This window comes from Conger conger, chromosome 9, assembly GCF_963514075.1.
Source record: "Conger conger chromosome 9, fConCon1.1, whole genome shotgun sequence".
In the NCBI taxonomy this organism is placed as follows: domain Eukaryota; kingdom Metazoa; phylum Chordata; class Actinopteri; order Anguilliformes; family Congridae; genus Conger; species Conger conger.
The window spans coordinates 46852213-46996391 of record NC_083768.1 but is presented as its reverse complement, the minus strand read 5'-3'; the positions used below and the strand labels follow the sequence as shown (position 1 = coordinate 46996391).

The 144179-nt window shown below is 41.8% G+C and overlaps 1 protein-coding gene across 1 annotated transcript; it reads left to right on the top strand.

Annotated features, from left to right (window-relative positions):
* Positions 1 to 42121: 42121 nt before the first annotated feature.
* ext1b (exostosin glycosyltransferase 1b) lies at positions 42122 to 142072 on the top strand. The gene is made up of 11 exons (XM_061254570.1): positions 42122 to 43932; positions 117610 to 117703; positions 122593 to 122700; positions 123533 to 123652; positions 125208 to 125340; positions 127199 to 127317; positions 129770 to 129865; positions 133711 to 133800; positions 135422 to 135582; positions 136627 to 136798; positions 137468 to 142072. The coding sequence occupies exons 1-11, from the start codon at positions 42980 to 42982 to the stop codon at positions 137651 to 137653; spliced, it is 2232 nt and encodes a 743-aa protein (XP_061110554.1). The 5' UTR covers positions 42122 to 42979; the 3' UTR covers positions 137654 to 142072.
* Positions 142073 to 144179: the final 2107 nt, after the last annotated feature.

Here is a 144179-nt window from a genome sequence, read left to right as displayed (position 1 = left end):
GAGGCTGGGAAATTCTTTGCAATACAAAACAATGCGGACCTCATTGTGGAGGAATACAAACTGCCACTGTACATACTAAACCATGCTCTCACATTATGCATGGGCTCACATATACAGTGCAGTCCATAAGTATTTGGACAATGGTACAATTTCTGTCCTTTTGGCTCCATGCTCCGGCACATTGGATTGAAGCAATGAATAATGTGCTCAAAATGCAGACTTTGAGTCTATTTACATGCATATCTATTTATTATCCATACACATCATTGACTTGTTTGGCCGCAAAAGAGGAATGCATACAAGGAGAAGCACCTCATGCCTGTCAAATATGGAGGTGGGTCAGGGGCACTATTTAAAATCAATGGAATAATGAATTCCTCAAAGTACCAGGACAATTTGGCAGAAAAACCGACCGACTATCAATGAAGGATAAGCAAGATTTACTCCTTCCTAATGAACCAGGGGGAAGCATCAATGGTAAGTATCTCAGTATGGAAATATATATAGGGTATTCACAAGTTATCCCCAGTGGTATACATTGCCTCCATTTATCAACAATTAGATTAATTTATTTATTATTGAATTATTTATTTTGGATGTGCCCTAGAAGGCCACAGGTATTGAGTTAACATGGCAGAACTGTGAAATGCCTTTCTTGTCTACCATATACTTTATTTTCCATTTGCCTGAATGCAGCAAAGACCAAGTGCATACTTATGAACAGAGTTGAAAGCAACTGGTGAAGAAACTGGGGGAAAAAAGAGAAATGCACCAGCCATGCTGGATTAATTAAGGGAGATTTCTGCGGGGTTGCCGGGTGATGATGCATACAAACTGAACGGCTGAGCCGAGAAACCTTGACCCTCCGCGAATCACCCGCCCAGACGCACTGTCCGCATTGACCCGGCTGTCGCCCCCAAGAGGGCAACAGGGATTTATTAGTCATCAGGATTGACATCAGGGTCACATTGCTGGGCCCAACAAATCCAATCAGAAGGACCTAAGAGAAAGAATTTAGACAGTGGCATTTCCAAATTAGTTTCCCTCCCACAGCCATTTCTGTTCACCCCTCTGCACCCAGAATGAATGCGTTAAAGTGGAGGAAATGATAACTTATCATTTTATGAAGAATAAAATAATAACAGGTACTTACTAGTATAAATGAGTAAATGCGTGCTCGCTGGCAGATTATTAATCGCATGGAAAAAATGTGTAATAAAAGGTTTTTTTAATCAAATGAAAACTACCAGGCACAACAAATATGTATATATAAATACACTCACTGAGCACTTTATTAGGATCATGCAGATACAGGTCAGAAGCTTCAGGTAATGTTCATATCAACCATCAGAACTGGAAAAATGTGATATCAGTGATTTTGACTGGCATGATTGTTGGTGCCAGACAGGATGGTTGATCTCCACATCTCAAACTGCTGATCTCCTTTGTCACAAGAGTTTGCAGAAAATAGTGCAAAAAACAAAATGTTGTAAATGAGAAAGGTCAGAGGAGCGGATAGGCTTTAAATGTTAATGTTTACTATGCTTAAACCCTTTAGGCAGAATCTGGGTCTTTTCTGAAAGGTAAACACTTCTGGATTACACTAAATATTACTGAAACAAAGTTACCGTAAGCTCCAACACAATGGAATTGGAAGTTTATTTTATTTTTTTTGTTTTTTTTCTCACCAAAAATATTTTTTGTAATTCAGTGGATACACATGCTTGTGGCTGTGCCTGGTGGACTTAGAAACACAATTCATAATAGGTTTGAGAATGTAATTAGATGCTCACCGATAGAAGACTGATGAGATGTTAAACTGAGGCCCTGACTTACTATGTACTATCCCATGACAGTTAATCAGCTAGAGCTGGGCTTCCCTGGTATCCTGGCTAAATTCCCAACCTGGCTCTTTCAAGCTGCCAGCTAATCATCCCCTGATTTAATTTGCAAAAAAAATTGTTCTCTCCCTCTCCACCTCAGCTAATGTGTAGTGAGCATTCTGGTGCAAAATGGCTGCCATTGTATCACCAGGGTGGGTGCTGCACATTGGCAGTGGTTGAGGTGATTTTCTCCCTCATCACTTTAAAGTACTTTGAGTCTGAGAAAAGTGCTATATAAATGCACCCATCTACCGATCTACTGTAGCTCCTTGCATACATACTGTGAGCAGCCTTGTCTATACCAAGCGACTGCTTTACCAGTACTGGTCAGAGAACTTTGTTGGTGGGCTGTGTTGGGGTCTTGATATTCATGTGTGACTTGACGCAATAACATCATGCAGTTGGGTTAGCAAACAATATCACCAGAGACTCCCATAACACTCCCTGAAACAACTGTTAACTTAAAAGCGAAGTTAAATTAGAGCAACCATTTATGCATGAATAATATGGCAAAACTTCCATCTTATACTGATAGTAGTGTTGGGGGAAAATGTTTTGCAGGAAAATGTAGGCAACAGTTTTAGTTGTTTCTTTGAACAAAGTCATTCTGAACCCATTGACCCATTAGCTTTGAGGAGGAGGTAGCTTTATCAATCTGTCTACAGTCACATTTTTCAAGGGCTTCAACCTGAATAAACAGATGAGGAGCTTCCAGAGATTAAGAGGACATGAGCAGAAAGCAAGTGAGTGCAACTTGCTGAAGACAAAGAGTGAGACCAGGGAAAGGGTAAACAAAACCTGGTGGTGCACCTGTCGCCATAGGCAACCCTGAGAAGTCCTACTGCCATAACTGCATTCAGTAACAGTAGCTAAGCAACATATCTTTTCTGTTGGTAAGGCAATTTGTCCTAAAGTAACTACAAATAGTTTTTGCCTATATTGGAATGTTTTGATAACGGGATACGTATTCATTCAAGCAAACAAACATATGACAACATTCACATTTATTTGAGTTTGGTTTATTGATAGTGTCTTTTTTTAAATAACATGGGTCTAAAAAATATATGAACTATACCTGTAATGATAGCTAGCTTAGGCTTGCTGACCAAAAGTATGTGGATCACATGAGCTATGGAAAGAAACCATTGATCTCACCTTTTTCATGCATCACCAAGTAGTCACCAAGCAAAACTTGCCAACGCAGATGGCTCGTAGAGACAAAAGATGTACAGCTGTCCAGATAGTGATTATTTATAGCGTTAATTCATAGTTGATTTTAGAAAGACGCTGCTCCGCTCCACTCAATATAATTTAGCCCAGCATGATGCTGGTCTGTCAGAGGACCTGGGTGGTGGTCTAGCACAGCTGTAATGGGCTTGAGCGGATTCATAGGTCAGGGCTCAAGTCCAACAAAATCAGCCTAATCACATAGAAAATCTGTGTTTGTGAGAGAATCCTAACAGAAAAGCGGCTCAGTTCTTTCCCCTTGATTAACGCCAAATTGATTTAAACTTTTTTTTTCCAAGGGAAAAGCAGGATGAGAATTTCAGAGTATTTTGCATTAATATGAGTTAATTGGCTCCCTAGGGGGAGGTTCCTTAGATGAACCTGAGAGAGTGGGGCCCAGGAAGGCAACAACCTACCTCTGCGGAACGAGGCAGACTGACATTGTTAATGCCCCCATCTCTGCAGAAACGGACAGACTGACACTGGAACCATCCCAAACTATACAGAATCAGGCAGACTGACACTGGAACCATCCCAATCTATACAGAATCAGGCAGACTGACACTGGAACCATCCCAATCTATACAGAATCAGGCAGACTGACCCTGGAACCATCCCGATCTATACAGAATCAGTATAGATAGAGTATAGAGTTTGTTCAGCTCCTTATTCCAGTATATGTTCCTGGCTTATTTATTGTAAACTAACAGATGCACTGCCCATTTTGGTGTCTTTATACTGCAGTGCCGCCTCTTGTGTTGAGTTTGTTTTACATTCTCTACTATTAGTGTTATCTTCAGTGACAAAGTTTGGGAAGCTACATCATGTCATCTAAAGTATTGATCTAAATGAATAGCAAAACAGAATTGATAACATGCAACAAGTCAGCAGTTTCAGCAGATATTTACCTCAATGCACTAATTAGAAGCTTGAATCCATCCTGTAATCAAGAGTTCCAGCTCAAACCTATTCTTTTTGTACCTGTATTTAAAAGTACTTTGGAATAGAAATATTTTATTTCACACATGCCTTGTATTCATGTAGTTTATGTTGATGAGGTTTAAGTGAAGTACAAAACTTAATTACAAAAATTCACATCCAATCACGGAGCTGACAAATGATGCTAATTGCTAATTCCAAATTTTGTCTTGCATGTTAGCATTTCAATATGAGCAGTATGCATGCTTTGGTAGCCAGTAGCCAATTAGTAGTCCCTTGTTTGCTGTCTCGTGACGTACCCATTCACAAATGTGAACATACAGACTACTGAGCAAACACATAGAGGCGAGAGAGCCTGACGAACACTTTATATGTAATTGGCTCACAAAATTAAAAAAATTTAAAACATGAATTGCCGTTCTCACACCCCAGTACTCCACTGATCGAGATGTCCGTAGACTGGATGACTCAGGGACTAAGGAAGTCCCAGTGTGTTTTTATTGTAAGAAACGGGGTCATTTGTTAGCTGATTGTCCCATTTTAAAGGGCCTCAAAAGGGGTGGCCCTGATAAGAAGAGTTTGTCAAGGTACATTGTTACGTCTTGATAAAGAGCATGCACTTCTGTATGATGTGCTGTTTATTACGGCTGTTTATCTGTTAAAGTCTTGTGTGACACCATTACAGTCATTTACACTCCAGTCAAATAGTGTGACTGGACCAGCTAATAGAAGCACAGAGATCTAATTCTTCCCTGTCTTCACTTCTTGCTAAGGCAGTTCCTGATGCAGAGATTTATGTTTTGCCTACTGGGAACTTTTTGAAGGGCCGTCTCTTAATGTGCAAACGGAGACCACTTAATGCTTTGGCAGATTGGAGTGTGGTTAATCAAATTGTGGTTCCATCTGCTTACTGCAGCTGTATTCGGTTTATCTGGCCATTTAGATGTTAATAAAAGATTTGACAGTGTTTTTTTTGGCCTGGCTTGAAAACCGATGTCGTGCATTATTGTACATCTCGCCACTTCTGTCAGGTGGCTGGAAAACCAACCAATTCCACTTGCTCTGCTGTATCCTATCCCCACCATTGAACCAACTGAGTGGATTACGAGAGACTGTGTTGGTCCTTTGCCTCGCACAAAAGCTGGTTACCAGTACCTGTTAATCATCATGTGCGCATCTACACAATTTCCTGAAGTTATTCCTTTACGGAAAATAACTGCACCTGTCATAAAGGCGTTGAGTCAATTCTTTTTGCTTTTTGCTTTTGTTGAAACCAACCAGACTGACCAGGGTTTGAACTTTGTCCCATATCTTTTTGTAGGCTTCAACACAGCTCGATATCCAGCGTCTTCAGGCAAGTACAAGGACCAGGAGCAGGATGTGTTACATAATGTGTTACACTCGCTTTCCATTTTGATAGCTAACCATAGCTAGTTAGCTAAATGTTATTTGTTCCAATTCGCAAATTAGCTAATGTTAGTAGTAACATAAATATGAGAGGAATACTGTTAGCTAGCTTGGTCACAGACAACTGTTTATATATCTAGCTAAATATACCAAAATCATAATTTATATTTCTGTGACTTTTCGGACAAATAAATACTTCTATCATGATTTATTGGTTCAATTTTGGCCCGATAGTCCTCCATACGTAAAAAGCATTGTTTCAATAAAATTGAATTGTATTGAATGAGGAAACATTATTGAATTGAATTGAATGAGGAATGATTATACAGGTCTGGTCAGAAAACATTGCTTCTTTGCTTAACCAAGAAATTTCACATAAACGATGTGAAGCCTGCGGCGCTAGTTCAGGCAGACAACTCGAGAAGCACCACCCCCTCACATGATGCTTATGTCTAATGGCAGGGGCTATATAAAGCACAAACCTTACCTGTTCACGCCTTTGCTCATTTTGATGATTTCATTTGGAAACCAGTTAGGGACAGCATGTTCCTGGTTTCCCCCTCTCTTTCTGTCTGGATCTCACCATGTATTTTCTGGTTCGGTGTGTTTAGCCTTTTAGTGAGATGTTGTGAGTGTGACATGTTGCTGCTGTCTCCTGGTGTCCTCGCTGCTTTGGGCAGCTTCTCATTTCTCACAGAAAGAGACTTAAAGTAAGGAGTCAAACACTCTGGGGAAATACAAAGCAAGGTCTAAACTGCCAGACTCAGCATACAATTACGGGGTATCAGAAAAAGATATTGCGTGGAGGTCCCATGTGATATTTTTTGACATGCTGACTGTTAATGCTGTGTAACATACAAAAAGACCAAAATGCGATTACTACTTTCCTATGTTAATGACCCTGAGGCCATATAACACTATGTGATGGGTTCGAAGGCGCAGTGTCAAGAAGTGAGTTCTTTCAAGACGGAGGCTGGCGATAATGGTTATCTCAAATGTGTCCATATTTGAATGATGGCAAGAATAAAAAGATGACTGGATTATAATGGATGTTAGATCTTGGTGTGAAAATGTGCAAATGAGTTGGTTTAGAATGAAAGGAAAAGAACAGAGGCCATCAAACTGACATCTGCTTCACCATTTCTTCTGTTCTAACAATTTCTCACATCAATTCCCTTCTACCAAAATAAACTCATAAAATATGGAATTGCTCCCCTTTACTAAGAATTTAAAATGATGTATTCTGAAAGGCAGTCAATTGTATGCCTTTATTAGGAAGCAAACTTGAACAACACAGTTTTATGGGCATATATGACACATTAAAAAACTGTTTCAGCACATTTGATGTATTGCAGTATGAAAAGTGGTAGCTGTTTCAAAGTTTGTATCCTCTCAAATTGACATTACAGGGAAGTAATGAGCTTGAAGTTATGACTGAGAATTCCGAACTGTGGAATGCATAATTCTTTTGAAATGAATACAGCATAGAATATATGAGAAAAGAGCATGTGGAATCACCATGGGGGAATGGCAATTTCAAATATATTATTTTGTCATTATATTTCATAAATTCAAGAAAAGTGTAACAGTGTGGCTGGTACCCACTGGATTTTTTTTTGTATGTAAAAAAGAACAAAAGAAACAAAACCTGCAATTACTTTGCTCATTGAAGAGCTGCAGGGCACTAGCAAAATTGAAGATGTGATTAAACTGCATACCTCATATTCCTCCAATATTTTCCCCCCATTTCACTGCAGCAGCTGCGAAAAGCCTGGCCTTTTTTTCCAAAAGACAAAAAGAAAGCCAATTGCATTTAAGGGTATACATTATGTATTGAAGAAAACCATGCATCTGTTGTTTTACTGTGGAATGGGCTGGGGTTTGCAACTTTCAGGTTATCTACTCCTACTGAGAGGGAGAATGTCACAAATCTTTCATATTTCCCTGGGGGACAGCCAAGAGATGGAGAGTAGAGTTATCATTCTGGAGAATGGGGGAATTGAAGTCTCTCTGAAATAAATATGCTTGAGTTCTCTGAGCCCTTGAACCAGCACAAAACCTGAACTGAAATTCAGACCTCAGTCCTCAAGATAGGATGCTGAACTAAATATTCTTGCATGTGCAGAGCATGTCTGTTTGTCCATGACTGTTTATTGTTATGGAACAAATTTTTTCTGCTCCTGCTGAATGGCTGAAGCTAAGCAAGTGTGGGCTTGGTTAATACTTGGATGGGAGACCTCCTGGGAAAACTAAGTTGCTGCTGGAAGTGGTATTGTGGGGACACTGCTGTAGGAAATGTCGGTTTTCAGAAGAGATGTTAAGCTGAGGTCCTGACTCACTCTGGTCAAAACACATGACACTCACAAAAAGCAGGGGGTCCTTTGGTGTCCTGGCTTCGGTTGTGAGCTTGCCACCAGTGATCCCCTGATTTAATTGCCTAAAATATCTTATCCCCCTCTCCACCTGATGTGTGATGAGCATTCTGGCACAAAATGGCTGCCATTGCACCCAGGTGGGTGCTACACATTGATGTTGGTCTGAGGAGTATTTCCCCCTCATCACTGTAAAGCACTTTTATGAGAAAAGCACTATATAAATGCAAGGCAAAGATAACCATCATGAGTCTTTTCCGATAATAAAAATAAAACATTAATCAATTGGGGGCGAGGGGGCGGGGGGTGTGCATGTATAAAAGAGCTGTAATTCCTACACAGTTCACCCAAAATAGATGTAATAACTCTCAACCTAAAGTCTGCACTTTAACTACAAAGTGATTGTTTCATTTCAACTGTTAGTTTGTGTCAGGAATGCAGAACAACAGATCCAGTAGCAAGACCAAGGAGTAGCTTTCAGTTCAGAGTCTTTATTCTAAATTTGGCAGGTAAAACAAGTGGAGGTCGATAGCCAGCAAACAGAATCAGCAGGGGATAGGCAGTTTGTAAGTAAGTGTCCAGGCAGAGGGTCAATACACCAGCAAACAGAGACATCAAGGATGATCCAAAATGAAGTCGTAGTCACAGGCGAAGGGTCGATAACGAGCGGGCAAAACAAACAAAAACAGAATCCAGAGACAGATGTCAAAAACAAAACGGGTCATAACAGGCATCAGTCAGAATATAACGCTGGAGAGTACAGTCAGGACACATAACAACCTGGCAATGAGTTTTACAAACAGAGGGGTTTAAATACACCGATAGGGAAGAGGGAAATGGAAATCAGGTGTGGAGAAACAATCAAGGAAGTGAAACACAGGTGAAACGAATGAATGAGGTGACTGAACTGACAGACAGCCTAAGGTGTGCACAAAGGGCGCTAAGCACTTAGACAAACAGATAACGAAAAACACAGAACCTGACAGTTTGATGGAGTGCAGGGCAAAAACTACACTGTAAGAAATGACAATAAAATTCAGTGAAATTAATTGGCCTATTTCCATCATTCAAAATCATAGTTTTACTTGATGGCCATCATGCCCTCAAAAAATTTGCCCCACCAAAGGCCAAGTGGCCTTGCCCCTAAAATGATGAAATTCCAGGCATGATTGTTGGTATTGCTTCATGCAATGTTTAGATTACTATTACTAACTATTTTCATGGAATCACTCCTTGTCATATTGAGAATATATAAAAGTGTTATGAAAGTGTTACAGATGTGTTAAATTGAATTTATTTAGACAAATAGTATTACCTTAACACATTTAAAAACATGTCTATGATTAAATAAATTCATACTGAAGACTCCTGTATGATCACAAGAACTGAGGTTTAAATCGCCTACTGTTCTACTATCGTTCTACTGTATGAACAGGGAAGTGGAAGTTGAAAACGCCATATGGAAAGTCTCTGGTTTGGGCGGTAATGTCACATTTAATACATTGAACTTAGTTGAGAATTTGGAAAAGCCAAATTCACAATCCAGAGAAAGAGTCCTTGGAAAGAGTAATTTGTCCCAATCTGGATGACCAAATGGTCACCATGTCAAATCTCTAATCTAGATCAATAAAGATAGAAAATAGATCAATTTCTGATCCAGGGCATTAGTAAAGTACTTCTGGGCCAGAAACACAAACAACTGTATACACTATTTCAGCAGAAACATGCTATTCTCTGGGGGATGGTACTGCACCCCTCAGTGAATACTGTTGCTTTCTAAAAAAGTAAGTCAGCTGGAAGTGTTTCTACTTTCAAGGGGCATGATAGAAATAGGTCTACAGCAATTAGGGTCAGCTTGATCAGCAGCTTTAAACAGTGGCCAATGTTAAAGCTAGCGGGGATTTGGCCGTCTGAATATAGACCAAGAAACTTAGATATAGGGACAGAGTTAATAATGGCACCAACCTTTAAAAAGGAAGGGTCCAGACTATGAAATCCTACAGCTATTTTGCACTCAACTTTAAGAAGCTCATTCAGCACTTAAAAACTCTGAACTTAAAGTGTTCAGATATAGGAAATCAGCTGATGGAAATGGACTTCAGCACATACTGTCCTTTTATTTTTATGACCAATGTTATTGTGTCTGTCAACATATTCCTCAGTGTACTAAGGGTGTGGAAAACCATACTGGTTATAAATCCAGGTCCAGTCTAAACCAATTTGATTCAAGACGATACAGGTAATCCGTGCTGAAATGGCAGATATTTACTGGGGGACTGTATAGTATTTGACTGGCTCCATGCTTCAGATACATGTTTACATTTTTTTGTTTATCATTGCATGTTAAAGTGCAGAATGAGAGCATCAAATGTACAGAATGAGGCATCAGAATTGAGTCAATATTTCTGCAGATATGATTCTTTAAATGTAGCATTTTTGCAAAACACATGTTTTTTGTGAATTTTCTAAACTTATACCTACAAACCAGGAATTATTTTATGAAATTATATGTGTATAGTCCCTAACCCAGGGCTTACTATGAATTTTAATTGGTTTGATTGTGCTTCTGTTTTAAATCATAATTTAACCATAATTAAACCCCATGTTTAAACACTAATTTAGCTTTAAAACCTTTTCATTCTTTCACTTCCCTTCTTAGTCATGACTCCCCCATTATGATGTAACTTCAAAATGCTGATAACTACTCTCCCTTGTACATGAACGCTTGGTGAAAAGTGACTCTTGTTTGCTCCCAAACTACCCTCACTCTATCTATCACGGGAGTGATGGGAGTGATACAGCAGTAAAATCATTGTTGGTAAGTGAATGGTGAAAACTATTGAATACTGAATTGAATCTTGAATAAGTTGAGGGATATAAAACAGAACCTAGTTCAGGCTGCATTTAAGAAATTGATTAGGTAGCTAATGTGCATCATAAAAATCAAACAATGATTGGGGAAAAAAACTTCACTTGGCAGTGACACACATTATTTTCTGTTCTGGTTTCGGCGTTAGGACTCCACTGACGAACACTGATTTCCGACACACTGGTGAGTCTTAACGTCATAATGATGGAAAAACTGTGCAATAATTGAGCAATAAACAATGAGTCAACCAATATGTGGAAATGCAATGTGTCATTACATCCAAGTGCACACTAGTCACTAAAGGCTGCATATCCTAGCTACAGGAATCACTCCAGTACAATACAAAGTTTCACTGTATCGTTCTGTAAGAATAATATTGTTCTGTGAAGCATCATTTGGAAGACGGAGGACAACTATGTGGATTTCATCTCAGACAACTGTACTCACTGTAAAATAAAAGGCACAGTCGCATTGCCCATATGTCAGCCTTAAATGACAATTTAGCACTAGAAGGACCATGGTTTTTCACTACCTAGAACAACCACATTTCAGAAAAATTCTGTTATTTAAAAAAAACTTTTTTGATAAGTTATATTGGTTCTGTTAGACAAGCGAAGAGAAAAATATGTCAAGCCATAGGCTATTACAGGCCCACTGAGAAAAGCGTTAAAATGTGTGAAACAAGACAAAACATAAAATGGAAAAAGTAGTAAAAGAAAATAGAAGTGCAATATTTAAAAAATACATGTTAAAACAAGTCCAGCAGACATCACCTTTTCCCATGCTCCCACAAATATACACACTGCCTCTCATCTCTGACTCATCTATTCCACAGAAAAAACAGATCACCGGGACCACACACTGTTACATAAATTCAACTGCGTCAAATGTAGCACCATTATGTAGTCTATTCAGAGTGTATTCAACATATTGAGTAAGTTCCAGTGAACAAAACAATATGTCAAAGGCATTGTCTCTGCTGAGGTTAACCTTATCAATGATATAACTACAACACCCACAAGTATTCATCCTCATCTACAGTCTATCATCTTTATCATCAAAATATTGCAATCAATTAGTATTGATTGTGTGTGTGAATTAACTTTTGATAGCTCTTGAGTGAGCATCAAAGCATTGGTCATTCAGTTGCTGAATAGCATGCTTTGAGGAGAGCAACACTTTCACACCCAGGTACCAGTGCATGCTTTACTCTGGACTGGCATTGGATTTTTGTGAAGAAAATGATCAGTATTTCTTTACTGAGTCTGTTCTTAAATGAAAACCAAAAAAAAAATCTTGTAAGGAGGAGTGCATTGCATTTGGTGTTGGAGTAACTGCTGTTTAAAAGTTAAATACATGGTTTGTTTACTACGAGACTAAACCCACCTTGATTTTCTCTCTCTCTCTCTCTCTCTCTCTCTCTCTCTCTCTCTCTCTCTCTCTCTCTCTCTCTCTCTCTCTCTCTCTCTCTCTCTCTCTCTCTCTCTCTCTCTCTCTCTCTCTCTCTCTCTCTCTCTCTAGGTTGTGGTATACTGTAAGAAATGCTGTATGAAATTGCTGGATTGTTTGTGTGATGCTTCATTTCCCATGTGATGTATGAATTTGCCACATAGGGGAAAGGGGTACATATTATTTATTTACGATAAAATGCGATGTAGTGTCGGGAAGTGAGCCTCACAAGCTGCCAGCTTGGTGAGAGCACTTTCCTTCATTGGTAATTGGGAGCACGCATGGGAATGTGAACCAAAGTAATGCTCAGCTCCGACCCGGTTGATTAGCTCACACAGCTGCCACTGGTTTCTTCTTAAAGGGATAAATGAGTGGAGTTTGTGGCAGTGGGGGTTCAGGCAGCCAGGAAAAAATGGCTCAGAGCCGCATTATATTAAAAAGGGGTGCGTTGAGCCGGGTTGAGTGTTGGGTCAGCCTGTGCCTTGTGGGCAGGGTCAGGAGAGTGTTTGAGAGTGAGCACAAAGTGGAGTGAGTGCGGAACACGGTGAGATAGTGTGTGGTAGAGGGTTGAGGTTACTGTGGGGAAGTCTCTCTTCCAGGGCTCAGCTCATGTGGCCTGGGTTCAGTCGGTGGGCGGGGCCACCACCCGAGCAGGGGTGACAGAGACTGGAGGGGAAGTCAGAGTGGGGTGACTGCCCAGTCATGAACTGTTAAAAATTGTAATAAAGACTCTGCTCACCTTATCCCTATGCCCTGGTTGTCCGTGGTGGGTGGATTCCGCTACCTGTGGTGGTGGGGTGGAGAATTGAGCCTCAAGTGACCATTTGGTAAAACCAATAATAATAATTTCACTTAATTTCAGCTTTACCGGCTCTCTTAATTCCATTATTCATGCAGATAAAGTTGTATGTTTTGCTTTACTGATTTCTGAAAGCAGGACTTCAGACTCTGAACTCAAAGTTGTTTTTACTTTTGAATGCCATTTTTATGAATGATACTTCTGGACAGCTTGAGTGGGCATTTTAAGTGTGTGAATTATGCTGATTCATAGTTCTCATCACATATACGAACAGGTGGCATTCCTCATGTTCATGCCACTGTTAGAAACATAGGAGCACACCTCACAAAAACATAAGGAGAGGTTAAGATAAGAAATTTTTTTTTTTTTTTTAAAGGGCAGGTTGTGTGTGTGTGTGTGTGTGTGTGTGTTTAATCCCCTGTCCTCCACTCAATGCAGCAGTTACATCTCTGTCATGCATTTAATAGGCACTATCCATCTGAAGAAATGGAAGAAAAGCTGGGGTTAGAGAGAAAATTCACTTCTCCACAGTACACATCTGTTTGGAGTAAATATTGAGTGGACTACGCAATGATCTCACATACATCCACAAGGAAGCAAATATACAGCAGATTATGTATATTAACGCATAAATACACCCCTAATGGTTCTTGGAAAGAATACCTATCACAGATATTCTATATTGTGCCTAGATTGTATGTATCTCCCTACAACCACCATGTCCAGGAGGATCCTGCTGGTAAGAAGCTTCTAACATGCCACATTTTAACAGGTGTTTTGCTTCGGCTCATGCTACTTTGTTTATGAATAGCAAACCAGCAAATCAGAATACTTTTAACTTAACCTCCGAATATATATCCAGTGTCGTTTTATTCCATGTTGCCCTTTGGCTTTCCAGAATCCTCCAAACTGTGGGATCCCAAATGATCAATATAGTGTAAATCTGGTACTCATTCTACAGTTTGTTTTAAATTAATATTTAGTTAATATTTATTCATTTTAATATTTAATTTATCAATTGTATTAATGTAGTGTAATCAAATTAAATTATGGTAATTTTATCGTCATTTTATTATGTGAAAGTTTCTACTCTGTATACATAAAGTTTATTAGTATTCCCAATTCTGTATTATTCCCAAATAATATTTACCGCCTCACTTGTCCATTGCAGTATACAATAAAATGTTTCCCCCTTGGCAGTGTTTCATATTTACTTCCTGTTTTATTTTATCCCCTTCCTCAGGAAAGAAAATGATGTGACTGTCACAGGGGCTATCCCTCACTGCCTGAGCTGCCTGTATGCGTTGGCAAGGCAACAGCCAGAGCCGGGCCAAGGCCAATCGGCACTGTCACTCACAGTCCTCCGACATCATCAAGAAGACCCAAGGCCGTCTGCCGGGCGGGAGTGACGCTCGCCGCTGGCAGCCCAAGAAAAGCCCCTGACAGATGCCACGGCGAAGAAGGACGTGTCACAGATTTGTCGTGTGCACACCCACCGCAATGTCACAGATTATGCTGCTGCAGCGCATCGGATTCCCGTCGGCGATATGACGGGAAAAAAAGAGAGGTGAGCAGTGGCAGATTAAATATTTGTGCTGTCTGCACCCGGCCCAATTTACTGCGTGTCACCTGCCCACCCCCCCACCCCCCACCTTCCATCCATCAGTCAATGTTTGGAGGCCTATACAGGAGCTACAAGCCATTCCGTGAATGACAATATGAACTGGCATCACACCGTGACCGGGGCCTTGATCATCAACCTGAAAATGGGATAATGCGAGCAGGGTTACATATGCCGTGGGTTGCAATGACCGCCAAAACCTTGACATATGAATGTAGTTGAATTAATTGAATTACATGAAATGAAATTGAATTTGTTTTATGGCCACACTTAAAAGAGGCGTCATCTGGAAATCCACTGCCTTTAATTAGAAGGTTGAGAAGGTTGAGAACCATTACAAGGAGATATAGCATTTGAACAGAGTGTCTTGGCAACATGGGCTGGGCAAGAAAGCAGCACCAAACCTGGTTTAAATGTTAATGTCTCTTATCAGGCCTGAGCAATTATGTGATCATAATTGAAATTGCATTGTGGAAGCCAGGTTGTTTCACAGACTGAATGCCACTGAGTTCCTTATTGAGTCAGTGGTGTCAGTAAACTAATTCCTAACTGTGTGTGTGTGTGTGTGTGTGTGTGTGTGTGTGTCTGTCATTGGGGGTGGCCAAGCAGACCTATGCTGACATCTTACTTTAAGATCCCAAACTTTGCAATAGACCTGGTTTTTTTACATTCTGGTTTCAATTGGAAGTTAGTATTCAAGTCCTGCACCTTGGTCTGGTGTTGAGTTCGTATTGCCTCTGTTCACAGTTCCACTGTGTTTGAGCTTAGTAATAAAGTTAATTCTGGTTATCTTTCAGAACACACCAGGATTATGCATGTAGTCAAAAGGGTTCAAGAATAGCAACCATTTTATTTTGGGTATGACATTTTCAAGCCTGTGTTGAGAAAAAGGAGGATATTTAAGGGGCTAATGGAGAATCCGCTTTCTCACCTAATGCAAAGCAGGAACCGGGATTGCACCCAAGGTCACCAAATTAATTAATTTTTCATAAGACAAACACACACCTTAGGCCTCAAGTGCATTGAGCAAATTCAATAAATATATTGACGTCTGCAGAAAAGAAAAAAAAAGTCCAGAGTTTTGCATATTCATTGTTGTCGTTAAACACTCAAACAGAAATCATACCTCAGGATTTCCTGTTGCCTTACAGGAAGGCAACTCGGCTGATATGACTCATGAAAATAAATCTGTTCACGTTAATTATACTGTCTGCCATATCATGTGCTATTAAAATTTACCAAATAAAACTGTCACATTTGTTTTCCACCTTTAATAGAATATGTGGGAAGCAGTTATGTGAGCCATCCCATTTCCTGTAAAAGAAGTGATTATTATAGGTGCTTAAGTGGAAAATTGATTTGCAGTTGTCAACTCTTCCCAGGCTCTCATGGGAGAGAGGAGTGGACTGGGAGGTATTTAATAACAATTGATTGTGAGGAAATGCAGGTGTGCATTTTGTTTTCTGTTCTGGTTTTGCATACGGTCAGTGCATGGATAACTGAGGTGGTTGAGTTCGTATTGCCTCTGTGGAGGATAATGCTTGGAGAACAAATGAATTTGTTCTTCTGAGCTTCCACTGGGGAGTGACTGGTAGTTTCCATCTCATGTGAAACAAGCTCAGGGCCTGAATATAACCACCTTCAATAGTTCACGAGCTACAACATATAATTCTTATGATTCCGCCTTGCTCCCATTTGGAAATTGGCAAACATAAGCTTGTGCACTTATGCCCATATGTGAGCTAGTGGATGCTTTCTACCCTGTAAGCTGCAAAGTGTATAACAAAAGAAGAGAATCACACAATAACTTGTAGGCGATCAGCGCCTCATGACTAGCTAGGGTAGCTCAATGGAGACCTGACACTACGCTAAACTGGCATGACAAAGAAAATTCTGTCCTGACTTCTCATGCTCTTGGTTATAAACACATAAGCCAAACTTGTAGCTTGGTCTGTTTGTAGCAAGAAATTTAATCAAATGAAATCCCTCAGATTCAAGCTTTTAACAGGGTGATCAAACATCTTCCTCAGACAGAACTTGATGGTGGTCAGTTCGCTGAATTGAATTTTGGCCAAAGGTCACAGAAATGTGAAAGCCAATAAAAAGAGAAATGTGGGTAATTAGTCAAGATAGATAATTATGCCACTACTTTTTGTTTACTTATTTTTCTTCATCATCTGCATTCACTCAATTTCTGTTGTGCGGTGCATTCTCTTAGCTAGTAAGACCGGTTTTCAGTTTTATATAACACAGCATGTAAAGACTTGATATTCTGCAAAATACGCTTAGTCACTACTTTATTAAGTACACCTGTACACCAGCTTGTTAATGGAAAAATGTAATGAGCCAATCATGTGGCAGCAACTAAATCCATAAAAGCATGCAGGTGTGGTCAAGAGGTTCAGGCATTTTTCAGACCAAATGTCAAAATGGAGAAGAAATGTGATCTAAGTTATTTAGACCATGGAAAGCTTGTTTGTGCCAGACAGGGTAGTTTGAGTATCTCAGAAACTGCTGATCTCCTGGGATTTTCACGCATGACAGAAATGCATTGTTTATGAGAGAGGTCAAAGGAGAAAGGCCAGACTGCTCAAAGCTGACAGGAAGGTGACAGTATTACACACAGTAGTAAGTATGTACTGCAGTACACTACAGTAGTAACCACACATTACAACAGTGGTATGCAGAAGACCATCTCTGAATACGCAACGCATAAAACCACTAAGTGGATAGGCTACAGCAGCAGAAGTCTAAAAAATATGTGTAATAAATGCCTAATAAAGTGCTCACTGAGTGTATAAATATCATAGTAGATCACGCTAGCCCCTGAAAAGATGTTATTTTCAATGTATTCCTGAACATACAGCCAGCTGGAGTTCAGAAAAAGCCATCCCGCAGCTATATGAGCAAATTATCCTCTGCGAGATCTCTAATCACAGAGGACTCCCTGGGTGGCTTTTTGAGCAGTGCTGTTGTATCTGAAATTGAAATGAATAATATTAATAGCTTCACTGAAATATTTGTCGTCTTAATGATACCACATGGCTATGCAATCCTTTTGAGGATCTATTTATCTCATTAAAATTTAAGTGGTTTAAATGTAGAAATGTGGGTTTAGTTCATGGGAAACTACCCGGTGTGTGGTGATGTGACTCATGATGGAAACTGATGACTGAACTTCCTTTTCCCATGGTAATCCAGACAGACCTGTCCTGTGAATCATATCGGCTGATGCCCCTAATCCCGCCTCGGGGCATCAACTGCCCCATGTGTTTCAAACACGACCATTCCCAGTTCAATACCTCTAAATTATCTAACAATTTAACATTGTTTTCTTTTCCAAACAGCAAGTTATTAAATGACTCATTGTTTAATCTTGTTTTTTTTTTGCCTTCTCGGAAGTACTCTGGTGGCTTTGGTAAAGCGTGGGCGAATCCCTCTGGGAGAATATTTGGGATTTACAAACAAACGTTTGTTCAGACAAACGTGTTCTCACCAGGAGGCTCTCAGGACCTGCCTTTTTCTTTGGTTAAGCTGAATTGTGCAAGATATCGTTTTGCTGTTTTTGTTCCATTTGTGCAACTCTAGATCAGGGTTTGCTTCCAAAGTATCCAACGATTACGAAATCAGTCCAGGCTTGTCCTCGCGGTCTAACATGTAAGGGGAAATGAAACACATTTTTAATGGGCAGAGGGAATGACTCAGCTTGGCTGCTAATTCCCACGCACAATGCAAAGGCCTAATGGTTTCTGAATTTTCCCTTTCCATAATTAAAGGCTATTAGAAGGCGGAAATATAGAGCCATTTAAAATAGTACTTATTTATTTCAGGCAAAACCAAATTCAGCTTCAGTACCCAGACCTGATATCTAAATTTTTCTTGTGTTCTTTTTTTTTCTGCTGGTAATTCTCACAGTGATTCTGAAAGAATTGCATTATACAACTTACATGTTTTCCTGCTGAATGGTTCAAGCCACTTGTTCTGCTCTTTGACCACAACTGATCAACAATAAGTCAAAGGCATTAAACTGAAATGTCTTCATTTTATGTTTGCAGATTGCTTATATTGCTGACAAGACAAATAGTTTGAACATCAGTCCCCTTTTTCCAGTAAACTAAATTAACTGTAGTAACCATTGTTAAACAGATTAGCACAGAGTTGAGAGGATGCAGGGAAATTTGGTGAAGAGACCTAAGGGTAACATTGCCAGATCAAGTTTTTCTTGTTGGGGAAACTACACAGCAATACTCATTCTGTCTGAGCAGTTTGAACCTCATGTCTGGACCTGTCTCCGTCTTACACTTCAAACTGTTATTTCTGGATTGTTCAGCACTGAGAGCCATGTCATATTCGACAAAAGGAAACGCAAAAGAAGAGTAAACCCAAAACACATTTGTTGAATTATTTCACTTATTTAATGAAAAAGGTTATCAAATACCCATGGCACCCATGTGAAAAGGTAATTGTCCCCTTAATTACTCAATTTACCATTTGACCAAATTCAATTGATAATTAGATTCAGTTGATTGTGGCGACAGGAATGATTGCAGCCAGACTTGTTGAATCTAAACCTCACTCATATTAAACCTTACCATTAGAGTGAAATAATCACCACAAAGTACCTACAATCACAGTTCCACGATCAAACACATTTCCAGAAGTGATAATAAAACAGGTTGTTGAAATATATCACATGACATTACATTATGCATTTGGCAGATGCTCTTATCCAGAGCGATGTACAACAAAGTGCATACCCATCGCCAGAGAATACCAGTCTGAAAGGATTCCTGACTGGGAGCAGATAGGTCGGTGGTTCGATCCCTGGTGTAGCCACAATAAGATCCTCACAGCCGTTGGGCTGGGTTGTCGTAAGGGCATCCAGGAAGTCACAAAAGATCCTGGAAGAGTACATTGATCCATTGGAAATGGAGAAATAATGAGTTTGTTTTACCATTTTGTGAATTTTGAGTTAATTTTCTTCTAGAAGAGATTATGGTAATGGTTTATTTTACAGCCCATTAATCACCTAGTATTTACTGGGTAGATACCAGGTACCTATTAGGTAACTGTTTTGATTTCAGAGGTAAGTATTATGAAACGGGCTGGTAAATGCATTTACATACATGGTTCTTGCGCATACTGACTAGAATTAAAGTAGTTGCTTAATAATTACACAAGTAGCTGTGTATTTACCCAGTAAATATTAGATAATTAACAGGTTGGAAAATAAAGCGTGACCGAGATTCCATTTCATAAAATTCAGACAGTGAATATGTCTTTTCCCAGAAGAACACAGCCTTCCTTCTGGTGGTTAGTCACAGTTTATTTCCACTTCTAGAACTTCTCCTTACCAGAGTAAGGGAGAGGTCAGGAGCAACTCTGCCTCACAGAAAGCCCTGCACTGATGTCCCCCTTCCTTTGCTCTAACAGGTATTCTTCTTTTAACACACTGCCCTCGAGCATCTCCCCTTATCACAGAGCTGAATACAGAGCAGAATAATATTAATTCTACCCATCAGGCCTCATTAGCCACCATTCCACCACCCTGACAAACGGACCTCTGCCATTGCTAATCCACCCCCACTCGGGCCAAATTCTCAAAATTCACGAAAGTTCCCATGTTAAAGGGATAGTTAATTCTGTGGGGGTTTTATATTATTTGACTTCTTGCTAGGAAGGATATTTCAGATATTATCTCCGGTAGTATTTCCTATGGTGAATGCAAACTTGGGATTGCTTTGCTCAAGGAGAGAAATACCAGCATGTTATTAACAACTGATATTTAACTTTGTAACTGTGAATAATAAAATTGATGTGTTCATACATATATATATATATATATATATATATATATATATATATATATATATATATATATATATAACGTTATTGTACAAACTATTTTAGAGTTACTTAAAATGCATTTAGACCACAAACCACCCTGAATACCCAATGCATTACAACTGCTTCAACACTCTTATCCAGAATGATTTACAGAACTGGAGAACATCAGCGATATCATCAAGAAGGCACAGAAGGCTCATTTATAATCAGTGTTGGATTTTCACAGCTATACTGAACAGTATTGGAGTCAGGTGAGTTTCACCATCTCTGATTGCGGTGGGACGCTGATTCCTCCACCAGCACCAGGCCAGAGCAGAAAGAAGTGAGCTGGAAGGGCAGGTATGTGGGGAGAGGAGGTACCAAAAGGTTGTACTTTTGGTTTGTACTTGTGACATTTGCATTTGTAAATTAGCATTGTAGTTTTATTTAGGAGCTGAAGGAGTCAGAAACAAACATAGAATTACAATTAGGAACACCTATACCCCTACTTATTCAGTTCTGCAAGCAGTGTTGTTAATGAGAGAGGTCAGAGGAGAAGGGCCAGACTGGTCAAAGCTGACAGGAAGGTGACAGTGACCATGGCTTGGAACACACAATACATCAAACCTTTTAGTGGATAGGCTACGGCAGCAGAAGAGTTTACAAAATAAATGTCTAATATAAATACCTAAAAAAAGTGCTCACTGAGTGTAGATACTGTAAATGTGAAAAATTTTACAAATCTAATAAACAGCATAATCAAATTACTAACAGATTAATTCAGCTACGAATGACCCCAGAAGGCAAAATAAAAATAAATCTGAATGCTTTAATCTGCAAACCACTTTTTTTCTCATTAAATTTTCCATCATCTCAATGCACCGCCTACAACATGGGTGGTACAACCTCAGAGTTGAATTCTGCGCAAAGGTCTTCTGTGGAGTTTGCCTGTTTTCCCAATGTCCATATGAGGCTAATTGGAGAGTTGAAATTATCCTTGAATGTTTGAGTGAATGGTGTATGGGTCCTGTGATGGATTGCCTACTTATCCAGAGTGTATTCCTGCCTGTCACCCAATGTGTATACAGGATAAACTCCATACCCATGTAGCTTAGATTTTACACCACTATTCTTGGAGCACAAAGTGAGGGTATTCTTTTCTTTGAACAATTTTCACTCTTGTTGCAAGAACAGGTGATTGCAAAGCCTGCAGTGCGAATAAATGGGTCTGAATTAACAGATGGAGAGAGGCATTCTCTCTCTGCAATAATGTGAGGTCGTGCTGAAGTTAAATAAATTATTACTGGGGCTATTTTTAAGACGACATGTAAATCCAGTAATCCTGAGGGCTGGTGTTGAAAATGGCCCCAAGAGAGATGGGAGATATTATAGTCTGAACTATTATCACCACTATTTTCCATTTCTCTTTCTCTTTGTTTTGTATATCCATTATTAATGAATGTGTCCTTTATCTACCTGCTGGCGTGCAGTAGCTTCAGAAATCCAGACCCCACTTTTTTGTGTGGTAGATTTAGTTTTAAATGGATAAAATTGTCGATCACAGTCGATATGCATGCACCCTGCTCCGACCAGCGGGTATCAGCAAACTTTTGGAGCCGTTTCTTGCTGCAACCGTTGCTGAATTTGCATTGTAAGCACTTTGGGGAGGCTGTAATGAAGCTCACCTTTTCTTGAACGGTTCAAGACGATGTTGCCAACAAATAGATAATTAACTCAAATGATTGTCTCCTGAAAATAAGTTATTGACCGATCGCTTGCAGAACTTGAGATGCAGCACTTGAGCATTCAAATGTTCAAAAGAGACTATAGTAACTGTCTCATAATCTTGCACACATGTATGGCAAGGGATGGTCTTTTATCTGTTCATTCAGACCCTCTTTTATTGAATTACATCCTCTACCATTTTCTTTACTTTTCTATTCTGTTCTCCTCTTTCCCCAAAACTGTTTACCTCTCTCTCTGTAACTGTTTACCTTTCTATCTTGTCTTGCAGCTTCCCTGGAGAATTCAGCATATCCAGAATGTTCCAGGGAATCACACCACTCCCAGAACTGCCCCTCACCATTCCTCTGTCTCTTGCAGCTTTCTCGTGCGCGTGCACACACACACACACACACACACACACAGACCACACATACACACTGGAAATTAAGGTTGCCCGATTGCCTGAGCCGAGTGGTTAAGACCAATGCTGAGTAAAAAGAAAGAGATCACTAGTCCGTGGGGCAGGTGGCAATGAAAGACTACAAATTGAAAATCATGCTAAATTGCATATTGATCTATTATGTTTCTATACACAGGTGTGTGCCTGTGGTGTGTGTCACCTTAAATGTCAGTGATGACATGGGGGATCTAGCACCGGACTGAGGAGACCTCCGACTCCTCCCCACCTCCACCAACCATCAGTAACATTAATTTTGTTATCGGCATAGGCTAACGGTAATTTAGACACTGGTTGCCCCCAATTCAATCAACTTAGCTAATTGCAATAACTGAAATGTAGGATGAAGTTTCTACATCACCTAGTTACATAAACATTCAGCTAGCTAAGCAGTTTGGTGTTTGTTCCTATTCAACAGAAGATGGTAGAAGATCTTTGAATCAAGACAGTAGGCTATGTTACATTAGCCAATGTTGCCAGGCTATCAGTATGATCACCAGTCTAAATTCATATGCTGACCACCGCTGATACAATATTAACCATGAAGAACATTGATTTCATTGATTTGAATGTCATAGTTACATAAATACTTATCAGTTTGCTGTTGATTCCTATTCTACAGACAAGGGTATGAATGCAGGTCAGAGTTAATGTTGCAAATTAGATTGCCAATATGCATTGTGCTGTATGTACTTGTGTTAATAAACTTTGGGCGTAAAACTCTGCTGCCACACACACCCAAACACACCCAGGGCTGGAAATTGAGGTTTGCCCAATCACCCAAGGTGAGTGGTTCAGACGAATGAGGTCGCCCGATTGCCTGAGGTGAGTGGCAAGATTGGCTGATAAAATATTTGTATTAACAAGCTGGTGTACAGGTCTAACTAATAAAGTTACTCATTGATACGTAGTATGTACATCATATTTGATGGTCTATTTTTTTTTTTATGTATCAAACTGCTGTCTAAATAAATTTTGCTATGGTTTAACAGTTTGTTATCATGAGCAAAAAGTGCTGTAGATACATAGAGTTTTGCTGTTTGTTGTGTTTGAGTGAGAAAATAATTTATTCACTTTGAAAGATGTTGTCATTGAATGCATTTTGTGTCAAAGCAAATAAAAATGGTTGAGTTTAGTCCACATGGACTGCTGTTGTGTTGTGTTAAAGAGTTTTGGCATACTTGGGTGCAACCGATTGTAAAAAAAACAAAATTAAAATGGCACTGTGACTCAGACATGGTGTCTTGAAAGGACTTGCGCCACACTTGGTGTGTGTCAGCCAGGTTCTTTTGCTGCATTGCATTGCGTCACATTGTGTGTGATTCAGGTGAATGTGCAGAGGACCCTGGAGAGCTCACCTACTTCTACCAAGCAAGGAAACAAAAGAGTAGGAAGGGAGAAAACAAAGATCTGACATAGCTACTTGTGTCATTCCGTACAGTTCTCTCTCTCTCTCTCTCTCTCTCTCTCTCTCTCTCTCTCTATCTCTCTCTCTCTCTCTCTCTCTCTCTCTCTCTCTGTTGATCTGTGACTATTTTGAGATATGAAATACTCTTTTGGAAACAAGCACAGAATGCAAATATCTAGTGTATAAAAATGAACAGTTATCAGTGGATGAAGTGTCTTGGTTGTATTTTTACTGTTTCTAACAGGATTCTTTGCTAAGTGTTGCTGTTTATTGGAAGCCACACATACTGTGGATGTAGGTAAGTGGGATATTTGTTTCTAAGCACAGTAAATCCTGTGGACTCCTTGCCTGGATGCTGTCATTTGTTCCAGGAGAGCAGGTTAAGGTGTTTGCTGATAATGTCAACCCCCACAAATCCTTATGACTTCCATTTTAACACTTCAGCTTCTTGCTGTGGTGAAATTTTACACAAAGCTTTTTGTTTTTAAATCTCTGGCTGAATCATTTTTTCCAGTCACATGGGCGTGTGTGTGTGTGCGTGCATGTGTGTTAAAGGAAATTGTTGATTTGAAACAAAAAAAAGGTAGGCCTGAACAAAAACTTAAATCGGAACATTGCATCTGACTACTAATTAAAAAGCTAATCTGAATTATATTTCTTGCGAGCTAGCAAGCTTCAATGTCTTTAGAATGAGCAAACTTAATAATACAACATTTTTATTTCACTTAATCAAATAGAGTATCACTATTGTAGGGCATATACTGTTCATAGGTTATTCCCATTTTATGTCATTTGTGCTGCCATTAACATATGCTTCCCATAATAGCTGTACCATAAACATGTTTATCTCATTAACAAATGATTACAAATAAGTATTTACATTTACATGTGAGGAGCATTTATGTGTTTTGTTGCTCCGGAGCAGAATCAATTGGCTATATTTTGAGGCTGTTTTACTTTATGATAAAGAAGTAGTTATGCAATGGCCATCTCAGTCTCCAGAGTTAAATCCCATGAAAAACCTGTGGTCTGAACGGAAGAGGGGGGTATCCCAAGGATATAAATGAGTCTGAAAAGCTCTGCATGGAGGAATGGTCAAAATTCCTTCCAAATGAGTTTTGGAAGGAAGGTGTTATCACAACTTATTGTGAAAGTCTCATGGCTGTCATCTTTGCCGTGTGTTTGCACAAATAGAGTGCACTACTTTATGTCAATAACTGTATTATTTTTTAGTTTACAGCACTTTTTATCCTTTATCAACTGTAGGTACCTTTTTTCCTGGAATTTGCCAACAGACTTTTACAATAAATTCCAAGCTCCAATTAGTTCTGCTTGCAAAATGATCATAGATTATATCATGTCCTTAGGGTCCCCAAAGTTACACTGATTTTATACAAAGTAGTGGTCTATCATTTTGAACAAAAAAGTAGTCATATTATTGTTCCTGAGGGTGATCGTGACCGAGAAATCAGGTACATGGGAGCGGGATTTAAATAAACCGGAAAACTTCAAGGGCGACAATCCTCAGGCTGTTCCACCCTGCCGCTCCGTTTCGCCTTTCCTTCCCCTCGGCTGACAAATCAGATGCAAAGCCACTTTGAACAGATCCTGGCAGAGACAGCAAGGCATGCCTGCCCGCCCCTGCCTGTGTCACAGCTTGCTGTTTACCATTCGCCATCCGTGTCTGTGCCTGGGAACCTGGACAGAATAGATGGAGAGATATGGAAATCAGTCTTCTCAAAGATCCACTGCTGGGGGTTTCAAACTGTTCATGTGCCCGGGATAATATCTCCCCTTCTTTCTGCCCCCTCTTCTGTGTGTTCTTTAGGCAAAGAGCCTGCCCCATGAATTAAACATGTCTGACACTCGCTGAGAGTTTCAATGAGATGTACCACACACCAGTACGCATCCACAGTACGCCTTGCTCAGGCCAGGGGAAGGAACATGTTTTTCTGAGGGACCGGCGTGCTTTCTCCCTGGTTTACTGTCTCGGTTGCCATCAAATCAACGGGGAAGTCACGCATATATTTCCGCTTAAGCTCTCTAGCTACAGGAGAGCTGAGAAACTTCATGGTTTTAAAGAGGTTCTTTTCCTTTCTGTGTGTCTTGTTCACTCTCCACTTTTAGTTGTGTCTCAACTCACTCTCTTTCATTGCCTGGTTTTGTTGGGTGTGGCCTCTTGCCTCTGGGATGAAGAAAGTGACACCATTTGGTGCTAGAAAGTGGTATCTCCAGGAGTCATCAGCTCATTACGTACAACTGGGGAAACTGTCAAACTGGCCCCACATCAGCGGATACCTGCCACCTTCATCCTACACCACGTAACCACATGGCTTTGCACTTTTATTAGCAGCTGCTGCTTATATTGTTTTATCTTCAGTTTTGCCTGAATAAAGCCAGTAGGTAGCCACATAACATCGTCTGCTCAAACAAAAGATGTCAATGTGAATCTCCCTTAATGGCAAATTCATATGGGTTATGTTGGGAGGAAGTACGCATCAAAGGGATACAATCGGGGCCTTAGCTTGTTGGGGAAAAGGCAGCGTTGTTTACAGGATGTGGTTCCCATCGGGGTCAATGTTTTAATTGTATCCGCCAGCTAATTTTACACAGACCCTACACTGAGGTCAGGTTTCCCTATGGAGAATAACCAGCATCATCCCTCAGCGAGAGCGCATAATCCCGGCTCTTCCTGCCCTTTCCAGTTGGCAGTTCCAGTCCATTCCGTGTTGCGATCCGACACATCAACTCAAGTAAAAACTCGCACGTCTGAGCGGCAGCTGTGAGCCGCGCGCGGTTACCGCGGCACCCGGTCCCGTGTGCGCCGGCGATAAGTCCCCAGCGGACATCAAGGGGGACATTTTGTCAGAAGACTCAATTACGGTGTTTGAAACAGCCGCAGCGTGGTACGAGAAAGGGAGAGTGAAAGCGAGCGCGGTGGGACTCTCCCCCAGAGGCGGAGAGCTAATGCGCGCCGGCTCCACAGGCAGTGGGTAATGGGCTGGCCTCTCGGTGGGCCGGCCCGGTTTTAAATGGGTTCAACGAAGGGGTGCCGCGACCGTGCAGGGAATCCCAGTACGCTGCAGTCAGGGCCACTCGCGGCGTCCCTGCTTTCAACCCCACCCAGATTTCCAGCCGGATAACCCTGCTGAAGACAAAGCAGGGCTGTAAGACTGCGACGGACAGCTCTCTGCCCTGAGGATGCCAGCAGGCTGCTTTACCTCAACCCAATTAGTCGTCTCAAGCCTTTGCTGAACGCTGCGAGAGTCTCTTGCTCCTGATTAATAAGGACCAGTCTCTGTTTGCCTGTCTTGAGGCCTCTTGTCACAAAAAAAAATCTAAAATCTAAAATTGCCTCCTAGCCTTGTCACAGCCAATTCTTCTCACCCCATTTCACCAATTGCATTATATACTCCATATTCCTGACAGAATATTATGAAACACACACATATATATCTATATATATATATATATATATATATATATATATAAACCCTGTGCACTGTTAGCTGAAGTTTCTATTTAAAGTGCATTGCTCCCAGTGTCTCACTATGATGAAATACCTTAACCAAATGAATAGTACTCTGCCTCATATGGTCCACTATTTTATGGATGACATTTAGCCATGAACCATGGAGTGAATGGGAAGAGAGAACTGACCTTTTGCTAGATTCTGTATGTGATGTGGGATTATCTCTGGCAGAAGGTTACATTCAAGAGGCTGCAGCTCATTGTGAGGTGAACGAAGGGAGGTTTGCAGTGTGCCCACATGTCCGACCAGTCTGCTGAGTGGATCCTCCGGGCCAGCGCACAGATATATAACACAGTAAACACCGTGAATACAGGTTGGTACAAGAGATACAGTTCTAGAGACTATGAGCACGGGCACAGAGAATAAGAATCAGTAGGTGATACGGGTAGTCGAGGCTGTTTGCCGAAGAATTTGGCAATCGGAAAACAACATACCACCATGGCACTGCATAGCCATTTCACCCGTATGTTTTCTGTAATATGACTCAATCCATTTCTTTAAACTTCTGTTCTCACAAAGAGAGGTGGCCTGGCACCCAGGTGTAATAGGAGGATTGGCCGCCTATCCCATTTATGGGAAACACCCATGGCCTTTCTCTCTTTCTTCTTCAGAAGTCCCCCGGGGCACAGGCCAGGTGCCAGTCATTCTGGGAAGGGAATGGCAGGTTCCTTTAAACGGTGGAGTCCCCATCGAAATGTCCCTTTCACTTCTAAAAAGCGAAAAGGTTTGAGTAATGTTTCATTTTCAGCTTCATCTTGATTTGGTATAGGAAACATGTCATGCCACCTCTTATGGTTCAGTCGTGGTTAAAAAAGGTGTCTCACTCTTTGTGTAAATAACAGTTTCTGGTGTGGGGGAAACACCGAACAGATTAGTTTTACTAGGACCTTGTTTCATGAGATTTCATGTTGAAACACGCAGTATGACATTCACTGTCAATTCATCACTTGTATAACTTGTATGAGTCCAAATTAGATTAGAGGCACTCTTCAGAGTAAAATGCACTCTACCAAAGTTGATGTGTATGGCTAAAAGCATGAAGACATGAATGACAGGGGACCTGTACTTTACTTTGGATGTACGTTGACAATTCCAATGGCCCCCCACAATGCTATGTTACAAGCTGACAATTTCTGGACAGTTGGCTTCTCAGCTGTTTCTGATTAGACATGTGTTTTCAATCGCTTCCTTCGGCCAGGTATTAGAAAGCTTTCAGTATATAGTATTGATTCTAGGCTTTTAATTGCCTTTGGAGTCTGTTATTGGCAACATGAGAAGTAGCGTTGTGCCAAGGACAGTCAAGGAAGCCATTATGAGACATTGGCCAAACATCGGCTGTTTGGAACATAATTTCCATTCCTTTGTTTATTTGCATTTAAGATGGATTGAATGCTTAATTGCTTTTAAAGTGAATTTGCAGAGTGATTTATCTTTGCGGAACTCAAATACAGACAAATGTCACTTCCAGTAGGATAGCTCTCACTGTGTTTGACATCTAAATGTCAATCAAGCCCTGACCCAAGGAGAATTGCCACAAAATAAAATGTAAAATATAAAGCCCCGTATAAAGATATGCAATGTTAACATTCATTTAATTTTGTGATTAACATGGATTTATTTTATCTGCTATGTAAACAAAGACACAAATGATTGTAAATTTTGGAGGTCTCTCAGTGTTAGGGGGGATGTGGCCTCCATCTTGTCTTGATCTCTGAATGCAGGTTTTTTTGTCCTGGCAGAGAGGACAGGTCCCAGCTGTGCCCTGCCCCCAGGGGCATAGACCTTGGAGCTTACCCGCACTGCGACAGCTGAGGTTGGGTTGCCAGCCAGTACTGCTGCCCGCAATCCCTGTACCCAAAAACCCAGGAACAAAATGCTACCGCGTACCCTTCTCGTTTCTGTCTGCTCGTTTATGCCAGGGCCTGGAGTACCCTGTAACAGTACCCTGAGACGCTGCTGTAAGAAGAAGGATGAATTATTGAATGGGCGGTGAGCTGCAGGAGAAGGAAGAAGTGGGGGAGGGGGGGACACGGGTTTCTCCGATCTTTCTAATTGACAGAGCTCTGTGTGGGCATCGCAGCTCGATGAGAGGACAGCTGGCGTGATGGGCGCAGTGCGTCTCCTCCCTGGCACAGGGGGCATTTCTGTCAGACCGGAGCCGACAACCATTTGTTTGCACCTCAGAAGATTGGCTGATTAGCTGATTGGCTGATTTAATATTTGCATTAACAAGCAGGGCGGCACGGATGGTGCAGTGGGTAGCATTGCCGCCTCACAGCAAGGAGGTCCTGGGTTCAAATCCCCGTCGGCTAGGGCATCTCTGTGCGGAGTGTGCATGTTCTCCCCGTGTCTGCGGAGTAGGAGGTGGGATGAGATTGGGAGTGGGAATCTTTGCACTGGCTTCTTTTTATAAAAGTCCCCAATCATGATACCCCCTCAGGTGTGATCCCCAGTCTGCAGTGTGAAGCCAACCAATAGACAAGCACAGTTTATATAAATCCATGCCCACTGAAGCACCCCATAGCTTTTCCATAAAAACAAACTGGAGAACAGCATACTCTGTTCTCTAGGTAACTACCAACAGAGTATGCTGGAGCCAGAGGCAGGCAATGGTATTACCGCTATACTTTTTTATTGGGGAAAATTCACTTTGTGAGTTGTTTTGTTGGAAAAGGATTGATGGCAGCTTAGCAGAAGCTAAATCCCGTGAATTTACAGTGAAGTATGGGTCATGCTCACAGCATGACAACTGCAACTTAATCACATAAGGACTTCTATTTTTATTGAAGAAATATTTAAGGCAGTGTATTTCACACCTATAATGTCGACCTTCATTGGGAAAGCCCTCTTTTGTAAAATGAAGATTTACAATCAAAACATTGAAGGGAATTGACCACCGATGTCTTTGAAACCTTAAACATGGAAATGTATATAACAGTATACAGTATATACATGATGTATTTTGTATATGTATGTTTAAAATATATTGCAATGTCCTAAAGAATAAGAATGTTTACATTTGCCCATATATTGTGCAAGGTTGCCGAATGATTTTGATTGTACACTGTATATATTTCAATTAATGACAGTAAGTTAAATTTCTTTGAGGGAGGCTTCCCTTGAAAGTCCATCTCATTTAGATAAAATAACAAAAATAAAACAAACAAACTGTGCAGTGTATGATAGAATAGGCATCTGCATTCAGAAGTCCTCGCACAGAAGAAATCAAGTTTGGGACTCCTTCACCCCCATGACCTTTCAATATATTTTCATTTGATCAGAGCTCTCCCTATTTGTGGAAATGATATAAGTCATTTGAATTCAGGTTACAGATAAGGGTATACATTACAAATTACAGACTGCATGTCTTTGTCTCCTTGAAAAGGCAATAAAATGACATAATTATGATAATCAGTTGTATTGTGATACTCCTCTCAAATCTGAAATGAAATAGTGGGTCAATGAAGTCAGATAGGCATCATGAATGCAATCGGGATTGCTCTGCCTGTACATCTATGGCAGTTCACTCGCGGTCTGAGTGATAATCTCTCTCAAAACAATGCTACAATTGAAAGCATGCTAATTATTGTTTGCATGCTAGCAGCAATGCCCTGAGATGCACCCCACCCAACCTCCTAATTGAAATGAATGCCTTTGTCAGGCACAACAGAATTTATGTCATAATTACTTGTACTCACTACTAAACTACAAGGGCCAGGCACGGTTTGCATGACTCATAATGATTAATTACTCATAAACGTACCTGCACCCTAGATATAGCATCTAGGTCAGGCCACACATTATAGAATGTTTCTCAAATACGAATCTGACTACAGTCTGACTAGATGGAGCCACGCCTTGTTTTGTTGCCTGCCTTATTTTCCTGTCTCATGTCCTTTTTCGCTTTCTGTAGTCATTCACTCACCTGTGTCTCCTTAGCTGTTTTACTCACACCTGTTTGTCATTTCAGTCAATTTGTCAGTGTATTTATACCATCTATTTGCCTTTGTTCTTTGCCAGATTGTTATGTGTTGTTACCATGCTTTCCAGTGGTTTTATGTCTGCCTGTTCTGTGCACCGACTCTGTGTACCCCGACTTCTGTTTTCTGGATCTGCCTTTGTTCTGTTTATGATTACCCGTTATCGAGCATTGCCTAACTTATTGGATTATGATTCTCTGAGTGTGCTTTGTACCGTTGCCTGTTTGGACTTCTGCCTGTGATCCCGACTATGAACCTGGTTTTCTCTATTGCACCTGTTTGCCAGCATTCGACCCCTGATCTGCTTGTCAATTAATAAAGAAATTTATAACTATTTCTGGGACGCGATTGGTTCCCGGCACCTGACAACAATATACCATAAAGATTTACACGCATGAATGCCTGAAAGTGGAGTGTTTCTGTGCGGCTGAAGTCATACCTAAAGTTGCCATCTCCACATACCCCAAAATTATTATACATTCTTCATTAATGATTAATTGTGAGACAAAAACTGGCTGGAGCCTGCACTTGTAGTAGCCTGTATTGCGGGCTGTCTCCTGGGAAATGACAAACTATGACTGGGAGTTGACACAGGGGGGACACACATCTCATTGAAGGGAAGGGTGGGCTCGAGTCAGCCTGTGTAAACATCCACAGGCTGCATGATCAGCCCCGGGTCTCACATAATACTGCGGTGCCTATTGCTGAGAAAATAACCACTGCCTCATGGGTACATGCAATGGAGGATTTTACATGTAGCACGATGAAAACATGTAAGTTGACAAAAAACAAAAACAGTAAGATTTAAATGTACTTTTTCATTCATGAAAGTGGTTATCACGAATGGCCATTTTGTTATTTAACATGTTATGTGAGAGAATAGCCACTTGAAATCACAGAAATAGACTAAGTAGAGTTTGCATTTGCTCCAGCCTTCTTTCCTACACTGGTGCTATTGCTGATATTATCAACTTCCAGAAGTGATGAGATTCACTGCACATTTCATACTCATTTGTCCTCAGGGCTATGTCAGCTGCTGCGGGAGGAATTTAACCACGTCAAACCGATCCGCTCTGCGACCTGCAGAGGTAAGCTCAAACCTGCTGCGGATCTGCTCCTCAAAGAGAAGAGTGCGATTCCTCACATTTTTCAGAACCACCAATTCCCATCTGTATTAATCCAGCAGAGGCCAGCCATTTTCCCCCCGCCAACAACCAGTCCCCTCACGTGCGGCTCGACATCCAATCTGTCCATCCGACGCTACTGCAAGTGGGAGCTAGATAAATCACACCCTGGAATGTGCCCCGGAACAGTGCACACACACTTTGGGTTATTGACACAAGAGAAAGGCAAAAGTTCAGTTTGGAAATGGCCGATTTTGCAGGGGTCAAGCCTGCGTGAGGGACGTGATTCATGGCAAACTCCCTTGCTGGAGTATATCAGTCACAGAGGACAGAATGATCCTGTTGACTGTAATGAACGCAAACAGCTCTGGTTGGAAATAGTTACACACCACTGTTCATTTCAACTGGGCTTTTCCCCAAAACTCCTGTTTTGCATCTGCAAGCCAAACCTTCCCTTACGGCCAAATAAATGTTTTCATCATTGGACATTGCAAAACATGAGAGTAAATTGTTTTGCACAGGGTACATTGACTTCCTATGATCTAATAGGAAATGGAATGGCATTCAGACAAAAGTTGTTTCCGTTTACGAAGCTGAAAGGTTTCCCCCAATTCATCAGTAATGACAATTTCTTTATGAATAGGGCACATTTCACACTCTAATTCAGAACACAGGTGTTGTGACTGACAATAGCTGAGCTGAGAAACGGCATGAAATAAAGTTGTAAGTCATCATAGGCATATTCATTGGTGTTACAAAGGCTCTCATTTTGGCAACATTGATAGAAAAATCCTGTGAAATGCATTTTCAGCTGGCTTCAGGATAGGTTATGGACTTGGCCAGTCAAAAACATTCCATATGTATGTTTGGGGTCATTGTCCTGCTGAAAGATTAAACGCAGTCTAATGTTTCGAGGCGTTTGCTTGTAACTGAGCAGATGCTCCTGTACACTTCTGAATTCATCCTGTTGCAGTTGTCAGCAGTCACATCATCAGTGATGACAAGAGAGCCAGTACTGCCATACGTGTCTGAGCCATAACACCACCTCCACCACGTTTCACAGATAAGGAGGGTGTATCTTCAGCAATTCCTTTCTTCCTCCACACTTTCCTCTTTCCATCACTATGGTTCAGGTTAATACTCATTTCATCTGTCCATAAGACTGTTCCAGAACACTACAGCTTTTTAAAATTTACTTTTGGTTCTGTATTTAGCACACTGTTAAAGAAAGATTATTATATAAAACTGTGTGGAACTACTGCGTCTGTAACTCAGTTTGTGCCATATATGGTGTATACTGAGTATTTAACATTTCTAAATGAACAAGAAAGAGTTCAGGAGTGTAACAGATTTAAAATAATGAGTATAATTTTTGTTTATCTTTCAATGGCTGAATGAAACTGCAGTTTCAGTTTGCATATTCAAATACTGGGCAGAGCTGACCTTTGTCAGGGAAAAGTGTAAGCTTACAGTTTTCCTTCTGCACCAACTGATTTCTCAAACATCTCTGGAAGCCTTGTATGAGTACTACCCCATTAAATAAAGTTGATTTACCTATTTTTCAAACCCCATAATTTACTTTTATGAAGAAATTCTCATATCATTCACAATTGAACAGTCGATTTTCTTCTTAAAAACATATCTTTACAGTTATAACTTGCATTTTCTTACCAAATTACTGTCTTATGCAAGAGTAGTGATTTGCACATCAATAACGCAGTGTACTTTGTCGGGGTATAGGATAGCCCTGTTTGGAAGCTTTGAGCTGCATCAATTGATCCTGGGGCGAATCTTTCTCTCTACGTCTGGATAGTTGAGAGAACATTTTCTCACAAATGAGTACACTATGTACCTAGGGGATTAACTATACTGAATCCCCCTTCATGTAGATGTTCTGCCATTTTATAAAAAATATAAGATGTTTAAATGTACTGGCAATGAATTTCATTTGTATTACACAATGATCCCAACAGAAGCCAATATTTCCCACTCCTTCCCAAAAAATGTTTTCACTAGGGAAAAAAACAATATTTTTGTTCTTGTAGCTGATAGGGCATACCAGTGTGATTGATTGCTCTCTTGAAAATGAAGCTGAAACATTTTCTGCAAAAAGAAAATAAATAAAGTGGCAGGAAACTGTGCCACGGTAGGGTTCAGTTCCCCACCTTGGGAGGGTGTATATATGAGTTGAACATAGCTTCAAATTCTTCTTTATTCTCTGTTCGCCTGAATTTCCTTCCTCATAAACTGCTTCTGCAATAACAGCCAGCTGGCAAAAACAACGAAACTCATATTGCTGAAAAGGAGCGTGAATACTGTACCCCTGATCCCCCCCAAGGCTCCCCCCGCTCACACACAAACATACACACGTTTTTGACCTCCCAGTGTGTACAAACAGAAACCCTGAAACTAGTTACAACTTACCTCTGTTGTTCTACACGATAGACTATAACCCTACAATGTACCTCACTGTCGCACGGACACAGGCACCTCCAAACTATACGATTACAAAGGTTAGTCAAAGCAATGTCAACATTAAAATAAATGTTAAACAACAATAAAGTTAACAACAATCTTAACATTGAAAGATTAATACACGATATAGGGAAAAACAAGAAAATAGTAAACATGTTGTCCCAATTAGCCAGCTTGATGGCTGATGTTGGTCTCAGGATCATTTGTTTCTTGGACAAAGTGAGAAAATCTATGAATTAAAATTACCCTAGATGGGGAGAGGCTTTACAGGGCAGATATGGAGGATATTGTAATATACACAAAGGGATAAATACAGTTCGATTTAGCTTCTATTAATAGGGTAGCAACACAAAAGATAAGAGAAACAGAAAGCCTGCAACTCTCTTTAAACCGGGGGGGGATTTCCTTCACAGTGCGAAACATGGTCTTAAATAAAAGTATATCTATAAGGCTGACCAACAGATCTAATATATTAAACAGCAAGACATAGATGTATGTAAATAACCTGACAAAACATTGCAAATTGTTCTCACAATGACAAATCACAACAAGACCTATTTCCTTAAATGAGGAAGTTAGCATTTAAGCACCTACCGAACACCGATTAATTCACACCTCCCCTGCTAGCCTCCTAACGTAGCTAGCAGGGGAGCACTATTACCTTGTCACTGTGTGCTGAAACGGATTGAGTAGGTGACTCGTGTCAAGTTCTGCACTGACAGGGCCCCCATTCCCCCTATTGACCGGGCGCAACTGTAAGGATTTCAAGACTATTCAGCCTTGAAACGCGTGAAAAAACGGGAGAAATTTATCTGAGGCTTCACTTAACAATGTCGAATACACTGGGCTTTGTAGAGCCGGTCCGCTACAGTCTCAGCCCTGTGGTGAAAGGGAGAGAGGTTGCCAGTTGATGAGGGAGAGCATGGCGGGACTGCCTGAGGCAGTGAGGACTGGAGGTGGGAAGCAGGAGGCCAGAGACTGGAGGTGGGAGCAAATTGTTCTGTGCAGATGTACCACTTTCTAATTGCTGCTGTCCCCAGGGAGGGCACTGCGCATTTGCACTCATTTGAACCTATCCACAGAACAGCAGAAATTAAAAATGTCCAAAGCACCTGGGCAAAAAGGCATTCATCAGGAATGAACGGAGAACAGCAGAAGGGAGCAGCAATGTGTGCCCACTGTGAGGGCTCTTGTTCAACAGAGGGTGTTGCTATTTTTTGTTGTTTATGTGTGAGCATGTGAGGGACTGACCTGATTAGCAAGAGACCAGTCAAGACGCGAGCATGGCATGGGTTTTGTGCACCATGGTGAAAATGTGAAGTGCACATGATACAGTCAGGTCCAGAATTATTGGCACCCTTGTTAAATATGTGCAGAACATACTGTAACCTAAAACATAATTTATCATTGGAATCAACCATTATAAGTCTTATTATTTCCCAATAAACAGATTTCACAATTATTGGCAGCCCTGGTTTGATACGTTTTGCAAACACCAAGAAGACACTAGGCAAACAAATGGCCAAATGACACTGGACAAATATTATTTTTAGGGCCCTCCATCCAACATTACTCCAATTAATGCTCCTGCACTTTTGCACACATTGACCCATTTGACCCATTGTAAACAGTGAGACTCTAAGGAATCATCAAACAGATTATTAATAGTGAGATCAGTGAGAAAAAACATGCTCAACCGTAGTAAGGGTAACAAATATGCTAGTAGGAAATATGAGTAGGCTGAATGCATCGCTATGCTGCTTTTAATCGCTTTTTTTCACCACAGAAATAAATAAGACATTAATTTCAGGCAAACTGCAACCTCACCAACATCCTCTCGTCTGGCCGCATTTTGCACTGCAAGCTTCATGTACATAAATGTGGCCCATAGATTATTATCTGTGTTTATTATATGCAGCCTTTTTTCTTCATTTTTATGAAAAATTCCATGCACATGGTACCAGATTGCATGAGTAGTAGTGTGTTTGACATTTGAAATAATATGATATGACCTTTTCAGAAAGTATAGGGAATGAGCAGACCGTATTAAATAATACTGAAATAATTAGGCATGAATAAATTGGTGGCAGAGTAATTATTTTTATTCTTACAAACTGATCTGCTGATATTAGGTATATGTATTTCTTAACAAACATTCTCTTTAGGCGCTCACGTATACACCTTTTTTGTTTTGATGGAAAATTAATCCAATTAGATGTGCATAATTAACTTGCAGCTGTCAGTTGAATTGTCAGCTGAGTCCTCCATGGTGGAATTGTGACCTTTTGCCTGTGTCACATTCTCCCTCATCAACTTTGGTTTTTTTCTGCTTTCTGGTGAGACAGCAAGACTGCCTTTTATACAGTCACAAGGAAACAAAGGTGTTGTATTCTATTTGTAACCAAAGACAAATATGATTACCTCGCTGAGAACATGACACTGTTACTTAACATGTGAAATGCTGTACTATATTGTGTTTGTTAAAAACTGAACCACGAGTGGTTGCAGCTGAACATCTTTTAAACTCCGTGGGTGAAGCGTGCAGTATTAATTCATTGAACAACAGGATGCTTCAACAGGATGTTCAGATAGCATCAGGTGGTAACCTGATGGCTAAATTTATCCTTTCAAATTTATAATGATCAGAATGCATATATGTGGGTAACTGCCAATCTGAAGTCTGAGTATTTCCATTTATTTAATTTCCCAAATTGCGGATTGGGATCTGCTATTCTCATTTATGCTCTAACATAGCAACTGGGCTCTGCATTCCATCTAAAACCATAATTGGTCCTAGTAGACCTGAACTCAGGTTAGCATTGAATTCCTAATTCTGGTTTGATGCTGGTTGCCTACATTTTTCTGAGAGCTTCTGTTTCTTTATATCTATGTGTTGCTCCCCTGGGATATATTGTGCTCATTTAGCCTTCATTATAATACAGTATGCCAAAATGAGGATGTACTGAATAGTCTTAATTTATATTATGTTTTTACATTCTAATTACTGCTTTATCAATACTCAAATCACTGTATTGTTGGACATCTTGTGAGCTAACTCTCGATTGCACCCCAGTACTACATTCAGAATCATACCAAAGGAGTGATAATACATGATCTGTTAAATAAAAACAACATAAAAAACAACAAAACTGCAAAATAAAAACCCCAGCTGGAGCTGCATGTTTTTTTTTCTGTGTCAGAATCTAACTGTGAATAAAATGTATGTAACAATATTGATTTTTGCTTGGCCACCCTGGAATTAAAAATCAAGTATTGCATTTACATGACGTGTAAATGGCATTTAGGCAGCTCTCTATTCTTGTCCAGTAGTGATGTACTGAGAAGTGTACGCTAGAATGGCAGAATGTTCAGAAGCAGTAAGGACAGCCAGTGCTGTGTTTTGGCAGCAGAGGTAGCACATTAGCATTCACCCTGCAGTGACACTATACCACACTATCTCTTCAAAGAAATGTGTGTGCGTGTGGGTGTATTGGTGCACATGTATGTATGTATTTAATTTAGTCAGAAATTGGATTCCATAGTGCGCAGAATAGTATAGGGGCAGCAAGGCAATGTGAGTTAAAGGATTCTAGAATAAGTACACAGGAGTGGTTTCCAATGATTTTACCCTCACCACAATTCAGACTTCATCCTCTACCCTTGTTTTCCCTGTCAGCCTATGATAGTATATCAGTCCAATAATAAAGAGCTGAGGGGTCAATACCACTCTCAAGGACATTGCTCGATAGTCGCAAATCGTAAATAGTGTCGACAGCTAAAGAACATATAAGAGCAATTGTGTTGACAATGACAAGTGCATTATGGGTCCTGAATCTTCCCCTCATGTCTTCCCGCCCTTCCAACTGGATAAAGGACATTTTTACTTTATATTTTTCCAAATCGCATAAAAATTATAATTCACTCAACAAATGTGAGCTGTCTCATAGCAATTGTTTTCTGAGTGTTTCATAGATCTATGGCAATAAGGTTAGTATTGATTGGGAACAGTAATCAATAATGTTGCTTTATCCTTGATGAATGGCATATAAATGGCTCTTTGGTAAGTTAATGTTTGCATCATAAATCCTAGCCCTGACCCTTTTTGTGACCACGCAGACTACATAATGTCTCATGTGAGCAACATGAAAGCTAAAATAGAATAAAAATCTCATCCTGTTACTACGATATCAATGGATATATATATTTTTTTAATGTGTAATTTAATTTGTAATTATTTGTATTTAATTAATTTAAAGTGTCAATCCTTCGTTTTTCATGACAAATAATGCCAGATTTGATCCCTTTTCACACATTTTTGGAGCAATATCCATTCAATGTATTTGCATTCTGTAATTGCTACTTAAAATATTATGTTGCATTGGTACCATTGGGGCGGCACGGATGGTGCAGTGGGTAGCACTGCCGCCTCACAGCAAGGAGGTCCTGGGTTCGAATTCCCGTCGGCCGGGGCCTCTCTGTGCGGAGTTTGCATGTTCTCCCCGTGTCTGCGTGGGTTTCCTCCGGGTACTCCGGTTTCCTCCCACAGTCCAAAGACATGCAGGTTAGGCTGATTGGAGAGTCTAAATTGCCCGTAGGTATGAGTGTGTGAGTGAATGGTGTGTGTGCCCTGCGATGGACTGGCGACCTGTCCAGGGTGTATTCCTGCCTTTCGCCCAATGTATGCTGGGATAGGCTCCAGCCCCCTGCGACCCTGTTCAGGATAAGCGGGTTCAGATAATGGATGGATGGATGGATGGTACCATTGGCAACAGTCCCACTAAATATTCAAATGTAATGACACCTACTGGAAATTGCAAAGTTGAATGTGAAAGTGCAAGCCCATATCATGTAGCTATGGGCTATAGAGATTTGATACATTTCAAACTTATTTAGGTAAAATATGTTTTATGGGTTGTGTCCATATGGGTTCGTGAGTGTAGAATGATGGGCAAAAATGGCAATTTTATCTATTTAAAAGTGAATGTACAACACAAAGTGTGCAAAAAGTGAAGGGGTCTGAGTACTATCTGAAGCCACTGTATCTGCATGCATCTTTTTTACACAGTCTGACTGAGATTTGGTGTATGAAAACAAACTTCTCTTCTGACCACTAGTCACCACAGATGTCGCCAAATCCACCAAAACTTTAAAATTAAGGATCGATACTTCAAAGTATTCTAATGAAGCATGTGACACTTTAATATAGGATTACATGCCATGAAATCCAATCTTGTACATTTGAAATTGTTTAAAATATTGAAATCTTGTTTATTTTTCAATTGATCTTTAAATATTTAAACTATGACTGAGGAAGGTCTGCTTTTGCTACTGCTATGATCGCATTGCACTCAACCATTGTGCGACTCTTCTGTGCGCACATTCACGTTTCCATTCGATACTTCAGGAACATGTTACATCATCTGGGGAGTTAATCTGAAGTCTGATCTGTCCGGGTTCTCAAAAGCTGTTTTGTCTTCCCGCACTGGAACTCTCTGAACCTGAAGATGACGCTCTGGTGGGAGGCGTTCATTTACAGGAGCCCAGTTTGTGGCCTTTATCACGGTAGCCTGCATTCTGGGAAGGAAGTGATTCAACGCTGTCTGTCTGCAAGAGGATCAAACAAAATCTGCAGTTAAAGAAAAACACATAGTGCGCCTCTGCATATAACTATTAAACAAGAGAAAATACAAACAAGACCGTCTTTATTTGGTCGGTCTTATTCATGGCCAGGAATGTTGTAACATATAGTCTTTACTTACTAAATGTCCAAAGCTAAACAGGGCCCAGCTAGTTGCTTGTAAGGGGTTAACCCAGGTCCGGCCTGAAATTATGTAACTGGTTGGTGAATTTAAGGAACACTCCCCTCTCGACCAATCCAACGCTGGTCCATGATAGCCATGTTGGGTATGCTGCTTTTTGTTTTAAAACCATAAAATGATTAACCAATCCAGCCTCAACAATGCAGGTGATAAATAAATGTTTAATCCCTTGCTTTAATTCACAATTCAATTCAATTTATTTTTGTATAGCGCTTTTCACAGAAGACTGTCATGGAGACACTTTACAGAGTAACACAGAAGATAATTAAACATATTACCCCTAAGTCCCCAATTGCATATGACGTAAACAACTTTCTTAGGAGAGAAAACCCCTCAAACAGTAGTGAGAAAAAACTCCTCGATGGGAAGACATCTCGGGAGGAACCAGGCTATAGGGGCAGGCCCATCCTCCGCTGGCCTACACGTTTGATGTATGAAACTAGTAGGTGAACTAGGAAATCAATATTGGGTGTAGGGTCTGGAATTGATAAATTAATTGCTGATTAATAACAGAAACCAGGACCATGTGGCTCCTCAGGACCACAGCTGGAGATCCTTGGGCTGCAGGATAAACCGAGTCCCTGACTCCCTGAGGATGATCCTGTGGAACATGGTTTATCACAAAGGGATTAAACCCTGCTGATGGCATCCTCAAGGCATTGCACAAGCGCCACACTTTAAGAACGGCACTGCTGCCCTGTGGGTCCAGAGAGCAGGAGAGAAAGAGATTTGTCATTTAAAAAGTACCAAATATGCAATGGCCCACAGTTTGATGGACTGATGAAACTAGTACTTTTAAAGTTGAAAGTGAGATCTAGAGGCATTTTTTATTTTATTCTGTGAAAAGGTAAAAAAAAAGTAATCATTGCATCTAATTTCATTAAATACTGAAACGTAAATATAAATATTTACTCTTTGAAAAATATTAGCTTTGATAAACATTGGTTTATTTTCACAGATGCTTTTTGATGTAATTCTCAACATTGCCACAATGGGCATTTGTGCATGGTTTTTACGTGATGGTTGACTGTATTTGGGGTCTCTGGTCATGAATGGGTGCAAAGAAAGCACCGCCTCTTCCGGGCATAACAGAGAACCAATTGGGAAGCCCGATGCGGGCTGATGGGACGTCACGTCGGCTGCCGTCGTGTCGGGATTGGAATGTTACAGTGTAACAATCGAAACAACTGAGCATTCGGAAATTGGACACTGGGATCAAGGAATCTCGTCTTTAAACTGTGTCTTTTTATTTGCGCTTTGTTCATTGAGTTTCACAGGTTTTTCCAGCCGTTGCACCAGTGTTTAATTTGATTACTTCAGGGCCAGTAACCCTATGGGAGGGATAAATATTATTCGCATGTATGAGGATGTATTGATGAAAAATAGAGAAATGCAGGGATTCGTAAGGCTATAGCGGGATCAAATACATTGCCAATTCGTTCCCTTTTTTTTTTTTTGCTGGAATTATGGAGTGAATCATCTGACGGAAAAGCTACAAAAACCGGCTAAATTTACTCTCGGACATCTGGATGTTACCTCATCTACAGCTTTAAACCACAGTCTGCGTGTTAACGACTTTAGGTGGCTAAATCTAAACCGTGGGTCTTCTCTCTGTGGCGTAGGCTACAAGGCAAAGCAACTCGAACCACTCCGGTACTCATGAGTGGAAATAGTTAGCAGTCAGTCTCAGTGAGCTCTAATCACGCTAATAGGACGGAGCACATATTTGTATATTGGAATACAGTGTAGGGGACAGTTAGGAATGCTATATCAGGTCTTTACCACTGTTTCGAGCAAGGATATATAACCTACCAACCGCACCGCGTCGCATTGTATTGTAAAATGGTCGATAGAAGAGGGAGAGAGGGGAAATAAATAATAAAGTCGCCCACATGCTCTGGATCAATCCTTGGATTGGGGAACGGTATCAGAAGAAAGGGGAAGACGCGAGTTTAAAATCCGTGCAGACTGGAAGATGGCGGAGCGGTGCTGCTGGAGGTGGTGAGAGCGAAACTTCGGAGTGTTTTGGATTTATTTGTAAACATCTCGACCCAGACAGTAGGACACATGCAGGCCAAAAAACGTTATTTAATTTTGCTCTCTGCCGGCGCATGTCTTGTTCTACTGTTCTATTTTGGAGGGGTACATGTGCCTACGTCCAGCAGGAACCCGAATCGGCGTGACGATCGTACCCGCAATGGATATCACCCAGAACAGCCCTGGCCACACTTTTCGGACCCTTTACAAAATTTCATTCCCTGGGATCAAGTGGAAACGGAGGATTACAACATTCACATATCGCCAAGGCAAAAGAGAGACGTCAATTCAAGCGTTTACAAAGGCAAGAGGTGTCGCATGGAGTCCTGCTTCGACTTCTCTCTGTGTAAAAAGAACGGTTTTAAAGTTTACGTTTACCCCCAACAGAAGGGGGAAAAGATTTCTGAAAGTTACCAAAATATTTTATCGGCCATCGAGGGGTCTAGGTTCTACACCTCAGACCCTGGCCAGGCTTGCTTGTTTGTTCTGAGTCTGGATACTTTGGACCGGGACCAACTCTCGCCGCAGTACGTGCACAATTTAAAAACTAAAGTCCAGAACCTACATCTCTGGAACAATGGCTGGAACCACCTTATTTTTAACCTATACTCGGGCACATGGCCGGACTACACGGAAGACTTGGGTTTCGATATTGGCCAGGCAATGTTGGCTAAGGCGAGCATCAGCACCGAAAACTTCAGACCCAACTTTGATGTGTCCATTCCGTTATTCTCTAAGGACCACCCCAGGACAGGAGGGGAGCGTGGATACTTAAAATACAATTCCATTCCGCCTTTCAGGAAATACATGTTGGTGTTTAAGGGGAAACGATACCTTACCGGGATTGGTTCAGACACGAGGAATGCCTTATACCATGTCCATAATGCGGAGGACGTGGTGCTCCTAACCACCTGTAAGCACGGCAAAGACTGGCAGAAACATAAGGACGCACGCTGCGACCGGGACAACACCGAATATGACAAGTAAGTTCCTTGTGTGCACACAACCAAGTTGATCGAACTACGCAGGTTAAAAAAACAGTGTGTATTAATGCTATTGTAGCCTACTATGTTGCGCATCACCAACCCATTGTAGCCTGTACTCGTATTCATATTTAAGAAAAAGCCTTGACTTGAGTTCCCACGGGTCCGACTCGCTGGTAGGGCTGTTGCTATATATTAATAACTTTAACTTTAAATATTTACTTTGTAAGTGTAATAGCTTTTCAATCACAGTCACTCTACTGCCTATGGAGGAACTCGCCTCGTCTGTTGTAGAGAAGAATGTCACCTCAGTTTATTGGCTATGGTATGCACTCTCGGTGCTGACAGGATCTCGGGGACCAATCTGGTGCAAAGATCGTCTTACGATATCTTCTGTTTTCTCTTTTTGTCTGTCTCTGTTGCTCCTCATGCGTGAATGGAAAAACTCCAGCCACTCAATTACTTATCTGTGTTTGTGTAAATCACTGCTGTCGTTGCGCCCCTCCTTATCACCGTAAAGGAATTCATCCCACATCACAGATGATGTTACAGCTAAAAAGGATGTGTTCGGACCCGTTCTGTATGCTTGGGAATGACGTTAACTTGCATCACCGCAATGAACCGACAATCAAGCTTACCTTGCGGCAAGACACATCTAGAAATAATTTAACGTTACATGTATTAAATGAGTACACTACTTCACATAAAGTGTCTACACAATTGATAACATGTTTACATGACGTTCGACTATAATTACAAGACAGTTATCAACAATAACTACAATACCGGACGCACCTGTCTACATTTACATTATACTAAGTTAGTATGGCTTCTTTGCCCATTGTAAGTTAGGGAACAAAATACAAAAAATAGGAAAAAGTAATTTTAGGTATGTTGCAAAGTTTTTTTCATTCACAGTGGTGAGGTTAACCGTTACCAGTCATATTGTGTTCTGATTGTGGATGGGATTCTTTTTAATCTACATGCAGAAAGGACACTCGTGCTCTAAGGGCATTCAGTTATTTTAATGTGTAAGGATTGAGGATATTTGGTATTCATGATTTGAATGTTTGGTGTTATCAAAACAAACAAACAAACAGACAAACAAACAAAAAACATTGCCTTTAACACAATGTATCGGATAATAAACAGCCATTTTTCAGCAAATGAGTCGCAAAGGAAATACAAGTATGGCTGTTTCTGCTCAGGAATAAGTCCCTCTTGATGGTTTACATCTTTCCAAAAAAAACACAAAATGCAAGTCGATATGAAATTAGCAACCATTAACCTAATGTGGCAGAGAAGGCCAAAGCTGGGGAAGAGAACAGGAGCTGTAGGCCTGTGCTAATCTTCACCGACCGTCCATGCACTTAGGCATAAACAGACCCATAGTCATTTATAGAGGGGCCTCTCATATTTTGCAGCTCTGGCTCACACCACTGCAAGGCATTTCCTTTTACAACGAGAAGAGGCTGGATAAAGTGGACTCATTTGAAATTGAAATGGGATCAGAATAAGGGAATTAACTGACTCATTAGATTTATCAAGGGACATTCTTTGCCGATAATAAAAGGCTTTAATTGGAAGGGTGTTATAGTTAACAGTATGAGGTTTAAAAACAGACCAGCTTTTGACCATCGGTTCCCTCGTGGTTCTGAAAACCAACTTGGATGGATTTCTGAATCAAAGCAGCAGGATGTTATATCTTGCTTGCTTGGATTTCTGTCAAACAGTGAGGCCAGCAGCTTCCTCCTGAGATGTTATTTGCATGAGTGGCAGGAGTTCCCTTTCAGAATGTAGTCATTTGTCAGATGCGTTTTGCTTTTTTCAAAGAAATCTACGAAAGTGGTAAGCAAACTCTGTTACACTTAAGAAAGCTCTTTACAGGATAGTCAACATTCTGACTGGCTGTTATGCAAAGATAAATGTGGTATCACTGGCGACATTTTGTGGCTTTGCCCTGCTAAGTCAGTCATACAGTTGTAGTGGTGTTCAATGGGAAAGTGCTTGAACAGTGGTTTTAAGTGTGCCGTAAGGTGTTATCCAGAACAACTGGACTGTGCATAATTTCACAGTAGAGTGTACTTCACTGGATACTGAAGCCAATGTTTATTTGGAATCACTCCATCTTCATTTGTTTTCATTTGTGTAGGCTGAAATCAAATGTAGCTGCATAGCCAAGTATGTATTACTGCTCAGCCATGTTAAATTGAATGAATTATGAAATGATTCCAATTTCTTTCTGTTTTTCCCAGTATATTTAAATTATGCAAAATGCAAAACTTCAGTCTTAGTGTAGAATAATTTGTTAAACTAGACTGACAATAACCTAAAATCCAATAGTGAGTCAGTGAGAGGCAAACAATGCAATAAAAAGTGTTTTTGCAGGTAATCTATTGGCCAGAGGAGGATGGACATCCCGTCTATAGCCGGGTTTCTCCCGACATTTCTTCCCAGTGGGGAGTTTTGTTGCCACTGTTTAAGGGATTTTATCTCCACTGGGGAGTTTTTACCTTCATTCGGGGGCCTAGGGCTGGTATTACCCCTTAAATTATTTCCTTCTGTTACTTCTGTGAGAAGCACTATACAAATACAATTTAATTTAATTCATATCTATGTTTTTTAGCACTGTGAAATATTTGTATGTTTCAAGATTCAAGCATTTCAGCAATTCAGATGTGGATCTGCTTTAGTGTTTTTGATCATTGTCTTGCAGTATAACCCAATTAAAATTCAGCTTCGGCTCACGGACAGATGAATTTTGAATTTTGAATTGAATCCTGAATTTTCTGGTACAGAGCAGAGTTAATGGTTTCTTTAATAATGGAAAATCGTTCAGGTTCTGATGCAGCAAGCCATCCCCATACCATCACACAACCACCACCTTGTTTGACTGTTGCTATGATGTTCTTATTGTAATGTCCTGTATTTTCTTTATGGCAGGCATAATGGGACATGGTTCCACTTTTGACTCATCTGTCCTTAGACTATTATCCCAAAAGTCCTGGGGATCATCCAGATGCTTTTTTGCAAATGTGAGATGAGCATTGATGTGTCTCTTGGTCAGCAGTGGTTTCCACCTTACTACTCTCCCATGAATCCATTTTTTATCCACTTTCTTATTGGGAATACAGGGACACTGCCTTTAGCTGAGGCTAGAGTCCTGCAGTTTGTTGGATGTTTTTCTCGGAATTCTGTTACTTCCTGGATGAGTTGTCACTGCACAGCTTTTTATTTTTAGAAATATTGGGGATGATTCACCACCAAGTATTCTCTCCATTTTGGAGATAATGGGATAATGGCTCTGACTGGTTCTGTGGAGTCCCCCGTCATCCTTTCCAGACTGATATATTCCAATAATTTTTTTCCCCCTCATCTCTTCTGGAATTTCCCTTCTTTGTGGCAGTGTTCTTGTGGTGACTACTTCATTCTGATGGTAAGGTTCATTATGCGTGAGGTTTGGATTCAGCAGAGCTGACTGAAATCAAGCCTGCTTCTGTTCAATCAGCGGAATCTAATTATCAATACCATTGTGTTAATTGGTTGTTTGAGTAACTAAGGGGGCAATTACTCTTTCATATGGGTGTTTCATATGGATATTTGAAATAAGCAAAAATAAAATTAATGTGTTTACTCAGCACTCAGCTTTGTCTAACAAATGTTTTTTTCTGGATATTTGAAACCGTTCAGTTTGACTAATATGCAACAAAATCAGGAAAGGGATAAATACTTTCACTGCACTGTACACTATTGTTAGGGGAACATACCCTTTTTAACATTTCACAGGTGAGCATCGTCTGATGAAACAGATCCTTCAGGGCTTTACCAAAACAAAAAGACATGAAGCTGCCACAAACATTTATCAGTATTTTGTCTTCTGAATACCCCTTGTTGACCTTGCTGTAAGACCAGAATGTGCTAGATGAGAAGCAGAGACATTAAGGTCAAAGGCTGTCTGTCTGCTGGAGAGAGACAGAGAAAGACTCATAGTAAGCACTTAATTCAGAAAGTGGTCTAATAGTAATAAGGATTATCACTAAAAGGTTATTTGTAATCATGTGATTGTCTTTATGTTAACACACATTGTCAATTAAGAATCAATTAGGAAAATTACCCTTACACTATCCAAATACTCATGAATTGGAGTGTGTGTATATGAATTGAATATAGTATATCTGTGTCAAAAAGGAATTGTGAGCAATATGGCTCAAACAGTAATACTGGAACGGGGAACTGGTACCTCAGTTAGATAAACCTGCTCACCCACACGAAGGAGCAGCCTCTATTCAGCCACCTCCTCCGTGTTGTTTTCTACAACTGATAACTCTGACTCATCAATTGGGGCTTCAAACACAAGGCAGAGAACACCAGTAATGGGGGAAAAAAATTAAGCCTACTCTATTTCAGGTTTATATTATGTCTTGCTAGTTGTAGCTGCTTATGTATAGTCAGATCAGTGTGTTAGAGCATAGAGCTTGTGTTCACCAAACTTCTGTGTGTCCTGCATCATTAACTAATTTAATACTTAACCTGGTCTGTCTGCCAGTATTGACATTGGACTTTAGCCCCTTCAGTAAAGCCAACATTTCAAGGTTGCTCTGGGGACCAATGAACTTTTGTTTTCCCAGTCAAATTAATTTGAACACAAATTAACCAGTGGCTACTGTGAGATTCTGTACTTTAGTGGTTTGCTATAGATATTTGAAAGGAGAAGCATGAAAAGCATTTTGCAGATAAGATCTGTGACTCAAATGTGTTTGAGTCTGATAGACAGTCTTCCAGTCTGATAAACAGTCATTGGACAGCAAGACAAGGATGGCAGTTTTGCATGTTTTGTGGTTCATGCCCACATAATCATGGGATAAGGGATTGTGTGGACAGGTGTAACCAACCTTATGACCCCCCCTAGGAGAAGATATTGTGAGTCACAAAGCCTTCATTTTCAAATGAGTGTTGTACCACCATTGTGGGTACCTTAAGCTAGTATTGGAGGTATTGATGCCCAGCTCACATTTTTTGCCTATATCCAATTTTTTGACCGCTTTTCATATACTTTTATCCGATACCTACATTAACACACTGATACAGCAGTAAACAACCACACTGGTACAGCCATATCACCATCTACAATGGACCTGGCTGCAAATGAGACAAAAATAATTATTCATGCTATTGCTTCCCAAAGCGTCTTTAGAGGTCTGCAATGAACATCCCTGCATTTTGGCCTGTAGGCTCTACCGACTCTGCCCCACAGGCTTAATGGAAAACACCAACAGTTTGGGAAATATACCTTTTTTACAGACTTAGATGAGATGTGGGATTTCATTTTCATTTTTGTGCATTCTCTGGCTCAATTTCTATGTTCGAATAACATGTTGGCGGGGCGACATTAGCTTAGACTTGAAGCCAACAGAAGTCAGCACCCTACCTCCTTCAAAGTGAAGAAATACACCTTACAGCAACTCCTAAGCTGTCCTATTTTCAGAAGGTATAGTGTATTTGAAATACAGATGTGAGGAAAAAAAAAAAAAAAAGTAAAAACAAGAGACATTATTTTCAGAGAAGTTATACCTTTTAAAAATACCTTCAGAAGGTGTGCAGATCACTGCGCTCAACCAGCAGAAGATGATACGTGTGTTCAGTGGTTATAGTTCCAACTGTCTAACTTCTCTGAAAATGTCTCCTGTTTAAATTCTTTTCTTGCATGTGTATTTCATGAAAGCTAGTTTGGCCTCTGTGTTCACATCAAGAATCTCTCAATTTATGCAAATAATGTTCTTAAGTGGAAGTTTATCCATGTTGTCATCTCTTCTCCTTTCTTTCTCATATAATTTGATCTTTTTTGGAATTGATGTCATGTGAAAATGAGGAGTAGGCTGAATTTACTCCGTAACTAAAAACTAAAGTCTGCACCACTATGAGTGGAAAATGTTTTTCATCTGAAAAAAGCACAGCATGTTCCAATGGCAACAAAATGGTGGCGAGTGAGGTAATGTTAATCATAGTATAGAATTTCTATGGAGGCCTTACTGGGCTGGCCCAACCTACCACAAGAGATCGTTTGGGCCTTTGGGCAGGTTGGTGACCTGAAGTTGGGCCGGAAGCTCCCAAAGGCAGGAGGGAGAATGCAATGGCCGACATCCTGGTTTACACATTAACCTTTTTTGTGTTCGGTCTAGGTCTTTAGTTTTATTAGTAGATGGCTTCCTGCCTCATTTTTTTAAAATGGGCCCTCTCTTTGAAAGTTTGAGCTATAGAGTGGCAGGCACTGTCATCCAGGGCATTTGACCACAGAATGCCTGATCACGGTTTCATCTGAAGCATGTTTGAGTGGTTATTGCTGTTTATGTTTCTGTAGTCAGATGAGTAAACTCATGAATATTTTATGGTCTCCTGCTTATTTAAATGAAAAAGGCTAACAATCTTCTATGCTAATGTCCTTGAAGTCATTAGCTGGAATACTGTTCTGCTGAATCAGTGATTAATGTTTTTGCATAATACAGTGAGGCTGTTGTAAATCTCATCAGACAATCTAACAATCTAATTACCTCCTGGGTGTTTGTTCTCTCTATTATTTTCTCTTCATGTACTAATTTTACACGTTCATTAGCAGAGTTCTCAAGTCCAGCTGGATGGTTTCAGACTTTAAGAGAAAAGGTTTGTTTTAAGTTTAATTCTCAACAAAAATCAGTTGAACTTCATAATGTTTGTAATATTTTCACATGTTGTTAGAAAGACCCATATAATTATGCTCAAGGGAGAGATGTAAGTTTTTATTTCATTTTGATCTATTTTCTGTAGCATTTTTGCATTCAGAATGTTGGTGCGGACGGTTAACCTATAAGGCATTTTGCCAATTTGAAGTATAATAATTGCTAGTCTAATTGCTAATTCTCTCCATAGTTTTTCCATACAATTTAACTCTTGAAGGATAGTATTGTTATTTCATGTACTTTGTATGACATAAATACTTATTTCTATACCATGAATGTATTTTGGACATCAAAATAACACGTCACGTCGTTGACCCCGAAGTTCTGCGGTGCGGCTGCTGTAAACTCACCTGTCTCCGTCTCAGAGTGGCCTATTTGTCGAGTTATGTGTGTCTCCTTTTTTTTGTGTGTCTGATTTCCCTTCCTTCTCCTCAACCCCTCCCCTCTCTCCCTCCCCCCCCAATGGCAGACCCGGATCCCGCTGTGTTTTCACTGGTGACTGCAGTGCACTGTGTGTTTGGCGGGGGTGTCTCTTTGATGGATTAGCATGAATAATGCCCGGTGCCAGTAGGGAAAGCCACTCTCTCCGTTGTTGGTACAGCCATTTCCCAGAGCCCACTCCATTGCCAAGGAATGCTTCTTCTGCTTAACCCTTTCTGTCGGGGGTCCGAAGCGACCCTGCTGTCTGTCCCCAAAGCCAGCGAGCGGGGGGGTTATCCGGAACAGCGTGACCCAAATTCACCCGGGAATTAGAGTGCGCCTCTCCGTCAGCAATGTGTGTCCTTCAGTCATAGCCTTTCATTGCTGGTAGGCAGCATCGCCAAAGTCCGGACCAAAGCGGAGATACTGAATCTTTTTGGTGCGGACTGCCCGTTCACGGCTCGTTCTGCTTGTTAGGGATGAAGAGTGATGTCACCCTTATATAGCGGCGGTGTTTATTTCCAGCATTAAAAACCCCCAGCGCTCAGTTTCTTTTAAATCCAGACGATTCGCGCTGCAGCAGTTGAAGGTGCACACTAAGAAAGCGAGAGAAACAAGGCCCTTTTATCTGGCGCCTGTCAGAGCGCGAGAGCACACTAAGAGCATGAATTAATAATTGGATGGGCTAGTGGTAAAAGCAGTTCTGAGTCACTTATCCACTGGAATTCAATTGGAGATGTATCTGCCTTGTTTAATGCGGGGAGTGAAGGAGGGAGGGAGGGGAGGTAGCCTCATTGTGGAGCCAGTCTGAATGGGATCTGATTTAAGCGTTCTGACATCTGTCTTGCATTGAAGATAAAAGCCGCCCCCCTCAGCTTTTGATTGCGGGACAAACATGCGGAGGGGGGAAAGGGGTGCTCAAAGCAGAGATTCCCATGCAGGCAGCAGTTTTGGCTTTTTATCCTTCCTAAAGAAAAAAAAAATCCTCCTCGCTCACTCAGTCATTTGTATACACAACAAATTTTACCAATGGGGAAGCTTGCAAATTAAAAGCTGAGGTGAAACCGGACATTTCTGGAAATGTCTGGGCATGTGGGGAAGGTAAACACGCTATAGTAACTGCTGTGAAACACTCTTGAGTTTTTGCTATGAAACACTCTTGAGTTTGTTGCACCAGTGTTAGCACTGAACTCTAGCACTTTCTCTCCTTCAAATGGTTGGGGGGGGGGGGGGGGGGGTCACTCCAAGTCAGCAGAAAGCAGAAAGATCTGTGTCATTTTCACAACTCACAAACCAGAATTGTATTGGGAAAATGGGTTGCCACATGCTCAAGCTGAAAACATTAACTCAAGCCATTCGTTCACGCTGTTTATTTGTTTTTTGAAAACAATTAACTATCCTGTTATCAATTTCAGAGGATGGGAGAAATGGCCATTTTTCAAACTGCATAGACTTTCGACCAGTGCAGTGTGCATGTGTGGGAACTGGGAGGGGTGCCAATTTGTCATTTAGAAATGAGAAGGGTGTTTTGAATAGAATGTTGTGTGTTTGGGGGTGGGTGGAGGGAGGTATCGAGGGATTGTCTACGGCTGTTTGATGTTCATCTGTTTCATGCGTTTGGCTCCTTTTCGAGGAGTGACGTGACTTCCTCGACAGCAGAATCAATCTCTGTTGCCTCAGGGAGGTCCCAAAAGGCCCTTTTGTGAGAAAGTTTGCCTAGTGCCTTTAGCTGCCTGCGTCCTTGTTGATACCGCAACCCCCATACAACCCTGACTGAAGCCTCAACTCGGAAAATGTCTCCTGAACTCCCCTTCTCCTCTTTCTCAAAAGACTTCACTGCTTAGCGGCAGAACCAATCGCTGGAGGAGTTCTTACATTGCTCCCGTTTGCTTTTGAACTCTGTGAAATGGCAACAATGACCGCTCAGACACTTCAGTGATTCTTATTTAGCAGAATTCTTGACACTTCACGGACCGCTAGCTGAACTGCTGAGGTGAAAGGTGTGCGTGTGTGTGTGTGTGTGTGTGTGTGTGTGTGTGTGTGTGTGTGTGTGTGTGTGTGTGTGTGTGTATGTATGTATAGGGGGCTTAATGTGGAGAAGTTGAAAGAATGATAATGTCAGGGAAATAAATGTACTTTTGTCTTGGGTCATATGTGGATTTAACTAGTCGACTTGAAGATGAAGGACATCTACATTTTTTATTGCCTGTTCCTTTTTACAGTTCTGTTTTTCTATTCAGGCACTTTTCTGGCTAGCTTTTTTCTATGGCCCTGTTTGGCTTTTCTGTCTTACCACTTATTCTGTCCCTTGGCAAAAGCAAAACTGAGGGTACAGACTTTTTTTTACCTAGGTTGTCTAGGGGAGCTCTCAAACGTGGGGCCAAGTAATGACTTACACAGAACTGGGTTCCCTCCCCTCCTTTAAAAAAAGAACAAGATTAAACTGACCCTGGCATATCCCTGGCAACAAGCATTTGATTGGCAATTTTGGGGGAAAAGTAGATTTATTATGCATGCATGGATGGAATAAAGCTTTATGGGGTAAAACGCACAGGAGTTGTGCAGCCTTGGGAAAGATTAGCGATCCAAATGTATCGCTGAAATAATATTTTGAAAAAATTATGCAGCATTTGTGAGTGGAATCTGTTTTATTGGTCTCATTTTTAAGAAAGTTTTAAATGCAAAAGTTTTCAACATTGATTCAAGTGGTTCAAATGATTATTAAAAGAGCTGTGTCGTTTCAGTCTATGAAAAACCACAGGGGACAATTTATGTGAAACAAGAAAATTCTACACTATCTTTGAACTCCAAGGTTGTTTGAAGGTTAGACTGGATGGGGAACAACTTGATATTCGTTGGAGTAGCAATGATAACTCTATAAGACTGGAGTACCACCTCCTACAGTACGGTTAAATCCATCTCTAAAAATAGAAAGCCTTCACTATACATTAATAAACCTTCAGCATCCTGGTGCAGCTGCATTATTTATCATAATTTTAAAGCCCAAAACAGATTTTTTATGGCTTCATAAACTGAATTCTGGATCATGACAGATTAAATGCCAAAGATGGGATATTTCAAAAATTTACTGAATAAAGATTAAATATTAATGTCCAAACAACTGGGCTTTTGAAAGTGCAAAAAAGTCCTGATTCCGATGATGACTTCAGGGTGGAGGATAAGGTGACAGACGGCACTTTGTACTTCGGCATATTGGATTTGAAATGAAACGTCAGGTCAGAGCCAAAAGAACAGAAATTGTACCACTGTCCAAGAACGTACTGACTGCACTGTATGTTCCCTGATGTTCCCGGAAAGCTCATTGCAGGAACAAAATGTCTTTTCATCTTGCAACAAAGGGGTTTATATCCAAGAAAAAATCTGACTAAATGAAATTGAGTTTAGGACAGAAACTAAACGTTCCTTATTTTTCATTTTATTTAGTAACTGAACATGTTATTGGTACTGAATAGCAACAAAACTGTATGTGGAAACCGAGTGTTATCCCAAAAACATAATATGAAGGACAAATAATAATCACATGTATACCGCAGGCTGTAAGGGGGAAGCTCCTACATTTGATGATAGCCAACCTTTAATTTGGCTTCATGCGTAATTAAACCAATTTAGTCATTTTGGTCCAAGCTGCTATCAACAAGCCAGCCAGGCTTTGGTTTGACTCTATCCTCTTGGGGGTATTCCGTGTATCGATTACTGCCTCCCAATCTTCTCCTGCCTGACACTACCTGCCCCCAGCTGAAAGGCGTTGACTGCGCTCTGTTCTGGCATGTGAGTGACCATCCCCTCTCCACTGCCCAGGGCATCACAGGTGGTGTTGGGTTGTTCTCAGGAGCAGGTATGAGGTTGTAGCAGAGGGGTATTTGTGACTTTTCTTTTAGTTTTAAGAAGATTTCTATCTTTTGCAGATATTTTTAGGATTGGTGGAGGCAGAGAGAGTTGGTTGTGATTTATACTGTCTGCCCATTTTGAGCCTGTTCTTTGTGTAAATTGGGCGGGTTTGAACTCCACATGAAACTCTGTTTATGACCAACCTAACCAACATCAAACAAGGTGCGGAATCAAACGTAAATGACAGGGGCTGTCGAGGCATGCCTGGCTGCTGTGCTGAGGTTTAATTGAACAACATCCAAGCCTACCTTCTCTGGTCACAGTCATTGATTTTGTTTCTGGAGTCGGTCTTATAGGCACTTCTCTTTGCATTTGAGGGAGCTCAGCTGCTGAGCTCTCCCCATCACGGGATGAGCTTCAGGATGAGACATGCAGCTTAAGCTGTGTGTGCATTTTACAACGGGAGTGGACCGCGAGGTCACGGTGATGGCATTGTCTCAGCCTTGAAATCCTTACAAAAAGAGCTCTTTGTGGAAATATTGTTTGTTGCCTTTAATGGATTTTTATTTTTACACTATATACTTTTTTTTCTTTTCTTTTTTTTTTATCTGCCCAAACTTTCAGTGGCTGAAGAGGGTACCCTTTGCCAGGCATTTTTGGTGTAGGGCTTCAATATCTGACATAAGTCTTCAGGAAATATAACAAGACTGAGGTGGAGGGAAACAACAGTTTCTGGTCTTAAGTTTGAGGCAAGGTTAAAAGAAGCACAATTATTCAACGGTTGCCAGTGCTGCGGATTAGTGGAGGTTTTAACGCAGCAGTGGAGCTTCATGCCACTAAAAATAGCTAGAGAAGCTGCGCCTATCCTTCTAGCATTCGCCGCATTAATTTAAAAGTTTCTGCCTTATTTTATGGCTTCGACTCAAATACAAAAGTGTCATGCCTGTTTGCATTCTGCGCGCGTGTTTGCATATTAAACAGCGCGTTAAGCCTCGAGTGCCTTTTCTTTCGGGAGCAAAAGTGCGGGCTCTCGGCAGACACCCCCGGATGCCGAGTAGGCGCAGTCGGACGCAAAGCGGTCTCATAACCCGGAGACCACCCCCCGCCCTCTCCGCGTGCTTCTCCGCGCTCCTTTGGAGAACAGAACATCATTTTCTCAGCAGGACCACTCCGGCTGAAGCTACGGTCGCCGGTCGAGTGGCTGCACCATGCAGTCACCGCGTGGCATCCAGCAGCTTGCTAAAAAGAGGCAGGAAACTGTTTGGGTTTCAGGAGTCAGGACTTAGCTCTGCCCTACGACCACCCCAGTAGTACTGGGGTCATGTCCATTTCTGCAGTGGCGTGTCACATAAACTACAAAACTCCATTTACTGTGACTGCTCATGTAGTACACAAACAGCAGGGTGGATTTTTATTTGTTTGTAAACTAGTTTTTTGAAGATTGGTCCTCAAGTATTTTTTTCCTGTTCAAGTAGCCTTAATACTATTGGATATTGTGTTCACAGATATCTAGCGTACTTTTTTTATTAGACTGCCATTATAGATAAAAGAAACTCTTTGTTTGGCATTCTGCTGAGTTGTGTTAACTGAAGAATATCAGTAGAAGTGTAATCAGATTGCACATAAGCTAACATTTAAAGCAGCCGCAATAGCCACGAGTAAAGCATTGGAAATGACATCTGCTGACGTTCTGATTTTCAGGCTCCCAGACTTGTTTTTCATAACTCTGTCCAGATGTACTGTGCCAGCATTCATTTATTGCCATTCTGTGCCAGCAATTTGGTTTTACTTTTGATGTAGGTAAGTATACTGTGTGTGTATTTGCATCACAGTGGCATTGGAAGGATTTAGTTGGTGCGTGTTCCAGGTCTGCTTTCAGTCTATGGAAAAAGGGACACTATTTTTAAAATGTGTTTGACTAACTGTGGAATTACTATAAATATAGATTTTGAAGCTGGATTATGATGGTTGTATGCAGAGGATTTTCATCTACCCATAGGTTCAGGGGCTGAAGAGGAAACCCATGGCAAGGCATTTGCGGAAAAGGTGTAGGGCTTCAATTTTTGACGTATGTCTTCTGGAAATATAACTGGACTGTGAGGTGGAAGGAAAGGGACCAGTTTCTAGTCTTAAATTTGAGGGAAGGTTAAAAAGGGACACTTTTTAAACTGTGGAATGGATTTTGAAGCTGGATTATGATGAATGCATGGAGAGGATTTGCATTTAATCCCAGCATGCTCTAATTGGTAACATTTAAATGCTAGTCCAATGAGTTGAATGTAATCCATTGAACTCTAACAAGCACCCCCTCAAGTCGCCCAGTACTCCTACGATTGAAGTCAAGGGGTGACACCAGCTAAAGTGTGTAGGGGTGAGTTCACAGTTGCTCCCTTCGTGCTGGAATAAAGGAGTTACTTCTGAGAGTAATTGTATTTGCATGTTTTACTCCTTTTATCTGTGCTCAGATTAATGACCCATTTTAGTAGAAGGGGGAAAACATTGCTTTATTTCTAATGACGCACGATCCATACAACGAGGTAGCGGGATATTTCCTTCCATGAGGAGCAGATGAACATTGAGGTGTGTGTAATTGCCGGTAATGGATGTGTCGCGGCGTATGTCGAAATCGAGGGGAGGGGCGGAACCGTAATTCCTCCATTTCTCCTGGAGGTACTAAGCTCGGATTAATTTGCCACTCATTACTCCTCAATTATGTGAAATCGTTTGAGGAGTTTGCTGAAGAGGGGTGGAGAATAAGAACTGCGGTTCTTGCTTGGCAGGCCTGTCATCCCACATTCCGGGGAAGAGCCGAGCGCGAAAACATCTCGCCCCCGCAGTATCGTTCGGCTGTTTCCCGTCTAAGAACTTCCGGAATACCGCTGCCCCGGGCACGTCAAATGAGGTGTCGAATGGCCACACTAGCTCAGCATTTTGTTTGCCAAAAGTTGCTGTCTATATTATTAGGTCCCCTAACTTAGATGAACTATTAGGTCCCCTAACTTAGATGAAAGTTAGGTCCCCTAACTTAGGTCCCCTAACTTAGATGAACTTAGATGGTTTAGGAGCGGCTGGTTCATGACGTCAAAGCACCGAGGTTCTCTGAAGTCCATGGTTTCCATCCCAGCGGCAGGGGCGGAATTGGAAAGGCCTGGCCGTGTAGAAATCCAAGAGGGATCATCGTGGGATTGGGTTACTCTTCTGATACCCTGCTGGCTCTGGCCACAGGGCGTGCCTTTCCTCAGCTTCTCGAGGGAGAGCCCCTCCTCCCCCACCCCGAGACTGGTGGGGGTGGAAGATGGCAACACGCCACACTGCCGACCCATGGCCAACCGCAGAGGCCGCAGCCGAGACCTCTCCACTTGAGTGTTTACGCTGCCAAGGAAATGTGCCGGCTCGCCCTTGATCACACGCTTTGAGCTTGAAGGTCCTAATAAATCCTCGAATCCTAGAAGCCAGGATGGCGGGAGTTGTTGTTCGTGCAGAACACCATGAACTTTTCAATCTGGTCCTCAGCCATGGACTTTCACCTACTGACCAAGTTGCTTCTAAGTCAGGCTTGTGGCTTTACAATCGAGAGCACTGTAAAGTTATGTCGCTTTTTATTGCCGTCAATGGCAAGGCACTTTATAAAACATTTTTAAAACTGTGTTTGGCTCACTGCTCAACTAATCTTTTTGATGTTGTACAAATCCCCTCTTTAATACTTTCAGTAAGAGAATTTTCCTCACCGTGCTATCAGATATGCGTATGCTTGAACGGTGTAATACAGGTCTGTGTACTGCTGACTGTGAGCTATGTGCAGGCCTCGATGCTGTGCCTGAGGCTGATATCATATGTCAATCTCTCAGTGATTGTGAAGAGACTCGCTTCTTGCTGTAAATCCAGGCCATCACTCACCTGGCAGATGCCCATACCCCTTCATAGGGGTATAGGATGCAGGGACTTAATCAAAAGTTAGTGGTTAGCACTGTTGCCTTGCAAGAGTGGCTGTGGGTTAGAGGCCTCGCCAGCCGGATCCCGTGTGCATTGAGTTTTCCTGTTCTCGTCGTGTGCGTTTCCTCCAGACGCTCCCGTTTACAAAGAGGTCGAAACTATTCTTTTGTTTCTACCTTTAAATAATTTGTACCTCGTACAAATGATTTAAGAACAAATCTGTTCAATCGACTGGTTCTTGCATGAGGCCCGTTGTCTCATAGGCTTTTGTTCAGAGAGGTATGGCCATCCCGGCTACTAAAGGACGTAGCATACAGGAGCCTTGCAAAGACCAGGACAGAAGGTGTGTCAACTTCAAGGCATTAACAGCATCCAGCCCTCTTGTTTAGCTCAAGGCAAATTAAGGATATCCAAGACAGTTATTCAGTAAGAATGTTTCTCTTTTTTTCTTTGAAGTCACTATTTCAAGTATGTTTGAATGCTCTGCTTTATTGGCCCACTTCCCATCGAAGTGCGCCACACTCCAACAAGCTTCTACATTTAGGCAAACGTTGTGCCGATGTTTCAAATCAGCAAGGGACAAATCTAGTAATATAGACTACTGAGAAGGAATGAAAACCTAGAGATCTGATAGCGAGGCAATTAATGCGAGTAGCCGGATGCACGCTATTAGCCTGCTGTGCAGTCACAAAGTACACCGGTCACAAGCTTTCTGTTGCTCGAGTGAAAGAAAAACAAATGAGGTTGGTGTTAATTAATTTATACTACCATTATTGGCCTTGTTCCTGTTCCTTCAGAGTAGAAGGTTTTTTTTATATTGTCCCCATGATTTAGTTAATGTTGCTGGGTCTGCCTTATAGGATGCAATTATCGAGTGGGAAACGAGCAAGCGGAATTGCGGTATGACATTTTTGGGAACAGGAGACTATTCGTAAGAGACTATTTGTAGTAGCAATTTAGCACATGGGTGACTTAACTGCTGGGGTTATTACAGGCGTCACAGTCTGTTGAGTCCGTGTGAGCTGCTAAGTTTCTGCACCAAAATGGACGACAATAGAAAACGGAGAGTCGCTCGCTGTTGCCAAAGACTGCATGCCCGTTTCATGCCTGCCATCTGAATTCCTGCAAGTTACTTTCTTTTTAATAAAATAAAAGGATTTTTTATTTTCATTTTGCTGGTTTCAGGTCTATGGCTCTTCCACAGCAACAGTTGTTTCTGGCTAAGTAATACAGCCTTGGATATTTTCTGTCAATTATCCTGATTTGAGAATATTCTCAAAAGAAGAGTCTGCTGGAGGGGAAAGTGGATTTTTTGAACAAAATGTTCCAGAAAATACCTAAATGGTGAAGAGGTGGAGCGCCTTGTGCTTAGCTATTTCTAAAGGTCCTTAAAGAAACGTCGGAAATCAGTTCTGGTGTCCGCAATCCTGGTGCAGGCTCAACCTGGCTTGGTTGGTAATGTTAGTAGAACAGTCCTGAATAGATTGCTTCTGTATCCCTGAGCAGAACACCTCAAACTGCTCTGAAAGCTTAAGTAAATATCCAGCTGTGTAAGTAAATAATATGTTCAAATGTAAGATGTGTACATTGCTCTGGATGAGACTATCTGTCATATTATTACATGAATAGTATAATGTAATCCTCTTTGGGGAAGGGTGGGGGTTTTGATGCAGTGGCATATTTCTTTTTGCATTACTGCAACATCCTCACCATTCCTGAGAGCACAGACAAGCACACACCTGCATGTATGTCGATTTTTGTGCCTATTTGCATGTCTGAGTGTAGCCGTGTCTGTGGATGGGCTGAGAAATTAGACACGGTCTCTCCAGAGTGCAGAGTTGCATCTTTGTGGTGAAAAGACAGTGAGGACTGTGCTTTGTCAGCTCCTGAGATTGGTGGTGGTGGTGGTGGGGTGTTCTCTGCTGGGAGGGGGGAGGGGGGAGGGGGTTCTGTAACTGTTGGGGAACATTACTGCAGCATAAGTATATTATTATTTCATACCAGGATGCTGTTTATGTTGATTTCCTATACCAAGTCACAATCACAGCCAACATTTTCAAAGCCCATTTCAGTTTAATCTTTCCTTAGTTCTTTTAATTTATCGAGCATTATGTTATGAAAAGCTTCCGGTTGGTCATAGCAAAGACAAAAATTTCCCTTGAAAATGTTCCTTTTTTCCACTTGTAGTTCCCTTTCTTTTGGGGAGTAATAATTATAATCTTAGTACAAATCACAGGCTGGTCTAGATCCCTTCCCGCATTTGTTATTCACTGAGAAAATTCATCAAGGGGATTCAGTATTCATGAGCTGAGAATTAGAAGGTTCTATCTGCGTTCTGAGAGTTTTGGGATATTGAGCTTCAAAGATTCAAAAGTGAATGGGCTCCAAGCAGACACTAACTCATTAAAAAAAAAAATCAGCTACAACCTTATAAGTCCCTGTTTCTCTCTTAGTGGTGTTGGGCAAGAGGAGTGCAAGATCTTTTTTAAAAATTACTTTATCTGACCATTTAGCTTCAGATCGACAGAAGTCAAGATTATACCAACTTCTCTTATGAGAACGAACGCTGCTTTTAGTGAGAAATGAAAAGAAGAAATGATAGCTGACTAGATCAAACGTGACTGCAGAGTCTCTGGAGATTAAAATAGATTTGACATACACTGTTCGGTGTTTCTGAGCCTATAGGAGGAAGTGGGGCTAAACTGTAAATTTAGGAACTTAAGGTCTTTTTGTACTATATAAACAGGCCCTGTCCTTGGATCTTTGTCCACCGGTGGCCATTTTGTAAGATGTCAATTTGCACACACAGTCCGTCTGAGCTGCCTTTCACTTTTCTAGCTTTAAGCTCTTTAAAGTCTTTCGCTTTCCAAAGATTAAAGAAAATCTCTGTTTTTAATCATATTTCCCTCTTTTACTAAAGGCAGTCCAAAATAGACTGCGGTTCTCACACAAATCCTGTCCTTTATTCCGATTGCTATAGTGACTGGAGGGATGTGGCTTTGGGAGAGACTTGAGCCTGTTTGGGTCATTTCTGGTGAATAAGTGGCATGTTGCATAAGAAAAGCTTTCCTCAATAGCCTTTCCATATCAACTTTGAATCAGATGTACAGACCACCCCATCCTCTCAGTCTACTCTATCTGTTCTCATGAACAGGACTCTCCTCTGCGATGCCTTCTACCTAAACAGACTGTTGTTGTCTCTTCTTTGGCATGTCCTCTCTGTCTGTCTCCCAGGAACCCTGGTACTATGTCCTCCACCGTATTTTGGGCATGTTGACGATATGTTGCCCTTTCATAAGCAGGAATGGGTTAGGAGTAGATTGTAAAATGGTCGGCAGAATCTCTTTATATTTTCTTTCTTCACGGTTCATTGTGCTGCAAGTCTTATTTTTCAACTGTAATCGGCGAGTGCTCTGTTTGCGTTTTGCCCTTGAACGTGTTGCATATAATGATTAATTTTCCATTCTGAAATGTATTTGAAAGCGTTTACACGTGAAGAGCAATCTCAAATGATCTAGCACACGATCAATCATTAATTAAGGTCACCAGCCGGCAGGGGAGTGTCACCTTTGATGAGTCGGTTTAAAGTATTAATAAAAGGTAATTTTCACATCAAACATTTAGCTTTACTCTGGCCCCCGGGCAGATGGCCTGCTTGAGTTCCAATTTGTCCTCAAAACCAATAATTGGGCATTCGGTCTAATTACCAGTTTCTCAAGCTTCTGTGATGCAGTTGTCACAGTAAGTGCTGTCGTAATAATATAAATAAATAAATTGACATCATTCAACATTTCTTGAACCTGAAATTTCTTAAATAATGTATTTTTATCTGCAGAAATTCATAACCACAACAGAGCAGATTGTTCAATCTGCATTTCAAGGAGGGGGTGGGGGCTTGTCCTTGATATTTCTAATGCTCTTTCACAATGGGAAATTTATTTTATTTTATATTCTTCTCCAGATTTTTCTGCATTCTTACAGGTAGCCTGTTCAGGAGTTTAGTCGGATCTTATCCTGAAGAGAACTGTGAGCAATGTGCCTTTAAAAAAAGTCTTGAAATGTATGAAAAGCTTGGGAGAATATCCAGCTGAGTAAGCGTATAATATGTTCAAATGTAAGCTGTGTACATTTCTCTGGATGAGGGTATCTGCGGTATTATAAATGAATAGTGTAATATAATCCTCTTTGGGGGAAGGGTGGGGGTTTGATGCAGTGGCATAGGGGTAGGGAGCTGGGAGAAGTGTGCTGTAACACGGGTTGGTGCTGGTGTTTCCTGCATTGCAGCTGGAGAAACAGAAGCACCTCGGGGGGGTGAGTCCGTGATCAGATCTTCAGAAGACATGTCCTTACCTGCATGCGTGTACACATGGGTGTCTGTCTATATGCGTATGTGTGTGCTTATGTGTGCCGGTGTGTGTTTGACTGGCTCCACACATGCCTGTCTTTCTGTGCATTATGCATTTTGCGTGTGCACAGTGCCGCCATCTTTGTAGGCCAATTGCATGGCCGCCTCATTCTCACCATGTCAGAGTGCTTGGACTGTCCTGTTCTCTGAAGCACGCCTGTCCTCTGAAACCTCTACAGCCAACCCCTTTTCATCAGGTTAAAGGTACATGCTGCGGACAATAACTCCAACTCTTTGTGAAGCTTTGGTCAGCTACGCACTGGGCCGCAGAGCTTCCATCCAGCACTGCCAAAGTCAGGTTTTGATTCTGCCTGCTAGGCCCTTCTCTGCTGCTTTCTGCTGGTGCTTTGAACTAATGGGCTTATTTATTTATGATAAAAGTCCTAGCACCTGTGATAAATTACCCCACTGGATTTCTTGCGAACATCCACAAATCAATGAATAATTCATCTGATAAACACAGTGCTTGTTTTTAAACAAGTGTGAACTTCTGGTCTCAGACAACAGTCTAAGTGTATGCAACACAGTTTCAGTTCATAATAAACTCAAAAGCCATTGAAAATATAAAAATACAGCCATTGAAAATATAACAATACTCACTGTAGCTATTTTAAGGCTCTAAGTTGCTCTACAAAGGACTTTTAAGGAGTGTGACTGTGCAGGTTTTCTATAAAACCACGGAAAATAAGATGGGGCAGTTGGTACTCTGCTATACTGTACCATAACCCAATACGTCAATTTCAACCCAGTTGAAATACAGTGTGGGAACATTGCTGTCCATCATTATTTGTGCTGAATTATTGACAATTGATGTTGATTACTGGAAAGGGGAAATTTGATAACTGAGTGGCTCTATCAATTTCTTGCTGAGAGGTGACTACGTTGCGAGAGAAGAATGAGAACTGCCCTTTATAAACTGGTGTTCCTATTAGTGAGACAATATGCTTGTGTTGAAATACCAGTGAACTTCCATGCCCAAAAGAGCACACCTCCAATTGGCCTTCTACTCATCGTGATTCAGCCTTTTCATTGTTCTCTTCTCAGAATATAAGCACATTTAGCAGTTCCCTTGAAGAGCAGATGTGTTTCAAATGATAATGCCTCCTGCAATTCAGAAACAGAACAACCCTATGAGGAAGTATACATTGGATTGAGTTTGCACGCACGCACACACACACAAACACACACACACACACACACACACACACACACACGCACTCGCACACACGCTCTCTCAATGTATCAATCTATTGTTTTCTGCATAGCAGTATATTAGAGCAGGATTATAAAAGCAATGTGCCTGTCCATTATTACAATTTAGTGCACTTATGCCCAAGGTCTGCCTGTAGTAAAGAGCTTTATTTGGCAGGAGTGAGGCTTTTACATTTAGACTGACGTTTGTCAATTGGAACAGCTGGCTGGTTGTGGATTTCTAAGGATTTTTGTTCCGTAATCTAAGGTCGTGAGACTGCTGATGAGAAAATGACATTTCACAACCAGCCAGGGGATTTACAAAGAGGTCCTTTGTGGTTTGTGACCGACCATGCTTCACGAGAATTTCTGCGAAGGATTGCATGCCTGGCGCTACCTACATCATCACTACCTGGAAATCAGACATTCGTTCATCAGAATTTGCTGGACGGTGAACTAGCCGTGGTCCAGACTTATCTCCCTGAATGAATAGATAATCCCAACACAGCTGCATAACAGCACATGGCTTACAGGTTCCATAGTGTCCACATTTCCAGTGTTTTATTTTAGGTTCTAATATCCATACAAAGATGTTTGTGTGGTTTTAAGTACAAAAAACTATCTTTGTCCAGGATCTCTCATGATGCCAAGAAGAGGCTGTTTTAGTGACTGTATCTAAGACGCATTGATATTAATGAACTTCTGTGGGGCCATGCTGAAGTAAACGAGCGTATCGTTGTGATGTTACAACTTCACCGACGTCTAAAGGCTCAAGTAAATGCACATTTTCTTCATGCGGATGGTGTGGATTTGCTTTTTGGGTCTTTCACAGAGCACTTTTTATAGCACCTTCAACTTATTTATAATCCAGATAGCAAGGGAAATTGTGTTTTTTTTATTTTTATTTTATGGGACCTTTAAGGGTGCAAGTGGGATTTGGCTAGCTACCGAATCGCTGCACAGCTTAGCGGTGCGGTGATCTGCTGGCCCGCTTGTGGTGGAGTGAAATGCATAAAGAGGCGTCCCGGCATCCGTGTCCTTTGAAGGCGTTCTGCGTCAAACCGAGGTGTGGGGCCCATCTGTCATGTGAGGTCGTTCCTTGCCGAACGAAACCGAGCGCTGGAGCTTCTCGGAGAAAAACAGCGCAAGTCCCTCAGCGGTTCATTAGGAGTCGTGTGGGCGGGAGGCCTGCAGTGTGGTGCCGGGCAGGTATTCTTTGAAATCGCTACGAAGTGGGAATTCGGGAGCAGAGACGGGGAGAGTATGCAGGCATACATTTCGCACCCAGAGGCAATCCGATGGCGGCTGCGGCAACGCCGTCTTACAGAGCTCCGCGGACAACAGGCGGTCGTGTGTTTATGAGCATGAGAGCTGAATTTGAATCGAGTAACTAATCAAGCTCCACCTCTCCCCCAGCCTGGAGAGGCTGATGAAATCTAAACTGAATTTCAATTTCTGCTTGATGCTGGGAGCAGATGCCATGGCTCTCATGCTGGGGAACTCCCAAGTGGAGACTCCCATAAATCTTTGATTCATTGCACAACTTGCTCTTCAGGAAAATGTGAAATGATATAGATCATGAATGAGGCAGTCATTTGTGTCACTCTGGTATTGGTGGAATTAGTGTGATGATGCTTTGTTGATAAAGTGGACTATCATGTGAAATTGAAATTGGCTGCCTCTGATGAACTGCAGAACAACAAGTGATTGGTTGGGATCCAGATATTGTGATTTGGCTTTGCCCTGAGTGGTGGCAGTATACAGCTTCCAGTGTGCTTTACTTTATAGTTCAGTAACATGCTCCTTGCACTGTTCATTCCTCAATGACTTCTCAAAAGTGTGACTGTCGCACTTAAAACAGAGATGCGGGAGTGAGCCCAAATTAACTGCCGGCGGCCTGTAGCGTAGTGGTTAAGGTAAATGACTGGGACCCGCAAGGTCGGTGGTTCGATCCCCGGTTTAGGCACAATAAGATCCGCACAGCCGTTGGGCTCTTGGGGAAGGCCTTTAACCCTGCATTGCTCCAGGGGAGGATTGTCTCCTGCTTCATCTAATCAACTGTACGTCGCTCCAGAAAAGAGCATCTGCCAAATGCCTGTAATTTAATGTAACCAAATGGTGTGTACAGTTATTAATGTATCTGTGATTAATTTATCTGTGAATTATTTCAACCAATTTGTATTTTGCTGATTGTAAAGCAAAAGATTTCTGGGTTCAAATCTCAGATACATCTCAGCTCATTATAGCTATATCCATTATGTGAATCAGGCTGGCTCAGTTCAAATTACTCTACAAATAAACTAAACCTTTTTGAATCAGGCTGCTACATTCTGTATATTCTTGTTTTGAATTTTTGGGTGATATATATATCATGGTCTTTACACGTAATTTTGATGATTTTGTAAACCACTCAGGTTGCCATGTGAAGAATGAAAGTCTGGAGGCTCAGGATCAATACCAAACATTAAAGAGCGATGTATTTGATGATATTTATTTGGACTTTTGCTTCCAAAGAGCTTGTATATAGAACAGCCCGCCAACTTATCGATTGGTAAAGCTGAAATCCAGATTCAAAACTCATGCTGTGGAGACTCTGTAGAAGTCCTCACCTTGGCTGGTTAAACTTGTCCTTGAATTTCAATAATTCTTTTGTAAAGCCTTTCCCGCCCCTTTCCTGTCATTGAAGCATTCCCAGGTGTTTGCACTGATAAGGTAAAGCGCAAGTATTACACCTCTAATTACACAGGCCAGATAAGGCCAAGTCTGCCATGAACTCTCACCACCATCCCCGTGACTTCAAGTGTGGAATATTACATACTGCATGGTTGAGTGTCTTCAACCCCTTGTAAACCTCTAAAGCTCTGGTCGGTTGATAGTTTCAGAGGGTAAATAGTTTTATGCTACATTTCCTGCTCTGGTTTGTTTTATATATGCGAAGCCAGTTACATTTCTGCCGTTCATTAGGAGGGAAAATCTAGCCACTCTGCAGGACCTCAAAATCAGTCTATAAAATCAGCATGGAAACTTGAGAGCGGGGTGTGTTTGTCTATGTGTTGCTGCCAGCTGAATAGTAATAAGTAGTAAACTCTCTTCTCCCAGTATCTGATATCTGCTAACTGGATTAAAATAGTCAGTGGGCGCAATGGGGGATATTATATATGGGGGGGTGAAGTAAGGAAGGGGGGGGGGGGGGGTTAGCTACATGGCCTATAGTCTACACCCACCACGAGATCACAAGATCTACTCCTTCCTAAAATATCACCATCTCAGCAAGATTACTTTTAAAACTCTCTGCACAGAATTCCCCTTGTATTTCCTGTGGAGGACACCTGATCTGTCCTGGTTTTTCCTTGGTTACAGAGGCAGGACTCAACAATGTCCTCAGATACATGCGGTCACTGCTGCACTTTTATTTTTGCTCTCAGAGGATTTGAGTCACAAATTTGCAATCCATGAAGAAGCCACCTGTGCTAGCCTCAGTCAATCTGCGTTGATACTAGAACACAGCCAGTTACCTGGAATTTTTAAGCTATGATGAGCTGAGTCATTTTCAGTGAATGGCTGAGAACCTGTGGGAATACAAATGTGTCACCCCTTCATGTAATGCCTTTTAGGGAAAATGGTTCTGTGTAACCTCGGGGTCAGAAGTAGTCCATGGAGAGTTTAGAGGAATATTCATCTTGAAATAAGAATGTAGCCAAACTTTTTTTTAAACAGTTTGGTTAAACTTCCTGGTATTTGTTTTTCTTTATGGAGTTTCTGGTTAGAAACTAGATGCAGTTTGTAAGTATGAAGTTTTTACATGTGCAATAATGAGGATTCTAAAACATGTCCCGCGATCAGGAAATAAATATTGTTTTGGTGCTACAGTGAGCTCCATAATTTTTGGGACAGACATTTTTGTTCTTGCATCAGTACTTAGTGGCATGGATTCAACAGATGATAGCACTTTTTATATTTGGTCAGTGGACAAAAGCAGTTGTTTCCCTTTCTTTTCTGATGTCACATATGCAACGTCCCCCACTTCCCCACACACACACACACACAGACACCTACCCCAGGCCCGATGCCACCCCCAGTTACCCAGCTCTGGATTCTGAGCCAGGAGGGGGAGGCGTCAGGCAGGGTCGCTTCATGCCAGGATTAATCCGGATCAGTTTCCTGAGGTCACGCCTGTCCGTAAATACCTCTCACGGACCGATAGCAGCCCTGTATGACGCCGCACTGCTTCCCGGCTCCTTGGTTTGCCCTGCTCAGACAGAACCCGAGTGCTTTTGCTTGGTTTAGAATTTCACATCTTTCATATGTTACTGTGGGTCAACTTCAGAACTGCCTCACTTGATCTGTCACCCCTACCTCCACTGTCACTGGCACGTTTGCTGTAGACTGCAAAATGATTCATTAGAACGCCAGTCTCTATTAATTCCATCGAACTCGACTCAGCTCTTTGTCTCCCTATATTTAAAGGTACAATAGGGAAGATTTTTGTGTTAAAACATTGTTACATGACCATTGTCAATCTTTTCCTATCATTGAAAAAGGCTCACTGACATGTTGACTTCAGATCTTTAGACAAACTGTAATATTAGAATCAGGGAACCTGAATAACCGCCAAAAAAGCTATCAAACACCCAATTCACCCCTTTGAAAAAGTAATTGCCCCCTTCGTCTTAAAACTGAGTACCACGTTTAGCATCAATAACTGCGATTCAACTGCGATTGAGGTATTTTATCCCACTTTTCTTTGTAGCACTGCTTTAATTCAGACAAAGTTTGGTCATTGGCCAAAATTCTGGAAGGAACTATGAACACATGATCCCAGAAGACCTGCAGGCCTCTCTAGCCTCAGCTAATGTCGGTGTCCATGACTCTACAATAAGAAACAGACTGGGCAAAGAAGAGTAGCACAGAGGAGACCATTCCTAACCAAGAGAAACAACCGAGAAAGTGTCTTAAGGTTACATGTAAACTTGAAAGCAGTCAAAACCTGAAAAACTTAGGGCCAGATTTACTAAGCCTTTCGCAGAGATTTTCAGACAGAGACAGCGACAGAGACCGAGACTCCAAAGATGCACTGAAATAATCTGCAACAAGAATCACATCATTTCAACTCCCAGAGCAAGAAATCATCAAACAGATTATTAATAGTATATTAATTCATGATTGCATCCAAGCAATAATTAACACTGTGTGTTTGTCACGGAAAATATTTACTAAATAATTTATTAAATTAACCAATATCTCATGTGAAGCAGTGGGAAGTAAAAGATATGAGTATGTGAGTAAGCTCATATGCGTTGAAATGCTTCTTTTAATCGCTTTTATCCATCGAGGAAAGCGCATGTTTTTGTTTTGATTAGTTATCCTCCAAAACAATTGCAGAAAAGAAAAGGGAAATGCCAAAGTGCCAAAAAAGAGAAAAAGGCCATTCAACCTGTGATGAAGACCCAGCCATTTTGCTTTGCTGATTGTGTAATGAGCTAATAAGATGTTAATTTTAGGCAGACTGCGACCGCACCAACATACCCTTGTCAGGCCGTCTTTTGCGCTGCAAATTTCATGTACGTAGTGCACATGTACATGCCCGTATTAGGTTGTGCCATCTATAACCACGTTGTACCAATAAATGCACTCAACATTTCTGTTCCTCTTATTTTCTCCTTCACGCCACCCAGTGTGAACAAAGCCCTCTACCTTCTTTAAAGGCGAAAATATGGATCATGATTCTTTTTTATTCTGTCCCTCCATTCTTATCAGTGGACTTTTTATTCTTTTAGCCTGTATAAGTCAGTTTTAACTATTGTCCAGGATCATGCTTCATGGATTTATTTCTGCTTGAAGCTATGACGTTTGATAGCCTGAGATGGCCGCCGCATTAATATGCAGTTAAGCACATGTCAGGGGATCGAGGGAGAGGGGGCACTGGGACAAATACATGGCGCTTCACCTGTAGCCCTTGACAATAGGCGAAGGACTGCACAGAAGCAGTGGAGACAGACGGCTGCAGGGCGTGTTGGAGTGCACTTTTTGTTTGGAGCATAGCTCGTTCAGTCCCTCTTGTTTATGAAGCACTTGTAGATGGTGCTTTTCTGTCCTGGTTTTGTGTTGAGCGCTGGGATTAGTCAGCAAGTTTTTCCCCCTTTGAAGTGTGTGTGTGCTTTCTGTCTGCCTAATATTCTCATTACATGCATCATCTTGCCTTTTTAAAAAGTCTGTCTTATCTAGCCTGACTGTAATTGTTACCCAGCAGGACATCTTTGTAAACAGTGACCTACTGATTAGCCTCACAATAACCAAACTCTACAGTAATGATAACATAACTATAGTATGATACAAGATGGGCTGTGTACAAAATAGCTCACTATTCACTAATGACTAATCCCTATCTAGTGAATGTCCATATTGTGCGCTCTATAGTTTACTAAATAGTCAGTGAATGTGGACAGCAGACATCGTCTTCTGAAATCGTTCACCATCATCACGGAGGCTACAGGCTTCTGCTTATAGCCACAAAACCATTAACCGACTCCCAAGATATTAAACCAGATCTTTCTCTTGCAATGCCCAGTAGTTTCAAATGGTTTTTAATATAATTTTACTAATGAAGGATAGTAAGAAGAAAATGCTTATTTTTATATCATAAATGTGTTTCGGACATCAATATAACACATCCCACCATATGTATACAGTTTTACGGAGGTATGTATGTGGGGCGGCCTGTAGTGTAGTGGTTAAGGTAAATGACTGGGACCCGCAAGGTCGGTGGTTCTAATCCCGGTGTATCCACAATATGAGCTGCACAGCCGTTGGGCCCTTGAGGAAGGCTCTTATCCCTGCATTGCTCCAGGGGAGGATTGTCTCCTGCTTAGTCTAATCAACTGTATGTCGCTCTGGATAAGAGCGTCTGCCAAATGCCACTAATGTAATGTATGATAATCAGATGATTTCTTGCCTCCAAGAGACTTCTCCATGTGGTTACCCCGCACCAACATACCCTTGTCAGGCCGTCTTTTGCGCTGCAAATTTCATGTACGTAGTGCACATGTACATGCCCGTATTCGGTTGTGCCATCTATAACCACGTTGTACCAATAAATGCACTCAGCATTTCTAACTCTGGTTTCTGTTCCTCTTATTTTCTCCTTCACGCCACCCAGTGTGACCAAAGCCCTCTACCTTCTTTAAAGGCGAAAATATGGATCATGATTCTTTTTTATTCTGTCCCTCCATTCTTATCAGTGGACTTTTTATTCTTTTAGCCTGTATAAGTCAGTTTTAACTATTGTCCAGGATCATGCTTCATGGATTTATTTCTGCTTGAAGCTATGACGTTTGATAGCCTGAGATGGCCGCCGCATTAATATGCAGTTAAGCACATGTCAGGGGATCGAGGGAGAGGGGGCACTGGGACAAATACATGGCGCTTCACCTGTAGCCCTTGACAATAGGCGAAGGACTGCACAGAAGCAGTGGAGACAGACGGCTGCAGGGCGTGTTGGAGTGCACTTTTTGTTTGGAGCATAGCTCGTTCAGTCCCTCTTGTTTATGAAGCACTTGTAGATGGTGCTTTTCTGTCCTGGTTTTGTGTTGAGCGCTGGGATTAGTCAGCAAGTTTTTCCCCCTTTGAAGTGTGTGTGTGCTTTCTGTCTGCCTAATATTCTCATTACATGCATCATCTTGCCTTTTTAAAAAGTCTGTCTTATCTAGCCTGACTGTAATTGTTACCCAGCAGGACATCTTTGTAAACAGTGACCTACTGATTAGCCTCACAATAACCAAACTCTACAGTAATGATAACATAACTATAGTATGATACAAGATGGGCTGTGTACAAAATAGCTCACTATTCACTAATGACTAATCCCTATCTAGTGAATGTCCATATTGTGCGCTCTATAGTTTACTAAATAGTCAGTGAATGTGGACAGCAGACATCGTCTTCTGAAATCGTTCACCATCATCACGGAGGCTACAGGCTTCTGCTTATAGCCACAAAACCATTAACCGACTCCCAAGATATTAAACCAGATCTTTCTCTTGCAATGCCCAGTAGTTTCAAATGGTTTTTAATATAATTTTACTAATGAAGGATAGTAAGAAGAAAATGCTTATTTTTATATCATAAATGTGTTTCGGACATCAATATAACACATCCCACCATATGTATACAGTTTTACGGAGGGATGTATGTGGGGCGGCCTGTAGTGTAGTGGTTAAGGTAAATGACTGGGACCCGCAAGGTCGGTGGTTCTAATCCCGGTGTATTCACAATATGAGCTGCACAGCCGTTGGGCCCTTGAGGAAGGCCCTTATCCCTGCATTGCTCCAGGGGAGGATTGTCTCCTGCTTAGTCTAATCAACTGTATGTCGCTCTGGATAAGAGCGTCTGCCAAATGCCACTAATGTAATGTATGATAATCAGATGATTTCTTGCCTCCAAGAGACTTCTCCATGTGGTTACCCATTGGCCATTGGCAGTGTGCATGTGTGATGAGACATGCACCCCTGTATATTTTATTAAACAAGGCAATTGGGGAAGTTTTATTGATGCAGGATTAGATGTTTCCCCAGTCATCTAGCAGCAAAGCACCTGACATTTTGATAGGACTCGGGGGAAAAACCCAAGCCACTATTTGATCCCTTTCTGCAAACTCTCCAATGGCTCTGCTGTAAAGCCTGTGTGCTGTCTGGGCATATTTGTATTGTGAGACTGGCCCTGGCTGCTCCGACTTGTTGCTATGGTTTGTCTCTGTCTCTGTCTCTGTCTCTGTCTCTGTCTCTGTCTCTGTCTCTGTCTCTGTCTCTGTCTCTGTCTCTGTCTCTGTCTCTGTCTCTGTCTCTGTCTCTCACTCTCTCCCTCCCCCTCCCTCCCTCTCTCTCGTTTAATTGCGTTTGTGGAATCTGGGGGAATATAATGAGAGGCCCGTCAGCGCTGTTACATCTGTTTAAGCTCTGTTCGTTTCAGTGTTCCCACCGATTAGCCATTTTGATTTATGTGGTCATTTATGTTTCTTTTTTAAAAATGAGTTCATGACAAGTTCCTCAAAGGTGATGTAACGCCCCAGAACAAAACCCATCCCCAATTTTTTTGGGGCATTTACGAAATCCCCTTTCCTTCACAGTCTAAGTGAAGTAATTCCAGCAAGGTTGAAAGGTCTGCTCCTCTCTGAAATTGCGGCACACATAAGAAATGGTCTTCCGTCTGTGCGTGCGTGAAGGTGTCCTTCAGCACAGCATGCCTGTCGTTATTAGCTAACAGAGCAGAGGAGGCAGGTGGTAGGGAGCCCAGTATAGCCTAAAGCGAAGCCCGTGAGCAGAGGTCAATGCAGGAAAGGGCTACTGTCAGAATGCCAAAGTCATTCCCGCATTCCTCCACAGTCTAAATCAGCGCAGAGCGGCTGTCACCTCCCTAATTCTGAAATGAGATCAACGCTAGGAGTCACGTTTTTTTTATTTTCTTTGAAGATGGTGACTGTACCAGTTGTGGCATCTCACAGTTAGCCACCGGAGTGTTGCTTATTCTGGTGGACGCTGGTTTCAGACTGACTGACTGGCTGTCTGGTTGACCTTGGACCACCCCTACGGTAGCCCTGAATCGACATCTATGCAAAACATCCATCAGTCTAAAGAGAAGGACTAAGGAAAACGTTCCTCAATCGACGGAAACGTCCGCCTGAGATGTCGTCTCAGGGCCAATGTACATCACACCCCTCCATTACCTTTTCTTTCAACTTAGTTTAACAAAAAGTGTGATGGTATGGTAGGAAACTTGATATTATGCCATTTGTTGATATGACGCAAATCACTTTTATCTATGAAATATTTTGTGATTCGTGAAACTTGACAAAAACTATGAATGCCCTTGAGACGCCATCGTCTCGCGGTGGAAGCAAACATAATGGCAGTTTGCATAATGGTAATGATGCGCTGAGTGCTTTGCTTTTCCTTGATATATTTCCACTTCACGTCTCAAAAACGCTTGTGTTGCGCTCTAACAAGTATTTTCTCCTTCCTCTCTCAGTTAATAAAATCTTCTATGGATGACTGAGATTGATAGAACTATGAAACCAAAACCGTTTTTCACCAACTCGAACTGTTTCTTTTTCTTTTATCTTGCCACTCATTTTAAGATAAGGTTATCCGAAATCCGTTTGCGTTGAGAGGCCACTCAATCACTCCAACAGAACGAATGCACACATGGCTCGTTTCAGACTAATATATGTGTGAGCCACCACAAGTACTTAAATACATGAATTATTTTTGAAGGACAATTAGCTACATGCAGCCTGGTGTGTCATTACTAAGTAATTGTTTTGCTGGTTATTCTTTTTGAGCAATTCATCTTTTTTTTCTTTTTTTTCCGAAGGCCACAAAAGCTATCCACCAAATTAGGTCATGCGCTAAGGTCCGGCTGGCTTTCAACAGTATATTTGGCAAAACTATTGGCACCATCTGGTTCATTTGGGTCTGAAGTACCTCTCTGCAGTGTTGGTGTGTGTTTTGGAGGGTTTTTCTGAGTGATTTAAGGCTGCTGTCACTCAGCCAGTCTGAAGACACTGTGTTCTCCAGCTTGTTGCATTAGGATATAGGCCCAACACTAGACAAAGACTTGTCTGCTAAGCGATTAAAGGCCCACATCTTTCATGTTTTTGTGCTTTTTTGATGTCATCCTAGAGGTTTTTGATTTGTGTTCCGTACTGATCCACGTAAAAACAATTGCAATTCTGGTAGAAGCATGCATATTTTATGGGCTAATTTCTATTTTTCCGCTGTTTGTAAAATGATTTCCCACGTGGCGTTACGAACTGCATGTTTTTGCATAATTATCGGACAATGTTGCTAAACGCTAACGCAGGGCACTGACCACAGGAGGTGGTGGGGGAGGGGGAATTGGGCTCTGGGGGCAGGGTTAGAGACTGAGGTAACCTAGATACTAACACCAGGGAGAGAGCGCGGATGCGTGTGGGCCTTTAATGGGTTTGGCTCAGCTGCACCACCCAGCTGCAATGAGACAGCCCTGCTCTCTGAGTCGAACCCTCGGGGGAGATAGCGGGTGGCAAAGATGCAGTCTACCACCACCAGCTTCTTCAGAGAGCTTGTGATACCATCAGGCCTGGGCTCAACCCACCAGTACCGGACCTGTCACTGCAGAAAAACTGCAGCCTTTCTGAAGAAAAAAAACAACAATACTTTTTAGCACCAAGGGACCGGCGACTTGTCCTTCTCAATATTCTGGGATGTCAGCTGCTGAATGCTGACAGTTTTTGTCATAGTTACCCTCTCAGGGGAGACTCCATAATGCCTTTGTAGAGATAATGCAGCTGAATTGGGTAAAATTGTTTTTTTTTGGAAAGTACATTCCTTTATTGGTTGCAAATGGGAAGAAAATATCCAGTTGTTTTGATTCATATAATAACATAAAAAAAATCTTCTCTGTATAAATCAGCTTGCAGTTCAGCTATTGTGTGTTAAAATAAGTTCTTCAGAGAAAATCACTTTTCTTGTCATAGTAGTTGTCGTTGAAATTGGTGTAATGATTCTCAATGTAATACATCCTGAGGATATCAGTGTTCGTGACAAACCAAATTGATGAATTCGGTTGTGTCGCAGGGTACACACGTCATCAAGACATAATTTTTTATGCATTGAAAAGTATTCTAGTATAGGCAGGATAGAGAACGAAAAATGAAGCCCAGAACACAGTAAAGTTGAAATGGTGTGGAGCACAGTTTTCTGCTATGGCCTTGGCTCAGACAGTCTGTTACCTGGCGTGGTTGATGTCAGTAGTTTAATAGTTCTGAGTGATTCTTTTTGCCCCATGTTAAAGCATTTCTGGGGCATTACTGGACTGGTAACCCAGTCATTGCAGGTGGGACCTGGGATTAGAGAACACCACATTGCTCCAGGGGAAATTGGCCCCTGATTAGTGCAATATATAAATCGCTTTGGATGAAACTATCAGATTAATAATAAGCAAATGTTATCCTCCATTACTCCCATGTCCTTCTCCATCATCAGATCAGAACCCTGTTGGCCATTTATGAATTCTTGTGAAGGATCAGCTTTCTTGTGGACGAGTGGCTGTATTATTCCAAATGTGTAGAATTCCGCTTTTCCATGGAGCATACAGGCTGTATTGACGATCGGTAATGGCTCAATTAAGTGTAGTAACTTATTTTACTCAATTTTGCATGGAGAAAATAAGATTCACATTAATAAACTACATAACTTCCAGCCCTACCTCCCTGGGATTTTTGTGTATTAAAAAGTATTTTTAGAGGGCAACAAGAGCTCACAACACTGCACTACAGTTGCAGGAACTCCCAATGGCTATAAGATTGTTGAAATTCATAGACTGAGAACAACCTGCAACTTTTTAACAGAATCCAAAGGACCCAGATCATTTTTTTCCTTTATCAGTATTTTAATAGCAGCCGCAGTGACCAAAAACAGGCCTATATACAGATTAATTTTTATTACTGCAGCCACATGTGGGGCTGTATTAGCGACATGCCCCACATATATGTGACATGTTCGTGTTCAGATTTGTGTATGAACTCGAAATGTATACCAGACTCTGATTTAACTTCTAACTTCAACAATAAGTCAAATCACCTAGCAGACTTAAAGACCCACTCCAGTGAAATTATGCCTTTTTGAAGTGATTGTAATGTTCTCAACAGAAACCGATGCAAACCAGTGGAAAATAACTTCCCCGATAATAGCCTCTTATTTCAGAATGATATGCGTGACTGCAGAGACAATTACCTTTCCTTCTCTTGATCTCAAAATATTCTTTAATGAACACTGGGACGCAATTTAGTTTCAGCAAACCAAAATTAATTCAAAAGATTTGATAAGGCATGTTTTCAAAATTATACACCATCATACGAACTGAAGCAATAGACGGACACAAGACCAGTGATGAGCGAATGACACAGAAATGTCCTGTTTGAGCCCCTGGTCATTATTCCACACATTATTCCAGACCCTATACATCTGCCCTGGCCCAAAACATTCTGGGCCTGATCCCTCTAGGATGTTCGACAACCCACAACTGCTTTCAAGCACACAATTCCACACATACTGAACTCATTGATATTTTCACAGACCTTCATTAAACTGTATTCCCCCATAGATACCCTGCCTATTCCTGTTTTTGGTGGAAAAGATAAAAAACAGAGCAGAACTTCCACTCTTTCCACTGAATGGGGAAAGATTGATATGAAACTTAAGGCACAGCTGGTCATTAGCTTGATATGATTTTTTTTTTTTATTCAGGCCAGACAGCATTCCACTGTGAATTCAGATGCTTATTTCCCCTCTAGTTACTTGAGATTAAATTTTAATTTTAAGAGGATTCATGTGATTAAAATGGCACTATTCCAGAAGACAAAGGCCGCTTATTTGCAAAGCCACAGGAGAGACCTGCCGCTGAGGAAATGGATTTTGACAGTTTGATAAAAGCGTTCAACGGACTGCACCTCTGTGCATTTAAATTGGAATTTCTTCTCCGCCATTTTGTCTGTGAATGGGAACGTTCCCATTGGTCAGTCCACAGCTCCTCAGGAGCTCAGCTTGATGAAGGGAACTTATTTCAGAATGTAAAGTTTTATTTATTCTTTATTTTTGACAGTTGCTAATTTGCTAGTTGCTTTTTTGGATGAAGAGCGCAGATGTGGTGGGGTGCGAGAACTCAACACCTGTGAGTCGGTTCTGAGGAGATTGTTCCGACATGTTCCTTATTCCGAGGGGCTGGAGGAAGAACAGGCATTTCTTTAGTTGTGTAAACCAAGCTCTGTTTCAGGCCTCTGAGCCAGGCCTGGACATGCAGCCTGAGACAGATCACACCCCACAGGACTAGAACTAAAGCAGAACTGAAACCTAGGAGGTCAAAGGACTGGACTGAAAGTGAAGAGAAGGTTGGCCTAATGTCAGTTACTCTCCTCTTTGTCAGAATCCACAATGTTTCATTTTCATAATGACGCTCCTGTGAGCTTATCAACACACAAGGAGCATGGTAATTTTGACGTAAGATATGCACCTGGCGGTTTGTAGCAGGGTGTTACAGAAGGCTGTTGATGGCCCCTTCGTTATTTTCCCATTTGTAAAGTTGAAAGTGCTGACTCGTATCCATGTTCTGAGCCGTGGAAACACAGGTACTACAGTGAACTGTAGGATGAGTGTATATGATGCCTTTTGGGTAAAATGCATCTGTCATGAGGGTGAGGAAAAAGTACATTCGATTAGAGGGCCTGGTCTTAGCTCAGACATATTATTAGTGTTCATTTTTATCAAGAATAGTTATTACTCTGGATTTATCTTGTTTTGTATTTCTTATCTATGATATATGATTACACACTGCAAATCCACATTTCATCTCATTAATACATGAATACCTTTTTGGTAGCTTAGTGCAGATTCAGTAAATGACTAAGTAAACTTGATTTTGAAGTAGAAATAAAAGTCTGGAGAGAGCCAGTGTGTCTTCATAGCCAGTGTCCTTGTGGATGCCCCTGGTGAATGTAGCTGGACGTGTCAGGAGAAGTGGTGAGCTTTGCCTTCGCCTGACGCTCTGGAGAAGGGCTTAATGTTGCGTGAGGGAATCTGAATGGCGTACACACAGCATGCATACACTACCCACCCCCGGCCCTGCGCTTCACCTGTCGAGTAGCCACTCCAAATGAAAATGCAGTCATGCGTGCGATTGTGTGCGTGCGAGGGCACGTGTCGGTTTGCTGTACAGAGTTGTACCCGCAGAATGAGATGAGAATTGGTGGAGGGGGTGTGGAGGTAGTGATAGTGGTGGTGGTGGGGGACTGTATAAAGACATTGAGGACGTGAAGTATGCAGACAGGCTTGGGAGTGTGTGGAAGGATTTTCGGTCCTGATGAAAACTGGCATGGCTGTCATTGGATTTCATTCTGGGGGGGGGGGGGGGCATGAGAAGGAAAAAAGGTTACAAATGTTAGTTGGCAGTCAGAGCTTGAACCCCCTCCTTTTTTATATAAGAGTTTTAAATAAATGTGTCATCTCTTGTTCCACACTCATACACATGTAAATTCTCAGCCAAACAGTCTGTGAAATTAAGATGGATGAGGTCTCTTAGATGCCCGATAGACTGTGATAAAATGGTGCCCAAACACCAATCAGGCATCACACACACTTGCACACCACTAAAAAACACACCTAACTCGTACACATGTATATTCATGTACTGCATGCACACAAACCTACACCAGATAGAAACCTCACACTACACAGAGGCACATAAAAACACACACACACACACACACAAACTCACACACCCCACAATGAGTTTCCACTGGAAGATCCAGTATCAGAAGAACAAGAAAAACAATGGAATTAAAAGCATTTTAAAGGCCTTTAATTGCCCTCGTAGGTGTAACAGGGTAGAGAGGCGTGAGAACACAGCTCAGCCTCTCACACCGTACCGCTTTGTCTGTCCTGCTGGGGGCGCTAAAGGGTAGGTTACCCGCCACCAGGGCCAGCAGCAGTGTGCCAGACCCTGGCCCCAGGAGCATCAACATGTCCTCCTCAGCAGCAATGACAGCGAAATGCCAACCGCCAATCAATCACCGCTGAGGCCTACTGTGTAATCGGGCTGCCTGGCGGTACTATGCATACCCACTTTCTGCGAAATTCGTGAGTCACGCCACTCTTACTAGTCTAGTCCGCCGCTTCTGACATTTACCCTTCTGTTATTCACCACGGGGAATCAAGAGCACAATTTTAAATCCAAAAGAGCTCAGCTGACTCATTGGGCACAAGCAAGGATTAGTAGTTCACGCTGTGTAATAGTCTATTCCGCTTTGGAAAATAAATTCAAATGGTTTTCAGGAAATGTGAGAACTCAAAACTAAAATATTTTATGAATCATGAGGGACTTAAATATATGAAACAATTTGCTTTACGTTTGCTAAATAAAAGGCAGTATTGGATTCATGTGTAGTACTGTGTATGCTTAAGCAATAATCAATGTGATAGTTCTGATACCGACCACAGTATCTAGGCATACCTCATGCAGTGGAAACATAATTCAATTGAGAAGTCCCACAAGGGCAAATGAGAGCAGAGCTTTCTCAAAGACAGGATGTAGATAGAGATCTACATAATTAGCCCTCTTCTGCTGAGTGAGTGTTCAACAGATTTCCTTCTTTAAGAGCAAGAAAAATCTATATATTAATAAAGAATTTGAGGGGGAGTTTTTCAACCTGAACCACCTTCCCCACTGTTCACTCATACTAAATGGGACAAGAATACATTTTCTCTTCTCATTAATCCATATACACTCACTTCATGGGTATTTATTAGACTTATTTTTTTACCTATTGGTTTTCTGCTGCTGGAGCCTATCCACTTCAGAGATTTGATGTTCAGAGATGCTCTTCTGCATTCCACTGTTGTAATGTCAGATTTTTTGCGTTATCACCTTCCCGTCTGCTTTGACCAGTCTGGCCGTTCTCCACTGACCTCTCTCATTAACAAGGTTTTTTGGCCGCAGAACTGCTGCTTTGCTTTTCTTGTGGAAGTTCTCCTGGGTATATAGGTCTCCTCTCCTTAAAAGCAGTATTTAGTTAACATTTACAAAGTAACTGCTCATATTCAAACATGTGAGAATATTATTGGACCATTATGTGAAAAATACTGTTCGGCCATTTTATTTACTGATTTCTTCCATTCTTCTTTCCACACATATTTGCGTGGTACCTTTTTTGATGTAATTGTCTTGTGCTCCCCAAATGACCTTGTAATCCACTGTAAATGGTGGTAGTGCGCACACAAATTAATTGTACCAAATAGAAAGCGAAACTGAAGTAATAAATTCACTTTGGACTAATAGGTGAGAACACAACCTAAGAATTTAATGGGATTGTGTCTGTGTCCTGGCTTGCTGCCTCATTCTTGATAGCTGTTCTGTAGTGTTAGTTTTTGAAGGAGCCTGTTATGTCTTGGGAACATCAAGCAGTCCTACAATATAAGCCATCTACTCTGCTATCTAGATTAAGCCCATTTTAACATGGCGTACTGCAAGAGAGAAGTTCTCTCAAGCACATCTATTATATAGCCAACACACCTTCTCTTCAGGTTCCAGTTTTGGGTGTTAGGCTTTTCCTGCTTACGGCAATACATCATCGCTGAAATTAGAGTTCTGTCAACATTAAATACCGTACTCGCTAACTGCTGAATACGCGTTTTTGCGGCGATGCAGATGGTGTTACATGCTTTGTAGGTCAGCGAGCGTGCCCATTCCAGCTTCACTGCTCAATGTCTGGACAAAACATCTCATTTAGTCTGAAGGGCTGGAGCTGGAGGCCGGAGGCAGCATTTTTCACAAGCCGACTATGGGATAGGCCTCGGCTTTCTTATGCTCCAAATATTTGGCCAGTTATTTAAATGACGAATTTAAAGAATGCATTTCAGCAGTTTTTCCCTACTTAAAACGTCATGTGAAACTGCCGTAAGGAAAAAAGCAGTTTTGGGTTGAATGTTTATTCAATTACGTCTTTTTTACCAGTAAGAATTTGCATTTGATGGAGCACATGCGAATACCATCTTTCTTGCACAGCGAAGCAACTTTATTTTTCCGAAAGGAATTGCGCTCAACCCATACATTTATTAGCTTTATAAAAGGTTCTAATTATAGTTGCCTATATTTACATTTGATTACATTTTAACAATGAACCTAATAAATTCTGTAATTTCACATCTTTTTTTAATTAGTCAGAACTTTTCTTTATAAATGCAAAGTTTGCGAAATGCAGCTACCTCCTCATTTCTCCCTCCTTACTGATTTCATCCTGACATAGATTGATAGGTGTATTTCCATTTTTAAAGGAAAATATGACTTGTTTCCGTTTAATGCAAATTTTTCTGTGATCACAGCCGAACAAAGAGACTATTTGGCTGTGTCACGTTTCACAAAAATGCTGGCTTTTTATGAGGCAGCATTTTAAGGCAAGTGCTGTTTCATAAGCATCACAGAATGCTGCCAATGTGGCTGAATTTGAAAGCAGAAGCGGTTTCAGCAAGGATGATAATATCAGTATATTATGATAATATCAGTATATTATCATATACTGATATTAGTATTTGATACTAATATCAGGTATGGTATCTCATAAACCTTTGCAATGACCTTAGAAATGTTAATTTACATTAAAAGAATAGTGGCTGGTATCACTGCCGTGGTTGGGCAGTGACAGCAGGAGGTAACAAGTGTAGTGAAATAAACCATGTGATCCAGTGATGATGTCTAAATTATTATTTGGTTTTATAATTTAATTGTCATGATTGTGTTGTTGCAGTTGGTCTGCAGGTATTTGGCCTTTTACATTGGTAGTGATGAAACAAGTATTAAAATAAATTTGACACAAACAAGATGGTGATCCATATTTTTAAAAATATTTGTATTAAATATCTCACATTCCAAGATTTTCATTGTGTCGTTGCTGTAGGTACACGAGGAAGAAATGCATTGTTGGCAGTTGTATTTTCCGCCCATATTTATTCTCAGAAGGATGTCTGAAGAATGTGATTTAAGTAACTGAAATAATTCTACTACTACTACTACTACTACTACTACTACTACTACTAATAATAATAATCATGGGAAAATATGTCCCTTATATTGTTGCATTCCTCATATTATGATGCAACACTTGTAGATCTTTCTACTTGGCTGCATACATGCATTTATTTCACTGAATCAGGCCATGTGGGTCAAAGCCCAGACATTCTGCATGGTGACAATACCCACAGAGTTGGAAGGAGCAATATTGTATAAGCTGTGATTGCCTGACATTGTGTAAGTGGGAGGAATAACCACCAGGGTCTCAGATGTGTCTTTCTTCTTGTGGTAAACAGCCTTTTCTGCTGTCGTCCATAAACCATTATGACACTGTGTCTTATTTCAGAACAGCAGTAACAGACGTGCGTACGGTATAGTCCTGGGCATGTGCACAAACATACCAGGTCAGCTCTCATTGGGAGAACTGTCAGTCTAACCGGGTCAAAATGAACAGAGGAGAGGAGTGTCTGTATCTGTGTGTTATTTCAGAACAGCTTGGCAGTAACAGACATGTGTGCACGTATAACAGACCTGTGCATGTGCAAAAACATGCCAGGTCAGCTCTCATACTTGAAACTGTCAGTCTAACCGCGTCACAGAAAATCAGCAGAGGAGAGGAAGACTAAAGTAATGGAGCAGAAAAGTAAATGACAGCAGTTGGCTAGTACTACTTTTAAAATCTTTCTCTAAGATGTGCTAGTACAGTGCGGTTAGAGCTCCCGTGTTTAACCTGTGGCAGCAGGAGGAGAGGGAAGTGAATGGATGATGGTAATTTTACTTTACAGCACGGTGGTCTGGAGGGCTCTGTGGCACATCCAAGTCTTCTCACGCAGTCAACTTCAGTAGCAATCCCAAATCTAGGAAGTCCTGGTTTCCGTTCCCCCCAGCAAACACAATGTCATTATTGTTATATTGGCAAATAGTAAATTGATTTTTTTATTGGTTATGTGCATGCATTCACAGTGTTGAGAATTCATAACTAATTGCGGTTTCTCTCTTTCTTTCATGTGCCTTGTTCGTGCTATCGCTGGGACCTTTTCACAGGTAAGAATAACCTTCTATTTTTGCAGTTCTGTAGCCAGTTGCATTTGCCTACTCCTGTTCCCTCCCCACCCACCAGTTTCTGTTGAATTTGTCAGTTCGAGCACACGCAGTTTTTGGGCCGGTCGGTGTCAGAGTCCTCTGTAAAGTGGGCATAATGAGGGTTGGCTCCGCCGGTATCGAGTTTAAAAATATTTGCTTGTGGCATGGAGAGGGGACAGCCTGGTGAGGGGCTTGTTATGTTGCTGGAGGGCTGGGGTAGAGGGGGTGGCTGGCGGGCTAGCGTGAGAATCATGGAGATGTTGGACTGAGAACATGCCCGGACTACCGATGCTCTCCAGTGTGTGCCTAAGCAAGTGGGCGGCCCAAAGCAGTGTGAGTGAGGCCACACGTTGTCACGGCTTTCCAGCAATCTTTTCAGCGGCTTGAGAAAGGGCCGCTTTTATCCGTTTTCCAGTCAAAGACCTAGGAATGCTGTTGTACAGAGGAAAAAAAGGGTTTGAATTGGATGTTTCCCTGTGATAAAATGGGAAAACAGCAAGCCTGTAACGTGTGCATAATTTTGTACCTTGTTCCTGTATTACATGGCGAACAGATGTGAGTTTTGGGAATGTTTTCAATCTCCGTTCCAAGTAAAAGGATTGGCCCCTTTCTAGCTGGCGCCAGGCATTTTGTGAGCTGGTGTACTGTCCATTTAGTATTTTCAAGGTGTGTCTGCATTTGTCTGCGCGTGTTTCTGTGTGTGTGTTTCTGTGTGTGTGTGTGTGTGCGTGTTTCTCTGTGTGTGTCTGTGTGTGTGTCTGTGTGTGTGTCTGTGTGTGTCTGTGTGTGTCTGTGTGTGTCTGCGTGTGTCTGCGCGTGTCTCTGTGTGTGCGTGTCTGCACGTGTTTGTGTGTGTGTGTCTGTGTGTGTGTGTGTGTCTGCGTGTGTCTGCGCGTGTTTCTGTGTGTGTGTGTGTGTGTGTGTGTGTTTCTCTGTGTGTGTGCGTGGGCATGTGTCTCTATGGGTCTGGGTGTGTTTCTGTGTGTGTCTGTATCTGTGTGTCTGTGTGATGAGCTAATTAAAAAGGGCATTTGCAGGTTTCCATTACTGATGGGTTCATGAAAGAAGAAGAGATTCAGAAGTTATTCATTTCAATCCATGCATGATTGACTGTACATTTAATAGGAATGCACTTACGGACTTACTCTGCGATGGATCAGTAAGTGATATCCGTGGTGGTGCCGTAGTGGGCGTGTGTTATTGAGTACGATCAGACACAACAGCAGAGCAGGATGGAAAATTAAAGGCCGCTGACCTCCAACCCCTCTGGCTCTGTTTAGTCTTTCTCTCTGTCTATGAAGGTTAGCCTCTTTATTTATGTTTGCTTGTTTAGTCTGGGAAGCTGGTCTCCATGGAGACAGGGTTTTCTTACCTCCCTCTCCGTTTGATCTCATGTGCTTGTTGTGTCAGGTCTTATGGTCTGCACGAGAGGAACCTACCTGCCCCCTCACCATCTGGTGACCAACGCAGCACAATCAACCAAGTTGTTGGTATGAAGTGAGACAGAATTTTCAAGGAATTAATGTGTGGTAGCGGACACTGCATGGAAATGTTGGCCTAAATGCAGACAGTTGAACTAATTGGGTAGTCCGCTTGTGTGGACTTATAGGTTTCTTGCATTCATGCCCCCTATCTCCCTATTCCCTATGTTCCCCTGGCAACCAAAAACTATTTTTGGCACTTAGCTGTCTCGTACCATTCTTGCAACAGTAGAGTAATCGCAACCAGTGATGAAGTGCTGGGTTTAGGTTTTTTCGTATTTGGTGGCTACTGCCTCAGTAGAGGATACTTTATGTTTTTTATATATTTATTCATTTATTTATTTATTTTCAGATTTTTTCCCTTTTTATCCCAGTTTGGTTGCCAATTGTACCCTGTGTATACCAATTACCCATGTTATCTAGGATACACCGCATACATACAACCACGTCCAGGATACTTTATGTTGAATTGGCACTATGTCCCAGATACCCCAGATACAAGATGCTTATATGAGTTTCATAACATGTACAATGAGGGTGAGGGAGGAGGGAAAAAGGGGTGATGCTCGATTGATGAAAAATGAGGGTTGGAGCAGGAGTATTATCTTGTAAAACTGTATTTTGCTTAGCTATGAATCCAGCAGCCAAGGTCAGCATGTCTAAAGTAAATACAAGTTTCATCAACAGAGTTTATCTTTTATGATTTGATTAGTTTAGGAAAGGTAATAATTACCTTTATTCTATGCGGCTCTTTAATCATATGAAGCGGCGGGCGGAATTGGCAATTTATAAACGTGTTCAAGAAAAAAGCCACTCAACCTTCCCAGGAATACCCCCCACCCCCACCACCACACACCTACACTATCATCCACCCCTTCTCCCCAATTGATTGCTTTTTCATTTTTCTCTGCCAAGATTTATCTCGGAGGAGGAAGGGGGGCTAGGTCACATTATTACCACTTGGTCTTGGAGCTCATCACTCAGAGTAAGTAGGTACGGTGTATATAGCTTATCACTCAGCATAAGTAGGTAGGATGTTTATACAGTATGATGATACTGTGAGGTCCGTGAGTATTTGGTCAGTGGTGCAATTTCTGTTCATTTGGCTCTGTATACATAGTCCGCCCATTAAGAGTTAATGATGTTCCAAACTGTTTGTTTGGCCTGTGTCTCAGTTTTTTCTCTTTAATTTCTCAGCCTCATAATGGCTTCCTAGTTATTCATCCAAATTACATTACAGAGTGATTAGTCTAAGCTGGGGACAATCCCCCCTGGGCCAATGGGGGGCTTAAGGGCCTTACTCAAGGGCCCAACAGCTGCACAGATCTGATCATGGCTACACCGGGGCTAGAACCACCAACCGTCTCTCTGTCATGCACCTTAGTCTCTAGGCAACATGTTGCCCAACTAAACAGAAACCGACTCACACTGAATGACTTTAATTCGCGCAAATGTGGTCATGTTGACAAATGCCAATAACTCCAAGACTCCATGTAAGGTGTTTATTATATTATCTATAGTATGCCATAATTCAATTTTAACTGTCACCAACTAATCATGCACACATACTATTGAAACCTCACAAAAACACTACTGAAACCACACACATACTATTGAAACCACACACAAAAACTACTGTGACCTCATAGACCACTGAAAAGTAGTCTTTTTGTAGGACTTCCAAGAATTCCTTACTCCAATCTGTGACCCCAGTTGCTAAATATATAAAATCTCATTTGACTTCATACAGTGCAGTCCGTAAGTATTTGGACAGTGGGACAATTCCTGTTCCTTTGGCTCCACTTCAGCACATTAGATTTGAAATTAAATGACAAATAACCTCATTATTCACTGCTTCATTGCAAATCCAATGTGCATGAGTACAAAGCCAAAAGAACAGAAATTGTACCGCTGTGCACTATATAAATATAAACTGAAAAAAAGATGGCGACGTACTGCCATGGAGAGACGACGGCCATAGCAAGTCAAAGAGCAGATAAGGGTCACAGGCACACACCGCAGCCACTGGAGAATTTCCTGAAAGGGTTCAAATAATGACTTGGGTTTTTCCTGAATCCCATCAAAAACGTTAGGTGCTTTGCTGCCAGCCGACTGGGGAAACATTTAATCCTGTGGAGTCGTGGGTGGAGGCTTGGCAGGGAGGATGGTATTAACCGCTGGGTGGCAGTGATTGATGGGAAGACGGCGACGATCAAAGAGGACATCACTGGGGATTGAGTTCAGAGAGATTTCAGATGTTACCGCCTGCAGACGGCTGTACTGTACACGGCAGGCATGCCACTACGCTCCGTGTCACTTCTGTGGTGGTCTCTGTCAACCGGCCAAAATGGCGGACGCCAACTGAACTCTGTAGGTGGTGCTACTCTAGCATCAGGGATCAGCAAATTACTCAATTTTTCCAATTTATCGGGTCAAATCAAATCCTGACAATTGGTTTGAATAGCCTAGTTACTCATCTAATCAGTCATCTAGTCATATCAGAACTGCTTCAGCTGTAAGGTGTCCTGCAGCGGCCTGTAGCGTAGTGGTCAAGGTAAATGACTGGGACATGCAAGGTCGGTGGTTCTAATCCCGGTGTAGCCACAATAAGATCCGCACAGCCGTTGGGCCCTTGAGCAAGGCCCTTAACCCTGCATTGCTCCAGGGGAGGATTGTCTCCTGCTTAATCTAATCGACTGTACGTCGCTCTGGATAAGAGTGTCTGCCAAATGCCAATAATGTAATGTAATGTAATGTATCCAAACTATCCACGCATTTTTGGTTAGAACAATCAAAGCCAATATGTCCATTTTAACACTCTTCCATGTAAACCCATACTATTTCACCCATTCAAAATCAGAAAAGGCTGTACCCCACTCGGTTCAGCACAATTTCAACCTCACCCACACAGAAGGTACTCCCCTGATAGGCCATACTTCCACACAATAGCAATGGATACTTTTCACACTACAGGTCACTACAGGAGCGTTATTAGCGTCTATTAGAGAAGTTGAATGCAACTCGCACTGATAACAGCTACTAAGCCGCAGCTGACAAATCCTGGCTGAATGAAATCCACCCCAGTGTGACTCGCGCTTGTGATATCTGTGCCGTAGCACTGTACCAGTGCTTGGAACAACCATAACTGATTGGAGCTCTCGGGTGTTACATATTTGGACCCAGGTAGAGTTAATCTTGAGCATGTGACCACCTGGGCTGTCCCTGAGCAAGACACCTAACCCCCATTTGCTCCTGACGAGCTGGTCGGTGCCTTGCATGGCAGCCAATCGCCGTTGGTGTGTGAGTGTGTGTATGAATGGGTAAATGAGAAGCATCAATTGTACAGTGCTTTGGATAAAGGCGCTATATAAATTCCAACCATTTATCATTTACCATTTACCATCAAGCTTAATTTCATTTCAGCAGTTATCCTCCAGGTGTCGCTGTAGGCACTCTTGAGAAGGCGTGTCTCTTTACTGGAGTAAAGTACTCACCGATAGACTCTTATTTGTGTATAAAAAAAATGTAAGCATAAAATCAGAATTATTTTGTCGAATGAAATATATTTTTAAAAGTTTAAAAATCCATTAAAAACTGACACCATCACATTGTGTATGTGTGTCTGTCTGTCTGTCTGTCTGTCTGTCTGTCTGTCTGTCTGTCTGTCTGTCTGTCTGTGTCTGTGTCTGTGTCTGTGTCTGTGTCTGTCTATGTCTGTGTCTGTGTCTGTGTTTGTGCGTATGTGGCATACATGCCATGCATACATAAATACATACATACATACAGTAGATGAAACAACCAACTCTGCTTAATACATCAGAACATTATAGAATCATGGTTGCCAAGTGTCACGCATCTGTTGTGACACTGACGCTTCCAGCCTTAATCTCAGGCTCCCACGGAGTTCTCATGCCAGAGCTATTTGCAGATAAAAAATAATAATTCAAAAAGCCATCTTTTAGATCATATATGACAAGCTGCGTGGAATTGGCACCACCACAGTCACTTTTCTCTTAACTCGCCTCTCCCTGCTGAAACGAAGGTCTCCGTCTTTGGTAGTAAACATGGCCACATAACTATTTATTCATGGAGAATAATACAATGAAGCGGTTGCAGTGTGAAGAAAGTGTCTTTAAACCACAAGACGAATGTGCCAGCACAAGTCAAGCACAATAGACAACGTAGATGAAGGGAAAACAACTGTAAAAAAGCATAAGGGAAATGAGAACAATGAGCAACAGCATGATTGAAAAAAATATGTAAGGGAGGCATTAGTTAGTGAAAATATTTATCACATTAAACATTCAAAGTGGATCACAGTTGAGCTTGCTAATTTTTTTTATATATTATTTTTTATATCAAGCATGTGTGAAACATTGCTCAAGTGTAAAAATAATAAGGCATACAGAATATCACAGAGACTTCTTCACACACAGAGATCGACAGAAAGGGTATTCTGTACTGAAAACATATGGGGAACTAGATATTCTGCTGCACCATTAAAACCAGTCAAGTTTTCTAGGTTTGTACGTAGAAGGTTAACATTACACCCAGCACCATTGCAATTAACGTGTTTTGGACATTGTTGGAACTCGGAATCTCTCTCTCTCTCTCTCTCTCTCTCTCTCTCTCAAATTAGTTGTTACTGTGCTATGACCCATCTCTTGTGTTCTTCTGGTCTGGGGTGTTACCAGATCGTTAAATCATCAAGCCTTTCCCTGCCATTTCCTCCTTCCAGCAATAAACACACTCATGTGGGCCGAGTAAAAGGTACTCAATTTATTTTCTCTTTGAATCTGTCCTTGACCTGCTGAGAAGGCCTTGGTGTTGTGCTGTGGAAAAGAACCACTGTGAGCCCTCTTCATCGGCCACAGGCAGTGCCCATGGCAGTGTGTAACATCAGTGGCATATTAGCCCAAGTACTTGTACAGTAATTGTCTGTGTTTTTATCTTGGCACCATTTTTTAGCTTTATGGTATCACTGAGGCAACTCTGATAATAATGGCAGGTATGACTCATAATGAAAGAAGTAATAGTAACCTGGACCTTTCATTGGTTACGGGGGCGAAAGCCATGTTCAGCGCAAAGCCTGGCAACACTCCGTTGAATAGCAGAAGACAATCTGTTCATTCTTTGATTAATAGGTGTTTAATATCTGATGAATTTCTGGGATGGCGTAGTACAGGGGCTTCTCTGTACTGTAAATTGGCTCTGCCTCTCTCGCCACCTCGGTGAAAGTTTTTGCATGCCTGCGCAATTCTTTTCCCCGAGTTCTCACCTTAGCAGGTCACTCTTTCATCCAGCCTACTGCGAAGGTAATTACTTGCCCACAGCTTCGGAGGAAATGTGCTTCAGAATGAATCAACCCAGCTGATTTGTAGCTATTAGTCGGACAATTAGGCCATTAGAGTGTTTGTGTCCATCAGAGCAAGGGCCATTCTAAATACAGGGATCCAGCGCCATTATTTTACAGCAGTTTACAACATTGTATATAAGATAAATGTGTCGTATGTGAGCTGAATTCATCAGTGAATATGAATCAAGATACTCTGATTTACAATGATTTTTATTGACATTTGTATGAGTACATTTGTATGAGTGGGTGGTGAACTGCTCATCTTGTCTTAGTACCATTAGTAACATGTCTCCTATTCTCCCTCTCAGCTTCCATATTGTGGATTATACTGCAGGATGTAGTCATATTGTGAGGTGTTTAGGTATTTTTGTTTTCCCGCACAAAGCCTCACAAATGCGTAGGACTTGATTCAGCTGTAGACTGGGTTTGTTTTACTCTTACATCTTTGCCCACTCCAGGCTCACTTGTCAGTCCTGGCTCACTTTCTGCTGAGAGGTTGCAGAAGAGCATCAAACTGTGGATGCACATATATATTTATTGTAACCTTGTGGCAAAAGAAACCAGCTATTTTTTTATCACACCTGTCTCACATCGATGAACAGTGAAGGGAAGGAATTATTTTTTTTACCATGGTGTTGCCAGAAATCACAAGCAGGCTGTGGGGGCGATGTTAAGCAAGAGGAAGGTGAATGACATTTATTTTACCGCTAGAGAATTGTGCAACTGCGGTGCACATTCTTCTTCTTCTACTGCATCTTCTGTTTCACCATCATTTTTCTTTCCATTCTCATCCATGTCTCTGTGTTGGTACACACTCAGAAAACAGTTGAGTTATGAAAACCTATTTCCATCCAGATATACATTACACTACATTATTGGCATTTGGCAGACTCATGCGCTTATCCAGAGCGACGTACAGTTGATTAGACTTAGCAGGAGACAGTCTTCCCCTGGAGCAATGCAGGGTTAAGGGCCTTGCTCAAGGGCCCAAAGGCTGTGCAGATCTTATTGTGGCTACACCGGGATTAGAACCACTGACCTTGCGTGTCCCGGTCATTTACATTAATCACTACGCTACAGGCCGCCCTATAGTGTATAGATATAGGGGCAGCCTGTAGGGTAGTGGCTAAGGTACACTACTGGCATCCGGAACATTGGTGGTTCAAGCCTCGGTGTAGCCATGTTAAGATCCTAACAGCTCTCCCTTGAGCAAGGCCCTTGTCCCCAGCTTAGCCTAATGTCTTAGTTTTAGTCTTAATGCTTAAGTTGCTTTGGATAAAAGTGTGAGCTAAATAACTCTAATATAAGACACCTTGGGTGTTGTAATGTCATGTATATAGTTTCACTTAGCTCTCAGAAAAGGTTTTCACAGAATTATGCATTCTCTAACTTTTTTTGGGGAAGTACTGTTTCAAATTAATTGCCACCAATTTAAACAGACTGAAGCAGAATTGTTAATTACCAAGAATAAAATGTGGCCAGTGAGCGCAAGGCCTTTGGTAAGTGCAGAAGCATGTCCTTTTATCTTCCCTCTCATACACACAACATTTGCCATGAGCACAGGACCTTAATTTGGGATAAGAACTGCTGTATATTGACGTACTGATTTACATGCACTAACGCTAGGTAGCTATTTTACATATCAGTATTATGAAAAGTACAGCTTCTTAATTAATGCAGAGGAAGCCCGTTTTCCATCCTTTCACCAAAACTTGTATGCACTCGAGATATTATTTCATATGTAGCTAACACAAAACTTCCCCCACGTTTGGGGAAATGGCATATTTTATCGTAAACGTGTCATGGAATTGGAATATTTTAAGATGCTTCTTAAATCGTATGTGTTTCATGCATGAAATATACTGCAGGGATTTGCTGAAGCTGAACAGAAATAACTTTGCTCTTCTCGATGGTCTTTGCTGTCAGAGTATTGAGCCAGTGACTGCAGTCTTTACTGCCATATTCTTCTGTTGTGTTGAAGCAGCTATTGATTTTTAAAGCCCTTTGTAGTAATGCGCTAATTAATATCCATACTCACGTACCATTTGCGGTTTGATAAATCTCTTACCCTTTAAAGGTTCTTTGATGGCAAAGCCGTGGTGTGTTTATATTCTTTTGTGTGTCGACTCGGGAAAGGCATCTACCGAGCACATAAATGATATTATAGGTCTTCACAGCCAATAAAACACTCACATAATGAGACTCACTTAGGGGGTTTTCAGGATGTAGAAAGGCTCTCCGGAATATAAGAAAAGTCTCAGAATATATGCGGTACATTTTTTCTTCTTCAAAGTGTAAAGCAACAATGTAGTTTGGCCTCAGTTTCAAGCATATCAGCAAATGGCGGTTTAGTCAGGACACGCCATTTTTCAACATTCCTGCTTGTTTTGGGCAGGCTTTGGTGGATGGGTCCGCTGTATCATTTGTGATTGAAAGGGATCACGCTGAGGTCAATCAAAAATGAACAGGGCTTGTTGTTCCTGTGAGAATAAAGCAGATAAAAGGGTAATCGCTTGTATAATTCTGGTTTCCACTGAAAGCTTTCTGCTCCATGTGATTTAATGGCATGGAGGGGCAGGGGTCCTGGGTGTACGCCATCCTCTTTCACACTCGAATAAGCTTCACTGGCCATTACCTGAACAAATGAAATGAACACAACCGGAAATTACCTCCTTGATGAAGGCTATGTGTACCTGAAGTGAAAGGAGGTGAAGGCAAAACCAATGATGCTTTGGACTGGAAATGTATCGCTCCTCCATATAAAAAATTTAAAAAAATTCCTTTAGTTTTTCCAAGGGCTCCTTATTTCTATGTAGATGGCCACCTTGCTTGGTCACACATTTCTGGAATTTTTCCGTTCAGTAAATAGACAATAGAAAACAGCTGCTAGCAAGAAAATTAGCATCGTTAACGTTACTTTGTTACTTCGTAGCATCTAGTTAGCTGTACAGCTGGCTTTATTTACGTTTATTTCGATGCTGTCGTTAATTGTACAGCCACTGAAAAAAATGACCCATTTGTTCAGGCTCGGATGAAATGTCTCTTGCCTCGGTTCTTCTTTTGACTGCTGGGCCTGGAGGAACATTGACGTCAGTGCCGGCCAGTTCGTCACGCCTGCGTTTTCTGTCTGTGACATTGCATCTCCAGTAGCTTTGTTCCGATAATGTCTGCACCATGTTACTGCAGAGACAGTGGTTGGTGTAGAGTTAGAACTGAATTAGAACCACAAAATAACGGATTGATATTGTTTGTAAACAGGCGGTTTGATTTACTGTCACTGTATGGGACATACAGCCACGGTAGAATGGCGGTCTCAGCCAATCCACTTCCAGGATCGAAATCACTCATTTTATAATTGCTGTTTGTTTTTTGCTATTTATTTATTATTTTTGCTATTTTTAGTGGACGACGGTCATAATATTGATCCGAATCAGACATTTGCAGTGATAACAACTAGTCTCATTCAATTCAGCTACATTTGTTTTATTATTTCACCATGTTCTCTCGGTGAAATTAGTTAGCATTAGCATTGTCATGTCGCATCCAGGGCCTCTGAAGCACACGCTTTTGAATGTTGTTTGACAGCAAGAGGGATGAGGAACTAGAATACACATTTCTTAGAGATTATCACCCCACTTATCCCTGGCTGAGTATAAAGTCTTCAACAGCTACCACTTTTGTACAAGTGCTCATGAGTTTGTTTTGTTTCATCAGCAAATTTAAGTTTGGATTAGTGTGTCTTAACCGATTATTTTGTACAATATTATTAGCAGTATATTAGTAGTTATTCGATATGTGCGAGGGAGAATTTTGACTTCTTGACGTTGCATTTTTCTAGTGTCTTTGAATGGGGATCTTTGTGTATTGTAGGACTTAATCAGTAACTCGATAGCCGTGGAAGGAATTGCATCAGGGGTTTTTGCCGCACAGGAATGCGAGAGGTTTCCAGTGTACCCCCCCTTAATGGAACACCACCCCACCACCCCTCTCTCTATGATGAGCTCTCCCCTGAGGCTAGAAAACACAGGCTGTGAACAATTTCTGTTTCCAAAAAGCAGTCCAGGATCATCTTTCCCAGCCTTAATCCTGTCTTTGAGTACTCAGTGTCAAAACAGACACTGATCCAAGATCAGTGCTTGGGCTTGCTCTGTTCCTTTTTTCTTTGTTATAATTTTTAATCTAAATTCCAGGATTATGATTATTGGAACATCTTCTGCGTTTTCTAGCGTTATGCTTGGTACTGTTGTACCAACGTTACATAGGAACCCTGCAGTTTATTTTCTGATTAATGATCATTTTTATTGCACCATGTCTGTGTGTGATATCACCACCATTCTATTCCCAATTAACGCATTTTAATCTCAGTTACAACCACAATTCAATTGTACCACAACCACATTAATATGAAACCTTTAAGCACTATAATAAAATTTGATTCATACTAATAACCCACATTGATTATGTAATTATCTCCCTATAATCTTTTCTAATATCAATACTCATCTTATGTTTGTTCTGGAGATACTCCAGCCTTTTGCTTTGCAGTTTGTCTTTTGCGTTCTTCCACATGTACTGTAAGTGATCGTAGCCTTCTTATTTCTAGTTATATCTGTTGATCTCCAGTCTGATTCTGAATTACAGATACAAGCACCAGTCCTAACAGTGTGCGGACGTCTTTCCTCCAGAAAGCATCGGTAATTGTCTCAGCGAGCACGTGGCTTGCGGCAATTTACAAAATTCGGCTTATTGAATTAAAAGATAATAGCGGTTGTTGCCATCGCTTCTGCCGAAGACGTGCTATTTCCTGTAAACTCTGCTGCTTATCGATATGATCCGCTATGCTCATTGAGCCCATGTAGTTCAAGCACCCCCTAGGGTAAACCGAGGCGGCATTTTATTTTCAAACGGCAGAAAAGGATCTCTCCTCTGAAGGAAATAAGTGGGGAATCGATGGCCAGGAAGGGTTCCTCTGAGGAGAAGGAGCATGAATTCTTCATGCTGTAATTAGATAAATTAACCAAAGGTCATTCAGTGCCGAGAGGAGGCAAGACGCTATTCTCCAAGCTGCAGTTAATGGTTTATGAGGTTCCTTTTTGCTCCTCCATGGGAAGTTCAGCACTGCCAAGATGTGTTACGGGACTCTTTGATACAGTTTAGATTTTAAAAGGAATACATCACCATATTCCCAGTGAATTTATTTGTGTTTATATATTTTGGCAGAACTGCTGTTAGCATGCAATCCACAGAGTTGTGTTTTTTTTCCCTGATTGCATTTTCTTGCACATTCTGTCAAAGATCAAAAATAAACACAGCTGTTATTCTCAGTGCACATCCCTGAGCTTGCCCTGGGTTCATTTATCACAATATTAGAGAGAACACAAAAAAAGTGATCTCTGTCTCACATTTGTTAGTTTCTGTCAGTTTGTCTTAATCTCTTAAACCCAACCCGATGCTGCAGTTAAGGCTGCCGTACCCTACTTTCTTCTGCTACTTCCTCAGTGCGAACAGGGTCCACAGCTTAGCCGGCATTCAGCCACCATTTTGTTTAGTTTGTTTTGACTAATCCTCCATTTTTCTTCATTTCTTAATTTGGAATTCCCGATCATACTCCGCTAGAATTTTTGATGTTTCTACTACCTCCAGAGTGGTTTGAAACATGCGGCATGGCGGCGTGGTTTGAAACAGCGGGATTTGTATTACCGTACACGCTGATGCATAAGACCATGCATCGCTGGAAGGCGGCAGCATTGCCAGTCTGAGTTAACCATATTTCCAGCTATCAATAGTACATTATGAACCGCATCATGCTCCCGAGTGGCCCAGCGAATGGACGCGCTTGCCAGAAGTGCAGACGGGGCCGCTATAGTCACAGGTTTCAGTCCGGGCTACGGCGTTAGCTGACTGTGACTGGGAGTCAACGACCGTGCCGCGCTGCCTTTGTCCTGGCAGGCAGGGTTCATGTGGGCCAGGGTTTATCGTATTACTGCTGCATTAACGCCTCCCAGCAATGCACCAGACACCCACTGACTACCAGTGGCCATCAATGGGAGATGTGCCTTTCCCCAATCGATGCTGTCTCTCCTACTGTAATGCGCTACACGGTATGTAGAGAATAAGAGAGCTGGCCCACAAGCAGGTGTTTGCTCAGGCTTCAGCTGCTGCGCTCATTGTGTAGGTGTAGATGGCACACTATTGAATCGAGGCACAATCAGATTTGAACACGATTTTAAAAATGTTTTATTAACATATGGAGATTCCCTGTGCTTTCATACATACCTTTAGCATATTCCCGCTCTCATTTCTATATTCTTGCAGATCCAATACAATCCTAAATTCTGTGGAGAAAAAGATTCTCGCCACCATTTGTTTCTTTGAATAGTTATGTAACGTCTTTCAAAGTCATATGTGATTAAAGGTGGATTTGCACAGTACAATGTGAATAGTGGCATGCCAGCAGTTTGCTGGCAGCTCTGCTGTGTCAAATGGGCTAGATTTGTGACTCAGGCTTATATTTTTTCAATCTGCAGCTTCCTTTATCCTTCCTTTATCCTACTTAGATTCGCTGCTTTCTTATAACATGCTTTCATTGCAAGCTGTGCTATTAAGTCATGAAAATACATAGTACAGTTCAGTTGAATAATGACCTTAGTGGTACCTTAAAGCACTAAACTTTAATATAATAAAATACCTAAAGTATTTCTGAAATCGACAGGAAGCATTGTTCTCTGTTGGAAGTATTGTTCTGTTCTATTGTTAGAATGATTTAAGCTTTCAGCAAGTTATACTGTTTTGTAAGGTATTTACTTCCAAGCAGTTCTAATGACATGGAGAAAAACTAATAATGGGCCCTGTTAGACGGACAGGGCAGAACGGAGTTCTCATCCTCTCAACTAATTGACCGTGTCACTGCTTGTGCTGCACTGTGTATTAATATTGAATTTTCTCAAGTTTGTCATGACTGTATATTATGGAATGTCCTGCAGATAGATGCTTTCGCCTTTGTGTTCACAGGCTGAAATGATCTGGTTCATACACATCACTGTTAAGCAAAGCTTATCGACTTGCATTCTCACAGTTATTCAATCCCTTTGGTCACATGACATGTAGCGACACCTGTCGGTAATCGCGATTGTTCTGGAATTGTGGGTAGTGGAGTGCACACGACCTATTTTAGTTATCCTTTAAAGGGTCCTCCGATTCATTTGAGTCTGGATTCATAATGGCCTTTACTAAAAGCTGGCAGTTTGCAGATTGTGCTTGCAGCAGTCTATTGTATTTTCGCTCCTCCTTCTGTGAGATTTCCAGCTCAGCAGCCTCTACAGCATACAAGCTCCCTGCACTGTGGAATCCACAGGAAATCTTCAAGTTTCTCATGCATGGAGATGTTTTCATCCCCCAGTAATGTTAGAACTGAGGATGTAACTTGGGCCCAGAATGAATGGAGAGTGCCCCAAGACTTATGCCCCCATTGGCAACAGGCCCGGTATTCCCTGCCTGAAACACAGAGGGTCTGTGGAGAACATGATTCCAGATTTCCTAGTTTAGTTACTGCATACTGTATGTATGGCTAAGCAAACTCATGATTTTTCAAGATGATTAACACGATGTGGGAGTATCCTGAAACATATTAATGCTGAAAAATTGTTTCATTATACATGAACCTGAAATGGTGCATTTTATATGCATTTTATATGTTTATACGGTGATATTATAGGTCTGCTATGAAATAATGTATGACTTTATGCGGTTGGAATGAGTTTAACTACAACTATCACTGGTGTGTCAGGAGAGCACCCTCTCCCAGCCTGTGGCCCACAGCCCACTAGTGAGCTATGAGGGAACTGCAGGTAGGCCATCAAATGTTCCAGGAAGGTTTCTGTTCATTCATAAAGATGGAAAGAACATTGAAAATTGGAATGGATATCAAACAGTTTTATCTTGTCTCCAGTTATTAAAAAATAATACTGTTACTTGGAATACTTGTTCAAAATAATTACAAATTTAGCAAGACTCATCATACGCTTGAAGGAATGTATATCACATTTAAAATTTTGTTATTAACTTGCTTGCTAATTGTAAAATGGATTGGTGGCTAGAATTAGGGATACCCTGGAAAAGGATTAGCGGGATATCCTGGAAAGAGAATTCCGGATGTTGCCTACTTTCTGCCATAGCATAGACTGGTAATAGCAGGCACACATGTTGTTCCGGCAACCCATGAAGTTGACCGACTGTGGTCTTCCTGTTTATTCTCCACTATCTGTGCATAGAAAACAATATACCAAATATAAATGTCTTTATGTTCTGTTATTTTATCCAAATCCCACCTGGAAGTGTAATGGTGTTTCCAGCCCAATTCTCCCTGTTTTAATGGGAGATGCAGGCCTATCTCTGTCGGATGTTACGAGTGCAGTTCAAAGCTGTGAATCGGCTCATTAATGTGCTTTGCACAGGTAATTAAATGCTTAAAGGTGCGAACAATTAGTATTTTAAGTGGACTGCGCTGAAAAAAAATGGGATTTCTAATCTGTGAGGTTGGAATCGGTTTGGAGTCTGGATCGTGTGTCTTCAGTATTACATTAGACTGCAGATTTTACTCTGGAGCACTTAACATTGCTGGAAGGTACAGACCAGTTGTGAGAAGCCTGCCCGTGTTTCTCATTATCACTGCTGTGCAATACCCGGCCCAAAGCAAGGAGGGCTTGGAGTTGGTGGGAGCGCATCAAACACTCCCCACTGTAATGATGAATCATATTAGCAGCGGAGGGAAAAACGCAATAGTTTGCCAGCGTTTTCCCACTTATTACAAGGGCTGGAACGCGTTTTGATATCGGAAATACGTTCGCCAGCTCCACAGACAACCTCTCCGCGCGATGCGGTTTTTTTTTCACCGTCAGGTTAGCTCTGGGAACAGCTGTCGCCGGAGAGCCAGTCTGCCCTGTCGGGGCTTTTATTGCTTGGGATGTGGGAAGATTGCACAACTGTCAGACGCTGTTTAACGATGTATACTCTGAGATGCTTCATTCGGGGTGGGTGGGGGATAGGGGATTACACGCTTGGATAAACACTGACAGTTTTGCGCTGAATCGGATCAAAGTGCAAGATTACTTCACCCGACTGTGTTGAAAAAAGACTTTTATGCGACCAACCTTAAAGAGAGGAGGGGAAAAACAATCCAGTAGTGGTTTTTTACCCCCCATTAGCACTCCATTTTGGGTCATGCACAATGTGAAATTTCCTTCGGCGCGAACTGGATACTGCACACGAGTAGGAAGGCAAAGTTAGCTATGACATGTGGAGAACTGCCCAATTGCATTGAACAATGTCACTTTTGTTAAGTATCCTTGCACCTTAGGTGTAGGTATTCCCATTTCCTTACACCTTCCAGAAGGTATTTCCGTTTTCTTACACATTGTAGAAGGTGTTCCTATTTCCGTACACATTACAGAAGGTATTCCCATTTTCTTACACCTTGCAGAAGCTATTCAAATTCCCTTACACCTTGCCAAAGGTATCCCCATTTCCTTATAGCTTCCCAATGGTTTTCCCATTTCCTTACACCTTGCAGATGGTATTCCCATTTCCTTACACCTTGCAGAAGTTGCGCCAATTAAAGAGTTTGGCTTGGCCTGGCCCTCCACTTTCGCCATCAGCATAACTGCTTACAGTGCTGCGTAATGAAACTTGTGTTCACCTAGGTAAAGAGAACCGGAAAATTTGAAAATAAAGACTGCAATGGACTCATTGCATTATCTCTGCGGCTGTACTGGCTTTGGGCAAGCGTAAATATGCAGTTTCTGTGGAGCTGGCTCAGTTCCACGCCGTGCAGCTGTGGGGAAGAGTGGCGTAACGAGGCGCGGGGCAAAGTGGCCCGGGCGTTCGCGTGTGCTGACAGCAGCGACGCGAGGCCAGGGCTGTGACTGACCTTGCGCGCGCTGAAGGCCGCGTCTCCGGCGTCTCCGGCCTGTCAGCCTGCCCGAATGTGATGACACGCTCTCAGCGTTCGTCTTTCAGGCTCCTTCAGGATCTCAAGACAAAATTCCCACTTCAAAGTCATGTTTTTTTGGCAATCCGTATGCGCCAGTGACAGATTAGAAGGCTCTTTTTGTCAACATTGAAAACAAACAAGAAAGCAAAACGAACATTCCAAAAAGTATTCTTTCCCCTTGTGAAAGAGCAGGAAAAGAAGAAAATTGTTTGAGGTCCTTTCCCGTGGGAATAGAGCAAATATAACCGAATAGGGGGGAAAAATACTATTTATTTGTTTATTCGCTTTGGAAATATGGCTACAAATATGTGACAAAATAAGCTGCCTTTTTCGACCTGCTGTGAAGTCTCCAGCCTCCACCAGTTCAGTGCTGAGGCGCCTTCTCAGTGCCAATACCGTGGGGTTTCTTTCAAATTATGAACATTCGTGAACTAATGAGATCTCTGGTGCCTCCAAATTGCATTCCATGATCAGCAACATCTTACTAACACTCTCACTAACTATGTTATTGCTGTCTTACATTCTCATTAAAAAGCAGCAACCTGAGCCAGTGATAGACTTGGCTATATTCCCACGCTATATTTATTTATGTGTATTTATTCATTAACTGTTACTGAAATTTATTTATATAATTTTCCCCATAAAACGAGGGAAAATGCAATTCAGCAGTGATGTATAAAACTGAATGCAGGAGGGATTTACGAGTCATCTCTACACAGCCGCAACACTGTGTACCAACATGGACGCCGCGTTGTAAAGTTCAGCGGAACACAATGCGAGCCAGTGAACACAGTTGTGCGAGATTCTATGAATGGTCCCTTTCATGTTGGGGGTAGGCTAAATGTTAGTGTTTGCTTTTGTTAAAGGTTCCCACCGCAGGAAAGCTGTATTGGGACCAGTAGGCATTTGTCCTGACAGGCCTTTGTGCAACCCCTGACATCTCTTAGCACGGCAAGCAGATGGCCCAGGTCAACACCGCCTTTGAGCCGGCATCAAACGGCGTCTCGCCCGCCCTCCCGCTGACCCTGCGGACCGAGGCACCTGGGGTCCGGGGGATAATTGAGACGGTGGCCCGTGTGGCGCCGGGGCAGAACCGGACCTCGGAATAGCTCCTCTGCTAGCGACGCGACAGGGAGCCTGTTAGAATCTGTCTGAGCAACCGCCTTCACCTCTCCCACGTACAGCCGCTGTTCGGGGTCACGAGGACCGAGCGATCGAGCAAGCTCCTCCTCGCCTCTCCCCTCTCCTCTCCTCTCCTCTCCTCTCTCCTCTATTATTTCTGCTCTTCTGTCCTTCCTTCCCTCCTGCTGTCATCTGCTTAATGAGACCAGGGATATTCCCCCATTATTTTTCTTCACATTTTACCTGCGGTTTAATATCTTTTACCCCCCTTTGACTGAATAACAATATCGCTGTGCTGTGCTGTAGAAGCAGTGACTTTTTTTTTGTGAATGCATCGAGCTTGAAAGGAGATGCAGTTCCCTCGCAGATCTTCTGGCTATGGAGTGCTGCACGCTCAGTCGCATAAAATATGCGATTTTACTCAGTGTATCAGTGTGCGTTGCTAGGAGACCACTTGGTTTTAAATGGATTTATTCCACCCCCCCCCCCCTTTTTTAAATTTATTTATTATTATTTTTTTTTATTGGTTCATCTCATGAAGTGAGAACAGCATTGATAGTCACATTTCTTATTCACAAAATATTCCATGCAATCACTCATACTGTACATTTTATTACACGATTCTGTCCTAGTTAGAGATTAATGAGCCCATCAGTCAGCCGGATAAGAGACGCCTTTGTCATTTCTTGCTGACGGATGATAAAGAAAGCCGCCTTAATCTATGTTGTTATTTTCTGGTGGTCGTCTGTATTTATGCATTTTTTAATGTGGATTCACTGAGACTGCATCCATATTGTGCCATATCTCAGCTATTAGAATGCGGTGGTTGTGTTTTCATTCTCCTGCTTCAGGTAGCCAAAATGCTCTCGAGACGTCAGAATAGAAAATCCTAGCGCAGTCATAATGGGTATTAAACAGGGAGGGTGTTGTGACTAATGCTGTACTTCACTGAGAGACAGAGCAGTGATCAGGCCTGATCGCCTGGCGGTCAGATGTCCAAATGTGGCTATCTGTTCCAGTAGGCCTCCTGCTTCCATACAGAGGTGAAACACTGGGGTATGAACTCTGTTCATTTTCATATCCGGTCTGATAATTTCAGGGTGTAGGTGGGTCTTACCTTCCTGGCTCCGGCGGTTTCTCACACGCAGGCCGAGCTGTGTTTTGGGTTTGCCAGGGGCTCTGCCAGCACAGCTGTCGGACAGCTGCCGCCTCCCTCGGGCCTTGTCACGGAGAAGGGAGACGAAACAGCTGTTTTTACACGACTTTTCAGCTGTTTCCCCGGACTGTTTTTACTGCATCCTTCTGCGGGCTTCAGAGGCATGCTGACCTGAGAATGAAGGGGGCTCGTGTTAAAGACTCGCCCGCCTTTAGTTTTCAGGACGTGGTGTGGTTGGTGACAGGTGATGATAGCAGATGCTCTCAACTGGAGAACATCACTGTTGGCCTCAGGTATACATAACTACAATATCTCTAAGAAGGCACAGCAAGGGAAGTTTATATTCATTATGTTTGAAGTTGCCTAAACAAAAGTAAATGCCACTACACATCTATCTTAATATGGTAACACTTCCTTTGAAGGGTCTTACATAAGCACTGTAACTCCTTCATAAGCACTATGTTGCACTCATTGCTAATCACCTCTATCTATCCAGGAGGGCACAGAGAAGCGTGTGCTCTCCCCATGAACATGAGGTCAGGTATCTCTTCTCAGCACTGCAAAGAAAAGTGGAAAGTCAGGCTTGTACAAAATGTGTTGGAGAAAGAAACTTCTTGAGCAGCTCCAGTGATGGGCTTTTGAGTGAAATTCTCCCTTCCCTGGACAACGTTTGAGCCAGTTGTTTAACTCTGTGGGGCTGCAAGCTACAAATTCAATACCTGACCATGAGGGCCATCCACGCACACTGGATCCGTGCCTTAACAGGATAAACCATCCTGCAGCACCAACTTATATCTTTTTCGAAAACTCTCTCGCAAAGGAATGTCTATAGGGTAGGGCCAGTAGAAGCTGGAACAGGTTCAGTGGTTAACAGATACAGTTTGTAGCTGGACAGACCCAACTCGAATTATATTCTTTGTCTCCAAATCATCTATCATGCTATCTGTGTGCTCTCTTGGCTGAAAGATGTTGAACAATATTAGAATATTAGATATCAAAGGCAATAATGTTGCACCATTCTTTTGAAGGCATCAAAGCAGCCCTTGGCAGACTCCCACAATGTGATTTGTTTTTAGTGAGTCAGGTGTTAGATTGAGGCATCGAGCCTCAGTCATTCAGATCCATTGTATTTCCCTGACTGCGAAGGAGGCTTCCTCCGCAACTTACGACATAGACCAAGAGATCTTAACAGAATTAAGCATTCAATCATTGTTCCCTGCTGGGATCTTAAAGGGATTATACTGTGGACTCCAAACTGTGAGCCACATTGAGGTACATACTAGTGAAAACAAGCATGTAAAATGTCTCATTGAATTACATTTGATGTATTTGTGTCTGCTGCATGTTTTGAAAATTCCATGTACGCAAGCATATCAAATGCTTGACCATTTTAAACCAAAGCTATTTTAATCATGTAGATACACTTAATGTAGATTCTGAAATGTCATTACTGAATTTAATCTGACATGTTATTCATAAACGTACTGTTAGCTCGGCTCAATAGTCTGGATTTAGTGGTGTGCTTGGGTAAGTCACAGCATGTCTGTTCGTCTACAGTTTGCACCATGTAGCCATGAAGCAACTCTGTGTCTCTCAAACTCTGCTGAAACTACTTTGTAATGTTTCTAATGTAGAAATAAACAAAAATATATAGTTTGCGTTGGAGGTGGTTACAAAGATAATGATGGGTATGCACAACGAGTCATCTTTCCATGGCTTATCTTCTCATCTGTGCAGAGCACTAATGACCTTTACACCAGCTTATTAATGCAACAATTGAATGTGGCAGCAACTGAATTCATAAACGCATGTAGACATGGTCAAGAGGTTCAGCAGTTTTTCAGACCAAATGTCAGAATGGGCATGGAATAATTATTGGTGCCAAACAGGGTGGTTTGAGTATCTCAGAAACTGCTGAATGTAAATGTAATGTAATGTAAATACTCAGATTTTCACACACAACAGTGTCTAGATTTTGCAGGGAATGGTGCGAGAAACAAAAAAAAGAAAGTTCTGCGGGCAAAATGGATGCTATAATGTTTGCCCAAACTTGATGCGAACTGACCTACATCACATTACTAGAACTCAGTGGCGGTAAAAATGTTGTGTGTCAGAATTTTGAGTGCCATATGACTGTTGTAGGAAATTGCTCAAAAGGCACATAATGGTTACCTTTCAAGCAAAAGCTAGCTGCTTTACTTGAATAACATAATATAATGGAACAACAGGGTGAAATTATTTAAAATGTCACATGTAACTTCCCTACATTTGAGCAGACCGCTCATTCTCTCTGGCCTGACAGCGGAATGCACCATGTTAATGCAGCTGACGATAGTGGCAGGCTAATAACCCATCACAACAGGGAGCCAGGCCTAAACCTTAATTGTGTGCAGGTTTATTTATTTATTTTATTTTGCACCATAGCTGTGGCACATGTGCTGCAGTTATGGAGGTTTTAGCTGTAAGAAGGAATACATTAGAATATGTTTGCAAATAAATTGCTTAATTAGTTTTATTTTAGTCACCTCATCAGGGAGCACGCATAGGCAGACTAATCCTAGAAATGCTCGTTGCAGGGTGATAACAAGAGCTACTCCTTATGAAAATGTATTGATGCTGCCAAGTTCCAACATCTATATAGTGTTATGCTCTTCCTCAACCTTATCTTGTAATTAGAGAGTCCAATTTCTGGTGCCTTTTTTGTTTTGTCTACAAATGTCCGTGTCACTGAAATTTCAGTTGATGTTGAAACTGTCCTGCTTAAGGTTAGGCTGTTCTGCACATGCTCAGACCAGCGCTCGTAGAAGAGCAGTGATTGACTGTTATCTACCAGAAATAGGCTCATTCAGCCAAGACTGGACCGTACAGGCTGAATCAGGGCTATGTCCTTGATATATTTCATTGGTTGCAAACTCTGTATGAGGGCAAGCACAAGAAGCAAAACCAAGCATCTGGAGATGCTTTCCAATCATCATTGGAATTATTGATTTATTGTTTAATCGATTTTAATTTTTTAATCCAACATTACAAAATTGGCGGCCCATCTTAACTATAAACCATTACATTACATTACATTATTGCCATTTGGCAGATGCTCTTATCCAGAGCGACGTACAGTTGATTAGACTAAGCAGGAGACAATCCTCCCCTGGAGCAGTGCAGGGTTAATGGTCTTGGTCAAGGGCCCAACGACTGTGCGGATCTTATTGTGGCTACACCGGGGATCGAACCGGCAACCTTGCGGGTCCCAGTCATTTACTTTAACCACTACGCTACAGGCCGCCCCGGGCCACCACTACGGGAAACACTGCATACGGTTTGACTGCAACAGTAAAACAAAGCAATTGAAGGACTAACTTTGAAGTGATTGGGAATGATGAGATGATCTACTAAATATTTAGCCTAATGGTAGGGGTGGTAATGAATGGGGTCCAAGCTACATGCAGCAATTATTAAATTAAAAAGATTGACATGGTATTCCATAGCATATTCAGTTGCATGATCTGCCATTGCTAAGGCTGTGATATGCCCACTGATGGCAGCCATATTGTTTTAGATATGACTTTTACATTCAATAGGAGACTGATGCATAGACATAGTTTCACCTTGATTGGTCAGATGCTTGGAGGGAGGCATTTGCAACGTTTTGCTTCTTGTAGTGCCACCTATTGGCAGAGAGGTGCCTAAACGTGCATGAATCTGCAGCATCAATACCTACACTAGTGTACCTAGTTTTTTGATGATCGGACAAAGCATTCATTAGTTTTAGCTGATTAAGTCAAAATTATTGACTTGTGGGGGCCATGTTGTCAACAGTTTTTTGACAATGAGGTTCACCAAACGGCCTCAGACTCGTTTACAAAAATAGTTTTTGGCAGGTGCATATTAAATTGGCACCTATTCACCATCAGCCAAGGAATCTGAAGAAAACATTATTTATATTCTAGACCACACGGTTCAGGAGTTATGGGCCACGGGGTGTCTTTGTGATTACCTGAATAGTGAGTGGGTGTAGGAACATATCTGTGAAGTTTCATCTTTACGTTTTTGTGGCCCATTCCGTTTTAGGGAACAATGATAATTTTTTTTAAAACTAAACAGAACAAAAACAATAGGGTTGTAGCAGCTTCCCTGCTTGGACTGCCAAATGAAGTGTGATCACAAAGTCAAGTCACCAGAGGACGAACCACCCCTCCTACAGTATGTTGTCATCATGATTCAGAGGCATGATGATGGGAACAATCGCCCATGCCAATTGTTTTAATTCTATTTTTTTTCCCCACATAAAATTCTCAGATTTGCATGTCTAGTTGGCAGTTACGAAAGCAAAGTGCTATGTGGAGGTTTTTTTTAGGCCTTTGTATTCACATAAAATGGATTGAACAAATAGAGGCATAATTTCGAGTGACTGAGGCCCACTCTTGTAGAATGCAATGGCAGACATCATGTTGAGTTTAAAATGACAGCAGTAACACTGCTCAGCGCTAGGTTCATGTGAGTGTTTATGCGTGGACAAGTGATTCTGTGTGTGTGTGTGTGTGTCTGTGTGTCTGTGTGTGTGTGTGTGTGTGTGTGTGTGTGTCTGTGTCTGTGTCTGTGTGTGTGTGTGTGGTTCTTATACTAGATCTACTGGCTGTGATTGAACTGAGCACGTTTTTTCTTTTTTTTTTCATTTCAGGCATAGGGGGGGAAATATGTGCCACACATCTTACATGTTGAACAATTATGCTTGATTTTCCCAACAATTAGAATTGACAGAAAGGGAATTCATAAACAAGCCATTGATCCATTGAAGTACCTTGATCCATACACACAACATAAACACACAGATATACTTGCATAAATTGAACTATTCTTTGGAAGGTCAAATAGGCAATGACACATTCATGCATGACAAAACTACTGAAGTAACTTAGCACATAGTGCTGTCAGTCTTTCATGAGGAACACACACTATTAAATTCAAATCACTTTATTGGGGTGCTATACATACTGTTTTTATTTTGACACGTTTTCAGATAGGTGAAATCTGGCTCACTTATCGACAGTGAATTTGAATTTGACAGCATAAGAAATGTGTCAAGGCAGTACAGAGATTAAGAATAGCTAAAGTGCTGCTTAATGAAAATACCATCTCAACATTACAAAGTGCATTTAACTTGTTTATCCCCTGTGTTCTAATAAAAGGCCCAGATAGGATTTCTGTTCTCTCTGCTTCAGACATTTTGTAATGGCATTCATTTTGAATTTGCATTTTATTTCACCATGTGAGCTACACTTTATTTTGTCACAGGCCCTATTAAAGATGTAGAGCACTACAGATTTTTATTTGTCCTATTGGGTTGCCTTTTGCTATTGCAATAGAATCACAAAAATCACAAATTGAGCATAACTGTGAATAAATTAGGAATTGGAGAGCCATTGGAGCAGGACTCATTACCATTTAAAAATATAAAAGAGACTGTGTAGTGCCCCCTTTGCAATTTCCGTATTGAAGTTAGCCTTGTCACTGTTAACAGAACAGACACAAAGGTATGAAGGTGACTGGTGTTGAAATTGAAGGGTGTCCAATATTTATGGGGGATTTTGCCAGCAGCCGTTTGATCATATATGTTTAACATTTCATTCATGTGCTATCTCAGACCATTTCCTTGACCACCCTCCCTGTGAAACAAGACCTTCATTTACTGCCCGAGAGATGTAAATCTGTAGTTGGATGAAGTCAGAGAATGGTTGTGTGCAACTGTTCATGGTTACCCATGAAAACATTCATGGTGATTCTACTTATTTTTATTTTTCATGAAGTCTGAAGTTATATTTGACAAGAAAATTGGAAATGAAATACTGTGGGCTCATCTTGCCTGCCCATTTTACATAATATGCTGGCTTTTTCCTCGTGGCTTGACAGCATGCACTGTTTTCTGTGCTGCCTTAATTGCTATTGTCATAGACCCCAGCACCTTCGTAGTGAGGTGTAAAATCAGATGCAAGACAACTGCTCACGCACAGTGCCACACTAAAGAAAGCAGGGTTACATTTCTGACTGATCTTCCTTTAATTTGAACCGGTTTGCCACTTTTTTCTTTATTTTGTTTTTAATCTGCCACAGAAAATGGGGTGATGCAGAAATGACATTTTATATCAGCATTTTAAAGGTATAATATTTTCATGTTTAGCATAGCACCATGTGTGCACGAAAGCCACCACTAAGGAAAATCTATTGAGTAAATCAACAATAACGGATTAATGCAGAGTGAACAAAAAAATTAGTTGCACGACCCAGGAATGCAAGCATTTCAGATCCCTGACTGGAGTTCACCATGTTCAAAATGTCCATGAAAGCCATATTGTTCAAACACTTAAGCTGGGTTATCAGGTATGAACTGCCTACCTCTAGAGTATGTTGGGTAATTAGCTCCAATTGCAATCTTGCCGATTGTAATTGGGCTTGATGAGTAATGGCAAGCCTGATTATAGTGGCAAGCTCAGTACGAGGAGATGGGGTGCTCCTGAGAGTTTAATATCCCTCTTCACTGTTTCTGAAATAGAAGCACAGCAGGCCTAAGGCTGTCACGGTAATGGTCACTAGTGAGTCTCCCACACTTTGAACATCAAGATTTCTCTTTGCTGTGCCACTTGTCGAACTTGAGCATTAACATTTTTGTCACACCCCTTCGCTGTTAATCAAAATACATTATTGTCCTCTTGGGCTATCCTACACAAAGTGGGTTTGACATTCTCAATTCAAAACTGTAACAATGAAAACCAAAAAGTAAACCGTATACTGAAAGGAAAAACGCACGTGATCATATTGTGTCAATGTAATAATGGCTCGGGCACATTCATTTTTAAATGATGGCTTTGCCTTCATGAGCATGTAGTAAAGTGATAATCCGTAGACAATTTAAATGCAAAATATTGCAATTATCTTAGCACTGGCAAGATCTTCTTGTTCAATAATAACCTGCCTACCATAATGGACCGAGGGTGCACGCTCATTCAAAGAGATATACAAGGAATCTATGAATCAAATGCTCTATCCCAATACATCAAAAGGTGGACAAAACACCCCCAACATTAACTCTTCAGTTAGGCCCAGGAAATGGTAAGCAACGGATCCAATGTGCTTCCTGCTTTGTCATCCTAATTTGTGTTTGGCTCCATGTCTACTCCCCAATGAAAGAACCTAGTTTGTGATTGTATTTTCCTTTACATTCTGACTGTTAAGTTGGTGCGCATGTGATTCCAGCCGTGCTGTATGATAGCGACACATGGACTGGAGCCTGCCTTAGTTTGAATGGGTCCTTCAGGAATCCTGGATAAGGGTGGTATTATTACCATGCCTTTTATAACTGAGAGCAAAACCAAAACTAGATGTGTTTTATTTTTAATGGTGCTTTTAAAAGATTTTCCCAGCAAAGTGCAAAATGGTTATAATTATACCACTCCAAATGGAATAAATGCATCTAAGGTTGCCATGGTGACAGTGTTCAAAGGTGCCTGGAGGTCTTGATGAAGGTTACCTGATTACTGTCAACCTGTAACACAGAAATCGTTCTCTTATTCTCACTAATTACATAGTTCCATTCAGCTGTTTTTCATAAGGTTTATGATAAGGGTTTTGTTTAGAGGTTTGATTGAAGGTCTGGAAAGCTAAAGCAGTTGTGTCTGTGACCTTGGAAAGAAGCCCCACCATTGTTCCTAATATTTATTTTCATCAGAGCAGATCCCTCTTGTCTGATTTGCAGTTGTAGTACTGCCTGTATGAGTTTGTATTTTAGGAGTTCTGGGTCAGAACTCTATTGGCAAAACAACCCCAATGGATGACTGACTGGTTAGAACTAGTAATTTATTTTATTTAGACTCGCATTGCTGAAATTATGATGCTAGCATATGGGAAATGCATTTAATCAGTAGTGTAACATTCTCAAGTTGAAGATAAAGATAAATAAACAAAATTGATTTTTGCGTATACTTCTTGTTTGGAGAGGTGAGTCCAAAACATCATAGTGGTGAAAGATATTTGTGAATAATCACTAATAATCATTTCACTTTTTGCACACTTTGTGTTGTAGATTTATAATGATGAAGTGAAAGCATGTTTGTTTTTGGAAAATGTTTCCACAGGACTCAAATCAAGTTCTAGACACATCTCAAGGATAATTAAAGCAAACGGGATACACCTGACCGCAATTTGGAGTGCCAGTTCAAAGGGTCTGAATACTTATGTAAATAAGATTTCTAAAATAAATTTCTATTGTCATTATAGGTTATTGAGTGTAGATTGATGGGCAAAAATGGCAATCATATCAATTTAAAATAAAATCTACAACACCAAGTGTGCAAAACAATAAGGGGTCTGAACACTTTCTGAAGCCAGTGTATATACACACACAAACACACACACAACAAAACTGGGTGGAATGGTATCTACTCCACAATGTCTGTTGTACGTTGCCCTTGGTCTCTGTGCTCAACAATGGTTATTTTCTGCATTTCAAGGTCAGAGGTATGAAGAGGTTGCTTTCGCAGAATATTAAAGGAAAAGGAAAACATAAAGGAAAGGAGACATGTATGGAAGCTGTGGCTCCTAGTTTTGATTAATAGAAGAATTATCCCTTTCTGTCCTTGCTATCGGTCTCTGTGTGGCTCAAAGCAGGAGACCATTGCATGCTGGAATCGGCCACGTTTTGCAGAGTAGTATTAGAGTGTGGAACAAGCTTTTTTAATGATGTTCCAGAAGCTCCCATTCATTCAGTAATTTTGATGTATAATTACAGTGCCACTGAATTTCAAGGATCCACCCCAGAAGAGTTTATTCTTGTCAATAGTATAGTCATAGAAGCAGTGTGTATTTAAATGAATGGAATAATTGAATCTGTGTAAGGGAAAGGTATTCATACATTTCACGTGTTTTCTACAAAAATGGTGTGCATTTTTTGTTATTTTCTTGGTGTCACTGCCAGTCCTGGCTGAAAATCTACAGTGTGGAAAACTCACTACTACTCACTGCTAAAATGTTGAAAACTGAGTGAGACTTATGCCTGAGTGCCTCACATGCTGCAGATATATTGAATGGAATTATTAATAATATTATTGCTTGGCTGGCAAGTCACTCACTACTAAGGATGACGTGCACACATAATTTTTCCGATTTCAGATTGCATTCTCAGATCTGAACCATACCACAGTTCTCAGACCACCTTTTACAGGTGAACAGGTCCGATACCTTAGGTCCGATTCCTTAGGTCTGCACCCAGGTTCAGAAAATGACCAAATTCTGAGGTGAACCATTCCCAGATTCTCAGTCTCTTTTAGCACCCTCCAGTTAAATGTCCTCATACAAAAAGAATACACAGAACCGAGTCTACCAGCTTTAACTTGTCTGCATTTTTGTTTATCTAGGCAAATACTTAGCTTCTGGCAAAAAAAAAGATCTGTCGTTTGAATGTATCACATGCCTACATGCAGATGTATGCTTCAGTTAACAATAACAACACAGGTAACAATTATGCTTCATATTGATCGGTGCGCTACATAACAAATCCTGCTCGAGGTTGCTGTCCGTGTTCTTGGCCATGGGAGACTGCTCAATGTGAATCGTCACTCTCTGCTTGAGGAAGGAATGTAAGATGGCTGTTCAGATTTGCTAAAAACTAGTCTTCCTCCTCAAACCACCCTCACTCTCCCTCTGTGTCCAGACCTCTTCTCACCAGTACGCTGCAGAAGCTGAGAAAGCTTCTGCCAGTGGTGCTGCTTGATATTGATGGGGAGAGCACGGTGAAAGCCAGCCAGGACAGGGCCTCTCAGACTGCATGGCTTGCATGAGATGAGCACACTTTTGTTGCGGAACGTGACCAGTAGCGCTAAAGAGCCGACTGATCCGTCCGGTTAGCATTTAGCATTAGCTCTTCAGGTTCAAATTCATGCTGTGCTTTATCTTTTGTGGTCGACTCAATATTTTATGATAACGTGGTTATGAACAGACGACAGCAAAATACGGAATTCATCCGAGCTGGAAGTAGCATCGTACAGTTTCACGAAGAGAGCTTCGCTTATGTGGGCGGTGTGGGTTCTGTGGGTTGTGCGGATTGCCCTTCGGCTCGTGCGGTGATCCATGGCGGACCGGGGGAAGGGAGGCCCCACGGCAGAAGAATGTGCGGCTCTACTGATTATTCTCACGGCGGTCTGCAGAGAAACCCGGTGCTCCGCAGCGGAATGACGAATTAGGAATTCCAAAAAAGCTCCTTAATCCAAGTGCCGATTGAAATTGCAACTGGGGGGTAGCCAGGTGGGGATGAGAAGTCATAGTTTCCCCATACACAATGGCTGCATATACAGTTCCAGATGGACAGTTGAAAGAAGGAACAGGAATTCTTATTCTAAAAATATCTTTAACCCTGTCCACTTTACCACCCCCCCCCCCCCCACCCCACCCCCCAGAGGGCAATTTCCACCTATTGTTTTTTACGAGTCCCATAAAAGTGTCGATATCTCAAAAAAGATGTACTGCATACACACGGTTGAAGACTTAGAATAATAGAGACAGAAGAAATTCATGTCAGAGCTTGTACATACAGTATACATAAAAGACACTAGACACCACTACATCGACCCCCATCCTTGCAGCTCTGCACTGGCTCCAGGTCTCCTACAGGTCTGAATTTAAAGCCTTTCTCCGACAGTCGCCTCCACCACACCCCCAGGGCCGAGCTCTGCTCAATGGGGGACCGGGCTTTCAGCTCCACCGTGCCCCGTCTGTGGAATATACTCCCTGACCACTTGAGGGCGCCCCAGTCACTGCGCTATCTATCTTCATTGCCAGGCGAGCCCTATGTCATCCCAAGTGACTAATAGCAGAAACCTCCCCCTTTAGGATTCTCCAGCATCATGACATAATCACACAAATCTTGCCTTCAGTCATCCCGCCCCTTGGCAGACGCCTCTCAGATGAGCTCCAGGTGCCTATTTGAGGCGAGGGGTGCGGCACCTACCGCTACACCTACACCAACACCACAGTACCATAGTTACTGACACAGGCTTTCTCTGATCTTTGTATTTGGAACCGTTTCCCTTTACCTAGATCTAATTAATTTAGACTAATCATGGAACCGACCCCTGGGCATGGTCGGACTCACAAAAATGTTCACGCACATCTATCGTAACAAAAAATAACTCGCTCTTATCATTCGTTCTGTGACGCCCGCTGTTGTAGGTGTGAGTTAGCAGAATGCCAAGTCTGTTTCTACATCTACAAGTGCCCAGCTGAATGCAAACGAAGTGCTGATACTTATGCTTGTATCGGGAAAATTGCATTGCGAGTCTAGAATTATAGTGGTGTAATGTTTAGTGTTCTGATCAGGAGGACTGACCTGCACCCCCCCCCCCCCCCACACTTCTGTTGTGCCTGTGTCAGAAAAGCCTGCACAGCAGAGATGTTTGCATGTGTGAATGTGAGCAGGCCCCTGATGGACATATTGAGACTGGAACAGTACATCCATCTCTGTGGTGTTATTAGGTGTTATGGACTCATCCCCACTCTCTGACCTGCCAAACAGCATGCAGAAACGGTCCATATACAGTGGGATGTCAATTAAAACCTTTATGGTGTAAGATCACAACATATATGCGTCGAATGGGTTCAACTGAACATTCAAATGTTGATGTAACAATCACTACTGGTAATTAAAAGCTGAAAATGGAAAGTTCTGGAACGCTGACTCTTCAATGGGTTAACCTAAGGCTTGCCTGTTTTCTGCCAGCAGGACTGTGCTGTCGGATATAATGAGAGCAGGTATATGTGCCATCACACAAGCAGGCCTGTTGCCGGTGTAACACCAGCATCTCTCCCAAACGGGAGCTCTGGCAGTTGACGCATGACAGAACAGTCTGTTGAGTCACTGACAGGCTAACAAGGTGGGGTCAGAGCTAGCTTGACCTGGTCAGATTCCCGGTCAGATTTTGTAATGCCTTGGCCAGTTTCTCACGGCAGGTGCCACAGCTCAATAAAGGAGTTGGCAGCGGAGGCTGTTGATGCATAGGAGGGATGCCGCTGAAAAAGAGATGTTTCAGATGACACACCGCACTGACCTTCAGACTGGCTCCTGGGAGATGAGAAAGAGTGTGACATACTGCAACAGGAAAAGATAGCCTTGGATTCCTGCCCTGTGCCTGTCACTAACATATTTCCCCTTTATTTCCGCGTTCGTATTGCTGTTTGACGGTACCCTGATGTCCCTCTGTGTGTTTTCTCTGGGGGGGTAAAAACGAGCTTCAAAGGGAAGTGAAAACACGTGGGATAATGTGTTGGGAATGGTCATGAAAGCTCTTTAAGGGACATTTCACTATATTCTTGAAAGTGCAATTACTGGTGTTATAGGCCTATACAGTGGGGCATATATAGTAGGAAGGTTATTACAAGGGCTGCCCTGTTGCTGAATATTTGAATTAACATCATGACAGTGGTCCTGAATGAACTAACACCTATTAAACATTTCACTGCTTAAAATGACATCTTCTGTACCTATGACACAGAGGGATGTGTAAGTCTGAAGCTAACCGCTTGGGTTCAGAAGTCTTAGGAGGGTTTTGTATATGTGAGAAAAAGCTGCAGTATTAATGAAAGGCATCTTGTGTGAATGCAGCCATGCGACTGGCTTGCGAATTGGCATTCCAAACAGGGAGGAAAATAAAACTAAGTGGCAAAACATTGTTATTGAAAAGATACAGTGCCCTGGTGGCTATGAGCAGGCGTAGAGGTGGGAGTGTGGCACTCAAACAGGCGTCTGTGCATCTGCTCGCCCCTCCTAGCCAAACATCCCTGCTCCTTGCCCCCGTCCGCTGTGTACACAGGCCATATGCGATATGTTGGATGTTGGCACGGCGCTGTGCTTTCCAGGCAAGAGCGACTCCAGGATGTAGTGCGTATTGCTGAGAGAGCAGCTGGTCTTTTCCTCAGGCCAAGGTCACCAAAGCCAGAACTGGAATGAGCCAGATCTTTTCACTCTGTATTTACATGTACGTGAGTTCCTGTTTGTGTGTGAGTTCCTGTTTGTGCATGAGTTTCTGCTTGTGTGTGAGTTCCTGTTTGTGCGTGAGTGTTTGCAGCTGCCAACCCCCAGGGAGTGCCACACGATATATCATATATTTATTGTCACAGCAATATGGACATGCGCAATAAACACATCGCAAAAGACCGCTTGAACTGCAATGAATAGTATTCATTTAAATTGTTCTCTTAAATTGATTGGCTGTCCAGGTGCAATGTGTTCAATAAAAGCACTTAGGAAATAATGCATTTAATATTTTTCAGTGGGCATAGGCTATTTATTCTATGTTTGCAGTGCGCTCTTGAATATTTTGCCGATTTATCGTAGGTCATATCGTCATGGCAATATTGAACAACGTTATTCGTATGGTGCAGCCCTACCCCCAGGTGACAGGTATTCCTATCCCTTGAGGCGTCGAGTACGTGTGACGCAGTGACACGGCTGTGGCAGGCGGCGTGTTCGCCTCCCCCCCGCCCGTCAGTCCCCCGTGGACAGCTCTCGCCCGGGCCCCGCCGTTCTGTCTGTCACGCACGGTCTCCCTCTCTCCCAGGAAGCAGGTGTCTGTTGCACCTCATTAGGCTCTCCGGTCCGATCGTTTGTCTCCGTAAGCAATTAGGCACACCTCGCCGGAGAGGTAGAAAGGGAAGGGGACAATTAGAGAGGCGAAGAGGGGGGAGGCTGCGGAGGACCGCCGGATATCCATAGCTACAGGCCGAGCCCCTGGCCCCTGGGGGCCGGGTTCAGAGGCTCGTCGTAGGAAGGGGAAGGTTGCCTGGTCCCGTGTGGGGTGCTCTGCCCTCTCATGCTGGCTCTGTCGTAAATATGTACACCAGCAGGGGGCAGGCTGTGGCCTGGGGGTGCGCCAAGGGGCCAGCTTTCGAGCTATTCATTTTGGCAATTGATATGGAGTCACCCCCTAGTGATACCTACATTTTCACTGAAAAAAAGTTTTTTTCCCCATTGTCTGCGCAAATACTGATGTATTCATACACTGTGCTGCATATTTATTTATTCTTTCTTCAGAGATCCACCTTCTTTGCGCCCTCATTTATAATTGGTTCATCTGCCCTGGCACATAATTTCCACACAATTCTTGGTTGTGCATGTGACCAAAAAGTGAAATATTTCACCAAAAATAAAAAAAAATATATTTTCATGTCACAGACAGAACATCTCTTAATAAACATTGACAAGGTATATCATACCCTGTTTAGTTGGTTTATGCATGTGTATGCACTGAATGGTATGAATGGAGCCCTCCCACAGGGCTAGTTTTGCCCATCTGTGATGCACAGGTTCTTACCAGCCACTTCACTAACTCTCAATCCCCGTGTTTTCCAGGTACGACTACAGAGAAATGCTACACAACTCCACCTTCTGCCTGGTCCCCCGGGGCCGGCGGCTTGGCTCTTTCCGGTTCCTGGAGGCGCTGCAGGTACGTTGGCCTGCAGCCTCATCCCCAGCATTGCTGCAATGTTTCCGGAATGATTGGTGTGACCTGGGCACCTCCGGGTCCCACTACCAACCAAATTCAGGGAGCAGTTACTCTACTGACCAAACCCAGGGAACACCTACACTTCTGACCAAACCCAGGGAATGCCTACACTACTGACCAAACTCAGGGAATGCCTACACTATTGACCAAACCCAGTGAACATCTGCACTACTGACCAAACCCAGGGGACGCCTGCACTACTGACCAAACCCATTGAATACCTACACTACTGACCAAACCCATGGAATATCTACACTACTGACCAAACCCAGGGAACACCTACACTACTGACCAAACTCAGGGAACACCTGCACTACTGACCAAACCCATTGAATACCTACACTACTGACCAAACCCATGGAACGCCTACACTACTGACCAAAACCATGGAATATCTACACTACTGACCAAACCCAGGGAACACCTACACTACTGACCAAACTCAGGGAACACCTACACTACTGACCAAACTCAGAGAATGCCTACTCTAATAGCACATAAACTGTTGTGTGGCATCAGGTTCAAGCATTTCAGCAGTGCTGGGAATGTGAGTAAAAGATGTAGCATCTGGTGCATGTTTCAGATTTAAGTATTTTAAATGTTCATTTGGCACCTGAGAGGAGAGGGAAGGCACTGCCTCTCATCAGTGCCCTTGGCAGTCACACTTCTGTTGTCTTCTTTGTACTTCCTGCTGTGTTGTTGTTGTCTTTTAGCTGTACTTCCCTTGCACTGACTCCAAGGTACAAATCGATATTTTTTAAATGTATTGAATTTCACTCTTCTGCCCTCAAAGCGTGGGTGAAAACATTTCGATCCAATTCACGAATCTTCTTTCTTCAGTCTTCATTTCCCATTCTTACTTTTGTGATTATTTGCAAGGTTCATGTGTTTTTACAAATGAAAATCAAAATATTAAGTTTTGAAAAATGGTGCTGATTAGGTTGATTTCATTCACAGTGCAGCAGGACTGTACTTGAGTGAGAAGCCCTGGGGACTGACCTTGTTTGGTTCAGAGGAGTATTTTTAGATGACCCCAGGGCATCATTTTACACACCTGCTTTCCTTTCCTCTTCGCGGCACTGCTTGGATATGTAAACAAACGTTAAACAGCCTTGAAAACATGAATACCAGAAATATATGCTAGCGTCGGTGTGCATGTGGGTGCATGCTTGTGTGTATATATGTGTGCGCACGTGTGTGTACGTGTCCGTGTGTATGCATGTGTGCCAGTGAGAAAGACGCTGTAATGTGTGAGAATATGTGTTAAATATATTACTGGTGAATATATGTCACTGTGCATCACTAATATATTACAGTGCACAGTGACACAAGTGTTAAGTACTATAATACACATACACCACTCACACACACACGCACACACACGCACACACACACACTCACACACACCACACACACCACACACACTCACGCACACACGCGCACACACACACGCGCACACACACACACATGCATACACTCACACACCCACACACACATGCACACAAACCACATATACACACACGCGCGCACCACACACACAGGCTCTCTCACACACGCACACGCACGTGCACACACACACACACACACACACACACACACCCTGAATGGAGGGCAGGCTGTAAACGAGCCTGCATTGAGCCTGCCTCCCAGCAGACCGTGCGGGGCTGTCCCAGCAGTGCTGCCCGTCCTACCCAGGCCAACCGCTGTAGCTGTGAATTATTAACACTCTCATCAGAGGCTCTAAGCTGGAGAGTCACGTATCTTCCCCAGATGCGAGCAGACACCCAGCGTCCGTGCCCACCTCCCTGCCTTCTCTACAACACTACTCATCCTCCAGCATGAAAACCATATTTAATGTACGTGTGACCTTACCAAGAGAGAAATTCTGGTGAAATTTCAGAGTACAGCTTACTCAGAACAGATTTTACAAAATGTACGGAATTATCAGCTTTTTTAAGACCAATGCTAATGCTATGCCAATGCACATGCCTCATAATCATTATTAATTTAATTAATACAAATACTGCCGTTAAGGAGAGATGTGAGCACTAAATGAGTCTGTCTCGGTCGCGTTGATCTCACAGGAACAGAAACCGCGTCGACACGGTTCCCGTCTTAACGGCGGTTCAAAAGCCCGGCGAATATTTCGAACGACGCTCGGAGCGGTTTTCGCCCGACGTTGTAAAAGCGAAGGGCATTGATCTCCCGTCCTCGCTATAACGTCTCTTTTAAGACCGGCGCGTCTGACGCACCTCCGGGCGGTCGGGAACGGACAGGCCGCGTCGCGCGCCCCAGGCGGCCCTCTGACAACTTCACGAACTCGTGAGCGATAGCACCTCATTAGCGCAGCCCCGTCAAACGGAACGCATTTCTGAGAATGCCGGTGCGGGTCATCCGCGGTGTGGTTTCTGTCGGACCGCGCGTTTGATTTATTGTCCCTGAACATGCCTTTGGTGCAGGCTTTTCACGAAAATGGTTTTAAAGTTTTTATGGGGAAGGGGGTTCCACTAATGAGGGAGAAGTAGGGTGAGGCCCTAACGTTGGACGTGCTCTCTCTCTCGCTGAGAATGAAACCACACAGGCTTCTTCATGTGCCCACACTAGGACACAGACCTACACATGCACATGCTTTCATTTAAGTGTTCACACCCCCGATACCGGCACTAAGTGTTCGGTGCTAAGCTCCAGTAAGGTCAGAGGGTTCTCTCGCTCTGAAATGGAGCTTTCGTTAAATCCATTAAAGCCAGTTAATGATGTTGAGAAAATAATGGCGTGTTTCCAACCGGGCGCTTTCCCTGTACTGTCGTGTACATGTGTGAGCGTGCAGAAGGGGATGAGGTGGTTGTGGTAGGGGCCACAGAATGCTTATAGCTGTGGGATGAGTGAGGGTTCTCTTGGGCAGGCCACTGAATGACCGGTCTGCTGAGTCAGACTGCGGCACCCTTCAGGCTACATGCTTAGATCTGGGAGAGCATCGATACTCTGGCTGTGTGTCAGTGTGACTAGCATTTGATTCTGATTGAATGGGGATAAGCCCTCAGAGCTGTACACTCCTTTAAAGGTACAAGAGGTAATTTCTGACTTCTAATAGTCAAGAGCGGAATTGCATTAACAAACACCCTCAAACCCCAACACTGTTTATCCCTCCCCCTTCTCTGTGAATGTGCTGCCATTGAAACCCCCCTATTGGCTGTGGCAATTATAACCAATTTGCAATCAATGAGCTTGAATTATTATACAGCTATACAATGTTTTGGTACAGAGTGTCAATCCGTGAATTGTATATTTTGAAACTGAATTTAAAGACTAGCCTGGGATTTACAATGGTCTTGAAACAATATTTTAACACAAAAATCTTACTTATTGTCCCTTTCAACATACATGCTTGCACCATGTTCAGTCTCCCTCCTTCCATCTTTCCCACTACTCTCCCCGTTTCCAGTCCTCTCTTCCCCCACAGACTCTGTCCCCTGTCTCCGTCTTCCTTTCCCTCCCTCCCTCTCTTTATTTATCCTTTCTCTTCTCCATATCCTTCCCTGTCCTTCCCTTTCAATGTCCAACACACTCTCTCTCTCTCGCTCTCTCCATCTCTCTCTCCGTCTCTCTCTCTCGCTCTCTCCATCTCTCTCTCCGTCTCTCTCTCTCTCGCTCTCTCCATCTCTCTCTCCGTCTCTCTCTCACTCTCGCTCTCACTCTCTCCGTCTCTCTCTCGCTCTCTCGTCTCTCCGTCTCTCTCTTCTCCTCTCTCCCTCTCCCTCTCCCTCTCTTTCTCTCTCTCTCTCTCCCCCCCCTCTTCGCTGATCCTTGTTAAGGCAGCGTGAGCTAGTCTCATAGCCGTCTCTCCTGATTGGCTGAAGGGCTTTTCCGCATGGCAGAACCGAGGAGTCCTGCAGCACACGGATCACCAAAGTCAGCAGCAAAGTTACTGTAAAAGAAAAGTTCCAGCAGAATGCTGGCCTACTTTCCTCCTCTCTCATCCTCCCATTCTCTCACGCTCATCCCTTTATACGCACCCACACTGATTGGCAAGTACGTTAGACACGATGTGTGCGCACGTGGGTGCATCCACCTGTGTGTGTGTGTGCGTGAGCGTGAGCATGCACACAGGCTGCATGCATATGTGTGTGTGTGTGTGTCTGCATGTATGTGCGTGTGTGTTTATGCGTGTGTGTATGCGCGTGTGTGTGTGTGTGTGAGAGCGATATCCGTAACAGTGCTGTGTATGTCTCCTGTATCCAGGCTGCCTGTGTGTGTGTGTGTGTGTGTGTGAGATATCAGTAACAGTGATGTGTATGTCTCCTGTATCCAGGCTGCCTGTGTGTGTGTGTGTGTGTGTGTGTGAGATATCAGTAACAGTGCTGTGTATGTCTCCTGTATCCAGGCTGCCTGTGTGTGTGTGTGTGTGTGTGTGTGTGTGTGTGTGTGTGTGTGAGATATCAGTAACAGTGATGTGTATGTCTCCTGTATCCAGGCTGCCTGTGTGTGTGTGTGTGTGTGTGTGTGTGTGTGTGTGTGTGTGTGTGTGTGTGTGTGAGATATCAGTAACAGTGATGTGTATGTCTCCTGTATCCAGGCTGCCTGTGTGTGTGTGTGTGTGTGAGAGAGATATCAGTAACAGTGATGTGTATGTCTCCTGTATCCAGGCTGTCTGTGTGTGTGTGTGTGTGTGTGTGTGTGTGTGTGTGTGTGAGAGATATCAGTAACAGTGATGTGTATGTCTCCTGTATCCAGGCTGCCTGTGTGTGTGTGTGTGTGTGTGTGTGTGTGTGTGTGTGTGTGTGTGTGTGTGAGATATCAGTAACAGTGCTGTGTATGTCTCCTGTATCCAGGCTGCCTGTGTGCCTGTAATGCTGAGTAACGGCTGGGAGCTGCCCTTCTCAGAGATCATCAGCTGGAACACCGCCGCTGTGATCGGAGACGAGAGACTGCTGCTGCAGGTACGAGTAACGTCTAAATGTTACAGAAATAACCCCCTTTCCTCCCTCTCACCACCCTCTCTGACGGTGGGCAGATGCCGCCCCCTCATCACTGGCAAAGTGTCCCATAGCATATCCTAGGGACCGTCTTGCTCTGGTACACGTCTCTGTTTCCTGCGTGGGCTGAGGTGTAGATGAGGGTGTAGAGCTTCACGGTCAGAGCTGGGAAAGTATCATTGGCTAATGGCCACGCCACTCACAACAGGAAATATTGCATGTGGCCCAGCCAAACGTATTCTCCCATCCAGTCAGACGGCCAGGAACAGTCACATAAATTATGCACAGATGAACAGTGTTTTTGATTCTCTTTTTGCCTTTCTTAATTTGCCTATACATACGGAACATTTTTCTAAGCAATGAATATGAGGTTAAAGGTCAAAGTGCAGACTGTCAGCTTTTATTTGAACATCGTAATACATGTACAAATTATATAACACCCCGCTCTCCCTTGAGTATCAGGATGAAGAAAAACATTTGGGGCAAGTGGCTTCACATGTATTTATGATTAGTCAGGTGTGTTCAGTTGCAGGTATGCAGTGTTCACATGTTCATTGCCTTGCTGTGGAGGCATTTGTTTAACTTGAGCAGATGAGATTGATGTACGAGACATAGGCAAAACAATAGGCCTGCCAAAATAAACAGTTTGGAACATCATCAAGAAACCAAGGCAACATAAATTCTACCACTATCCAAATACTTAGAGACTTCACTCTGTAGTATCTACTATCTGTATACTGCTGTCAACCCTACTGGATGCCTGCCTTCTTGGTGACTTGGCTTCTTGTACTTGTAGATTCCATCCACAGTCCGGTCAATCCATCAGGACAAGATCCTGGCTCTCAGACAGCAGACACAGTTCCTGTGGGAAGCCTACTTTTCCTCAGTGGAGAAGATTGTACTGACTACTCTAGAGGTAAGGCATGAAAAAACAACCGCGTGAGGGTTAAAGCCCATTCAAACATGCATGTTGGTGTTTGCATATGCAGTACATTTCCATGAATAAGTATTTGCCCTCTTCCTGATTTCCTGTAGTATTGTATATGTATCACAGTAAATATCACAGACCTTTAGATATGTCATGTTAGAACCTGAGTACACACAAAACATATTTTTAGATTATTATTTCGCTTATTTAATGAAAAAAGTTATCAACCACCCATTTCACCCCTGTATAATAAAACTGAAATAATTGGTTGTACCACCTTTAGCAGAAATAATTGCTGCCAGGGCTTCACATTAACTCCCTCCTCCCGACAAATTCGGGCAGTGTAAGTATATGTTCGGTTCTCGATGTGGGTGGCTGAACTAATAACTGAAAGTATAAATAACTGAAAGTTATCCTCCTAACTGGTCCAGCTTGGATGGCCACGCCCTTTGTTGCTTCAAGATGCCCAATTTAATTTTGTCCGGGCATTATGCAATACCCACATTACTTTCGGATCAGAACCACCAAGATGATAAATCTGGCTCTTGCTGAAAGCCCAGTGTGTCTATGGACGGACACTTCAGCCTGTACACACATGAATATTCAATACTTTTTCCTTATTGTTAGTTTGCTTGCATGTCAGAAAACATATTATTTAGCTTTCTAAATCTGTATTAAATAGTATTCCAACCAAACCAAATCAGTAGTAAAATTTTAATATTAAACTGAAGTCGTGTATATTCAGTTAAATGAAAATCGAGCAAATCATGCGATGTAATTAAATGAATGAATTTACGGCGTATTCATCCCCACAAAAGGAAAGGGACAGCTTACGATATGTAAATGGCGTTCCTCCTGTAGTGCCAACATTACACAGCTCATGTTTATTCATACGCCTTCTATACAAATCTTGTAAAAAATCTGAAAAGATATGGGGATGCATCCCTAAGCAAGCTTAATTCTCTCTACCTGCTGCAGCTTGTGCGTTTTATACTCCTGTCCCGTCTTCCCATGAAACGCAGCTGCCACTCAGGCCCTCCAGAGAGACGCCGAAGCTAATCACACATTTTGAACTGGTTCTCATTTTATCCTTCCTTTTCTTTCCATTGCTCTCTGTGCAGGTGGTTTTAACTGTTGGTTTTAGGTTGAGTGGTTCATCCGTACGGTTTATGAAAGATTGGCAGAGAAATGTTATGGTTAATGAGAAAAATTGTCTCTGCCTGAAATGTCGTAGCTTCTTACACTGTGCCCCTTAACTGTCAAAAGTTAGCTTTATCCACAGGTTAACAGAGTGACATTGTGTTATGGCATTGTGATAATGACATACATTTCTCCCTAAATGTCAATCCTCTACCTTTCGCCTGCTCCTGGCTTCCAGCTTCACCTCTTTTCTGAAGTAAAAATAAGATAAAGCCTGAAAGAACAATGGTATTGCTCTGGACTGGAGGCCTGTCCCCTGGTGTAAACAAATGAGGTTGTTAAGTGCTTTTGTTCGCTGCTTTGAATGAGTGGATAAGCTGTACTGATTCGATATCTGGTATAGATCATCCGGGACAGAGTGGTCCAGCACCCGATCAGGAGCAGCCTGATGTGGAACAGCCACCCTGGAGGGCTCTTCGCCTTGCCCCAGTACTCTCCTTACCTGGGAGATTTCCCCTTCTACTACGCTGGGCTAGGTGAGTTCTGCTAAGGCCTCGAGATTCACCGCTCTGGCTGTGACTTACGGACCTTCCGTTACAAAGAGAAACATTCCTTCGTGAAAGCTTTGGAATGACAGGGTAAAGAAATGTGTCAGATTAGGTGTATATGGAAAGCCTCAAACCGCTATTTTATTTGTGTGGTAATCCGCTGGTGAATTTCTTCCAAGTGGATTGCAACTAGCTTGGGTTTTTGAAATGTTATTATCCTGAACTACCTGGCATCACTGCCAAGCGTTTTTTTTTTCCAATGGCCTTTTCACTAATCCAATTCCAAGTAAGGTCCTACTGCCATCGGCACTGGCACCGGAGTGCTGTCACAGCAATATCACTGCAGCAGTAACTGTGCCTCACGGATATACATAAACCCTTCGCCACCAAAAAATAGTATTCTGCCATAGCAACGAAATAAAGCCAAAAATAACCCCAAGGCATTCCAATACAATGGTCACAATGCTGCTCACTCAAGTGAGGTAATTGGAATAGTGAGGTAAAATATATAAGGTTCAGCATACTGCTAAGTGCTGTTATGGCAACAAATTATCTGGAATAGTTCCAAACTTGCCAGGAAGAAGGTGGAAGTTCATTGTCCCTATGCGCAGTGAGGGAGACAGAGGACCCAAGGATCACAGTTCAAGAAGTGAAGAGTTTAGTTGTATCGTGAGGTCACGAATAGCTTTGCCAAAGGTCATTTTAACTATGACTGCCACTAGGTGCTATAGTCTGTCGCACAAAGTGACAAACCCCTGGGCAGACAGAAGTGATGGATGCAGGGAGGTAGCAAGAATGTCGGTTTTCACCGGCATTTTATTTACCTCACAGGAGTGGGGGAGGGAGAGAGAGCAAGAGCAAACTTATAACTGAACAAAAAAAAGCTTTCTTGTCCTCTCTTCAAATGTGCTAGGTGGTGTGCCTTCACTTTAATTACCTTGGTCTAAAAATAATATACAAAGCTCAGGAGGAACACCCACATGTCAAGTTCATTAGCCTTGATCATTTTTAATATCTGTAGTATGGTCTCTTCGGTTTTTACTTTCATTTCCGCCATCTGTGCCACCTGCACGGCAAGCAATTTTGTGTACAGCTTTGACCTGGCGTTTTGTGATAGGCAGTGTGAGGGCACAAAAAAAGCTGAGCTGACCAAACCTGCTCGACTCTGCTCAGTGAGGACAACGGGACGTGGCCAGTAGTGAATACTAATAGCTAAAGGAGGCTGCCTGTTTTGAGACTGCTATACGGATTGTGCCATTCCTTTAATGGTACAATAGGTAATTTCTGACTTTTAACGGTCAAGAGAGGAATAGCAGCAACAAACACCTTCAAACCACAACACTGTTTATCCCTCCCCCTTCTCTCTAAACACGCTGACATTGAAATGCCATTGGCGATTTTCAACCAATGACCTTGAATTATTGTACAGTTATACAATGTTTTGGTATACAGTGTCGGGCCGTCAACTGTATATTTTGTAACCTGAATTTAAGGACTATAAAGAGAGGCAGAGGGTGAGTCAACATGACCGTGAGCCTTTTTCAATGATAGGAAGGGATTTACAATGGTCTTGTAACAATGTTTTAACATAAAAGTCTTACCTATTGTACCTTTAAGTGAAATTGTAGTTTCAACATCCGCAATTAAACCGGAAATTAAAGGAGAATCGGCGCAGTAGTCACAAAGGTTATTCCTGCGTGTGTTAATCTAATCCATCTGAGAGGTGAGGGCAGAACAAAGATGACTTCTTTTCTACACTCTTGCAAGGCGGAAGGGGATTTTGTGTAATAGATTAATAGACCAGGTGGGCTCAAGTTCTTACAGTGTTCTTGCGTTTGTCTCCCAGGCGTTAAGCCCTACCCCAAGTTCACCGCGGTCATCCATGCTGTGACTCCCCTAGTCTCCCAGTCTCAGCCCATTCTCAAGCTCCTGGTTGCTGTCGCCAAGTCACAGTACTGTTCCCAGGTAAGTGTGAATACAGGTGCAAGAGTGACACGATGAGCCCTCAATAACTTGTCATATTGGCCTCCAACAAGTATTGAGTTCTTGGGATGGGACAATGTAAGAAAATATCTATTTTTATATCTATCATCTTAAATGAAAATAAGTAGTAAACAAAAATATTAACAACCCAAATACAATTTCTTTTGGACACTGATCACATTAAGCTCCAAAGTATTAGAGCATTATGAATGCATATTGTGTTATTTTGTACTCAGTTGTTCTTTGTATGTTACACTATAAAAAATACCATGTTCTTTAATAAGGTTACTGATTTTTCAAAGTTGTCAGACAGGAAATAGTTCTAATGTGGAAAAATGGCCTAATGGATTGTTTCTATTGGGTCTCAAAAGAAAAGAAAAAAATAACTATAAGTATTGGAAATTCAGAATGTCTTTTTTACAGGATATCAGACCTCCTTTCTGGTCCATTCTGGTGGGATCATGTGTTATTTCTTCCCTGTTATATACATGAAAAGATTATATTACCTCTGAGGATAATCTTTGCTTCAATTTTATCTCCATGAAAAACTATTCTTCTTGCTCGCATTCTGTCAAAATGCGAGCAAGAAATATGCTCATTAAGAAGACAAATTTTCTAAGGGTTTCCTATCATTGTGTTGCCTTGCAGCTCCGTGTTTCTGTCAAGACAAATGAGAACGGGAGGGCAGGCCCAGTAGAGTGTTGCACACTGTATTTATGGAACTGGGGAGGGCTAGGGGTTGAGTGGAAGAGTTCTGGTATTATGGCTCAGGCCAGATAGAGCATGTTCTTCGGGGAAAGCAGAGAACTGGGAATAAGAACAAAACCTAGGCGTTTTGTTTCATTCCCTTGTACAGCCTCTCTCCTCTGAAGGGAAGCGAGCCAGAGAGGATGAGATAAAAATAAAAAAAACTTTGTTTTGATCTGTCTCTGGTAGAAACACTCCCCGAGACAACAGGCTACCCGCTGTGACTGTTTGTTCCTTGGTTTGCCGTCGAAAGGAGGCCCGGTACAAGCGTCACTCACACCCCCGCGGGAATGTAGGGAGAAGGGGACTACCAAGAACATCTTCTGATAGTTCCACTCTCATTCCAGTAGTTCAACGAAAATGTGTGCTGTGATCAGTCTCATTCTATTAACCCTATCAGTTATATGGCACTCAAGCATACAGTAACTGTCATAAAATCCCAAGAGTGTCATATGACACTTATTCAACCAATCAAAATTACTGCTACGCTATTGTTTTGAGCCCCTATTTAAACCCTACTAAATTCTGAACTTTCTGAACTTTCTCAAACCAAAGCCCTTGGGATTTGGGTGTAGCCACTTGATATTTGGCTTGGGACTGAATTTGTTTGGTCTAGTGTGTGGATGGTCCCTACAGTCTGGTAACAGATCTGGACTTGGCGGTGGGACCACAGAGCGATGCATAATTGTCTAGCATCACCCAGGAAGGGTGGCATTCAGTCAGCCAGGACTCTCAACGCTCTGCAGCAACTCCTGTTGGTCGATCACCTACTGGTTCCTCCATCTGCGCAAGAACTGTCTTAAGTGACTTCAATTCATGTAGGCAAGCTTGATGTGTGGGCTATGTTGTGAAAATAAACTACAGCTTTACTAGTTTTAGATGGGAGAATGTGCTTATCTGTACTCTCCTGAGTTGATGGTGGACGTTGCAGCAGTAAGTGCAGCAAGAGAATACAACTGGGCATTCCAAAGTGGAAGAAAATGGTGGTGAAAAAATTACATTATGGTCACACACTCAGCACCTGAATGGTTCACATGCTTGAGACTTTTATTATTTAAGGCCTGAAGGAGTGTCTATAGACCAGTCTCAAAACTTAGACCTCTTCTTTATCCCATTTATTTGTACATGTGACCTACAATTGCCTCAGTGACTCCTAAAATAGGTTGGCTCCATTGCGCTGCACTGTTGATGCTTGCCTGTGAAGTAAAAATGTCGACCTGAATCAACATGTGGTGCTACATGTAAGTGTCATAAATCCCCCACTAAAGTTAAATGAAAATGGATGTTTAACTGTGAAGTCAATTGATGGGGTCAATGAAAGGTGTAATTACCCACAAGCCTACTGAGCGCGCACAAAGTGACATGTCAAGTGAAATGTTGCTTGATGAGAAATGAAGTGAGTGTATTAGATGGAGGGCATGCTATTTTCTTCTCATTTGCTGGTGTCAGGTTGAACTGGTTAATGCAGTGTTTGAAAAATCGAAACATTACCATTCCCAACGCAATACTGAGATGCCTCTGCCCTCACTTGCGAGGTTTAACATGCTAAATTGAATGCTGAATACTTGGGTGAGGGGAAAAATGGTGTAAAAATGACTCATTTTTGGCAGTCATCAGAGAAAAACTGAATTGATTTCGATCCAGCCTCACTTACAGCTTCTCTGTTTTTCTCGGTTTGTCGTAACAGATCGTCGTCCTGTGGAATTGTGACAAACCTCTGCCTGCCAAGCACCGCTGGCCCGCCACGTCTGTGCCCGTCATCGTCATTGAGGGGGAGAGCAAGGTCAGCCATCTTCTGCATCTCACCACCGTTGCCTTTGCATTACTCTGCCTGCTCAAGGTCAAGGCAAATCACAAAATTGCTTGTTTGAGAGCAGTAGAGGGACACACAGCGCAACCTGGCTTTGTGGCTGGTGCCAATCAAACTGTGTTGAGCCTAGACCTGGGTCAAATACATAATTGGATTCAAATACTTTTCTGTGCTCGATTGATCTTTTGTGGTGTCAATTGAGCCTGCCAAGAAGCCACTTTTTGAGAGAATATCATAGGTTCCAATACATCAGACAAGCTCAGTAAAGCATTGGAAAGTATTGAAGTCAACACAATAACATATTTGACCCAGGTCTCTTTGAGCCAGACTTTCCTGGCATCTTTCTCTCTCTGAGGTTCTGGGATGGTTATCTTCTCGCAAACCAACAATACAGCGCCAAGTCTACAGACCAGCCTTTGGGTTTTGAATTTTGGCTTTTCAAAGCTGTTCTGTCAAGAAAGATTTATAAGGGAGGCCCTTTAAACTTTTAAGTGCAACACCAGCCAGCGCTGGGCTCTGCTATTGTTTTCATGGCTTTGCAGCAAGTAGAGTCAAGGCTGTGAAAGAGAAAGTAGGAAAGAAGCCCTGATTATCCATTGAAGACTCACCGCCGAGTCTCTCTGAAAACCACACATTTCCAGCCCTCCATTTCCCTGTTCCAACAGAGTACAGATTACCCCTTGGGCAAATGTGTCAAACTTCTAACATTACAAATGTTATGCATTGCTTCTGAAATGCGATACAAGCTGCCTCCTCCCATTCAAAGTTGAGACAATGTGCCGTTAAAACGCTTACCATTATGGTGATATTGAATTTCATTCAAGATTTATTGCACTGTTCATCTCGGAGTAGTTTATAGTGATATGAGAAGAGCCACCTCGATCTTCTCGGCATGCACAGCAGCTGTGTTACTCTTGAGCACTGTGATGGTGAAGGTCTTGAAATATGATGGGTGATGTGGGAGACATTTAGTGGGAGAGCTTTATTTATCCAATTAAACCATCTGGGGGATGATTTGACAGTCAGATCTAGAGTAAGAGATGTCACTAAGGGGCACACAAGCTCTTTGAAATAAGCACAATGGGATCCAGTAACTCAGCGAAGTCAGTTTTTACTATCTGAAATGTCAGTCGAGCATTTTGTTTGAGCTATATACTACTTGCAAGTGACTGTTTGACTGGTATGAATGAAACATTGCTGTATGTTACTTATTAAAGAGTGTCAATTGCAGTAACTTCGCGAACTATAGCTACTAACTAAATACAAACATGAGTAACGTCAGTTAAATAGTTAGCTAAATGGCTTGTGTGGAAAGCGACTAATAAATTCAGCAGATGTTTTACAAGACATTAGACCAGGGGTCAGCAACCCTGATCCTGGAGAGCCACGGGGTGTGCTAGATTTTGTTGTTACTCAGCACTTAATTGATCAATTAAAGCAGTCGATTACTCAGTTAACTGGCCTCACCTGGTTTCTTGGGTATGAATTGGTTGCTGGTATTAAGGCGAAAACAAAAAGCAGCACACCCTGCGGCTCTCCAGGACCAGGCTTGCCGACCCCTGCATTACACCATGTTTTCTTAGCTCATTGGTATCACAGATATCACAGTATAGTCTCAAATACAGTGTTACAAAGCTGCCAACAGCGAGAATCGTCTTGGGGGTGAAGGCAGGGCTGACAATGGGGGCGTAAATTTTTTTTTTGTGTGTAAACACAGGAGCGAAGCAAGGAAATAACTCATACATGCCTTTCAGATTAAAGAATTGTGAGTTTGTCAGAACCAGTCTTTGTGTTTTTGACAGAAAAGTGAATCCACTTTCAGAATAACATTTTCCACATTACCCATTTGATACATTTCACCAAGCAACTGAACATTATTATGTATACCCAACCACTCTTTGAAATAAACCATTAAAATCCCCAACCTTAACTTAAATATGTTTAAATGTATTCAATTTAAATTATTGATTGTAAGTTATTATTACTGGGAAGAAACATCTTAGAAATGAGTTGGTAGGTATTGATTTCCTGCACAAGCTCGAGAGATACAACAAACCTAGAGCCACCTGTGTATTTTGACATTTTAAACAGCAGCCCTATGCCTTATGTTTTACGTTACAGTAAACTGCAAAAAGACTAAAATGCTAGAAATAGTCTGACCTTCAGAACTGGATCTTGGTATTGTGCGCTTGTGTCTGTTTGTGTGTGCGTATTAGTACCTGCGTGTGTATAATTTCTGTATGGGAGGACCTGAGAGAGTCACAGAGCCACAGAGCCCTTTATGTCAATGTAAGCTCTTGTGCCATTCTTGCACAATAATAATGAGCTTTCTGTGCAAATATTTAATATCATGAATATGTTGCAAGGATATACATCCCATGGCATGTAGTATATACGAATCTGAACAATAAAACATGTTTTGTCTGTGCCAAAAGAACAGCTTTCATATCTGGATTTCCTCAAGGATACATGTCTTATTTTTTACCACATCCAAGTTCATTTACATAATCTGTTGCAAAGCTTTGGATCGGGGAGAATGTCCCAAGAGCCAAAATGGCACCCATCAACACTAACAGTGTTCCCACTACAGGATGAGTGTGAATGCATGTTACATTAGTCACATTTGTCACAGCTTAATTGTTCAAATAAGCCAATGAATTTGTCTTTCATTCTTGAAATAAATGAAAAACGGCAAGTGTGGTTCTGTGAAAATGAATGCTGAGTTGCTTTTTTGGGGAAATGTGATGTGGAGGAGTTATGGTAGTCGGTTTTTTGATGAGGTGAAGTTACACTGAATATTACACACACGGATGGGGCTAACACATTTCTCTACAACTAAATTACAAATTTGTAATATCTCTGCTCATAGATGGTTCTAAAACGCAGATAATAGCATTTCTAGGTACAAGTACTTTTGTAGAATTATACAACGGGAAACCGACAACAATGATAATTACTCACGATAAATTTTAAGTAGACATTCTATCAACATTTCTCTGAGCTAGCACATTTTTAGAATGAGAAACTATTATGCATTTTATCTGCTATCTGCTCCAAAATGCAGAGAAGGTGAGGTCCCCCCACACTTGTTTTACCACTCACATTACAAAATAAGGAACTGTTGTCATTAAAGCAATGGCATGTTAAAATAGTTTATACATACATAGTTTATATATTTATGGTTTAACGCTTTCAAACTGTATGTCCTGTTATCATAGTGATTGAAAATTGCAGGCTGAAAAAAAGGAATGAATGCAAAAAAAACTAACTAGTAGTGAGGTAAATCTTTTGGCTAGCTTTAATGGATCTATCTGTTTATACTTTGAAATGCTTTGAATCAAGTCACTTTTGCCAAACGTCAAGTCAAAATAAATATTTTATTTTATTTTATCATTCTTCTGCTTCCTGATACTGCAACAGTCATCAACAGAAGTTGAGGGAATTCATACCCAAAAAAAACTAAATATGAATAAGGCCGTTTTACTTTGAGTATACTGTAAATTGTTACAGATTCTGGTGTGTTTATATACTGCTTGTTTTCTTAATACAATTCTGATAAGAGTGCAAACTCTTAAAAATTGTGGGCGAAGCTATTATGTGCAGGCTGAAATAACTGAAAGCCAATTAAGATGTATTGTTCTTTGTCATGCTACACTGTGATTGATTCATACTGTATCACTCAGCCATTGATTGGACATTATAGCTTTACCTATCCAGGTTTTAATAAAGCTTTACTCTCTCCTGGGTGGCACCAGACCATTATGTGGCACTGTGGCTTTCTCCTAATGCCCCGCTCTGCTCTGTTCTGTCCATTGCAGGTGATGAGCAGTCGATTCCAGCCGTACGAAACGATTGTAACTGACGCTGTGTTGAGCTTGGATGAGGACACCGTGCTTTCCACCACAGAGGCAAGTCATCTAGTGCCTCAAAGCACTTCCAACCCATTTACAAGTCTGGCACTATCCTACTTGGTATCATAATTGATGCTCGACACTTGGGCTAACCAGTATCACGAAAGGTTGTGTCTTTGTAAAATAACTTGATTTCCTAACCAGGGTAAAGATATGTGTGTTCAAGCAGGGTGTTGCTGCACTCTGGATATAATCTGTCATAATATGCAGAAGCCCATGTGCAGAATTAGCCTCAGCTGTGTTTGAGGTCCAGGTGCTAATGAGGCAAAGGGTAACTTCACTCATGTGGGCTTTGCGCAGCTCTAAACACACACACACACACACACACACACACACACACAGAACTGAAGCACATGTGGTTAATTGTTTGGAAGGTATACATTATCTAAATGACCATTTGGCTCATTTCAATGCCAGGCGGCACTGAACACAAATTGGAGTTTACCAGCATTTTGCGGCCCCTCTCCCTCCTGTTGTTAATCATGTGCAGGCTGAGGAAGAGCAAAGCCATGGTACTGTCTGTGTTCTCTCTGTGGTGTGTCCATTCTTCACAGAGCTCTTCTCAGCTCTGTACACGTGTCCTCCAGCTTCTTCCAGTTGTTTATGCTTTTAATGTTGCACGCATGCAGGTAGTTGGGTCTGAAAAAAGGACTAAAGGAATGCAGTGGAGACTCATTTGCCCGACACACAAACACTCGGTTCTTCATCCCCTAAAGTAACAGGCGGGCTCCACTGTTGCGCCTCACTGACGCCGCTCTCCTCAGATAAGGGAAAAGCCACTCTCTACCTCCTGCCCAGCTTACGCACACATTTACCAAAACCCTCTGCCTGCTGAAGAGGGCTTTCTTAAGTCTGTTCTGTGATCAGCGCACAAGTCTCATAAGAATGGATAACAAACGGGATGGTTCAGTAATGGTGGTTTTTTAGCCTGCCTGGCACCCAGGCTAGCTCTGTTTGACAAGCCAGTAAATTGTCAGGCAATTGCTGGAAAGCCATACCCGCCCTTGGGAGTCTCTACTTTGTTAACCATTCAACATTAATTTATCTAATGACTGTAATTATTCATTCTTGCATTAATAAAAAGGAAAGCATTTATTAATGTTATAAATGTTAATGAATTATTTTGCAGCACCTTTAGTGAAGTAGACACATCCTGTCCTTTGTAACTGTCTCACGAATACTTACTGGACAAGAATTAATTAACTAGTTTTTAGCACCTGTCCTGAAGTCATTTGCAAGGGTTGAGTGATGTCTATGTGGGAACAGTCACTGCAATAAATGATAATGCTTTAGTAATGTTTTAAAAAGGATTAATTTATAGTGTCTTAAAATAACGAACTACTGCTAGAAAATGGTTTAAAGGAAGGCCTTAAATCAATAAAAAAGTTTTATGCATGCTTTTAACAAAGAATTTGTCACAGTACTTTTCACAGTATACCCTGGCCTAAATTCACACGGAGCAAGTCAAAAGAGATAGTGACTAGAAAAACTCCTTGGATGGCATTCAAGAATGCTCTGGAGGAACTACCCTGAACCGGCCATCAAATTGTATTTCCATGGTGACTGTGCTCCAGCATGGATACATGTGTCTTCATGCCCCGGTGTGGTTCATCTACAGGTGGATTTTGCCTTCACGGTTTGGCAGAGCTTTCCGGAGAGGATTGTGGGATATCCGGCACGCAGCCACTTCTGGGATGCCAACAAGGAGAGATGGGGCTACACTTCCAAGTGGACCAATGACTACTCCATGGTGCTGACCGGTGCTGCTATTTACCACAGGTAACCACACAAGGAGGGGTAGAAGTGATGACTAGAACAGGATCTTGAATTGGGGCAGAAGTTGTGGAGTGGTGGTTGAAGCCCTGAATTGGGACAGCAGTGTACAGTAGTGATTAATGTGATGCATTGGGGCAGTGTTGTAGACTGAGCAGTGTTGTGCTTAGGATGGTGGATTAAGGCGCTATTGTGGTGTTGGTTTTTATCCTGGGATTGGGCTAGTTGCACATGGCTGTAGTTAGGGTCGTAGCACCTTAGAGCACTACATTGGAGCACTAGATTTAGTGCAGTGGTTACCATGTGCAGTAATTACTTTGCCGACACTTCTGTAACCCGTATGACTGCAGGGTACTCTTAGGTACCTTGGTGAAAGAATTAACTAAGGAAATAAGTGCCTGAAGTTATCAAAGTTAGACCTTTTTAGTGATAGCATTCACATTCTTATATTCTTCACAATAGTCGTCTGAAACAAGATGAAAGTGACAGCAGTCAAACTCATTGCATCCAGTTAAAATAAGTTCTGGAAGCATCCACAGCAAGGAGAAGATGAGATGAATCTTTATTGTATACAGAGATTTTGTAGGAAAATGTGCTTCTCCACAGGATACGTTTGCATGTCAGCTCCAGAAAGATACAGCTGCTCTGCATATAGCCTCAGAAACTAAGAAATGTACTGTATCTAGATCAGCAATGAACGATCAAACCAAAATGTTCAATGAAATACACAATTCCTTAATCCCAGCTACATTTCAATAACTGATTTTGTTGAAAGAGCCTTAGTCTCTGGGTATCAGCCATTGTAACTATGATACCTGTGTATGAAAGCTTTTGAAGCTTTAATCCCACAGCTCCATCTGCAGTTCTGTCCATATCAACCTGCAGTTTGGTGCCGATGTTCTCATGAATTCGAACAGTTACACCTTTATGTGTGAATCCAAAATATGTATACCCTAGGTATTCGAATGTGAATGTTTGTCGAGTAGATAAAAAATAAAACGTATTGCCACTCTCCTCATGTTTTTCACTCCTATCTTCTCTTCTTTGCAGATATTATCACTACTTGTATACCAACTTCTTGCCTGTCAGCCTGAAGAGTATGGTGGACCAGTTGGCAAACTGTGAGGATATCCTCATGAATTTCCTGGTGTCTGCTGTCACAAAACTGCCACCGATCAAAGTCACACAGAAGAAGCAGTACAAGGAGACGATGATGGGACAGGTATGGAATCACAGCTTCTCATCCAAATACAGTAGAGTGAATTCATGGTATGTCATGGGACATGAATTCTCACCTTCACCTCCCTTAGATCTAGAATAAAAAGAATATAAAACCAAAAGAACAGCTAGTTACTTCAACATTTCTTGTTGCTGAATCCGAGAGTCGGATTTCCAGCAGTTTCTTGAGTCAAAGAAACTTCAACAATATACCCAAATGTAATTTTCAGAATTCTGATCTGATCAGACAATTTATTATTTTCTTTTTTCAACTTTTTTGAGGATGCTCTTTACAAGTACTGTATTATAATGAAGAATTCTTTGAAAAAGAAATTGAACTTCTTTACTTCTAAATTTCATTACCATTGCAGGCCTTGTGTGTGTCTAGATGAGAAACGGGATATATATGGCAATCAAGTGTAACTACTGTAAAATCAACCTTATACTGTTTAAACCAAACAGTATGACTGCTACACTTTTTCAGCCCCTATTAAAACCCAACTAAATTCTCAACTTTCACAATTTTCTCAACCAAAGCCAAAACCCCTTTGGATTTGTGTGGAGCCACTTCATATTGGTCTTGGGACTGAAGGGGTTAAAAGGTGCAAAAATGTGAAAGTGACTAATGGTGTTCCCACTCTGCTTTTGTCACCCCCTGTCTCCATGGTTACAGTCATCTCGGGCCTCCCGCTGGGCTGACCCGGACCACTTCGCCCAGCGACAGACCTGCATGAACAAATTCGCCAGCTGGTTTGGCGCCATGCCCCTGGTCCACTCCCAAATGAGACTGGACCCGGTCCTGTTCAAAGACCAGGTCTCCATCCTGCGGAAGAAGTACAGGGACATCGAGAGACTCTAACGAGAGGGAGCCCCCGCCTCTGGGGGCCAGCAGAGACAGGAGGAGAAGGGGGGAGGACCTGAGAGGAGCAGGCCGCTACACGGACAGTAGGCTCACCCTTCAGTCAACCCCGCAAACCCCTCGCAGCGCATTGCCAATGACCGCAACCGCAACCACAACGAAACTAGAGACACGTCAGGGGAACCGCACATACAAGCGCTCAAACTACTGACTTAAGAGACTTTTGGGGAAAAAACTTTTTAAAAATATGAATGCCGCTAATAAGTGCAAACCTAGGATGGGGGGAAACGTAGGAAGTGTCTGTATCGGGATGTCCGCAGTAATTCCCCCGTTGTACCGCGCCAGCCCCCCTTCCTCAGCCTCTGTGGTTTTATGGTTATTTTTAATTACTACGCAGGATTTTTTCAAGACCTATAATTTTATTTCGGTTTCTTTTCTTCATCTGATAAGCACATTAAACCTCCGGGTCGTCATCCTTCTTAAATGCAAACCACGCATGTGTTCACAGTGCCTAAAAACAGCACAGTATTAAGTAGGTCAAATTCCCTGACTGGAGAAATTGCATTAATTTCATGGTTCTGTATGCGTATTCAGTGTGGATGGCTTGTGTGCAAAAATCCCCTTTCCATCTCCATTGGGGATACACTTGTTGAAATGGTCCTGCGCACCCAAGATATCATTTCAAGGCATTTGAATGTCATGTTGCCATTTATCTTCAGTTGCATTTTGAAAAGGCAGGGGTTTCATTTTGCATAACCGCATTGGTGAAAACTATTCAAAACCATGTCCTTCATCTCACAGGATGGAAAAGGTACTTATTTTTCAGTTCAGTATATATGAAGCAGTATTCCTGCCAGGTTCCTGTGTGTTGCATTTGGGAAAAGAGTAGCTGATATTTATGGAAATTGAATGTGCAATCCAATGACGTTCCTGGAGCTCCTTTTTATGCCTTTCAAACTGCTTTCATATTCCCTGGCTGTAATATCAAAGCAGACGGCATTAAACGCGAAAGGAGATCTTTGCTTGTTTTACTTCAGTTTTTTTCATTTTTTTTATTGAATTATAATTGGTTAATAAAGATAATACACTGCATTCCTAAAATTTTAAGATGATTTCAAATGTCAGTCCCCTTTGAAGTACAATCAAGTACATTTTATGATGACATTTTCCTATAATTTTAACCGATTTTGTTTGGGAGTGGAAACGGGATTGTGACAATGTTATGATGCATGCGATGTTTGTTTCGCATAACAATCTCCCGGTTTCCATTCTCTCACTTTAACAGTTTTTATTGCTGAGTGTATGTTTCCATTCAGCCTGTTTCTAAAGCGTTATCCTTTTATGCAACGTGAAAGGAATACAAATGTGCCCAGTGACAAGTGTGAAATAATCAGGGGCATGTAAAGGTCAGAATGACTGGCACATAGAGCGATTTAAAGATATTATTAAGTGTGTGGACAAAGGGATTAGCCAGATAATACAAATAGAATGAACCCAGGGCCCTGTGTTATGGTGGAGAGAGGAAAATATCTCCTACTGTGGCCCACCTGTCCCCATTGTGACTTCCTGTAGCCCTTGCATAGGCACTTTTGTGACCCTCTCATTTCTCACAGTTCTTTACATTTCTTTTTCTCGTTGATTAATTTCAAGGGAATGGTGCTTGGAATAAAAGTAGACGGTCCCTTATCACAATCTGTAATAAACTTTTAAAGAGCGGTGGGCTATGTTAGCCTTCGCTTGAACAGGTACTTGAATGTCTGATGACTTGAAGGAGCGCGTGCAAGTGGCCTTTTTTGCGAAGGCGACCAAACTTAAAGCGCCAACCTGCTGTGAGTCAAATCTGAATTGGCTGACGCTTTGTTTTGGGAGCATCATACTTCAAATGAGGTCTTTTTATTACTTTGTACCATGTGAACTTAAGTAAATGAAATGTGTATATCTCATTTAACCAGCAATCAAACAAATGAAGCTTGTAAAATGTGTTCTGTACAATATCCAGTTCATGTGGAGGGCTTATAAAAACCTTGACCCTGTTCGCACCAGCAATCATATCATTACAGTATATGTTACCAATTAATGAAAACTGCAGGAAAGTCATTGACCGGACTTTTATTTTGATGACTGGCTTTATTCATTGGACATATCAGTCTACCAAAAAATATGTATCTTGCAATTCAGAAAGTGCAATTCATCTGTTATACTGGGGAGAAGGTTCATTTCACAGTTATCCACCAAAAACAAAAATGTTACCCATCAACATTTTTCAGACTCATTCAGGGACTACTCGGCACATAAACGTGTGAGTCACTAAGATGAAAACACCAGGTGTAATTCCGTAATCCAGCCAGGTACGCATCATAACATTATTCATACAGTAGGCTTTATTTCAATTGGAAATGTGACCTTTGCTGGTATCCTTCCGGAATTATCAGTTGGCATCCTTGCAGTGAGTCCAACTATCCACACCACCACTGATGTGGAATATTTTCAACTGATTGATTCAATAGACAGTTTTTCTTTAGCTTTTCAAATATTTACTCGTATATAAATAAGTGATTATGTCATTTGAAATAAAGAACTATTTTAATTTATTTTTGGTATGCCACATTTTTATGACCCAGTATCATAGTTGTACATACGGTCTATGATACTATAAGTAGGAAAACGTATTATTGATCCTAATACAGAAAGAATGAAATTACTGTACAGTAATAACCTCATTATATAATATCAGGCTAAACTGTCTAATGGCTGACATATTAAATTCATATCATGCCTTTATCATCTCATGTCAATCTCGATTCCGCACAAGAACACATTGCAAAAGCAATTTCGAGACCTTGCAGAAAGCCTTGTCATTACTGTACATAGATATGGATATTTATTTTCATGTAGGAACAAAAGCTGAAATTGTACTGAACAATCTGGGGATTACTTAGCCAGGGAAAAAATTGAAAGCAAAAAAAGAGCATATCTCTCACCCCTACAGATTAACAATGAAGCCAACAATTTGATTTCTGCTTCATTTAAAAAATATTTCATTTCAAATGCTTAGCCCCAGGGAAGTTTACCCTTCAGGTAGTACCATCAAATCTGTTAAATCCTGCCAGACCAATATAAGACAATATAAGAGTCCCATAATGTATCATGCATTTGTTTAGTTTTATCCATTTTCATGAAACGGTTTTCATCACCATCCTCCTGGCATTTTTGCAAACCATAAACATGATCAAGTGGTATTTCCCTGAAAACATTTTTTTAAATATATTTTGTATTCATTCCAGTGACTTGTTTCCAAATTGAATGAAGTGTCATTCTTCATGTTTAACCTCTTAAAATGTGCCCAGATTGGTTTGGCGTCATGGTCGGACATATCAAGATTTCACAAACCATGCTCATCAGGGATGTTTCCTTGCTGTGTTGTATGGCCCTCCCCCTCATAAAAGTGAATTTAAATTCCAAGTGCTTGTTAAATGCCAATTGTGTAAAATACTATGAATGATTTCAGAGAACAGCCCGAGGTGGCCTTGAGGAATGGTGCACTACTTCCCAAATATATACATATATTGTTTTCCTTAATGTGTTTTTTTTTGTTTTCTTTCATGTTCCTAAATCAATTTCAATGTTGAGCTTCATTCACTGACCTGTATGAACAGGTGGTTCATTTGCCAATTCACTGCAATGTAGGATAGTGGTCTTTTGTCTGGAAATAGTACACACCTCAGCAGTGGGAGAGCAGCTGACACACTGTAAACACATGAAAACAACCTGTATGATACCAAATAATGTATGCATGCTGTGTGTAGCAGTACAGAACTGTATTCCTTCTAATATCTAATCAGAATTATTGTATTTGGGTACTAGTTATTCTGTCATATGTCCAGATGCAAACATTAGGAAACAAGTGTGCAAGCGTGTGTGGGTGTATAAGCACACTGAATTATGTGTCCTATGGTCATCTGATATCTGTATATGTGTATATTTTGGGAGGTGGCCTGTACAGGTGGGGAATGTGCCTTTACAGAAAGACACCTCTGCTTCAGCCATTAAGTCATCACCCTGAAGATGACTCGAGACATCGCGGCTGTTTTGTTTACTTTGTCAAACACTGGAGTTTTACTGCTTTCATAACTCTGTTGGAATGTGCTGCAGAGGGCCCGATCCCGATGAGACACTCACCCAGACCTGCATGCATCTCGAAACTTCACCTTTGACTATTTATAACAACGCATCACACAAACCGCGTTTTTACTTTTTCTTTCGTTTTTGCTCCTCCCTGGCCCCGCCCCCTTTGTCCCTCCTCATCCCATTTGTAATTAACAAATGACTTTTATAGAGTTAATAAAGAACAATAGACAAATGACAATTTTGTAAGGATGATTTTATAAAAAAAATAAAAAGAAATCATATTTGATGATACACCTGTTGTTTCCTTTTTGTGGGTGCAGCTCAATGGGTCCTGATTGTTTTGCAAATTGACTTTCCGGTTTTAATGAACAGGGATTCATAAGTGGAAGATTATGTCACGGAGTGGCCATCATCATTTATCTTTGGAGAGGAAAGGGGTGGACCAACATACCTCTGATCTTAGTGGTACCTGTTCATTGATCCAAATTATATACTTTTAAAAGCGGAGGGTTGTTCAATTGTCCTAGCTAAATTCTCCAAAACAAATCTCTGTCCATCTCTGCCCACATTATCATGGCCTACATCTGACTGGCTACACAATTCCATGCAATTCATTCCCACATTGAGTCACTTCAAAAGAAAGATTTTCACTTGCCTACCTGGTTAAATAACAGTTGAATGAATAAAAATAGCCATAGCTGTTGACCACTGCTTTTCTCTGCTTTTATAGTATTTCTTAAGCTAGTTGTGTAATAATATTGTTAATTTTGCTACTTTTAATAGCAGCACTATGGGGATGACTCCAAGATGGACAGTGCCTGCAATGAGTAGTCAGTTAGTGTTAATGATCTTGTTACAAATGTTTACTACTAAAGTATATAAAACTTATAGAGCAGGGGTGTCAGCTGTCAATTAAGGCCTTGAGAACAAGGTATGTGGATTCTTTATCCAATCAAAGACTTAAATGAACCACAGGTGCCGGGAACAGCCCGAAAACAAGCAGACACTGCGGCCCTCCAGGACTGGAGTTTGACCTGTGTTATAGTGCTTCATTTTGTTTGTTTATTTTGTACTCAGTCAATGAAACAAAAAGGGAACCCATACAGGAGAAGCACAAAAGAACAACCCTCTCCACACACCCGTATCATCTGTGAATTCAGAATGTGCTTGTCATTTCTTCCAGTCTAACCTAATGAAAGCAAATTATAAATATAAATATAGATACAAATTATATGTAAAAAAAAAAAAACTGTTCCTGAATCCACACATCACACACACACAACCTTCCAGAAACTCCAGTGTCCTGAGGTCTCACCACATCACACACACAGCCTTCCAAAAACTCCAGTGTCCTGAGGTCTCACCACATCACACACATAGCCTTCCAAAAACTCCAGTGTCCTGAGGTCTCACCACACACACAGCCTTCCAAAAACTCCAGTGTCCTGAGGTCTCACCACACACACAGCCTTCCAAAAACTCCAGTGTCCTGAGGTCCCACCACATCACACACACAGCCTTCCAAAAACTCCCTTACCATCAGCTCACCTTCGATTTCAGATAAGCGGATTAACTTTATTCCACCCAGAGGGAAGGACACAAACAGGATACATGGATTGAATATTATTCAATCTCTTCCCAATCTCTAAGCAGTCTGTCATCTTCTAATCAGCAGCAAACATTTAAGGATAAAACTTAGATAACCTATTCACTCAATAAGTTTGCCTTGTGTCTAAAATACATATTTGATTTGTATGAAGTGTCAAATTTAGTATCTGAAGAGCCACATATTTGTATAAACATACTAATGATTGTAAAAACATACACAAAACTAAAATATTATGACAAACACCATTCAAGCTCTATTCTCCAATTACAAACATATTTTCAGAAGCACAGTGTTTTAGACAGTGTGGACAATCATCTCCATTTGACCACAAATGTTACAAACAATCCTCTCCGTTTGACCACAAAAACCAAAACAGCATGATTAGATGAAACAATAAAAAATAAATTAATGTGTAATTTGCGCTATACCTATTTTGTCTGCAGTAATGGTAATGAGCATAAATTCCACCTCCAAGGAATTTAGCTAAACTGAACACTACTGGTCAGACCTGTATATTATAGATAGAGGTGTCGAAAGAGGTTAAAATAAGGGCAACCACATTTATTCCATATGTAAAAAATAATACTTGTGTCAAGAGTTCAGGCTGGTGACGGTGGTGTAATGGTGTGGGGAATGTGGTAAACTTTGGGCCTGTTAATACCAAGCAACCATCACTTGAATGCCACAGCCTATTTGAGTATTGTTGCTGACCATTGCTGTATTACAGAAACTTCCTGTCCAAAGTGTAAGAGGATTTTTCACAAATGACCGAAGCAAATCCTAACTAAC

Coding starts and splice junctions, on each gene's coding strand:
- ext1b (XM_061254570.1), top strand. CDS start 42,980: ATGCAGGCCAAAAAACGTTATTTAATTTTGCTCTCTGCCGGCGCATGT. Junction 127,318..129,769: donor AGTCACAGTACTGTTCCCAG/GTAAGTGTGAAT, acceptor TTGTCGTAACAG/ATCGTCGTCCTGTGGAATTG. Junction 133,801..135,421: donor CCGTGCTTTCCACCACAGAG/GCAAGTCATCTA, acceptor GTTCATCTACAG/GTGGATTTTGCCTTCACGGT.